Source organism: Onthophagus taurus, chromosome 1, assembly GCF_036711975.1.
Source record: "Onthophagus taurus isolate NC chromosome 1, IU_Otau_3.0, whole genome shotgun sequence".
Taxonomy (NCBI): domain Eukaryota; kingdom Metazoa; phylum Arthropoda; class Insecta; order Coleoptera; family Scarabaeidae; genus Onthophagus; species Onthophagus taurus.
Genome location: NC_091966.1, coordinates 28,274,166 through 28,401,289, shown reverse-complemented (window position 1 = coordinate 28,401,289; position 127,124 = coordinate 28,274,166). Strand labels below are relative to the sequence as shown.

The 127,124-nt window shown below is 31.1% G+C and overlaps 4 protein-coding genes and 3 long non-coding RNA genes across 9 annotated transcripts; 5 read left to right on the top strand and 2 right to left on the bottom strand.

Moving 5' to 3' along the window:
• Positions 1-17,244: 17,244 nt before the first annotated feature.
• On the bottom strand, positions 17,245-17,760 carry LOC139432621 (uncharacterized). Its single transcript, XR_011642360.1, has 2 exons — positions 17,645-17,760; positions 17,245-17,433 (listed from the first exon to the last, which is right to left on the bottom strand). It is a non-coding gene; the product is annotated as an uncharacterized lncRNA (long non-coding RNA).
• An 11,605-nt stretch (positions 17,761-29,365) lies between these two features.
• LOC139431444 (uncharacterized) lies at positions 29,366-34,762 on the top strand. Its single transcript, XR_011641560.1, has 3 exons — positions 29,366-29,431; positions 29,481-29,715; positions 34,287-34,762. It is a non-coding gene; the product is annotated as an uncharacterized lncRNA (long non-coding RNA).
• A 665-nt stretch (positions 34,763-35,427) lies between these two features.
• Positions 35,428-69,140, top strand: LOC111413530 (proton-coupled amino acid transporter-like protein CG1139). Its single transcript, XM_023044539.2, has 8 exons — positions 35,428-35,555; positions 52,996-53,085; positions 59,812-59,928; positions 63,268-63,540; positions 63,611-63,968; positions 68,025-68,203; positions 68,260-68,435; positions 68,491-69,140. Exons 2-8 carry the CDS (start codon positions 53,036-53,038, stop codon positions 68,733-68,735), a joined length of 1,398 nt encoding a protein of 465 aa, XP_022900307.2. The 5' UTR covers positions 35,428-35,555; positions 52,996-53,035; the 3' UTR covers positions 68,736-69,140.
• A 112-nt stretch (positions 69,141-69,252) lies between these two features.
• On the top strand, positions 69,253-94,296 carry LOC111413403 (proton-coupled amino acid transporter-like protein CG1139). 2 transcript variants are annotated; one of them, XM_023044364.2, is made up of 9 exons: positions 69,253-69,343; positions 82,920-83,131; positions 88,297-88,389; positions 88,673-88,823; positions 89,093-89,214; positions 92,921-93,281; positions 93,339-93,517; positions 93,571-93,746; positions 93,809-94,296. In XM_023044364.2, the coding sequence occupies exons 2-9, from the start codon at positions 83,091-83,093 to the stop codon at positions 94,051-94,053; spliced, it is 1,368 nt and encodes a 455-aa protein (XP_022900132.1). In that variant the 5' UTR covers positions 69,253-69,343; positions 82,920-83,090; the 3' UTR covers positions 94,054-94,296. The 2 variants fall into 2 exon arrangements, with proteins under 2 accessions (XP_022900132.1, XP_022900140.1); XM_023044372.2 differs by lacking the exon at positions 69,253-69,343 and adding an exon at positions 81,282-81,442.
• A 6,238-nt stretch (positions 94,297-100,534) lies between these two features.
• On the bottom strand, positions 100,535-101,131 carry LOC111413548 (uncharacterized). The gene is made up of 3 exons (XR_002706182.2): positions 100,988-101,131; positions 100,791-100,934; positions 100,535-100,709 (listed from the first exon to the last, which is right to left on the bottom strand). It is a non-coding gene; the product is annotated as an uncharacterized lncRNA (long non-coding RNA).
• Positions 101,132-110,551: 9,420 nt separating this feature from the next.
• Positions 110,552-111,735, top strand: LOC111413555 (uncharacterized). Of its 2 annotated transcripts, XM_023044579.2 has the most exons (7): positions 110,552-110,809; positions 110,862-110,954; positions 111,005-111,064; positions 111,253-111,279; positions 111,335-111,367; positions 111,434-111,469; positions 111,526-111,735. In XM_023044579.2, the coding sequence occupies exons 1-7, from the start codon at positions 110,718-110,720 to the stop codon at positions 111,599-111,601; spliced, it is 417 nt and encodes a 138-aa protein (XP_022900347.1). In that variant the 5' UTR covers positions 110,552-110,717; the 3' UTR covers positions 111,602-111,735. The 2 variants fall into 2 exon arrangements, with proteins under 2 accessions (XP_022900347.1, XP_022900356.1); XM_023044588.2 differs by lacking the exon at positions 111,005-111,064 and having other exon boundaries at positions 110,630-110,809.
• Positions 111,736-116,444: 4,709 nt separating this feature from the next.
• Positions 116,445-123,836, top strand: LOC111413502 (uncharacterized). Its single transcript, XM_071195529.1, has 12 exons — positions 116,445-116,516; positions 116,683-116,757; positions 116,914-117,090; positions 117,139-117,312; positions 117,367-117,643; positions 117,696-117,976; positions 118,039-118,156; positions 118,214-118,427; positions 122,895-123,026; positions 123,092-123,233; positions 123,593-123,749; positions 123,807-123,836. The coding sequence occupies exons 2-12, from the start codon at positions 116,702-116,704 to the stop codon at positions 123,834-123,836; spliced, it is 1,758 nt and encodes a 585-aa protein (XP_071051630.1). The 5' UTR covers positions 116,445-116,516; positions 116,683-116,701.
• The last annotated feature ends 3,288 nt before the right edge of the window (positions 123,837-127,124 follow it).

Here is a 127,124-nt window from a genome sequence, read left to right as displayed (position 1 = left end):
GTAAATAACGTCTAAGAAACTGATTATAGCCTGATATGCATTGCAAATAAAATGATCTGAAAAGTGACAAAATAGATTTTTTCTTAAGGGGTGAAAAAGCTTAATATATATTTTTTTAGATATTTTTAACAGTTCAAGAGACAATTTATTTAATTAAGAATAGAACAATGAGCATAATGAACATTTACAATTGAAATATCCTTGTCCTAACAATTTAATTTAACAACGTCTCTATTCTCAAATAATTTTTCCTGTTTACAAACCTATTATATAAATCGCTTTTGATTCGAAAAAGATTGTAGACAAAAATGTCTACATATAAGTTGTTTGGAAAGGATTTTCGCTTATCTAAGGGAAAGTCGTAAAATTTATTTTCCGGAAATAGTTCCTTTTTACCAGTTGTTATTCTTGGGTAAGCTCATATTTCATTTCACTTTAACACAATTACTTCTACCTGTGCAACCCCATTGTACCACCTTTTAGTTACCTTTTAGTCAGTAAAGGTAAAGAAGGTAACAATAACAAAAAAAAATACAAAAGATTTGAAAGGGAATAACACAAAAAATTCCAGTGGAATTCTAGTGTTCTCAACGTCATTCATTATTACATCTGTAATTTTATAGGAATCTTAAAAATATTCGAAACAATCTGATCTTTATCAAATTCAAAGAATTCGCTTAAAAACTTTCCGTTTGTTTACGTTATGATATAATTTAGTTATCTTTAAAAATATTTACTATATTAGTAATTTAATTCTTAAATATCCATAGATACCAACGTTTGTATTTGTTTAGTCATCACACCAGTAAGGACAATATTTTTTTAGAACAGTGATTCTCAAACAATGATATCGCAAACATTTGTGTGTTAGACATTGATCAATATAAATAATTGTAATCTTTCAGCGAAAATATTTTTTTAACAGATTGTGTTGTTTTTTGAAGCGTGCAAAGCAGTGACTGTGTTTAGCCATGATGATTATTTCATTAAAGATGCATACGCTCGCTATATTAAAAATAGTTCGTAGTGAACCAACGATTTAACAGAGAAAACTAAATGAAGAGGAAAATATCGAGTAACAACGCGGAAAAAGGGTATCTCGTTATATGTGTTAAACGGAATAAGGCATGTCAAAAATTATTTTGTTGAATATAATCGGATGAAAACCGTCAATGTGGTTCTCGTAATTGAGCGTTGTGAAAGGGAATTGAGAGTGAGAGTCTGAAACTGGTGAATATCAGATACATAAAGAATGGCAATATTTTTAAGTGATCGTATAATCACTACAGATAAAATTAACTCTTGATATAAAAAGATTTTCTTGTCTGACGTGGGTTGATATAATCACTGTTGACGAGTATAGTGTTCCAAAATAATTAGAATAAGAATTGCGTTAAAATTAAAACTTGCTAATTGTAACAATGGGTTGCAATGTTAACTGACACAAAATTGAATGCTTTAATTGTAATGTTGAAATTGAATGTTTTGAATTATTAAAACGAAATTTTTCATAAATTTATTCAACAAAATTTTAAAAGAAAACAATAGTTGCTTTTCGTCTTAATTAAGTTGTATTTAATCTCGAAAAAAGTTTATAGCATATTATTATCAGAGTGATTTTATATTCTTGTGTGGATTGCTATGGTTGAATATCAAATGTAGCAAGTCTAACTTGCCACTGTTAGAATTACCAATTGTTAACTATAAATGATGTATTACAGGAGCTGTTAAACTTTGCGCAGTGAGTGACATAGTTAACTACATGAAAATGGTACATATCTAAAATGGTATACAAAAACTACTTAATATAACTGTAGTTAATGGCTTTCTACCGTATTAAAATTCATATGACCATTGGTTTTTTGTTTGAATGTTAGAATGCTTCGATACACTAAAATTGAAAAACTGGAGAAACGATGAAAGAACTTTATTGAGTTAAATCTAATCATCACTATCTATCATATATCACCAGCGCTTCGATACATCACTAATATTGAAAAAATAAGAAAGAGTTACTGTTTCCAATAATATTCCTATGTAGCTTTCTCATTTCCACTCATACACTTTCGGTAATCCCTAACTGCTTTAAGGTAATGTACTTCAGCCATATTTAGTCATTTTTATTTACTTTAGTTGGAACAGTATGAGAATATATTATAAATTGAATGCCTAATCAAAATCACCTTTCAATCCAGTGAGGAGATTTTCCTGTTTGCGCTTATAATTCCACGTGTGTAGATGTTGTAAAGCAAACGAAATGTTAGTTGTGATAAAATAATAAAAGTTATGTCTATGTTATATCGTTTTCCTTCTAGATCTTTAGTCATACAAGCACAATAGATTCTAGCTTGTTCAGTATGATCTGATTTTGTACAGTTTATTATAACCCCATTCTCATTTGTAGGTTGCCTTTGCAATGGACGATAGTTAACAGGGAATCAACTGGTTTACGATTATTTTTGATGGTATAAAATTACCATCATTCTGAATGTCCTGAATATAAAATATAACACGATGGAGAGCTTTCTATATCTATAAGTAAAATAATAGCAATAAAAGATTTCATTTTCTGCATAGTTTTTGTAATAACATTCTTCTTCTGTTGATTGACGTACAAATTTCATTGTTCTGGGTCCAAATAACATCGTCAATTAGAAGCAGAAACAAATCGATTGGTCCTATTATATTACGTGGTACATATAGCAAGTACTAGTAAGTTACATAATATCAAAAATATCCCTTTTGTGAGAATGATTCAATTGAAATTCTTTTGATATATGTTTTTGTAGATATGAGCAGAACAACTTTGGTACACCACGTTTGGACACCAATATAGTTAGTAAAATTGTAGTCAAATGCATAGATCATGAGCATTTACGATTTATTAATTGTAAGAGCTGATTGTTCCATAATTGACGAAAAAGCGTAATTTGAAATGTTGTTGAGAATTGGTGATAATTCTCATGCGAGTTCTTATGAAATAGGTCTAGAAATGAATTTCTAAACCAAAAGCTTTTGATTACACTATCAAAACATGATTTTGATCGTCTATTTAATGAAGAGATACAAATTCAGTGTAATAGTAATCTAATGTTTGTGAAAAATATTATTGCTTTGGATGACTTTTTTTTGAGTAAATGGATAATGAACCAACAAATTTGTAGATATTGGACGTTATAAAATCGCAGACAGATGCAAGAGACTCTTACATAGTTTTCAATAAAAGTGATCTTCTGGGCTAATTTAGAAAGAAATGGAATTTTGAGACTGTCAAAAAATGTTGATGATGCCATTTTGATGCAAGACATTTGCAGTTTTTGAAGCAAGTTTTATTTCCAATACCAATAGCTTCATAAATATTGTGTATCATCTCATTATCCCTTCGTATCTGAATGTATTTGAATAATATTTTACCGTAAAATTGGATTGATGTGGATTTTTGAATGGACAGGAGTTCGTTACGCTGTTTGAGTTCATTTCATGGCGCCATTTAACGAGCAAAGTGTATGTTTACAAACTCGAGAACATCGTCTGTTTGAAGGAATGGATTTGACAAGAGGTAAGAAAAATTGATCCAGAAATAGTCAAATAGTTAATGATAGTTAATAGTTTGAGTATCTTATCCGTTGATGTTATCCGTTATTACTTTCGCATCATCATATACAAATTTGTGACTCCTTGACCATGTAAACGCACGCAACTACAAAAGAGAAGAAGTTTAGGGATTATGGTTGAAGAAACATGTTTTATCCACACAGTATAATAAATCTAAGAGATAAAAGATATTTTTCTCACACCACTGCACCATAAAAATTGTTTTCAGGGAGTAGAATTCAAAGAGTCAGAAAGAACCTTGAAACTCGAGATACTAGACATGAAAATATGACGATTTAACCCAACCTGTTCTATATTAATATCACTAGTTTGGTAGATACAGATGTTCAAAAATGATTTCTTTTATTTTATTTTTTATATCTTTTAAAATACGATATTTTATTTTATTAATACCTATGATTCTCAAAAATTGATCCTCAGATAGCATAAATGATGACTTTTGTACTTCTTCGAATTGATGTGATGATTGTCAGCGTTGTCAAACATCTTGTTGATTATTTGTAATGTGCACTCTGTGACTGTTTCAACGAAGACATCTCGGTGAATAGCATTGTTCTACGCAAACAATGATGCATCAAGAATAATACGGACCACTGGGTAATAAATCCTGTGTTATATACGGGTTTCAAAAGCTTTTCACCGCTTGATAATTTTTCGAACTGTCCTCTATGTTGACTGTCCTCCAAGTGTTTTTTTTGTTAACTGCAATATCTTTACGTCTACAACAGGATAAATCCTTAATCCATATCTAGCTGGCTTTCACTGCATTAATTGTCATAATGAGCATCTCCTCTGAAATGGAACTAGCTGTTTATCGATTGTTAATATTTTATATAGTATAAATGAATCTGCATAAAGTCATAGATGCAGAGAAAACCTATTTTCAAACTTACTATTTTGATTATGTAGTTGATAATCTCTAATAGTTTCTTGATTTGTGATCTTACATACAAGGGTATTCACATCTTCATCAATAAATTATTTAAAAATATCGATGATGCTATAAGTAGCGTTTGACATTGACATTGAGACCAAGTTTATCTGTTACAATATTTTCACGACGGCGAAGACGTCATTTTGACCGAAGTGATTTAGAATGTTGGTTATCTTCCTTTTGATATATTCTTTCGTCTGAGAAAACAGCACCGTCCTCTTCCTCTATACATTCCATGTACTCTATTTCGTCTCTATTTCGCAAGAACTGTCGTCAGAACCATTTGAAAGCTTTTCTTCAAAATGTAGATCTTTATTTACATCTGATAAGGCGAAATCTTCTTCAAATATATACAAATCTTCCATTTCTACTTGTACAATAGGACATTTCGTTTTGGAACTTGCCGGATACTTAACTATTATTTGGGACTCTTTTTATGCTAAATTCCATTTGACTCACCTTTCTAATATCAGTGTTCAAAAATAACAAAAATAGGAATATATTGCAAATATCTATGTCATAGATTCTAATCTCCGAAAATAATAATCGCCGCTCTTTGTTATCTGGTAAACGATACAGGTCAGATACAGGTATTCAAATAACAGATGCGTTTTGCCGGAAACCTACTGTTTCTAAATACCAAAACAGTAACGATTTCAAACAAAAGATCTTTATTTCTGTGGTAATTTAAAAGGTAAACGTAAAAGATTTTTTTCGTTATGGAGATGGGGCAGGTAGCAAAATTATTTAACCCACTTATAATGTGCTCGTTAAAGGTCATTTTATGTTCCACGAAAGTAACCCCTAATTTTAGAAGTTTCTTTGAAGACAGTCGGCAAATTAATAACCAAATTATATTGGCAAGGTGTCACATGAATATCAGATACTTAAAATAATTACAACGAGAAAAGAAATTATTAACAAAAAGATTTGTTAAATTTAGATATAAAAAATGATGTATTTATTAATGACATTTCTGCTCAAAATAATAAAAAAAATTATTCTTTGATAAATAGGACATCGTTTAATCGTATATATTAAAAAATTATATTAATAGTAACATACATTACTTTATTAGTTAATTTATATTATGTTTACGATATAGAAAGCCAATCCAAATTAATATCTTAAATGATTTCTGTATTTTATAATTAAAAACACCCACTCTGTGTGTTTTAATTTATTTTCTAAACCACCAATCAAATTACTTGAAGTCTTACTAGATACCATTGATTACTTTTACTTTGTTGATTTCACTTTTACATTTTTTAATAATGAATCTACAAACCATTTATTTCCACGAAATAGGAAATCATCTTAAATTACATACTCCGACCTATGTTATTTCTTCTCTAATTCCCTTTAAAATGACACGGTACATAAACCAACCAACGTTGCGGTTCATTGGTAATTTTCCGTTAATATCAATAGAACAATAGCTTTACAGAGTTGACCTTACAGCCCAACTTTATTGCGTAGTAGTAAATCTATACACCAACTATTAAGATAGAGTTCAACCATGTGTAATAAAAAATGTTGGAAAATTAACTTATCAATCTATATTTATTTACACGTGTTGATGCATCTTTCTTTTCAAGTTAAGCTTTAGATTAAATTTTACTCATAAATGATACGTTCAATAATAATTATATTTTTATCGATTTATCTGTTATGAAATATAGATAGGGATGTTTGGGTATGATTTCTGTTTAATACTGCTTACCATCAGATAACAATCGATTGACGAGACAGCGTCATCATTCTATAAATTATCTATTGTTACGTTGGTTAGAAAAAACGAATTCGAATTGAATTAACGGAAAAGTGACGTAGTTTTATAACGTTTTTTTTTAATTGGAATTTAGTAATCAAGTTAATTATCTTCTACAGCAACACTTGAAATCCAAATTATATTATTTATGCAAAAACCTTCGTTTCAAATAAACAAAATAACCAAATGAATTTAAGTTATGAATTAAGTTTTTATTTATAAAAAAAACTGCGTTTAAAGCTATAGTCGCATATAATCAGGAAGTTTCAGACGAACGTTCGGAAGCAAGATCGAAAACAAGGTTAAACTTATTGATTTCTTAGAGAGAGATGGATTTTTGAAATAAAATTTAATGTGTTTATGGTTTAGTTCATATTAGAAAAGGACAGAAAAAGCAACTGAAAACAAATTGTATCGTTAAATAGCTTAACTGCTTTTTAATATTTCATTTATGTTTAATGCGTAAGAAATGTAGGGCCATATATATCGTTGGAGTGGATGTTGTCTTTGATTTCTTCTGCAAAGAAGATCTGATACTTGCCGAATTGCGCAATATCACAAATAACGATACATTTTAGTGAAGAAGCAATGAAATCAATTTTACCTAACCCATTCTATTTTGGGGTTCTGGGACGCGTACACTCGATGCATTTGTTGAGCTTCTTTTTAAAGTCAACTTAAATTTCGAAATAATTTTAGTTTGAAAAAGATTTTTTTTTGGTCGTCGCAACAAATATTAGAGATTTTGATGTAAGAGGCTTTTATTATACCAAAGGTATCCTACATTAATGTGGTAAAAAGTTGATGTGGTGATGAGCTTGAATCATTCTGTACATACGTAATTAGTAGTCATAATCAGATTAATATTATTCGTTTATTTTATAAAGGAGCTGGAAGTCTCATAGAAAAAAATTGATACTTTTAAGAAGTGATATAACTCCGACTGTCGTAAGTGCTAGGTGGATTGAGTAACCTAGTAACTGCCACTGTCGGTCCCAAGACCGGTTAAAATAGAAGGCTTCCCGGATCAGAGTAACTTTCTACCTGCGGAAAAAGGTAAGTTAGAATCGCTACCTAGAGCATCATGTCCTGGGCAAGAGAGGATCAGGAAATAATTAATGAATTAAAGAGTAACAACATTGAAATATGTGCTATTAGTGAGATAAAAAGAAAGAAAAAGGAAAGCCCGAAATTGATAAATACATCTTTGGATATATTGAAAGCGAACAATACGTTAATGACAGAATATTACAAGTCACAATAATAAACCACGACTACAAAATTTATTTCATAAGTGTGTATGCACTTGACATAAGTAAAGAATGGGAAGACAAAGAGAAGTTTTATGAAGAATTACAAACAGTCGTTAACAAGATTAGAATCTAGAGACTTGCAAAAATATCTGCGTAAGTAGTAGAATAATGAGAGTTCTGCAGCCGAAGTTGCTCCCCATGCTCCCGCTAGGACGTCACGCTCCAATGTTATAAGGCTTTCGATTGTGTACAACATGATCTATTACTAAAGAAATTAGCTAAATATAACTTCGATTCTGGAAGCGTTGCTTTAATAAAAATTTATTTAACTAATAGAACACAAATTGTAAACTGTCATGGTAACTTATCTAAGGAAATGATCGTTAATATCGAGGTTCCTGAGGGGTCAATCCTGGGACCTCTTCTTTTCTTAATTTACGTCAATGATCTAGCTAACAGCATTCACGGTGCGTCCGTAATCATGTATGCAGACGACACCACTTTAATCAGTAAAAGCAAGAATGCCCAGACTGCTTGTGGTTTAGCTGATTCATCGAAGACTAATGCCGAGCTGTGGTTTGCAATGGTTATCAACGTTTACACTTCGAAAGCAGTTTAACGTTAATCCGAGTAGTTTGTGGGAAGCTCAGTGGTAGCGTTTTTTTCTGCGGGTTTTGAGTAAGAACGTGTCGCGGCAGTCATTACGGATTGCATATTTTTCCCTCTGCCAGTCGTTGATGTCGTATGCAATAGTTGCATGGGGTGGGGCCTCATCGTGCGATTGTGTCTTCAGACTACAGCGACGTGCAGTCCGCGTCCTCAATAATGTAAAGTACCGTGATGACTGCAGGAATTCTTTTGTTTCATTGAAAATTCTGACATTTCCTTCATTGTATATATACCACAGCATACTCTACATTAACAGGTACAGAGCATTTTGTCACACATGGTGAGGTCCATAACCACCACACTAGAAACAATGGGCGTCTGATACCTAAATATTCAGATTATGAAGGGGTCACCAAAGTGTAAATATTGTTGCTGTCAAGTTTTTTAATAAACTGCCACTCACTGTCGCCGGATTGCCTCTTAAATCTCTAAGGAACTGTCTTCGTAAATTTCTGGTTGAGCGGGCCTACTACTCATGTACTGACTTTTTAAACGACACAATTACGTCCGAAAATTTCAATGTATGTGTATCGGAACCGTAATTAATTTTGACTCTTATTGATCACGTGCGTAATTTGCTGTGTTTTGTTTGCGTTTATTTTTGTAATTATAACTATTGTTGCTATAATTAATGTATTGCGTTTGCTATGTTATAATTATTATTATACTTGTCTGTACGGTTATTGTAGATTGTAGTACTGATTGACGAGTGTAACACTTGAATGTTTTTGCACAATAAAGATAAAGATATTATAAAGATATTATAAAGATATTATAAAGATATTAAAGATATAAGTATAGGGAGCTGTGCCAACCTAAACTTGGGGAAAGAAATTAGGTTGGTATTGGAAAAGTACCTAGATCTGGTGACTTTTTCAAAAAGTAATTAGAAAAGTTTAAAAATATCGCGGGGATGGCGGAACTAACCCCAATAAAGTTCTGCACGGCGCACGAGTTGCTGGTTACAAAAAAAATTATTCATGAACAAATGAAACCATAATACCTTCTTTGAACACGATAAATATTCATGGCATCGCTAATAGAAGGATAACACCACAGATGATACGCGATGTGAGAACAATTAATGCAGCCAACATAGATACCCTAAGAGCAAACATCACCAATGCTGCTAATGAAGCGCTAGAAACAGACTAAACACAAGGATAAAGAAAAATAGAGGAAGGGGAACATAAGTACGCAGTCTTTCACGGCTGGTCTTCTTCACAAAAACGTTTGAAGTTGTCAGGAGAGAAGAGTTAAAGAGTTTTAGTTCAAATATTGGGAGCAATTAACAAAATAATGGAGAATGCTAAGAAGAAATAAAATGGAAAGCAATGCAGACAAGTAGAAGCCATATTTCGGAAAGCTATACAAAGATAATAAGGAAAAAGAACAACCGTTGCTATAAAATGTTTGATAAAAAACATTCTATAATAACTTAAAAATCGGAAAAGTCTAGGACCTGATGACATAATAAATGAAATGCTGATATATATACATAGGAGCAGATAACTAAGCAGAATATACTAAGCGAATGAAAAAACAGAGTAAAGATCCCAATTTTCAGAAAGGGCAAACAAACAACGTTTGACAATTATCGCGGGATAACTCTTCTTAAAGCACGCTTACAGCATTTAGAAAAACAATCCTAGAAGAAACATGTAGTACTATACAGATTAGCGAAGAGCAACAAGGTTTCCGAAAATAGACACTATCGAACCGTCTAGAAAAATCGCTAAATCTAGTCTAATATAGTAATTTATTTATTGTAGAACGATGATAAAAGTGGGGAATGAATTAACTGGTAGCTGCAAATATACAGTATACAAAACGTGGTAAAATGGATCAGAAACCGAAGGAAATACTAGAACAAACACGCAAGCAGAAGCTACAATATTCTACATACAGTTACTATGACTTAATCGTAAGCATAAATAATAGAAAATTGGCTTCAGCATATTGCAATATTTTTTAAATCTTTGTTTAAACTTTAATTTTAAGTCCATACGGCAACCACAACTCCAAATATATCGATTTGAAGGACTTCGCAAATCTGTAAAGCAGTGATGGCCTGTAGTTCTCAATGTCAGCAAACTTTATTCGAAACTACTTGAAAATCGCATGTAACAGTGTGGTTAGAATTGATGCACCGTTCTTTAACAAAAAGTTGGCATCCCGTCAATTCCAACAGTAAGAGTGTTCTATGCATGCTTCAATAACCCTGCAACTCTTTCTACAGTAAAATATTCTATTGACAAATGAAGAGCTTGATTACTTGAATAGCTAGCTTGACTTAGCTTGAATCCAAGTAAATATTAAGTAATTCACGAAGGCAGTAATGATGCTTGTACTGAAATTATCCTTCGTTTTAAAATTTAAAATGCGCTGTTAATAATAACGTTCCAAGACTAGATGTATGCTCAGAAGCATCAAACTGTAAGGATCAGTGATAACTTGCTTCTATAAAGATAACGTTTAAATTCGCTCAAACAATACCTATATCAATTTGGCACATTCGTATTTTGCATACTTATTCTCTTCATGTGAATCCCAACGTTAATTTCCCTTCTAAAAATCACGAGTCAAAGAAATCTCAGAGAACCCTTCACAGTTTTAGAGACTAGAAAGTCAAAGACATTATGCAGTTTATTATAACAAACCTCTTGCCGCATCAACTATATTGAAGCTAAAAGGAACTAACTCAATATTCGATACAACGGTCTGTACGCTTGAAGTTCTAAGTAGGCAAGTCTATATATTTAAACTGAGAATTTTGGGGATCACAATGGTAGTGAATTGTAAAGGTAGGATGAATCCTCAGCTGACAGCGTATCTTGGTTTCAACTGAATACGCTGTTCAACACATGAATATAATATAATGAGCGATTGTTACTGTTAACAATAACAATTTAACAGTAGTATATTTAAGATCAACAATTTTACTAGATATGATACTTGTGTTTCAGATCTAATAGACATCTTATCATTGAGAGAACAAATTATCAAAATATCCACTTCCATATTCCAAAACTTTTCTTAAACTATAACATTATGGCACAATTATGGCTGCTCGTTATATATCATAAACACATAACCAGACGTCTCATTTTCTACCTCTCAGGAAAAATTGACTCATTTTTTATTTAATTTGATAAATATGACCAATTCATTTCAAAAATAAGTCATCTTAGTTCAAGGACACTAAATTTCAAAGGATTCTCAGTTGCTATATATCTTAAAATAACCTTGTTGGTGGACAAATCGATAAACATCTCACAAATCGATAATCTTTTTTCAGCGATTCATTAAACGATACTAGTCTTTAATCTTACTTATAATCGTATAATTTTCATCAGCATTTAATTTATAATTTAAAGGCGTCTTCACGTTTGAAGTAATTGGTGTTTACGACTTTTAACACGGCCCTATTTGAAATAGAAGTTTTAGAGTTAAGTTAATCGGATCTTAATCTTTATAAATAATGTTGGAGTGAATTTAAAAACTGAAAACAGTTAATCGAAATTCAATAACTTAATAATTGATAGTCATTCCTAGAAGAAATTCTTGAAATCGATACTCACATTATCATAAGAATTATATTGCTCGATATTTTCGTGGAAAAGATGATAAAATGCCACAAAAGTTATACTAAAACAGATCTTGACAGTGAAGAACAATTTTTTCTCATTTCTTTTTTCGGGGTCACATCATTATTTTTTTTCTAGGACAATTTTATTGTCGTTATCCATCATTAGCAAACACAACATACTTTGTAGTAGGGATCTAATATTAAATATGATGACCTGCTGTGTTCTTAAACAGGATGAATTCATTATGGGTGTTATAATTTTACAATCCATAATGTTGTATTCAATTATTTTTACATAACTAAAAATAGTTGATTTAAAAATTGCGAGCGACAAAAACTTAATTGACCACAATAAGATAATTTAATATGTGCGAATTGGCCGTAAATAATCGTGGTTCGAAATACTTTCGCGCTGATTGGTTTATCCGGAAATATCTAGATATAAAACAGACGGGCACGAGTGGAAAATTACTTGATCTCGATCCCAATAAATGTATCGATGTATCATTTAAAACTAATCAATTAAATTGTGCATGAACGCCAATCATTTTAAATACCTATATATAAAATATTCTTTTTATATTTCTTGAGAAAAATTTTAAAATCAAATTCAATACCGTTATGGTATGACCATGTGGTTATTAGACACAAAACCTGTCGTAAAAGTGCGGTAATGTTATTTACGAGAGAACATAAAATGGATTTAATGTAGTTTTTAGTTTATGAATAGTTTTGATTTTATTGCAAATAGTTTTTCTTTGGTTGTACTAGCACAGTATTAAAATTTTATTGATAATGTTGAAAACGATTGAACTTTATTTCAAATCTAATATTGAAATTTCGAATCTGCGGAATTATTTAATAAAAACAGCTGCAACAATACGAAATAAATCACAATAACTTAGAAGAAATTGTTGAATAACCATGTGAAAATGAAAAACGTATGATAAATGTAAATAAATTAATCCGTGAATGTGCAGATATAGTCCAAATATTATTTGTCAAGATTATATGTAAGTTGATCATAAGTGATATGAAAATCATAACTTCTGATTTTGAAGATTAACAGGGTGTATTAAGGTTATAACAGTCAAGAAATAATACTGACGATACCTTTTTTTTTAAATCTAGTCTCCGAATCTAAAATATCGCTACTTCTGCCAGAAACATTCATTTGGCATCGTACTCATTTATTGCATCGTCAGTAGACTTGGAAATTTCCAGCATAGAAATAGGTGACCTATTAAATTTACATAAAATATCACACAGATTCTGCGAAGAAATTATTTAGAAACCACAAACAATCTCATAAATAAAATATGAGTAATTATAGGCTGAATTGACTCATGTCAAGGGCTATCACACTAAAGATCATTTTAAAATTAAAAAACTAGGTATTTACATTCTATCGATCCTACAAATCACTAAGAGAGAAGGAAGAGAAAAAGTAGATCTAAGAATAGATGAAAAGAAAAAGTAACTCTAGTCTAAGAAAAACGACTACAGTTAGAAAAATACAAATATCTAGGAACCATGATTAGTAGAGATGATAAGATAGTGTAGTCTTTTATCATATAAATAATATCCTGGTAGGTAAGAAAGAACTAAGTTTAAAACAAAATTATATCTATACAAAATCATCGGAAACTTGGACAATGTTAATTATTATGATTATTGTTATGATTATTAACACATCTGCGAAAACTAGTAGGAAAAACAAGAAGAGACATAGAACAATACAAGAATGTCAAAGAACAACTAAGCTTGATGGATTTACTAGAGGAAATAAAAGAGAAACAGCTGAAATAGTATGGCCACCTGGTTCGAATAGATGAGAAAAGTATATCAAAGAATATGTTCAATATGAAACCAAAAGAAAAAAGAAGTGGAGAGAAATAATAGACAAAATGGCGTAGAAAAGGGGGCAAAGTGAAGGGGGCCGAAGTACGAAGAATGGCTAGTGATTGGAATACTTTCAAGACGTGGATACTAGATTCTACACTGTGAAGTAGATAGGGGACAAGAAAAACAAGAAGACGAAGAAGAATACAGAATATTAAAATAAAATAATATTTTATCTTTTTACTTACCTAAAAAGTAGTAAGGAGATCAAAAAAAATTGATTAAATGAACTTAATTCAAAAAAACTTTTAACTACAGAAGAATCCATTTTGTTTTCTTCCATAATCTATCTATTTTGGAAATTGGGCTTTAAAGTTGAGTTGCTCATCATTTCAATGTGATCTGATTCTGTTTTGTTTTGATTTTGATTTTGTTTTTGGTCATATTCTTTATGAATACTTCAATATTAGTCATTTTAAGTTGCCCTGTTAAGTCTTCATGCTGTTGAACATTTCGAAAACGCCAAGACTCGTCTACAGTTATGTATAGCTAGCTGGTAGGCACCTCGGTAACCGGTAAGCATAAGTCAATATTGATCTGATTAGCGCACTATAAAGCAGGTATATTGAAGTTTCAATGGAAGTGGGTACTATAAATTCCTTACTAACTTCTTTCAGAATTCTAACTTACTCAAAATATAGATAAACTCCGCGAACGACAACGTACGAGTAAAAAACAATATGTCAAATATACAGGGTGTACCATCTTGTTGTAACCGATATTTCTTTTGAATATCTCGACAACCAGCTGTCAAATCGCCATGTTTGATGGCGCATTGCAAATATCATTGTAGTACAATTTTAACCATGCCTGAAAAAGTGCAGAAATGGTTGAATTTTATTTCCAAAAAAGTTCCACTGTTACGCTTGCTCGACGCGTGTGCAGAGCAAAATATCGCGGTCGTTCAACGCCCACAGCCAAGACAATATGAAGTTTAGTGGTAAAATTCAATGCCAGTGATTCTCTGGCAACATCGAAATCCAAAGTTAAGGCCCGTATACGCCGTAATAATGACGCTATAGCTGCTGTTTGCCTGATTATACAAGTCCAAATTTCAATAAAATCATCGAATTCAAATAAAATATTAAGTTGTTTTCAAGTTATTCAAAAAAAAACATCGCTTACAACAAAATAGTACACCTTGTAGTATGACTATAGCAGCACAAAATCGCTACAAAAACCCTAATATATCTTAATAAATAATATATCTTAATATCTTAATAGAGAGTGCAGGAGGAAGTACAAGGGGCCCGTTGGGGCCTAGGTGCTGTATGCGGAAGCATACCCTCCCCTTTCCTTCACACATACATACAAATGTTTAAGGATATGTTAAATACCACAATTGTCACTCATATTTTTCTTGAATTAAAGGTTGTACTCAAGAAAGAACAGGAAATGTCAGAACCGACACTGTGTCGCACTGTCATGCTACTATATGACCGTAACTTTGACCAAACGTCAAATATATGTCAACAATATTAATATCAAACTCACACTTATTTCGCTTCAGTGACCAATATAGAACAGTGGAACAGGTGCTCAGAATAGTGAGAATCTTGAAACAGTCTTTTGAAGTCTGACACAATTGTCTGTTTGGGAAATGATAAGCCAATTACTCCCACTATATGAGCTATACAAGCAGCAGTATACGGCAAGAGTCCAATTGAAAGTAATGTGATAAATAGTGCACATTCCACAGTATATAAAAGTGATTCATGAATACGTTTTCATAAAGACAAAGACGATCTACCCTGCTAATATAGCTTCCAATCTGGAAAATCCACATCTCACTTACTGAGTGTACTAATTTCCAACATCCAAGTGACGCGTTATCACACACATCAATCTCCTAGTAACAGAAACACAGCATTCTGGATTTCTGAAAAGATATTGACTCAGTGTAGCACAAACGTCTAGCATTCAAACTAGATATGCTAAACATTGCATTTTACTCTTTTAAATGTAATCAACCAATTCCTTTTATTGCTCATGTATAGTAAAGTTGAAGCATCATTATTGTCGCAAATTATCATCTTAATGACTTCCCTCGCTGATCCCCCATTCACAATATAATGTTGTCTGCTATGACATCTAAACGAATTCAATATACAATGAATATTCATTATTTTATGTAGACGACAAAAACTTTGATGCTTCAGATTTATTGATAAACAGAGATTCGGCTTACAAATCAACTCATTGACATAACTGGAAATTTACGCTTCTTTTACGATCACAATCGAAACGACAAGATCCCAGTTTAACGAGTACGAAACTATGGGACACTAGACAGAAACCTAAAATTCTCTGCTCTCGCAACTACAGCAAAGATAAAAGTCAAGAGTAGAACTAAATTCGTGTCATTATCATCCTTTGTTCTCTTAGCCATTATTATCAATACGTTACCTGATGATTTAAGTTAATTTAATGTTAACTTAAAAAAAACTTTATCGAACCCGAACTAAATTAAGGAAACTTCATCCTTGTATTCTTGATTTTTATTCGTATTGTTTAAATTTTAAGTTGGACTACAGGGATTGTAGCCCATTAATCTGTGGACAAGATTGCTTACGATATAAATAAATATATCACATTGAAAACACAAATTTCAACACAAAATTTTCATATCAACAAAAGAAACTTTAATGAAGTCACACAATCCATCAAAAGCTTAATTCTCAACAGGAAATTTAACATTAATCTAAAAATCTTCGAATCGAAATGTAGCTAAAATTAAGAACCTTACCACAACTTCAATTTTTATTAGCAATGTTTCCCCGAAACTTTAAATGTAATGTATGAAACTTTGTTGGAACGTTAATTGTTAATGGATAATTTCAATTCGATCTAATAAAAACTTTAAAATTTTTAGAAATCGAGCGGAAAAAGCTTAATCAAACTAAATGAAATCCATAAAATTTTATCAAATCCTTCGTTTTGATTACGATGATTTAACATTAACTCATAAAACTTGACTGTAACCAAGAAATATCACCAAAATAGTGACCTTCAAAATTTAACATCAACTTTAAGTAATCTTTAATTATTAACAAATAAATTTTAAATTTAATCCGAAATAATAATAAATAAATCTCAATAAAATCAAATTCAGCTCATGAAACTTCAGAACCTTAATTTCAAACAAGAAGTTTAACAATAACTCAATAAAACATAACCAACCCCAAAGAAAATTTAACGAATTTTCTAATAACAACTTCAAATTTTCTATTTTCGATTAAAACAAATTTCAATGACATCAAATATATTCTATGAAATATCATTACAATTTTAATTTTTTATAAAATATATAACATTAGTGTATAAACTTTATCATAACATAACCAAATCTAAGAAACTTCGTTAAACATTTAAGTTTTATCTGCAAAATTTAACATCAATTCTTAGATCCTTCAAAATCTCGGGGCATTTACCAAAAAATAAAAATCGGTCTATCTAGCTCGAAAATTAATTGTAAATGTTAATTGTAATGTTATTCAAGAAGTAGAAAGAGTAGTTTCAAAATTTTATTTCAGTATGATTGCATTTAATGCATGTTTTCTTCTTATTTAAATTATATTTTAAAATAAAGTAAACATTTAACATCATCAATTCTTTAGTGCGTAATAAAAGTATTTTGGTACCAAAGTGAATGACGTTATGGTGACGCGAGTTCTTCGTAAGGTTCTTCGTCGTATATTATCTGGTCAAAAATAAAATTCTTAATGAATACACTGACGGGGGCGAACAAAATTTTTGGCAAAAGCAACACTTTTTGATTGATAAACTGTTTCGCCTGCAAAATACCTCAACATCGTGTACTTTTTGCATTAAATAAAAATATACTTTACTACCCGCGCTTTTAAAAGACAGTAAACAATTTTATATTTAACTTAGATTAACATGAAACTCACCTCTTCATCTAAATCTTTTAATTCCATATACATTATTGATGTCAATAAATTATAAATTAACAGGATTTTTTTCGATTTAGTCTGTAGGCGACAATATACTACTGTGTGTAAATTTGCATCGACCTTTTATTTTAGTACATTGGCATAGATCTGCCCTGTAAATTTCGAGGTTGAACTGTGGGTAAGAAAAATCTATTTCGAGTCGATCTTGATATTGATCAACATTTCAAACCTTCAACATCCTAACAAGAAAGAAATCAGTTCAAGTTCGTGTTAAAATAAAATAAACAAATTATTTTCTAAAATTCATTTATAAATCGTCTTCCTTTGGAAGGTTACGTTGTGTAATTGGAATGCAAAATTCATAGATTGAGTAACAATAAGAATGAGTCAATCGGAAATTAGTAGACAAATTTGATCGATTGAAATTCTTTGGCACTGATTGTAGACAAGTGTTAATTTGAAATGTATTAAAAATAAATTAAAATTTAAAAATAAAGGTGCTAAAATTTTCCAAACATCATTTCCAATTAAGTTCCTTGATGTGTTATATCACTCAGACCTAAGATTATTAACTCGGTTATAAATTTTTTAACTTTTCAATTATTAACTAGTTAACTGTTTTGAACTAGTTAACGTAGCAGTAAAAATAGAAACGTAAATGCTCAGCAAAACACAATTTCATTTTAATGAGTGACAAGAAAATTTTATGAAATTTTCCATTACAACTTGTTGAATGAAAATATGATTCATTTTTTTGTTATTGTTTTCAATGAAAATAATTTCACAACTGGCAGGCAGAAGTACATTGACGTTGTTGTGACGTATAATAACAAGTAAAATTCAATAATTTTTTTAATAAATTTACGCATCTAAAACTGTTTCATATAAATTAAAATGTGTATAATAATAAAAAACCGAAATAGGGAAAGCTATTACGACATATTAAGCAACTTGTGGTTAATAATTTATTAAATTAGAAAAAAATGAAATTTTTGGAAAATAACGTTAAGTTAAATATATAAGTTAAGTTGTAAAACACTGTAGATCGTACAAAAAAGTTATAGTTACGATCTATTGTATTTTTTTCTATTGTTCTTACCTTACATAAAGATTTATTTTTGTGACCACATAACTACGTTTAAAAACATCCAATAATAGCATAAAGGAATAAATATGTTGCGTTTTAAAATTAAAATATTATTATAACTGTATTAACAAACTAACTAATATGAATCAAATAAAAATTAATTAAAATTACTATTCGTAAAAAATAATCTTATCTTCATTCATTATACCACAACATATTCGATTTTGTTTAATTTCCTGGCTTATTATTAGTCAGCGGATATGATTACGGAAGTAAAGTAACGGAATTTTCCATAGTAATGTTTTCGTAAATACACTTATTAACCTATTCTTTAATATCTAAATAATTGCTACTTACTATTTAATGAGCACGTTTGTTTTAATGATGAGTTTCTATAATAATGTAATAAAATATACCCGTGTCATCCTTTTATGTAAAGTATGGATGAAACATTCGAAAAATATTTAAAACGTATAACAATATTATAAGAAGATTTTTAGTGGCTTAATTTTTAAAATTAAAATTAAAATATAGGTGTCTCTAAATACCTTACAACTACATATTCGGTGAAATTAGATTAAATATCTTAGTAACCATCTTAAATATAACAAAAATTGATTTATGTTTATTTCAAAAATTAAATGTTTTTGTCAAAGAATTGTAAATTAATGGAAATGTACGATTCATAAAAAAAACTCGAAAGAAATCTCCACTCTTAATATTAATGGGTGTTTTTCAGATGTGCTATATTTAAATATTTTTTGAACTCTGTTATTGTAACTCGTAAAAAACATCTGGATGTATTTTCAATATGAATTTTATTGTTTACATGAACTGGAATGAATATTGAAAAGAAATGTAATTATAAATTTGAAAGTATTCGACATTTGTTTGTAATATTACATTGTTTGTGTTAAAAAAATCTTTTTGTGGTACTGATAAAGGTGGAAATGTTTATTACAGAATTTTACATATCATAAATTGCTCTAACTTCACCCCATTATTAAAATTCTTTTATTTTAAATATTTTGTTCAATGAGAACATGAGTTAATATGACCATTTCATTCATAACGTTAACAACCAATATGAATTCGCAGTTTTTCATCAATTGTGAGTATTTCAGCAGTTATTTGGCTGTAACCATGAAGAACGATAATACGAACCTTTATATTATCGCTGTAATACAAACCTTTGTATTATCGCTCGTAAAACATTTAAATAATTTTCCATGAAACTTTCCATAACAATCATTGTAATTTATTAGTAAACAACTAAAAAATATTAAAATTCTAAAAATATATTTTTTATTCATGAAATAATCTAGCCATATACAACTCGACAATCAAAAATACTGGAATCTCGACGTATTGCCTTAAAAAACACCACTCGACCTTCGTCTCGTGGTGTTTCAGGCATACGTCTCGTATTATCAAGTATTTTCGATCGTCTTGTTGTATAATGTATGATAATATCATTTAAATTACATCTATTATTTTCTCGAATGTGTAATAAACGGAACCTTCGAGGTCTGCTACAAATTCGTCGTCTTCTTAAACTTTGAAGACTTTTTTAGTTGAATCTACTTATGTGGCTTTAGCAATAACAGCCCAATTTTTTCTTTCATCATTTTCTATCACATTTTGGAGAATAATACTTCTTTTTCGTTATCAACGCTCTTTTCAGCTTCCACATGAGATTTTTATTATTTAATGTTCTACATTATTGGTTGAACTGTTGACTGTAGTGAACTTTTCTTGTTTCAAAAAATTAACTAAAACGTTGACTACAGAATCGTCAATATCAATTTAAACGCTTTAATTCTTAATTTTCTTGAAACCTCTCTCTGGATCTTAATGAACAGTACCGATTGAACAACATGAACTTACTAAATCATTTTTTATTGAATTTTCAGATTCATCACTCGTTTTAGTAAGCGTAAAAGCTAGTAATATAGGAAAATATGTTTTCTCTGAAGATGTCTGCTGCGAATAGGTTTAAACCAACTATCTCCATGCTACTTTGAAAGGTGGGAAAACCCAACATCTAAAGTTTGAGTGAGATTAGTGGAGTTTTTTTGAAGACCCCTTTTCGTCAAGTATCTTTGTAGTTAATTTTTAGTGGGAAACCCCGATCTCCACAACAATTTAGCAGCTCTTATGAGTGTTAAATATAAATACCAATGTATGTACTAGGGAATGTACCTAAATGGCATTTTAAACTTATTGAAGATGGTACGTAAGGACCAATCATCTGTAAAAATCTGTAACCTTTTTAGTATTAAGAGTTTCTGGTGGGTAATGTTTATAAGAACGCAATCCTAGCTTTTGCTGATATTTACTCATTATGATTGACACCTAAACAAGACTACTGACCTATTAAGACTATACACATAAGATCACAAAATGGATATCATGCATAATAAATAAAGTTTATGAATATTACTTACATTCTAATTTATCAGACAAAGTACGAGATGCTTAGTTATTTCATAAAAAACCTTTATAAAAGCCCACTCCAACGCGTATTTTTCTTTGATATATGCTCATCGGCCATCACTACTCTGTCGGTAATTGTTGGCAATGTCTCAACTACACCAATGGTATCAGTGCTACATTAAAATTTCTACAACAGTGATAAAGTGAGCAGTCTTACCTTTCGAGATTAAGTTCATCCTAAAATACGGTAGTTGATTTTGATCATGGTTTTAACAAACTACCTTTGTTGACGGAAACACCTGAAAGAGGATGAGATGGACTAAGAGTACGAATATATTTATCATCTTATAATAAACTTAGAAACAACCGTAATCGTAATAACTGTTCCACCAGAAATGTTATAGCGGAAAATTTCAAGTCATTATTGGATGTTGCTGTGCCAGTAAGGATTTTGGCTAACCCTGATCAGATCAAATTAATTCAAGAATTAAATCAATTAAATCTGAATTTCATCAAAAAATAATCTTCAACGATGAACCTTTGTCAATAAGCAATATATACACCATTGGGCAGGAACAAACCCACATATCTTTTACTCCATTACAACCACAAAAGTGACTGAGTGGAGTGGATTTCATGCCGGATTTTGTTACTGGATTTTGACCACGGTTTTGCAGACATAATAACAATAGGGTGCTGCGTGTAGGTGCTTCATGGTGATGAATAAAATATCTTTTTACACATTTCCGGAAAAATGTGTATTTCCAATAATTACAAAAAAATTATTTCTCTATCCCATGCCTGTTTTTTAGGTATAGGACCTAAAACATCATTGTGTTATGTCGTATGCCTTTGTTTGAATTGCAAGAAAGTACTATAATGTCGATTTCAATGGCAAGTAATACAAGACTCAAGAAATCGTACTGAGATAACAAACAAACTAGTGGAAATTAAGATATAACCTGTATAAAAGGCACTGCATATTTTTAAACATAAATATTTCTAGTAATGAGTAAAATTTCTCATACAACTTGTGAAATATTTCTCCTCGTGTATGATGTCTACATGTATGTGTGAAAAGTTCTCACGTTTTATCTTGTAAACTTCATTTCTGTGTAGTCTCTTTGTTCTGTTTTTAAGATTATTCAGAATATCTTTCACATTTATATTAATTCTATATGCTATGGTTATATTGAAATATTTAAGTATTTTTTTATCTATAACCTGGATAGATATACTTAGTTATGTTGCAGTTATGCGTTGATTGATAAAAACGTTTTGTAAGAATTTGAAAATGTATCCGTTATTAAGAGATATTTATTTATTTCCTTTTTTTTTGCTTTTAGTTAGTGTTATAAAGTTATTGTATGCTGTGTTTGGAAAAATTGGAAACTATGATATATATAGTTTTGTGATATTTTGTGATATGGTCATACAATATAATATGGATTTATGAATTCTTTTCAATGGAACATCAAGGAAGTATATTTAGTAGAAGGATATAATGATTGCTGTTATTGTAATTATGTAGCTTTTAATTTTTTATGATTGTTTTTGTTTATTTAACATATAGTTGTTATTTATAGGTCGAATAAATTCTACTAATTTGTGTAGTTATAAGGTGGTTATAAGGCTGTACAATATTGAACATTGAGTGTGCATGTTAATTAAATTGTATAAGTTGAGGCCATTATTTTTTTATAATTATTTACATAATTTTAAAATTTATTGTTATTTTACTAAATTTATTAAGGAAATTTTTGTTCATCTTATAACTTTTATTTTGTTTAGTTACCTATAAGCGCTTTTATCCCTCATAGTTATTATTCACTTTTACAGCTTTTAATTATTTTTAGTAACGTTTAAGACGGTTTAAGTCCTTTTTGTTGTATTCTTACTGTATTCAATGATGTTTGCAGATTATTCATAATTTTAATTAAATTTCTTCGAATCATCGGTTTTAATATTATTATTCTAAACAACAAATTTGTGTCGAACGATTAATAAACTTTAACGTCTGATAAATTAGTAAATCCTGCAAATCTTTTCATATCTCTTATTAAATCTTGTTAAAGTGTTTCGTGAATTTAGGTGTTCCTTCACTTTTTAAAACTTTATGTTTATGTAGATTTTTGTATAGACCCCTAATTGATTACATTACCAAATCTAATTTGAAATAGTAACTATGAATTCATTAATCACATTACACGTACATATATACAACACACAATACGAAAGTTAATTTTAGTCTGAAAACTTTGAAGTTTAATAAGCAACTTCTAATACTTTAGTGCATATATTATTGCCTACCGAAAACATTCTAGTCAATAAGTTCATTACTTCTTTTTCTTATAGATTACTATTATATCTGAACGACGATTTTATGGACAAATCTAGTTTAAATTAGGCATTCTACCTAAGTATAATAATTATACAACTAATAATATAATTACAAAAGAAGCTAAAACAAATTTTAATAACTAAGTCCGCAAATTAGTTATTTCAGAGATTACAGTTGTGTTTGTATTTGAATAACACCCTCACCGATCCTATGAATTCCATGAAATTAAAATAGCGTTTTAATAATCTGAAAGAAAATGGGAATCTACAACATTGAAGCAAAAACATCCGGTCATTCATTTCATATATGTCAGATCCGATCGCAAAACATATGATGGATGTATCTGTATGCCGAATTGTTTCTGAATCGTGTGTTTTCATCCACATGTATTGATGTTTAATATAACATTGTTCAAACTGATTTATCTATCAGTAAAAGTGGGTCTAGTATAATTAATAATGCTATCGGCCCGCCTGGATTAGTATCGAGTTATATATGTTTTAAAAAGAACAAAGAAAACTTTGAAATCGCTAGTTGGTAATGGAGGCAAACATACAAATTATTAATTTAATTTAAGTTAATTTGTTAACGCATAAAATAAGTACACCCATAATATTAACAAAAGAAAATTTGTGTACATAAAAAAACGAAAAAAAAAAAAACAAACAAACAACAAAAAGAAAAACGAAAAATGTGCGCCAAATAGAGATACATCAGAACAGTGAAAAACACTGATCTGTTCTTCCGGCACCCCATTAAAATAAAATCTATCAACTAATGGTAAAAACAATAAACTTAAGGAAAAGGAAAGGAAACGGCATCACGAAAAACTAGCAAGCATAACATAGTGTGGGAGTCACGGAGAGAAAAAGAAAAAAAAGAAAAGCAATAAGTGCGAGACCTAGTCAATCATTACAAGTCAAAACGAGCCTTTCGATTTTCTTCTTGAAGGAGACACTAGCAAGGTGCTGGAATTCCGGAGGAACAGAGATATAATACGAAATAATAATGTAAGAAAACGACCTCTTAAACAGCTCAAGCCTGTGATGCGGGATTGCCAGGTAATTACGTATATTAACGTTGTGAACGTCAGTTCGGAAACGAATTCTTTCATACAAGTACTGTGGTACCCACTTATCTAGCACACGATGGTAGAAAACAAGCGATATCCTTATAAACATGAGATATTCGATCGCAATTTCTCAAACCAGAAATGAATCTAATACAACAGTTTTGTAGCTTCTGGATACGGTATTTGTCACGACCATTAAGACCAGGTCCGTAAACGACATCACAATAATTAAGATTAGACAAGATAAGTATTTCGCAGAGCAATATTTTTATTCGTTTATTAAGTAAGAAACGGTGTCCATAAAGAGATTTAAGAGCACAGTACGACCGCCGCATCCTTGAACTAACATGCTGCGTAAAACGAAGTTCGGAATCCAATATGACACCCAAATTTTTTGCTTCACTTGAAATATTCAATGGACTATTTTTAAAAAAAATTTGTGTATTGTTTTTTATTCTATTCCTATACGCCGTATACAAAATGGGACCCAATACAGAACCCTGAGGTACACCGGATATAACTTGAGTGGGTCTAGATGTATTTCCATGTATCATGACAATTTGTGACCTAACCTCCAGATAGTCAGCGAATAACGATATCGCACCACACCTAAGGCCCATGTAATGTAAAATACTCAAAACACTCTGATACTTAATAGTATCAAAGGCTTTGGAGTAGTCCAACATAACAAGCGTCGACATCCTCCCCTGATCAACCGCAGACAACAAATCGTTAGTGATATTCAAAAGTGCTCCACAGCAGCCATGATGAGGTCTAAACCCAGATTGGAATTCAGGCAAAATGTTACACGCATTCAGATGACGTCTAAGTTGCTTCGCTTAAATTTTTTCAAATGCTTTCGAAAGTACTGGCAAAATACTAATCGGTCTTAAATCCGACACCGCATTAGGATTACTTGCTTTGGCGATAGGTAAAATGATCGACACTTTCCAGCAAGATGGAAAAACATGTTCAGTTATACAAAAAGTGAGAACATATGTTTATCATAGATATAGAAAGCTGGTCAACTCCCTGAGCATTGGAAGAAATAGCGCTTAAGGTATCTCCTACCTCACCGTAGTAAACTCAAACACATCAGAATCTTACTGAAAATTAAGTTACTTTAAAAATTTAAAAGGTCTACATCTGGCAGTCGGTCACTTTGTATTGAACAAAAATAGTTGTTGATTTCCTCAACATCAGAAAGTGAAAGAGGGTAGTAATATCTGTCACAACTCTTTTGGGTTCCACATACATAGTAAAATCCAATTATTAAGGCAACTAGATTAATTATATTTTTTACTACTAGTTTAATTTTTTAAAATTATACAAAAAATAATATGTATATTCTTACTTTACGATAACGCTGTATATAAAACGCAGAAAATACAACAACACGGAATAATTCTGGATACAGCTAGTTGTCATTCTCTGATCTGGGTAAAATAATCGATGTGGTATTTTTTTTGGTGGATGAACAGGTGCGTTGTCTAAAAGTAATAAACATTTTTTATCTTCTTGTGCCATTGCAACATCTTCCCACAGAAATTTTATGACTGCAAGTACAAATGCCAAAAAAAAAACAGTCTTTGAAAATGTTTTTGGTAAACAAATGTTTTTTGAGAGCTACAGTACAATATGGCAAGATATTTTACTTTGTGTTTTTAAACTCTGCGTTACTTAGTGCTCTCATTTTCTCTTTGCTCAGTTTCTTTCGATTGTTGATTTTTCTTACTTTAATAGTGATCTTTCTCATTCGATGTCTGAATCAAATATTTCAGTCTTTTCAACAAAAAAAAACCATAACATATTATTTTAACGAAATAATATTTCCTTATTATTCGTTGTATTAATTTTTCCTTTAGCACACCTGCAACTTTGCCATTAAATCGTTTATAAATAATTCCATCCCTGTAGCTAAAATGTCGTTTTAAGTTAATTGTAGCAAACTTAAATTCAACTGCCCAAACCAGGATACCACAAAATCGTTGTTGTACAAACTCTCATATTCATTTAAGCAAAAATATTAAAGTAAATTTGTTTAGTTATTCTTTATTTTTATTTATTTCGAACAATTTGCTTTTGTGTACCATATTGGTTGCATATATCAAAAACAGACACTCCAGAATCCAGATATGTATTCACGCTATGTTTTTGATTTATGATTATATTAATTGTTTGTTGTTGTATAAAGGGGCATTATATGATTATACATATAACCGTAATGACATTATAACGATTTTTTAATTTGTGTACAATAAAGTGTACATATTATGTAAAGCTCAATTAACGTATTTTGGGTTAAGATGATATTTCAATCCGTTTAGACGTTAAATAGGAGGGTGGCGATACATTTGATAAGCGTTATATATTTACTGATTGTTTCGCTATGCGCACGAATTTTGTACTTTTCAGGCGCTAATCCAAAGAAATAAGACTGCTTATGATTCGGAAAAAATATAGAAAAGATGTATGTATATGTGAACCTTTAATTAATGTCATGTCGTAATAACTCAATAACTACTATTCTGATTTGCCCACTTTCATGCCAATGCTACTCTAAAGAAGCAAACGTTACTCATTATTGCCTGATAAATAAGGCCGTTCAATGCTTTGTTGGTAATTGCCTAATAATGCTATTAGGACTCTCTTTATTTTTTCCTAACCGATCAGTAAGAACAAGTATACCTATAAATCCAAACATTCCTGCATTTCGTTGTTTTTCATTATAGTCATCTTCAAAATCTCTGGGCCGTTCATTTGTATACTTTGCAATAACGTCTAAAATATTATCAGATATAAAAAGTCTAAAAGAATCCAAAATAAATGACACATATTTGCTTATTTGAGTAAGATTTTTTATGAACAAACTCAACTCACCGCTTTGTAGCCCCAACGTCATTGTACCGATTCATCTTCAATTTCATCGTCGCTAAATATACAGGCACTTTGTGAGGCGTTGTTGACAATATCGATTTCGTCAGTTACTTCGGTATACACTTCAGTAGCGTCTTCTATTGTGGTACAAAGTTTCGCTTTACACATTATTAGAGAAGTACTGATTTTATGGACACACAAAATGGGATGCCAATGACCCAATTTAAAATTGCAATACACAAAGTTATTTGTTAATAATAGGTAGCAGAATTCACAACAGGAAATGTGTAATAAAATAATTATAACAAAATAGTAGCTGAAAAAGACGTTTCCAGGTCGGAAATGACCCTGATTTGCGATGGCGAAGGTTAATCAACATCAATCGACAGTTGTGAAGGTTTGAACAACTTTAGACTTGTTATTTTATTTGATTACATGTAAATACAATTTCGATCCTATCTTAATCGATCACGTTTCCAAAAAGGGTTTAGCTGCACAGCTAACGTAGTATTGCTTTTACCTTTTGATACATTGCATCACAAGAGTACTATTGTGATTCTCTTCAAAGAAATTTTCTTCTTGATTGATTACAATTCTAAAATTTAATTCTAACTTTATGTAACAAAATTTCCTTCCTTACTAACGTACACAATGTTAATAGTAAATATTAGAACAATGGACCAAAATTAATTAAAAGGTACTCGTAATATATTTTCTCCGCCTACATTGAGATCTCTGGGTTTCTGTGGTTGAGTGCGTAGTGTTTTTAATGACATAACTATGGTATGAAATTTTTTATATGTATTATTATTTTATGATTAAACAAGGTAACAAATATCATGCAACATCCAGATTTTTCTGGTTATGATAAAAATTTCAAGAATATACATCAATTCGTATTATCAACGCTGCAAATTAGATTGACATTAATTGAATTAATTAAATATAAAATGTTGATGGCGATGATTAATACTTACATCTTAAAAGTGTCAGTGTTTTAATAGGAAATGTAAACGATATCATTTGGGATGGATTAGTCATGAAGTAAAAATTTTGTTTGTCTCAATACTCAATAGGTAATAATCTGGAAGTTATTCTTAAATAAATAAACACATTCCAAAAGTAATGCTTAATGCAAATAAATGATATATAGTGTTAGAATTGTGAAATAATAAGTATATTGACAAAGAATAAAAAAATTTTCTTTGTATTTTGTGTGATTAAGAATATATACTGGTATTGTTTTGCTGAAAAATTGTTTTAGAATACCTCATGAAAATTTTTACGGGCAAGTTTGCGGAATTTTTTCCTTGAAAATTTTCCACATATTGAAGATAGAGAAATATTTTAAAAGATAGGCAAATAATGTACTTATAGCGGTTACATTTCGCAACAATCATAAAACAATGATAAACACTTACTAAAAATAATATATACAATTACTAACATTTATTATGTTTCTTTCAGTTTTATTGTTTATAAACCGCATTTAAACACAAATATTTATCTTAAGGTGTAAATTAAAAATACAATCATCAAGTCTTTACAACAACAATTATAATGTTTTCTTGTTTATAAAAAACTAAAGATTCCAACCTTAATGACTTATTCTGGTATTTTTTCCGTTGAGAGTAATATTATCTTATTATATTATGACATTTATACATGTACTACATACAGATAAACCGATAAGTATTGTAAAGAATTTCGCATCGAACTCAAAAACCAGATTATAGAAATTGTATTAACCACTTAAAGAACCGATCTCATGGAAGCGACAAAGTTTACACAAAAATTTCAAGAGTTTGTACACGTATTGAAATTCTTTTAATTTTAAGTGTCCTGATAAGGAAATGCCTTTAAACGATGATAGTACTTTTTCCCTTTTAAGTAGATGTTGGTAAGCAATTTTTTACGTAGGTTTAATTACTATTATTTTGTATTGGACTATTAGATATGAATAATTTTAAAGTAAGGTTTAAAGTATTTTTAATAAGTTTAAAAGAAAATATGTTTCTAGACAATAGTTATATTATACGAAGCACGTCATGGTAGCCAAGAACATTATTAATTATCCTCAAAAGGAAACTTATAACACTATTAATGCGGAATTTCCGGCTCAAGTCGACGTACTTGCAAGGTAATCGATGGTAGAAATAGTAACAAAGGAGTTTTATTGAACGTTCAAGTTCATTGTATACGCGCAATAATTAAGAAGAGGAAATTTTTTAACTTAATAACAACACATCATAAAAGTGAGTGTGAAAAGGAGTTCCCAAATTACGTCAATACATTTCAATATAATAATAATAATTTAAGGTTTTTTAAACTTTTTAAATGAGTTTATGATTAGATTAAAACAAATCAGTGTTCAGCAGAACTTAAAAATTTATCATTTGTATTGTAATCAGGTATTTTTGGTGATTATTTTAAATATGCTGATAAATATTAAATAATTGATTATTATAATCTAGGAAGAATATTTAAAGAAAATTAAGACATCTAAACCAATGATTTTCTACTCATCACTTTTTACAATGATATATCGGTTTATTAGTCACCGAGGAAGGATTATGCAGCACAAAAAACCGAACTATTATTATTACTATTATAACCGAACTACTATTATTGATGCTACTAAAGCAAGCGGTAATAGCAGTGCGTTAAATGTTTACAACTAATGTAATATATTGCTGATTTCTGTGCGGTACCTATTTATCATGAGTAAATAAAATTTGTTGTTGTAGTTACTATTAACGACAACAACTCTACAAGTCATCACCATTCAGCGCCAATAATACCTTGCATGGTTTCAGGCGAATAGCGTGGGTGTTTCCTAGTCATCGATTTCTGCTTTCGAAGCATGAAGTTGTAATGGTAATGTTCTGCTCGCCATATCTTTAGCTCCTGCGTTATGCCGCTGGCTCTGGTTTTTTATGGTTGAACGAACTCCTGAAATACTTGATTTAAGCTCTGCTTTGAGATGTATTTGGTAAGTGTGAATCATGGTGTAATCGATTCAGTTTTGCAGCTAAAGCGTCTCTGACTTTGATGGTGTCCCATTTGTTGTTGTTAAAATTATATTTGATAAAGGGATCTTGGATATTTTGTATCTGTGATCGAAACATACATAAATCAATAAAAGTACGACCTAAGCAGTTGAGTGGAGTTCATTTACAGCAAATTACTGCAAGTCACACTAACAAGTCTGGAGAATAATGAAATGTCACCGACATGGGTCTGATAATGAAGTCACCGCCGATTGCAGACCAAACATTTACGCTAAATTTTCATTGGAATTCCCAATTCTGTATTTGCCACGGATGATTAGTAATTTTTAACTCCTGAGTGGTTCACAACTATAAACTTGCATAGAAATAAAACATTAATATGATGTATGCGTGTTTATAATTATGAAAAACGTTTAGTGAAAAATTCTAATGAAATCATGAATACTTTATTCGGAAGTTTCAACTTATCGTGCTTTTGTAAAATTTAATATGCCAATTTAATAATTAATGAATGAAAATGTAAGTGTATGCCGCTTTAGATAATTTAATTGGTTTATCAAATATATAATATATTTTTTCATAAAAGTCATAAAAAGTGTGATATCCAATCATAGCTATATCACGTGCTTTCAAACAATTACTTTACACTTTAGCTAATCTGATATAAACCACTCAATCTAATCGGCTTCATTTTCTCGTTAAATGGTTTTGAATCAGTGTGACAGGCGTCCAAGACACAGTCGTACATAAGCTGGGATTTTCTTCTCAATAGCTTCAAAAGAGACAAACTCTGATTTGTTGCCGCCACAAACAGCGATTTACAACATGTTCTAAAAGTCCTACTACATCTAGAGATGTTTCCGGAACGTAACTGAAAGATTTCTTGCCCGAAATCTAATGCTCTAAGACGACGGCCGATGTAATAACGATTTAGGCTCTTTAGTTCTAATAAATCATGGCATGTCGCCCGCATGGTTTTCATTGAAAGAAAGTTACTTAATACTTGAAAGGGCTTTAATAGAATTGAAGACGGATCATACAACATATTTTAGAAATATAACGTCTCATATGACGAACAACCATTTTTTTTTTGCTAAAACAAATGGTTTCAACAAATTCAAAAACTTTATTCATAACATTAGTTAAGGTAAAGCATGTAACTCATGTAATAATGACTCTTGTTAAAATTAATATAAAGTTTTTCAAGTTTTATCAGTCGATAAATGTACAGGAAAGCAAATGACAGAAATTATTGAAGAACTAAATAAGTTGGATTTAAATTTGCTAGATATTACAGGAAGAACGGGTCCACCATGAGCGGCGATAAAGCAGGAGTGCAATCTAGAATTGAATAACTGACTTTTTCAACATGGCCCAAAAGATATGTTTATTAGCATTGGGTGATACCAGATACGACAGTAGGATAGAGTAGATTTTGATAGCCTTTGATCGTTTACAATGCTCCACCAAACTATTTTAAAGAATCTTCGATTGCATTGATCCCTCGATGAACCTATTATTAATGCCAAAGTACTTACTACCGAAATTGCTACCGACATTTTAAAGATTTTTACAACTTAGTAATCATAGAAACTATTTCTTTCTAATTCTTACCTAATATATATGATTTAAATACAATGTCCAAACAAATGCTACGAACATTCAGAAAGAAAAACAGTCAGAATGGCGAGATAAATGGGATGTAAGTAGAAGAAATTGGTTTGTAATGACGTCTGTAACTGTATGAATGTCCAAGTTCTTTCATAGATTAGTTTATTTGTTATATACCAAAACTCATTTACTATTTGTCGCAACACTTTAGATTGATATCTACCGTATTGGAGTAAATATATGGTATATATTTGTATGCTATACGTTCATATAGGTTTCATGATAGAGTTACACAAAAGTAGTTTATTTTCTGGTATGATTAAGACGTATGAATTTTTTTTTATAAATTAATACATTCCTCTATAAATCAGTTCCAATTGGAGCCTTTCAGTTCAGTTGTGTTTTCCCGCTTATGATTAACTGATCCATCCAGTTAATAAACCTAAATATTTTATTACTGTTTTAATAAAGGGGGTACGAAACATCATCCATGCTAACAGATGAGCATGTTTCTCTATTTAATGTAAAGGTGGCGCAGACTTTGCGCAAATCATTTTAATTGGCTGAAGAATAGGCTTAATGGCTAAAGACTTGGGGACACACCTTTTTGCTAAATAAAGAAGAACCTCTCATTCTGGTAGGACTGCAATAGGGAATAGTATAGGTGTACATTCTTTCAAAAGCCTGTGAGATATACAAACAAGTTCAGGTTTTGTTATCATTTTTACGGCACCGACTTTACACTGAATTGGGAAATACTCAAGACGAAGCAAAGCGTTAAAAATATATTCTAGGATCTCCATTTCTTTCTCTTCAACTCCAGAGATTTGTCTCGTATAGGGACTAAATTAAGACTATAATTAGATGATTGCAAACAAGAGGGCAATCACTTCCCAGAGATATCGCTTCTTGCTCAATTAACCATTTTACATTTTGATCGGATGTTTCGTAACAAGTTGGTTAATGAATTTATTTAGTTTCCAAATGGATTAGTTAGTGTCAGAAGTATTTGTTAGATTTTCCGAAAAACATGGTAGTGACTTATTTTAATATACAAATAAGGCGTTTTTTACTTGACGAGTGGCTCGATTTAATAGGGTTTTATCTAGAGATTTAACCCTAGATTACTGGAAACCCTTAATTTTACGACACTCGTTGTATTTAGTAAATTTTCGTTTACTCTTGTATCACTTAAGTCTCTGAGTGCTTTATTACCTTCCTTTACAGTGTTTAGCTAAGTAGCGGTGGGTGCGTTGTATACAAAGTCGACTACATTGTATATTATTTTAGAATTCCGTCGTAAATTTGATGAAAGTCCAGTATTCACGTAATGTTCATAATCAACAAAAAATTTCCAGGGTAAGAGATTTTTAGAGTTTGAAATATCTTTCAAAATCCATTGACACAAGGAAATGGATGAAGAAGTACAACGAATAATGAATGGCAAAGATTGTGATACCGAATCTTTTGAAGACAGCGACAGTGATTGGGAGACAGATAATATAGAATCCGAATTGAGTGAAAAGCCAATTGATTGATTTGAGTCGGTATCTGGCTGAACCGTGGATGAGAGAAAGATTGAATAGTAACACTTTAGGTTGCAATATTCGCCAAAATATACATAATATCCTGAGGATTTCAGGCTACGATGATTTGTTTCTACTGCCCAAGTAGGAAATGACGTATGAGCACCATGTACTGCAAACATGCTATTTGTAGTAAACTCAGAGAAACAATTTTTGTTACCTAAGCATTATTTTGAACCATATCCAAAACACAATCTTACTATGTGCAATTGTATTGTACCAATTAATTACAGAGCATGCAGCCACGTGACATAGGACTTGCAATTAGTACCACTAATCTTAACATGAATATAAACAAAACCTGTAGTCACAACTATGAAAGAAAAACAATCTGTTAACTTTAAATCCAAATTACTGCTTTGTAGACGTAAGGGACTTGGTTCAAAATAATTTATTGATACACATTGTATAAATTATGTACGATAGGTAGGAAATATATAATAAACAATGCTCTTAATACTAATTTTTACCTTTTCTTATAATAAATATTTTTGTGAAAAGTGGTGTTTTTCCTTTAAGTCGTAAAATTTACGATAATCCAGTATTAACGTTCGTAGAAAACAGTCCAGTAATCTAGGATTAACGCAAGCGGGCGTATTACCAGTTTTTCCTTTTTAGGCGCCGGAGTTGCAGTCCATGCAGCATGTTGGATTAAATGCATTAAGGTTCGTATGGATATTTCAACGTCATCCTTTAATTTGAGAGGAATATGTGTTTCGAATGAATTTCCAAAACATTTTTGAATATTTGCCAATTAGGGAGCTCATTCGTTAAAAAATCCGTACGATCCTGGAAGTCTGTCACAAAGAAACATGATCAAAATCAACGGACTAGTTTTTAAAATATTTAAAGAAAATGGGGTGGTTTTCCCCCTGTAACTCTCTAACCTAAGTACGGCATATCAATAGAAAGGTTTTTGTAATATTTTGTACAACTTTTAATTTTTGAGATGTAGCAAAAAATTAATATAATTTTCACCCCAACATTCAACCATTAAAAATACGCCTCCATAATAATATCGAAATAGTTAATATATAAAAATATTGTGAATAATCTTCAATTAACAAAATAAATAAAACACAATAATAATTTAATGACATCGTTTTATTTAGCATAAAGTACAACTCAACCGTATTTTATAAATTTGATACACAATTTGTCATCTTTTGTCATCTTTCATATTAATTTATTAAAGATCTAAATCGTTAAGAAAAATGCAATATATTCAAACATTCTGTATAATAATAACAGCACATATTTTGAAAGATCTTTAAGAAGATTAAAGATTTTCGTTTTTATTATTACGGTCAAAGATCTTTATTGTTGATTTGCTTGACCCTTACCTTGACAAAAAAAATCATAGCTACTAATGTGTAAAAATTCTTGTTTAGCGAACACGAAAATTTTAGGTCAACACACAATTTCGAATGGTCAACGTGTATATAAAACCACCGCGAACACATTCGTCCTTGGTTTTACGCTTTACGCAAGATTTGTTAAATAAAAACTATCAGATACGTTCTCCGCGTTGATATTACCCACCTGTTCCTTCCTCGTGCAACAACATAATTTGCAACTAGTACCAAGTGACTCGAAGGGTTAAAGGCGCTTTTCGCACCGTGCGGTAAATAAATAAATAATAATCGTGTAATACGACATTATCGTCAACAATTGGAATTTTTAACGTCCCCTACCATATATTATACACCACGTGGGCCAATTTTGCGCTATTACCTTTAGTTGGCTCCTTTACGCGTTCAGCACTCGACCCAATTGAACCGTCGCTTTCGGTATTAAACAGAAAGCAATTTTTGAATTAAAAATTGTTTACCGACACCATCAATGAGAAGTGTTAGTGAGAATCAAGAAGATATTCACAACAAACAAGTAAGTTTTCAAGTTTTCAAAGATTAATTTTTTTATTCCTTCATTTTCAAAACGTGTTATCAACCCAGATGTTAAAAACTTTTAATAGAAGAAATAAGATGAACGTTTTAAAATAGCAAATTCATAATCATCCGATATGACCAAATGTTTGATGAAAGTATCAAATTAATTAGCGTTCATGTTTAGATTTATTTGTTTAAAAATCTTTAATTTTTTTTGTCACAAACGAGAACTGTTGAGTAATCACTAAAAATACTTAGCTAATGGATATTAACTTAATTTTGCTAAACTTTAGTGGTGACACGCTACATAACTATGTTAATGAAGGAGTCTTAAGAAAACTTTTCTTAAATCGTTTTAAATCACAGATGATTTTTATTAACATAATAGAATCAAATAAAATATTTTAAAATAGAAAATATTAATTACACCAGATTAAGATTAATACGATTATATTATCAGTAATAAAAATCTATATGACTTTATTAGATTATACCAGCAATTAACACAATGATGGATATTATCAGTTATGAAATTGTAAAGGGTAAAGTTAAATAAGAAGTAAATGGAAAGTACCTTGAATAAGCTTATGTAAAGAGCAAGGTAAATGCTTCAATTGATTTCCATTATTAACAATTCAATTTTTATCTTTCACTAAGGTATCTATCATAAAAGCAATTAATAAATAAACAATACTTTGGGTAAATTCATCTTCAAAAAACAATTATATTATTTACTTATTGTTAGAATAATACAAAAATTTATTTTTGTAAAATTATTGAAGATAATGAACAATAATCAATTTATTGCATTAGTAAAGTGATAAGCAAGAGAATGTTGTCTCCGGGGTATTATGAAACTAATTAAAATAAAATATGATTTATTGGCTTTTTATTAGAAATAAAGCCCATGCGATAAAATGTTCTTTATATGATAGAGACAATAAGATTATTTTTATTCCATCAACACTAATCTTTTGCTTTGTTTATAATTAGTTAGCATGAACAAAAATATTTTAGTTCAGTCAAAAAATTGTATTGACTTAACTGATTTAAATAAGTTACATTTCATTAAGTGTTTTATTACGTGTAATATAAGAAAGTTTTACGTAACATTTTTGTCACTTTTCGATAATTAACTTTTCTTTTATCAATTGCATCAAATATATGCAGAATGACTCAAATTATGACATGATAAGAATGATGGCGATGTCTCCGATCTTAAGCAATTCCTAATAATTATGCATCGTTTTTAAGTCTCTATCAATACACGTTGTTTAATAACAATTTTTAATTTTCAAAACATTTTCGAATAATTTTAAAATAACTTCACAAGATTTTCATTAAGATGATTTCAGATGATACTTGACAATCTTAAACTTTTTTTGTAATCAATGAATTCAAGTTATTTTAGCACAATCTAATAATCAAGATATTATATACGATTTTGATTGATTCAAGATTGCAAATATATTAAACGGATTTAGAGAAATTTTAAGTAACATCTAGATTTTAAAGAATTTATTAAGATTTAAAACATTTTTATTTTAATTCATCATCATTATGATTCAACATAAGCTTTAACATTTAGTTAATTTTGCATCAATAATTTTAATAGCAACAAACCTCTCAGTAACAAACTTTTACTCTTGTTTTTTCACCTACTCTACAAGCCGATATCTTCGTTGTCTTTAGAGATAGCGGAATATTAAATACACTAGTAGAAAGCTTAATCTTTTCTTCATCTAAAACTTTTGTTATGTCAATATTATGATATCAACATCGAAAAAAAATAATGATCGTCGCCGTGTACCGAATAAATCTCTAAATTATCAAACTTCAAGCCTGTGTGCAGCCGTTATGAAAGCGAATTTAAAAAGAAGTTTCACCAATTTGAAAAGAACACATTTTGAGCTATCTAAAATCTGGTTTTGTCCGGTCAATATCTATCGGCATCGGACAAAGAACAGGTATTATAAACAACCCTACACATAGAATCGGTAGATAGACTAAAGTAGTATCAATCGTATAGGAAAATTTCTGCTTTATGCAGTGGTATATAACTTTAGTAGATCACATGGTTATACAAGTATGATGACAATGACATTTATGATGCTGAAATCATTTACATATAGCAAAACCACGTATAGGTTTTCCCAGTTTTTGGGGGAGAAACTGCTTGTGTAATCATGCTACCGACTAAACTGATATATCAATGCATAGGGCGGAGAATTTTAGATTCTATATAATCACAAAGTTTTGTCCGTATCATATAAGAAAGTTATAACGTCGTAAACATTTACATACGGTAATTATACGCAGTTGTTGCAGTTTTTGGAGGCAAAATGCTTGTGCAACTATGTCATCTACTAAAGTTATATACCACTGTATAGAGCGGAAAATTTCCTATGGATTCTATATGGTCTCGAAGTTTTGTCCGTATCATATAAGAAAGTTATGACGCCGTAAACATTTACATACGGTAACTATACGCGGTTTTTGCAGTTTTTGGAGGCAAAATGCATGTGCAATCATGTGATCTTCTAAAGTTATATACCATCGTATAGAACTGAAAATTTCATATAAATTGTATATGGTCTCTGAGTTTTGTCCGTATCATATAAGAAAGTTATTTAATGCACTTCTAAAACATACCGGCTGTAATGCTGCTTTACAAAAAGAAATGATTTTATAATCTCCTCAATCTCCTGTTTGTTTTTTGTTATGCACCGATAGAAAGACCAGACAATTTGCTATATGATTGATACCGCTTCAGTTTTTTGTTCCTACCAAATAAAAGAGTTCTATTGTTACAGGTCAATCTACCAATTCTATGTGTCCGGGCTTGAAATTTGATAATTTTGAGGTGTGTCCTGTATTTTTTCCGCATTGATATTATGATATTGACAGAACACAAGGGTTTTAGATGAAGAAAAGGGCTTTCTAGTATTGTATTTAATATTTCACTATCTCTAATGACACCGAAGATATCGGCTCGTAAAGAACAAACGTTAAGATCTTTACATCTTAAGCTATTTTAGATGATCAATTTTAAACCGGTTTTGAATCAATCATTTTAACAATTATCCTATAAATAAACCCGGATGATACCAAAAACATTGTATACAAAACAATTTCCATTTTCAAATAGTGTAAAATGTATCTTTTAATAAAATTACGCTGTACAAATTTTAATAGATAAATAATATATTTTTAGTATTCTTAATGATACCGTTCACCTTCATTTCAATGAAATATTTTGAATACATAGTGAAGGTAACTACACTTTTATGTTCATACACAACATCCTGTTTATTTCAATGTGCATTTAAATTTATTTGCTACAATTATATATTTTTTAATTTTACATCAAAATTTATTTTAACAAGTTTTGGTTGATCATAAAATTAATCCCTTTGGGAAAATTTCGCAATATATACTCATTTTGGTACTTCAACATTTAGTTTCAATAAAAAAGTACATTCTCTATATATCAATAATTACCAAGTGTGTACGCTCTCCAGTAATTTTCCACATCAAAGGTATTATCGGGGAGATAAAAATCAACCATCCAGTGCTCTAATCGAAAACTATCGACAACATAATCGACTTCTCTATGTTCAATTCAGCAAAAACAGTAAGTGATTTGTAACTTTTCGAATTATGCAATCAACTTTATATAGCGAATTTACACTACTTTTAGTACATATTGTTGTATTGTAGATTTAAGGCTCTCATTCATTGTATCTTGTTATTGTAAAATAGAAAATTTCAAATCAATTTACATATTTCCTCAAGGACAAACGAGTGAAGAGTTTTGTTGGTGAAAATATCTGTCTGCTCCATTTTTTCTTTAAAGTTTAAGTGAGTTGTTGGTGTTATACATGTGTTACATGTGCTGTTCTCATTTTAGAGATAATAGTCTATGTGTAATTATTTAATCTCGTTTAAGTATGTCTTTAAAAGGATGTCCTGTCTATCACTCCTTTTGACGTCTTTCCTGCACATACAATATACGATCTTTATCTTATTTTTACGTCTCCAAAAAATAAGGATTTTCCCGTTTATACAGGATGAACCAGAAAAATCATAAAAAATATTTCAAATTTATTTACGTTGGAACTTCACACTTTGAAAAATAACATTATATTATATAATTGCATAAACGAATTTTTATCCATATTAATCGATTTATAAGGGATATATTTTTTCAGTTTTATATAAAATATTAACTTCGATAAATTTACGTAATTTAAACCTTTAATAATTGATGTAAGCACTTTGTATAGTTACTTGATGTAGTTATCAGACTCAAACTAAAAATATAATTCAATCAAAAATATATAATTTCACATATTAATTTTCAATTAAAATTATTTCGTTATTTTTTAAAGTAGAGGTCAATTTCCCATATCAATAAATACTTGACAAGTACATATATTTGCTATTGCTATAAATATAATTAAATGTTTAAATATATAATAGGTATATCCAACAGACAGAATTTGCAATTGATTTCAATCGACAGTGTTTTCTTCAAGCATTCAAGACAACTCGGAAATAGGCTTTTTGTATACAATATTAGACTGCATTATTATGTGGGATGAAACAGGAAACCACCATATTAAATGTTCTGTAGAAGTCTTAGTACATGTAAAAATGTTCGTTTTATTAAAGAGGAATGCAAATTTAGACTTAATGAAATATATGAAATACATCTATGAATCACAAATTGACTAAAACATTTCAACATTTTTGTAACAATCTTTTCTACTCAGAACTGATGAAACTAATATTGATGTAACACTAACCATTTTATTTATAAGCCATATTATACCAAGAAGGATTGTTGAGCGAATGAAGCTTCTGTCGAACACCGTATTCTGAGACTAATTGTATGTTGTTCATGACGGTTTCCACTTAGAAAAGGGCCGTTCATTCTAGACTTGAAGAGACTCTGCGTGCTATTTCAAGATGCTACTTCGGACCCGCTGTTGCCCAAAATATAAGGAACTATGTTAGGCGTTGTTGGTCTTGCGCTTAAAAGAGGTTTTTGCAAAAAAGGTGTTCAGTGTAGCTCTGCACTATTATTTATGTCAGTTTATATTTGTTAGTTAAGTTGTACATAATTCTCAAACACGAAGTTACAACAGCAGTGTACTTGTACTGCACAATACATGGTTTAAATATAAAATTTTCAAAGCTTTAAACATTATCTCAGCAATGTTTCAAATCGTTAACATTTTAATTTTTTGTTATATCTCACGTTTTTGGAAGTCATTTTATAAAGACAACAAATTGAAACAATATTCAACATCTCATTAAGTCTCCTGACATAAACGTTAAATAGTACTGTACTTCTTGAACTATAACTCCGTGGTAACCCTCTGTACCTGGTATTTTCCCCAGATTCCACCAATCATTCTTCAACTCTAGGATCTTAACTGCTCTTAATTTATATATTACACTTATTAACGTATTTGGTACTTTAAGGTCATTCAGAATATCCATCAATTTAGGTATAAATACACTCCCATACGAACAATAATAATATTTTTGGGTCACTACCCCACTTTACTGAAGCCAATGATTTAATCATGTTTAATCCATTTGTAATATTTTACTAGCTTCATTGATTTGATTTTTCCATGAGAGCTTACAGTTATAATATATACTTAAACATTTTACTTTGTCTGTATATTCAATCATAGCTCCTTCGTAATATTGGATCTCTGTTTATGTGCCTTTTTCTAGAGAATATTAATGCCTTAGTTTTTTCTGTAGCCAGTGTTAAGTGCCTTACCTATAAAGATCTTGGCAACACTTTAGTAGCTTCATTAAGTTGGTATATGCAACTTTTCATCTCCTTTGCACCTACATAGATTGCTATATCATCCAAGTCCTCTGACATAAACGTTAAACATTAATGTACTTATTGGACTATCCTCTGGTAACCCTCTGTACCTGGTATTTCCCCCAGATTCAACCCATTATTCTTCAACACTAGGATGTTAACTGCTGTCAATTTATGTATTACACTTATTAACGTATTTGGTACTTTAATTAGGTATAAACACGCTCCCATACGCGTCCTTCAAATCTATAAACAATGCCACCACTGAGTGTTTTTTAAGAAAAGCTAATTGAATATTTGTTGTTAGGAATGTGTTTACGTGTATTACTTCCTTACCGTTTCTAAATCCAAATTATGTTTCCTCCAGCACCTTGTTATGCTCTAATCACCACTCTAATCTGTTAGTGATTATTTTCTCAATGACTTTTCTGATGACATAAGCGATATTGGTCTGTAGCTTTCGATTAAGTATTTTACTAAGTTTAAGAATAGGTACAATCAAGAAGTATTTTGTAATTCTTAGCCTTTTTGGTATAATTTGATTTTGAAAACAAAAAATTTTCGCTTTGTTCTTTTTTTTAAGGCAATTATCCGGTAGCCGATACATATGTATATGGTCTTAAATTGAGAAGGAATTGGTGGTGGTAGTCTGTGGTAACGAAAGCTTCATCAATATATTTATGATAGCACTATTCTTATAGAGAATGATTATAAACCATTAACACACTAGAAGATTTATCATTTTCACGAAAGGTGCAATCATTCAAGAAACTTTGAGTGACCTTGAAATATCAATTATAACAGATTTAGTACAGAATGATTGGTAAGTCGAAATATCTTAAAATTGTCATGAAATCAGGGACCTTATGTTTCCGGCCGGCCACAATTTTTATTTTTATATCTTCTTCTTTTTTTTACGTTAAGACAACTATCTTGATTCTATGCTGAAAAGTAGAGTTACAGCTTTTATATCATCATACAGGTGGTCTATTTGCTCCTGGGAGTCCATATTTGACTATCCATGGTAGTTTTGTGGCTTCACGTTCTCTCCATTTCGATATCGCATATCTCTCTAATATCCTCACTTTTTGTATAGTCCTACAAGGTGTATACTGTTAATGACCTTACCGTCTTCATTTCGGCTGTTCTGAAGATTTTTTTGTGGTAGCATTTTCTGCTTTTCTCTTCATCGAGTATATTATAACAGTTCTTACACAGATCTTATATATGCGAACCTTGCTTTGTAGGGATATATATAGTTGTTTAGCCATATTATGTTACTCAGCTATCCTGATATAAAATTCCTGCTGCTCGTAATATTGACACCAAGATATTTAAAACTTATTGTGTGAGAAACCCTGTTCTATAGGATTAAGATGTTCATGTAGAATTTTGTTCCCGCATCCTTGGAGTGTTATCTTCATCCGCTGAAAACAAAATAGTCCACATGGCAAACCATTTTCAGTTCTTCGTTTCTCAACTAATAACCTTTTCCAAGTCTTTCTACGTCACTTATTATTTCGTCCATGATCAAATTGAGAGAGCGGAGATTACACTGTCTCCTTGTCTTATGTCAGTTTGTATTCGTACTCTGCGTGTCACATCTTCCTCTGTTTTTATTCTTATCCAGTTATTGGTGTACGCTATTTTGTTGTATTTAATATCTTTCTCAGCAATCAGCTGCAGTGTCGAGTTTAGAAGGCTTATTCCACGATAGTTCTCAGGATCTTTCTTGCATCCCTTTTTGAATACTGGTATTGTTATATTTTCTTTAGATTCGGTTGATTTTGCTTTTGTATTATTTTATTGAACAATTCCTCCATATCGTTGGGTAGTGTGCCTCCAATATATTCTAGTATCTCATCAACCCCTTCAGATTTGTGACTTTTGATTTGGTCATTGTTTGGTTTATTCTTTCTCTGATATGGACTATCGTGTGTTGACGTAATGTTGACTATCGAATTACACATTGTGATATCTCAAGGAATATGCAAAATGTTCTGAAACTTACAAAATTTGCCAGTTCTAAAATTAAATTTCATAATAAGAGCAGAAAAAAGAAAATACATGGTGATTTCGATAGTCATTCTCTAACACACAGTGACAGATATACTTTCTTATTTGTACATAATTACCACGTAGTATCATCTCTATATTATCTCCGATACAATTAGGACAGCAAAATTCTAAATTTCCAGGCAAAAATTGAATTACACATTTACAGCTGTTGCAACATCATCATCAATATCAAACCACAAGGATTACTTGCTGGTCACAAATCTTGAAATCGTTCCATATGTGCAACTACACATAAACCAAATTAGAATATTTTAAAATATTTTTCTTTAATTTCGTATTAAGATGACATTTATTAAATGAAGATTTCGTTTGGCGTAATAGTCAATAAATCGTCGATCTTCGTATGAGATTTTCTTCTTCTAATTATAGAAACTTGCCTTCATCGAATTGTAAAAGGATTCCTTTTAAGAATCTTCAATGTTAATTCCATTAAAGGATACAACAAACTTTATTACGTAAGAGGTCTCTTCGAAGAAATACAATATATCGTCGTTATGCCGTAACAATTCCTAAATACCCGACGATTCTGCATTAATCAGATAATAGATATGTAATTTTGTTGCGGTATTGCATTGCGTTACTAGTAGATTTCCGTCAAACAAGTTCACATCAGGTTGAACAAGTGTTACAATGCCAACGTTTCTCAATAATGCGGTAAATGTGGAACGGTTAAAGTCGTTATTCTTAATAAAATAATAATTAGCAAGTTGTATAATCGGTAAACCGTAACGAAAAAAAACAACACGACCGAGCGAAATGTTCGGGGTTACGGTTTACCACAAAATATATATTTGTTATAACATCTATTTAAAAAAAAAAGTAATCAAAAAATCATAAATATTTTGGTGAGGTGCTTACGATTTGATTATAAAAAAAATTTTGATTACCAAGAAATTGATAAAATTTAATAAAAGAATATACGCCATTGAAAAAAATAAAACATCTTGATTGAGGACTTCTTTAATCTAGTTTTGGTATCTTTATAATAATCGGTGTTCTCATCTTGATTAACGTTGTACATTACTCCTTAGGAATCTCAGTTCGATTAGATTCAGGAGAAGTACTTATTAGTCTTATTACATACAGACATATCGGTGTCATCGTGCTATCGATTTAAAATATCTTGTTATTATTTAGATAAATTTTTGTATCAACAATTTATTATCGTCGGTGGGTGTACCTTATTAAGAGAAAAAATAATTAAATTATATTTACCGTACAATGTTCCAAGGTAATATCTGCACTAAATATACTAAAATGGTATGCGTAACCAACCGAAATGTATAATAATTAACACATTTATTAACCTGAAGCGGCCTTTTCGCAGCAGCCGCTAATATCGTTTAAAAACATATTTTTTAAGTTCAAGGATGAATAAAAAGAAATTAAATAAAACTGATAATACTATTCGCAAGCAATAAATTATTGTTTGTTTTGTACATTCTTAAATTTTTGTGATCATCATTGATCCCATATAAAAGTCTACAAACGATCTAGGTGTATTAAAAGATTAATCATTAAGCTATATTTATTGAATTGTTATTGGGTAGATATCAATGCTGCTACTGTATTTGAGATAAAGTTGGATTTTTTTTTGATCTGGGATTTATGTCAATTTTAATGTATTTATTACAGATTTTTTTGTAGTAGCGATTCATCGAATAGATTAAAGATACAAGGTATTGTGATCGATCACGAACGACTTTTTATGACACTCATTACACTTTCAATTAGAGGTATTATTATTTTATATTAAAAATTATAAAATTTAATTAAGAAAAATGTAATTATTCTATAGAATTTGTTCGTTTATTTACTTTATCGTGTACAAATATTAAATAAATTTTGTTGTATAGAAAATTCTTCTTTTTGAAGTTACTAAATGGCCTAAATTTTTTTATAAAATTTAAGCGAAAATGTAAGCAGGTTGATCGAATTTTTAAATTTCAAACATCTTTAGTGTCTTTTTTAATTGATTAACTTAATCGTGTAATCAAGAACGATATTCGAATAGCCGTACTAAAAACTTCAAAATGTTGTTTAATAATACTGAAATACGTTTAACAGTTACCTTAAAGCAAAAAATAATTAATACAGACCGACTTCCTACAACACGGAGAACAGAATTTGAAGATGTTGGTCGCGAAATGGTAGATGTGAATTCTAAAATCAGTCCTGTTAAACTAGTTGTGATACAAATAAATTAATAAGCAACACTTTATCTTATAGCAAATGTATTGATTTATAGGCTATAATAATGCGTGAGATCTGAATCAACTAATTACCAGAAACTCCAAGATTCAAACATGCAATTTGAAAAACAACTGGTGATCGAGTCTGTGCATAGATTATGGTAGGTAGGTTGCCATACGTTATCGGTGTATAATGTATGTATTTTTTTTACTTTATTAATGTTTATATAGCTTTTAACTGGCGCGATTAAAACAGGCAATTCATTTTTTATAAGTTTTGATAACAAATTGTTTCATGAAGTGATACTGTGTTGGTGTAAACAGTATTAAATGAAGGAAAATATAATTAATTATAACTTAAACAACTATGGCATAAATCACGACACGATATAAACCATTATATATAACAATTATATAGACTAATATATCCAAAGGAGTCTCCCTTGTCTCTTTGGAATGTTCCACATTTTCCAAGAAAATGTGGTCAACGCATATGCATTTTAACGTTGCAGAACACAATGAATTTTTGCTGGTTCAGTGTTTATCTGCATGACTTATTATTATTATGGTATTAATAAAAATAAGTCATGCTTATTACATATTTATTACATGCTCTTATGCGATTATTGCATAGCGTTTATTATATACTTATCACTTCAAACTTATCATTTAAAATGATACTATTTCATACAAAGCAAAAAAAGTTTATCAAATTTGTATTTTTGGTAGGTAACTTTTTTATCAAAATCCCAAATCCATCGTAAAAATTATGATTAAGAAATGCCTGTGGGAAAAGTTTTCCACCAAAATTAGCACAAGCGTGTATTTCTGGACTCCTGTTGCGGTTAATGTTCAACGGGTTAAACAAATCCCATGGGATTTATGCACTGCAAGGTATAACTCACGTTGTAGTGAATAGTAGAAAGAAATGATTTTTGGCTTCGCTTGAGCCCAAAAGAATTTTTAATTCTCAATGAATGAAAGTTTTGCTGTGCATTCCATCCAAGGAATTAAGAAAAATAAGTAAAGATACTAACAATAGGACAAGCCATGATCAAAATGTTGTTATACAGTGTTATCAGTGGGGTTTTTAAACGGTAATGTTTTAAAGGGAACAAGTTTTGAAGTCTATGTCCCTTATTAGAGCTAATGTTTTCTTTCCTGGAAAATTAAGAGTAAACATAGAAGACGTAACCGATGAACCGATGAAAACCGACGAATACTGCTATTTCATACATAAAAAATACAGTAAAGTCACATAACAGAGATCGGGAGAGAACAAATAATAACTGATGTTACTAATATTTTTAATTCTTGGCAGTTGTTGAGCATACATAATAAGAAGAATGGCATTCATTGTAATCTTCGAAGTCTAACAAAATATTTGAACTGCTTTTTTTTGATACTTACTTAAATTGAAGCCTTTAAATTAAAATCATCAATACTATTTTAACATTAAACAATAACCGTCTACCTCAATTAGTGACATTATTAACAATGTCATTAGTAGCATTGCCTTTCTAATAATTGCTATTTGGGTGCTAAAAATGTTTTTCGATAGTTTTAATTTTCCTGTTTTATAAAGATGGACGTTATAGGTATATAACCCTATAACCTATATCATTACTAACTGTAAATAATTAATCTGAAAAATTAAAAAAGAATCATATTCCGTTTTAAACTTGTTCTTAAACAGAGCAACTTCTTGAGCAAAAGCCGATATGAGTGAATATAACTCCTCGGATATACTCTTAAGTTCTGGGATAGATTAATCAGCGGGTTAACATACAATGAATTAATAAACTTTGAGAAATTTGCAACTTTTGGGGTGCCCCAAAACAATGAGCTAGGTTCTTTCTTAGTTTTTCCACATATTTGACACATTTCATTTTTTCCTTAACTCGGAAAAAATTGCATATGCAATTGGTAATCTGTTTTGGGAGAGAACTGTGGGCATGTGTATTTGATAAGATTTCATCTAATTTTTGAAGGGTGAAAGTATAATTTAAGATATAAAGTATATTGATTCAAATTCCTATTTCAGTACATTCTGTTCATATTAAATTTTCTAAAAGTAGGTCAAATATTTTTCTCTCACTATGTGCGTTCAAGTCATAAACCTATACTTACTAACATAGAATTAACTGAAATAGTTCTATGAAGTATCTTGCTATGACGGTCGACCGAAAAAATTTGTCAACTAATTATCTATACTATGCTTTAATATAATCTTTATTGACCCCCTTTGGTACCGTTTGATAGGATGATAGATAGCTTATAACCAACGTTAAGATAACAAATAATTTTTTTTTAATAACATGGTTTACCGTTACACTATAGAATGGAAATTTCCAAATTTGTTAACATTAATTAGTTTATAAGATTTCGGAACACGATAACATTAAAAATATTTTTAAAAACGTAGCACGACCAATATAGATGCATTATAGACCAATTAATTTTTCATCTCTCATATACATTACATTTACAATAACTTCTTACAATTTCTGGCATATCCGAGATATTTGTGAAACAAACAGAGCTGAGGTACTTTATAAGAATATGTGTAAAGTCAATTACGAATTCGCATTTAAATTGTCTTTCGCAAGCTGTTATCTAATTTCCGCAATTTTACTTTTTAATTTTTTTTAACTTACTTCATGTTATCCTTGTATTCCTGCAAGTTCGTTCCTTAATTTACATAAGAATAAATATGACAACGAGCAACACTTCATTGTTATATGGTGCATTCGTAGGTGTTAAATGGTCCGTTATAATTTATTAACACAATTCAATTTTATTCAATTTTGATAAAAATATTTATCCATATTTTGTTTGCTACATTGAATGGAATGAAAATGTATGACTATGTATGGAGCATAAGTAGTTAGCATTTGTAGTGCAGAGAATAAATCTGCACCCCTAGCCAGTGGCAATTACGTTGACACCACCGTCGTTTTTATAAACACTTAAAACTTTATCTGGATGCAGTTGTAACTGAGGAGGCATATGGATTGTTGTTGCCACCCAAATGCGACAATTTTGCATGTCGATACAATGATTCATCTTGATGTTGACTTTCCTTATGAAATGGGGGTCTATTCCCAAATGGTCCTGAATGGGTTTTCGAAAGGCCAGGTATTCCATCTTAACATATTAACTACTAAAAATTTCTTTGGGAGATCTCCGCCGAATTGTACAATTGGATCTTTAAGAGTACGTTTACTTTTATGTTCGTAGCTCAGGTTTTTGACTGTCGTCATGCTGATGTCAATTACTCTTGCAAACCTTTGAATTGCCTTCCTTACGTCCATTATAACTGTTAATTTTTTTTTCTAATCAGCATCTTGTTCCCCTTAATGTCAAATGCTTAGGCATTTTTCTAAATTGTTTTAAAAATTTGATATTATTGAGTGCTTGTATGTATGTCTCTACATGCTAGCTAGCATCAGTTGCATGATACGACTGCGACTCTTGCACTTTACGAACCTTGTTTTTGTAGACTCTATTTCAAAAGCTTATACTATTGTAAAACATAATTCTTCTTTCTTTTTTCGGTGCCATATTAGGCCCCCCCAACGTTGGCAATCTCATCGGCGAGTTGTTCACGGCTAATCTAAATAGTTGTTCGGCTCTCCGTATTCCGAATGTTTCTTAGCCATGACATTTACTTCCTTCCAATTAAATTACGGTCCTCGATTTCACCTTTTATTATAAGCTGAAGGATTTTGTATCTGTATCCTCTAAGAATGTGCCCAAGGTATGGAAGATTTTGGTTTTTGTAGATTTTTCATAACAAGAATGACAATAAGGATGAATTCTTGATGAGACATGATTCAACGTATCTACATAAAACATCTCAAAGCTTAGAAATAGTTTTTTAGAAACCAACCTAAGTGATAGCAATATAATGGCGAAATATAAGTCAGATGTGAAAATAATAAAGGTGAGTTGTTCTTGCGTATTATTTAAGAAAAACAGAACATTGACTTGTAAATCCCTCAAAGGGTTAAAAATGTCCTGATGTTTTATGTGAAAACGGCAATAAATATTAATAGTGCGTATGCATCAACAATTAAGAAAGAAACAACGTATGTAAACTTAAAAGCTAAAGCTTTTCGTTTTGTAGATGGTTATTAATATGAAGGAAATGTAGAAGACGTAGAAAAGAACTGGAAAAGATTGCAACTAAGTTTCTGTTTATAGAATAAAACATAATTCAGCCGTGAGTCGTAAATAAACTATTGATTATTGAACCACACCTGTTAGAGCAGCGATTTCCAATAACGGGTGCCTGGACCCCTGGGGGTCCACGAACACAATACTGGCGGTTCATGGCCTAATTGTAAATATTATGTAGATAATTAAATTACAAAAAGTAAAAGTTCAAATTTCAATAAGCGAAAGGAAATTCTTTAGCAGAAATGCTGTTAGTTTAGACTAGTTTAAACTATGTATGCTACCAGTTTAAAAGCATGCATAGTTTCACATTTCTCTCGAAAGAAATCTGTAAGGCTTTTTATTTCATTTTTGGTTTGGTACTTGGTATCATTAGAGAACCCTTGTTTTTATAATTTAAAATATAATCGCTTAAAAAAAATCGATACTGCCAAAAACATTACTGTTAAAGTAATATTCTTAGTTGACAACAGCTAATTAAAATAATTTAGCTGTATATCAATTACAACATATGGCGAATAAAGATGTAGGTGGCGGTACCGTTTTAGGTGATGTAAATAATCATTATCAAAACGAAGTCACCGGTGAATATATTTCGACACCTGCAATATAATAATGTAGCAGCAATGGCAGCAAGAACAATGCTTTTAGTGTGAACGTCATTACAGTTCAAAGTATTTGTCTTTCGATTTTACACAGTTTCTTTCTCTAAAACTGTCGAAATATGACCGCAGTGTGTTATTAGCAACCATGTACTAGCAAATAATTCTATGAAACCAGATAAGTTAAGGGACCATTTTGAAACGTAGCATTTGAAGTTTCAGAAAAATCTTAGTTTTTTAGAAAGAAACAATTCAAAAATGCCCAAAAGAAATGTGTCTCACTTTAAGGTGTCTAAAAAAGGTAAACCACATATTATTGCTGAAGAACTTATCTTACCAGAGGCAAAAGGCAAAGCACAATTGGTAGCATGGTAGGTATCTCCTTGGTTTGCCATTCAATTGCATGAAATATCAGAAGTAACTAGTTATGCAGTTTTATTGTGTTGTACAATTTCAATTCGTTCTTCGATATGAATTAGTTTGATTGGGCGAAATGCAACAGGTCTGAAGACGAGAATAAAGCAAGTATCCCAATATGCAGAGTGGTATCATTGTGCCAGACATCGAGAGGCATTGGTTACCAAAATAATTCCTGTCTAGTTAAAATAGGCCTTGGATGAATGCGTAAAAATAATAAATTTGAAAGTAGGGCGTTGAATATGCGACTTTTCACATGGCTAGTTGTAAAGGAATGGAAAGTGATTACTATGTATGCACTCTTAACGTATACAAATGTAAAGTAACTCTTGCAACCACTTACAAGTTTGTCGATTTCGGGAGCTGTGCAATGAAATGAAGATTAAGTACACGTGATAAATTCTGTTCTGAAAAATTTTCTTCAAGAAATTTCCAAAAGTCACAATAAATTACAAGTATAAAATTACAAGGGGTATATGTAAATTGTGGTCGTTTTTAGAAATGTCTGGGATTACATTTCTAAACGGCGAAACTCAACTGAGTTCTCATCATGAATCATTTTCAAAATCTTTCAGAGAATAAATCCATCCCTTCCTGACAAAAGTGAGACATGAATTCGGAACCAGTTTATTATAAAACATTCGGAGGATCAGCAAGTAGATTTTGTTCACTTTGCAGATTTTAATTCTATTTCCAAACACATATCTGTGTGACCAATATTTGTCGCCACTGAATCAAGTAAAAAATAAGTCACGAAAGAGACTTTTTAATTTGGATGCTGAATTACGTAACTTGTAACACGTTTTTTATTTAGTCCGTGCTCAACGATGTTACTAAGATATAAGGATCTATGACAAACACTAACGTATCTAGGAGATCCATTGTTAAAACTAATTGGAAATCGCTATGTTAGAGTATAGTTAAACTGCGCTAGAGTTTAATAAAGATCATCTTTATACGCAATAGATATTGAGTCTTGGATTATCTCAAGAATATTGTTGTTGAATATCTCAAAAACTCTAAATTGTAAATTATAAACTTTAATTTGATATACAAATTAAACAATTCCATTAATTTTGTGGTACAAATTAATCAATATTTTTTTAACTTAATATAGATTAACCAGATAAATACTAATTGAAAACAACTTGAATGAACAACAAGTAAAAAAAAACATCTAATTCATTATCCATTTGGCACACTAATAACATAATAATAAAAAAATACAATGTTTACGTTTATTTCTATAACATTAGAATAAGATTATCATAATAAAATGGAATTTACATATTTATAAAAAACATGATTGTAACGTGATCGTTACGAATTATAAATTCAATGAGTTCTAATCAATTTTAAGTAATAATATGACTTAACATATTAATACTAATCATTTAAAATTGTAAATAGTTTTATTAACGTCATTTTCTTGAATCCAACAACATTAAAATGCGAAGGAAAATCGTTTATAAGAAATTGTTCTAAAAATATTTATGAAATTCAATTACTTTATTTTCTGTTTACGGCCATATACATATTTATCACAATTAGAATTTCAATAAATCATTTTCTCATTGTCTATACCTATTCGTTTCTTACAAAAAATATTTACAATGATAAATTATTGTTATAGGGATTAATACCTGGAGATGTGGGCTTATTAACAAAAATTATTGCATTCTTTTATTATCGATTCTATAAATAATTTATTGATCCTGTATCAAAGCTATAAAGATTTTAAGTAAATCTAAAATAACCATTAAATCTAATCCTGCCCACACCGTAAAAAGTAATAAAATATAAATCTGAACCGTATCCTTACTTAATCGCAAAAAAAAATTGTAATTGTAAGTGATCGTTCTCATCACGAGATTTTGTTGATTTACCCTTGGACCTGCATTTTGATCGGTTAATCTTGAAGTAAGAATGCGTTCGAGTGCGATCATGACCCACATCAACAAGCCGTTGTTTTATATTTTTTTTTACAAATTTTCACACTTAATCGACACCTTTATTAATGACAATAATGAAACAAATCCTGATAACGATATAGCTATATAAATTCGTTTCAAACCTTATCATCTATCTGTAGTAATTGCCGTTCTCTTCTGCTCACAGGTTTAGATCGCGACTTATGTTTTATTAAAAAACCAACAACATGAGCAGTTCACACGACAATCCAGCTTTCGTTCTAGATGAACATTTTAAGTAAGTACGACTTTTATATAATTTTTTTTAAATTATTTTATAGGAGATTTTTTTCTTAATTAATTTAAATTAATAGTAAAGAAATTTATTAAGAAAAAATCATTAGGTTTTAACAAAGAATTTTTGAAATTAACTAATATTTTAAAATCGCGGAAATTATATTTTGTGATTGAGTGTTGCTAAGTACTATTATGAGATCGATAGATATTTGTTAGATTTCACCTTTGTCAAAAACGTTAAAAGTTTTTTATCTATAGGTAGTTGATAAAATGTGACAGCAGTAATACTCTAAATTCTTTTAGTTAAGTTGAAACAATTAATCATTAATACTAGCATGTCGCAATGTTAAATCATATTCCAAATCAAACATCATTTAAGAAGAGGCGAAGTTTATTACAAAAAATAAGCGTTTATCTAAGAATCTTTGTTATCTATGTAAGCAAATCAAAACAGAAATAATTTCAAAGCGAATAATATAAAATTGAAATTGAAGAAAATGGAGATTTTTTTGAAAATTTCCGTTTGTTCGTTACCATCTGCTAATGGGGCCATTTTTATTAGCTTATTCGATAGTTTAGCAAAATAGAAGACTTTTATAATTTTTTATTTTCAAACTGGGCTTTAGTTTTTCAAAAAAAAATAATTAAATTTTGAAAAAACTTTCGAAACGTCACCGTCGTTGGTTGGAATAAAAATCAATAAAAGATGCATGAGCGAGATGCCACGAGAATCTTATGCGCTAGAAGAAGAGATCCGAACGATGCACGTTTGTGTCTTCTTGATATTATGCGAAATCTTCATAACGTCACCAAAGCTTTTATAGAGGTGATTTTGAATTTTATTATTAATTATTGCAAAAAATAAATAATTTTAGGATCTGAAAATGTTACCAATCCTTCTATTTTTACATAGTTAATCGATTTTATGAAAGACGGTCTTTTTATTCGATTGAGGGTAACGGCCCCATTGCAGCTATTTATATTGTGACCTATATATACTATACAACACAAGAATCTTATTTAACACTTATTTAATAATTTTTATCCAAATAACATTAAACAGTTTTGATTTTTGTTACGAAGACTTTTTACATGACCTGAAAGAATCGTGCTTAAGTATTGTAAGATATGATGATAAAAATGATAAGGTCGCGTTTTTAATTCGTTGATAACAGATCTTTTTGATGTGCATATATCTGATAAGTTATCATTCTCAGAAAATAAACGTGCCTGCATAACCAATAATGTTTAACTGCCGTTGAAGACTCAAAACGAAAAATAAAATCTAAGAACTCAAACCACCATTACTATAAAAAAAATGTGGGTACTACTGACGACTTTTCTCATGCTTGGATTACAATGGATCTCTATTATAATGCCAATTCTGATCTTGAATTCAGATGTTGCTGAATTATATTTATTCACTTTCGCGGAGAAGTCGTCGTCACCTAAGAAAGAGTGAACTTGGGGGTTGGGGTTGAATTCGGGAGCATGTTGCCGATTATAATGTATGCCTTGGTTGCGCAACATCTTAGCCTACTTATGGCTACAATGTATTAACAATACCCATGAAAAAAGGATGTTATTACGTTTGTTTACGTACTCTAACTTGAGTGTCAACAATTCGATTCTAGATCCAATTCGAGTAGTGAATGGTTTCAAGGTTGTTTTTAACTCTGTAATGAAAAAACAAATGGTAAACAATGGAAAATGTTTCAAATTGTGAGTGAGATCAGATGTAATCTAAACGACGAAGAAATCATAAACAAAGTGTACTTGAGAAATTTTATGTTCACATAATACAAACTAAATCTAAGAAGAGAAACTCCAAGTAAGGCGCTGATTATGCTTCCCAAAAATAGAAGATTACAAATTAGGAAGCCGAAAACGGCGATGGTGCTAACAATCTCAAAACTGGGAAAAGATATATCATTGTCTGCAGTCAGGAGACTGATGGTTAATTAATTCTATATAGGAGCCATACTAAATTATAGTGCCAATACACGCAAAATAGATGTAAAAGTTTTATGGGCTTTTTTTATCGGCAACCTATCAGAAGGTCCACTATAAGTCAATTTTGATGAACGAGCAGTATTATATTTAGTAAGCCCATATAAGTGTTAAGAAATGTTATCAGCCTATTTACAATTTTGAAATTAGTAAAGTTATTGCACTCTTGGTGTCTTATTCAATTTTCAGTTGCTATATTTACAGTGAGATTATTTTAATAATTTTCAAAAAGTTTTAAGAATTTCCAAACATATCCAGATATTTCTAACAATTTCTACACTGATCCCTACCAGTGTAGAAAATCCAATAATTCTTAAAAACTATTTCTAAGAATTTCCAAATATATTAATTTGTAAATATAATGTGTTGAATTTGTAAACTTCACAAAATTCCACAGATTTCCAGGTGTGTTTAGTTTTCCGAATTATTTTAGAAAATTTACATAAAATTTATAACGATCTATAACAATTTCAAGCAGTTACTACAAAATGCATAATTTCCTAAGGTTATCCAATAATATATACAATTTTTTAAAGACTGGTCGCCAGAGAACTTATAATTTATGTCAAGAATTTTTAAAGTTTTTAACATTTTAAAATACTTTTAAAAACTTTCAAATATATCCAGAGATTTTTAATGCGCAACCAGTAATTTTCAGATAATTCATCCAAATATATCCGAGATGACTAAGTATATTCAAACACTTCTACAATTTTCTTGAGATTTGTTCGAAAGGAGACACTAGACGATTGTGTTGCTATTAAATGTCGAGGGAGGCTTACGACTCCATCTGGTGAGATCTCCTGCTGGAAAAGATGATCTAGGCCAACCTGAAACAGAACTTAGTCAATGTGACTGCTTTGTTTCTGAAAATTGTGAAAAGTTATGTCCATCGTAATTTTCCTTCTGTTGTATAATATATTTATATACGATATCGCGGCTACGATAGGCAGATCTTTTTCAATATGCAGTGTAAATCCCTGAACATCCTAAAGTATAACATTTAACGGGAAACTGAAAACATGTTTCGGAGAGTCTTAGCATTGCGAAAAGAATGGCAAATAGGCTATACTTCGTCATAAAAAAGAAGTCACCGCTTCTAACAACAATAAAAATAATGATAATAAAATCCACAATAACACCACAGTAAACATATGGAGTAGAAATCTTCAAAAGCCATAAAAACATGAAGACAATGGAATCGTTATTGAATATCTATAGCCTACCAAACATATAACTTCACTACCTCGGTAAATGATATAATTATTTATATGAGTATCTATGACCCCAATTGCAGCGCTTCGGCTACAACCACTACTTCCATTACTCATCAAAGATATAATTTCATTGTCTCGATATACAGTAGATATTTATTTGAGTACAGCTGGTCTCAAACGTTATGCCTTGACCGCAAGCGACCTTGAATGCTATCTCTATAAGCAATAAAACATTGTTGCCTTGGTGTCCAATAGTTGTTTGTATACGAATAAATGGTTTCAATTACAGTACCTCGACCGCAATCGATCTCAATTACTCATCACAGATTCATTAAAGATAAAACATCGTAGTCTGGGCATTAATTTGTTGTTTTCATAAGTATTATTTGTATGAACATTGAGTAAGCGATACTCAATGATTATACTTAAATTGTTGTATATATTCAAGCAGAAAAAGAAAATCGCATGGGTTGCTAATCTTTACAAATTCAAATTTTAGTGAAAATGTATTTCCCATCTACATCTTTAATACGAAATGAGTTTCGAAGATTGCGCAATATGTTTTAGGCATAGGAATAAATATTGTGCAACAAATGTCATCTTTACTTGTCCATTTGTTGCGCAGGTTTGAAACTATGTTATATTAATGATATTTCTATTAATACTAAAGCGTCTACTGGCATGATCATAGCATGATCATTGCAGGTTATTGTGTCTATACAATTTAACTTAAGGGCTGTCAATAAACAAAAAATATCATATAGAAAAGTTTTTATAACATGTACTGTCTGTACACGAATGAGACTTCTTGCTGGGAGAGTACAATGCTCTCGCAGTTCCGAATAAAATGATTTAAGCTTTAAACAGTACTTGAACCATGCAGGAAACTATGCTGCTAAATCGGAGGAATGCAACGGAATACTGTTGTACATATTTCTCGAATATGGTGTAGTTACTAGGGGAAATCAGATTTTCGATTTGATTCCGTGTATTTCTTGTACTACATAAAATACTATAGCATTTAGTAGGTATATGTTCTTCCAAAATGTTACCTATTGTAATATTAATTGAATTGGTTCTTCTTCTTATTGAAAGCCTTATGACTTGTTATGACGCTTCATCATGTCTGGTTCTGCTTCTCCTGTGCTACGGAGGTCTAGCAGTCTTTATCGCTTTGAAGATCTTCCTATCAATCTTTTAGTGTCTCTTTTTCTATATCTTTTACATCTTGCCAGGCACGACTAATCCATTCTTGATACATGCTTATTCCATTCTCGTTGTTTCTGCCGGACTCATTTGACGATGTCCGGGATGTTCCATTTTTATCTGATTTCTGCGATTCTCCTACAAGCCATTAAAGTCATTCTCATGTTCTCAGTCATGTTTTTGTCTCAGCTGTGTCGGCTCTTGGATCCGCCGCATACGTGAGGACGAGCCTTACGCATGCCTTGTATATTCTGGCCTTGTTTGCGTTGATAGATGTTTTTTCATCCATATTGGGTTGCAAAGTGTACCTGATATTCTTATTGCCTTTATAGCATGGCATAGACGAATTGAAATACTTGGTCAATGATCTGCTTTTGCATTACTATTTTACATCCAATGGGTGATTTTGTGATGACTATGCTTTTCGTTTTATTGGTTAAAGATCTTCAATTATACCTTGTCACATGTTTCGTTAAATACGTTAAGAAGATGTTGTAGTCCATCCTATATTCTTCATTTACTCCATCTAGGCCTCTGATTATACTGTCCATTAGCATGTTAAACAGTTGTGGACTAAGGCTGCCACTCTGTGGGATTCTAGCGTTGATGTTAATTTCTGTCCCTTCCCCGTTCGGAGTTTTGTCTTGATATCTATGTTTAGTTGTTTGATCGTTTTTATGATGTTCAAGTGTATGTCTTTTGCAATGAGGAGTTTCAGCACGTCGGAGAGCCTCGCTCTGTCGAATACCTTTTTGAGATCCACGAAACAAAGATATGCTGGTTTATTGAAAAGTTGCTAAAGTAGTAGGATTGAGAAATAATAAGGAAAAAGAAAAGTCATGCTCCAAAACAGAACCAAAACCGTAACTAACAAGATTGCAAAAGACCAAATCACCTCTGTAAAAGTATGTAATTACTTGGAAGTAGACCCAACAAGCTTAGGCGAAGAAGTAATGTTGAAGCAAACTGAGTAACAGATGTTTAAAAAGAATTATTTTATCTATCAAAAAATAAAATGATTAAAATTGGTTGATTAAACAATTTTTTTTGAATAAACATAAAGTAAACATAAACTAGGCAACAAATTAAGACATTTCGTGTCAAAAATTGTGACCTTCCTCCATATTAAGCAAGCCACATCCCACATTTTTAGAAGTTTTCACATATCTCGGAGCGATTTATATTAGGACTTTAATACTCTACGCGGATATCTTTGATATGAACCGATATTCTCAGAAACTTTATTGCAATTTGGTGGGTATATTTACCGTCATCATCACCTTTATCATGATGAAAAATTGTTGAAGTTGATCACAATCGCACAAATCATGATTTTAGTAATGTGCAGGTCAATAATCATTTTATCAGCTTCCCATAAAAATAGTGTGTTCTCGAAAATAGTTATTATCTAATAAATAATAAATTTTAACGTTATCGAAAATTTTAATATTTTATAAGATTGCTTTATAAGGTAATGATTAAGCCATAATTAAATCACATCGAGTAAAACTGTTTTAGAAATATATATTCCTTATCCAAATCTTGCCAATATATGTTAATTGAAAGAATTTATTCGCTAATATCATGTATACTATAGAAATTCGAATAAAAACAAGAATCAATAAAAAAACATGAAAGACTCGTGTACTTACAAAACCACGTTTTCCTTTATCTCGCTAAAGTGTTTACCGCAAAATTTTAATGTAAATAGTATTTGCAATCTATTAGCAACATGGCAATATCATGAAATATTATTAAGTAGCGATAAGAGATTAAATTATTGTATACTTATTAACAGTTATAACAATGATGGGAATTAGTATCCCTAATTACGAAAAAATTGATATGTTCTTTATTAATTTTTTATTGTGTAATACTTCATTTTTTGTGTAAAGTCAATAATAACCTTGTTATTTACAGTTTATATTTATTATTCGATTTGATAAATTACTTATTTAACCAATATTCACAACAGATAAAATGTTTGTTCTGTCAAAACTATTTTCTAGTAGAAAATTGATTGACTTAACAACGAAAAAAAATTCATTGTTTTAGTCTTATCTCTTAAGTCGTCTATACATTGACTTATACTATAGTTATAAAGTTTATATTAAAAATAAATAGTAAAAAAAATAGTACACTCACCTCTTATACCTACTTGAAATTAAACGATAATAAAAAAGAAAAGAACAAGTTCAAGGGAGTTGAAGGTGCGAGTTTAACGCGACTATTGATTCTTCCGGTTTAACGAAGCCATAAACATTCTTTAACCGCACATTTTTGCTTCTTTACAGCAAATCTGAAAAACAAAAGACGGCCAATAAACAACTGACGACCATCGAAAATGGAGCAAAGGCAATGGAAGCTAATTACGATCCGTATTGTCATAGAGAAGTTGAACATCCAACATCGTAAGTAAACATTATAATTTATCAAGAAATAAACAGTTCTGGAAATAGAAAATAATTGCAAAAAAATATTTACGTAACAGCTTTGTAATTTAACTGTCATACGCAGTTATGTTAATAGATATCGGGTACTTCACATAGTAGAAAATTTATTTTTTAATAAAAAAAACCTAGATGATTCATTTTGATTTTTGTCAAATTTATACAATACACATTAATTAACCACGTTAATTTTATGTTAAATGGACAGCAAACAAAAAAACGTATACGAAGAGGTAGCGAATAATTAACAGTTGAATGTTGTTATAAGTTGAAAGATAAAAATAACCGAGACATGTGTGAAATTGGAAAATCTCAAAATAATTATTTAACGATGTTAATTTCTTAGAAATTTCGAAACGTAGGTAGAGACCAATTTGAGTAGTATTATTATGAATACAGATGAAAATAAATTGTATAAATAAAGCAAATATTTTTGTAAAATGATATTAAAAAGAATGTTTAAAAGAATTTTTAAAAAGTTTCCCCACAAAATTCATCAATCATCATTGCCATCAATATTTCAAAGTTTATTACAAAATCACAATTTTATTGTCTACAACGCCAGACAATGAATTATCGATTTTAGGATTAACACCACGATTATTATGTAATAAATAACTGAACTCTTTAAGTAAAAAACTTTTTTAAGATACTTATTCGGCATTAATACTTGCTTATTTTATGTAGCACTTATTTATTATTTGTATCTAAAATGTGAAATTTATGGAATTCATTATTAACTATTCAATTACTGTTATTTCGTTATTACCGTTATTTAGGTTTGACTCAGATTGTATTAAAGCAAAAACATATTATTATTATGTTATTTCACAGCAAACATGTCTTATTGTCATAACTGTCTTGTCCTTAATCTTTTGATAGTCATATTTTCCTACTATTTTTTTCTTCAGTTTCAGTTACCTCAATGTCAATAAGAAGACACTCAAAATATCGATTTTATCTGACAGTATTACTATGATAGAAATGTTTATAAGTTAGATGTTGCAGTTATGATATTGTAGCATTTGGCCATTTTTCAGTATAATCTAAATCACCTGCCATTTAATTAGTCAACCCTTGTCCATATATCGTCGCTGCCAAGCAAAAATAGCATACCATTCTTTTTAGTAAGTTACACCATTCAACAGGATTTTTAAATCTGCATCCAACAATTAAAGCGGCATAACCGCAAACTTCAATCGCTACAATATTCGTTTCAAGTTTGCGCAAATACCTATTTCCATACTACGTAATAAAAGTAAATGTTGTTTATACCATTTTGGCTTGGCAGCGACAATATGAGTTGATGTTGCAAAACAGCATCTAATCCATCAAATACATTTTCTTGATAAACGTGTGTTTAACAAATTGTTTTCTCACAAATTATAAAAGAGTTATCTCGCCGTTTCGACAAAAAATATTATTGTATACGATGTTCCCAACTATATGTATACTCAAACATTATTCGCTAACAAGAAAGATGAAGCTCTTCATTTCAGAATCTTATGATAAAGTTCTTAATTCCTTTCTTGGACATATTTATTTCTCTCACAAATAGTTAACCATATCAAATTTTCATAGAAAATTTTGACAAAGTCATTAGTGAACTTTCGAAGTTTGAAGACACATCATGGTTATTGAAGTCATCTTACAAAAGTGTAGTTTCTTTATAAAACACATTGGACTTGCATCTATAAATTGAGTTTTGGTTTTCTGACATTGTCATAGAAACCTTTATGAGTTAGATGTTATAGCAGTGGTATCATAGCATTTAGCTATAACACCACCTCTTATACCGACTATTTAACCTGAACATTTTTCTCGAAACGATTCATTACCCGGACTCTTTAGCTTTTCTTTGACGGGGTGTTACTGTTAGCTTGCGAAATGTGTGGAAGTAATCAGTTTGTTAATTATTCCGACAATTATCTATAAATTCAGTTCCATCTTGTCGGCTCAGTCATCTCCTGCCCTAGAATCCGCCTATGACATGGTCAGATACTTATACGCGGTCTCATATACGTCCCTGAATGTGAAATTCCTTTAATATTTGAGGAACTTGTCCATTTCACGCTTGCAGAATGAAATTAATGATTACCTTAACAATCTAGATTTCTCCAGAATCTTGGAGAATTTTTCAGCGAATACATTTTACGTTTATGATATTATCCACAAATTTATCCAAGTACAAGGTTCACTTCTAGGGGCTATCCCACCTGGTTCTCTCGGGCTTCATTAATTCGTTGGGTGAGAAAAGGACCACAGGTTTATACTGACAATGAGACGACTTGATTCCAATTACTTTACGCTAATAAATGTTGTCCTACCTGAACCAGGAAAGGCGTCGTTTTGCAGTGCCCACGGTTGTCCGTAATAATGACGTTTTCTCTGGAAGTTGGCAATAAGTTTGTGTTCTATTTCCCAACTATTCCAGATCAAAAGATTCTTAGCAATAACATGGTTTAAGTTAACTGTTTTGATTTATTACAGATTTAAAAACTGGTATTGGTGTGGACTCCTTTAATAATCCAGGATCAGATACGCCCAATTTTCATTAACAGCTGCTTGAAAACACTTGCCAGCCCTCTGATCATATCTGATATGTCAGTACATCATAGTGTCTTTTCCTCTTCGTGGAAACTGCATACAATTATTAATATTTTTAAGTCTGGAGATCGCAGGCTCATTACCAAATATCGCCGTATATCTATTCTACCAATAATATAATCTAGAAAACATATTACCTAATATCACCTATATAACCTGAAATAGTCTGTTGTAACTAGTTTATAATACATTATTTTTCCCTAAAAAATCCAGTATCTATGTAGCACAACTATTTTTTTTTGTCAACAATTGACATCCGGCGGCATCCAGGTCAATAAGAGAGCATCCAGGTCGTTGCTACAGTTGCTATGTTAATTTAGGGATTTTCAAACAATTTCGATTTATATCGAAAATCTTAGGAATTACATGTTGAACTGTTTGATCAGAGTATTTGAGAGACTTTTTCTTAAATGACACATAAAACAAAGTGGCACACCATTAAAATTAGACTTTACAAAAAGAAATAGTTGAAATACATGAAAATGTATGTCTATATTAATATGATAATAATCAACTCTGTATATCCAATTATTTCTAAGTTACCCATATTAAGCCAATTATCTTGGACATCTTGTATATATCTTGATAGTAATCTGAAATGTGATATCCAAAATAATCAAAAAAATATTTTTGTTTTTCTCGTGTCTATAAGAATGTGAACTTGTATTATTAACTGATTTTATTTTTATTTAGAAATTCAGAAACATTATTCCATTTACTCAAAGGAAGTCTTGGAACGGGAATTCTCGCAATGCCAAACGCTTTTCATCACGCAGGGTACATCCTGGGTTTTATAGGAACAATTGTAATAGGAGTAATTTGTACATACAGCGTCCATATATTGATTAAAGCCGAATACGAATTATGTAAACGAAACAAAAAACCGAGTTTAACATATCCGGCAACGGCGGGAGCCGCTTTCAACGAAGGCCCAGAACTTCTTAAAAAAATAGCTAGATTTGCACCGTAAGTAATATTTAAAAATTATCACATCATAAAAATCTTGAATCTAAAAAATTCCTTTTTTATTTTTTAGGCATATAGTAAATACGTTCTTATTAATATACCAAATAGGAACTTGTTGCGTGTATATAGTATTTATAGCTGAAAACGTTAAAAGCGTCGTGGACCAATATGATGATCAAATACAATTGGAGCTATACATGTTAATGTTTTTGTTACCTCTCATTTTACTTAACTATATCAAGAATTTGAAGTTTTTGGCCCCGTTCTCGACGGGCGCTAATGTGATCACATTAGTGAGCTTTGGATTTATTTTATACTATATTATTTCGGATGGACCTACTTTCGAAAATCGAGAACCAGTCGGTGAAGTTAGATATTGGCCTTTATTCTTTGGAACTGTTTTGTTTGCATTGGAAGCAATTGGTGTGGTAAGTTGAAAAACAGATATTCCTAAAAATTATTTTATATAATTTTACAAGACCTTAATTGATTTAACACGATTTATGATTGAATTTATGCACTGTTTTAACAACCGATCAAAGACTTTTAGAACATACTTCTATCAGATTGTATTTTATTGCGTAGTAGTAAGATTAAATTGGTAAATAACTGTAATAGGTTCTTCAATCCTTTTATAAGTCCATAGCGAAATTTCTTTATCACGTTACTTCCCTAAAAACGTTCTGATAACTTCATTAAATTGGTCTTCAGCCATAAAATTGGACTGAATTTGAGTTTCTTCCTTATATGAAGCTATTTTTTGGTATACCTACACTTATTAATACTCGTGCGAGCTCTCGGAATGTTTATCCGCGACTGTATTATAGCATACTACCAATCTGCGCATGCATCAGATAAGAGAGGGGTGTGGTGAAGTAGAGAGCCTGCTATCAAGGATTAAAGTGTTATTTTTGTCATTTTAATAAATCTATATATTCTATGTAAACACAAACAACTAAAACATTCTGAATAGCGTAAATCCTTGCTTTCTGGACACTACAAATACAAGAACTATGCAAAACATCACCGTAACTAAAGATTCGGAGAATCAGTGCATCTCACCCAAACTGATCTGATGTTTGTACCCCAGCAAAAGCCTACTGTTGGTAAATCAATTTTAACATTTAATATTTTAATACTTAAAGCATCAGGGAGGATCACGGAATTGTAAAACTGTATCAATTTCACACAAATAGAAGAGCTGTACCAAGACACAGAACCGTTATATTAGTAACCCAGAACGGAAACCCAACTGAAAGTTAGGAAGCGTACTGTAGGCGCTTAAATATTCCCATAACCTAGCGGAGAGTATTTTTTCCATAATCTTTAAAAAATGTAATGATACTTGTATTTTATCACCATCAATTGCATTCGATAAAAATCGTTTGAATGTCCAGAAGAACAACATACATCTAATACAATTGTGGTAATTCACAATTAGTAAAGAAGTGAGCATCATAAAGAGTGAGAACGAAAAATATCAAGGTGCAAGCAAGATTTAGGAATGCCAAAAACATCAAAGCTAGCTTATACAATGAATGCAAGAAAAGTAGCCAAAGCACTTGCAGTAAAGAAATAGAGAAAAAAATGTATTTCAGTAAAAAAAATCAATTAAAACTTGACCATCATGAGTTTACCAATTATTTTTTGTACCAATTATTTGTACCATCCACTACCATAACTAATCTAGAAAAATCATTAATAAAACATCCAAAAGATTATTAATCCAAACAAATACTTAAGCATGAATAAAAGCATCAATAAAAAAATACAACATCCTATCGCTAAGAACTATAGTTGCTGCGTCGCTCAACAAATTACAAAGATACACCAATCTGGCAGCAAGACACAATAAATAATACTTGGGAGGTTTTAAAAAACTACATAAATCAAGCCATCAATGCATAAATACCAGAGGTAATGCATAAATCCAACAAAACACCAAGAAACTACAATACATCAATTACACAAACAATATAAAGAAAACATTAGGGGAGTTTAAAAAAAGAATGGAAGAATTATGGCCAACCTAATTCAAAAACGAATCTAAAGAATGCTCAGAGCAACAAAAAGGAAAGTAAACGAAACAGTGATCCAAAATAATATATTAGCGGAGAAGTGGCCAGCTACTTTCAGGTCTATATACAAAAGGAAAAGGTGTAGAAACCTTGAAATAGAACAATTCACCACGGAGGAAGTGATGTAGCCGATGAAACAACTAAAAGAAAATCCGGATAATATCCCCAAGTCTTGTTTAAATGAGGAGGAGAAAGACTAGCCAAACAACTCATGGAATTACATAATAAAATATTGGACGACACACAAATTCCGGACAGCTTGACAAATAGAATTACAATTCCACTCTTTAAATACGGAACATAATCACATCCAGAAAATTACCCAGGTATTTTCCTCCTAGATACATTCATATAGGTGTTTTCCCATCTCCTGCATCATTACATTCTGAAGCACATAACAACAAACGAAGAACAACAAGGGTATCGCAAAAACATGGCAACGCACGACGCGGTCTTCGAAGTAAATCAAGTAGGGGAGAAGAAACCAATCAGCATACTCATGGTTTATAAATTTAACGAAAACGTTCGACAAGATAGGACGTCATAAAAGAATTGAGGCATAGAGGAATGCACATATAATAGAAGCAATCGCACAATTTTCAATCAAAGATAAGGTAAAGCACAAAAAATACCCTTAAATGTGGGTATCAGGCAAGGTAACAGAATATAGACTTTAATGGCTTCTGCAAGCTTTTAGAATACTATGTAAAAACTATGGAAATAGTTAAGGAACCTCGCATATATAAGTGAACGACCACATAATAGAGCAAATAACAGACAACACTTGTTTGGGTATATCGTCTTATAGGGAATTCAAACACAACGCGAGAAAACAAATCAACAAGTCAGTAAAAATAGCGAGACTACTAATTGTAAGAACGACCATTTGGAGAAACAACTGCATATCTACCGAGACCAAAGTTAAGATGTATAAAGCCTATAAGACCAATAGTGACATACACTCTAGATGGAAACAGCTAGATGGCTATTTTGAGAACAAGTACTTGAAACACACTATGGGATGAGAGAAGAAACAAAGAAATTCTGCAGAGTTATGAGGCAAAAGATGTAATAAGATGGATGCGCAACAGAGGTTGCAGCCCAGCATTAAAAAAGTCGCCAGAACGACTTTCAAAATCATGGAAATATAATTACACAAGAAATGCAGGCAGAACAGAATGGATAAAATAAGAGTCTATGGCTTCCACAAAGAAGAAGAAGAAGACAAAGTCAACGCAATTAATTTCAAATGCATTGCTAATCGCAGGGCATGAACATTCCTGCTAAATTTAGTATCATGTACGTTAAATAAATTTGAAAACAGAACCTTCCAGAATTGAGCTGAATGTAAGAATTAATTTACATATCTTGCATATGACTACTAAAGAAATAGATGAAGATACAGTCGACAGTACCTCAAGAAAATGACACATCCATGTTTTTATTTTCCAAAAGTTTCTGCACTGCTGTTGAAGTATTCAATTATTTATTATATTCAATTCGCTTTTGTCACCCATTTTCGATTTAAAAGTCACTCACTGTTCACAACGAAGCCGAATTACGTACTATTAGAAGAATAAATTGACCGTAACTGTAGTGCTTCATTCACGGGGATCATTAATAAAGGAAAGGACTCCAAGAAAAATACAAGTATTACTCAGAAAGGTCATAGATAACTACTGAATCATTAAAATAGGTAAAAATTTCGATTTACGATTATAACATTCCAACGATTTCAAAAATCAAAAAATACTTTTAATGTGAGGTGAACCATCATTATGAGCAGCTGCTACAATTCATTTTGATACAAGCTTGAGCTCTATAAATATACTTTCCATATTATTTAAGGAAAACTGCATTCATATAGCGGTTATTGATCGTTTAACATTACTACAATTGAAATCGTGATGGATAGATAAACATCTGGTGCCCTCACGATTTTGTTAAGGATTGATCGAACAGAGAAATATAATAGAATAGGTGGTGCCTCCACTGGTATTTACTCGTATAGACGAATTCTTGATATTTACTATATTGAAGAGTGCTATTAAATAAACTCTACTATAGTTTTAAATACTTTCCGAATATATACTTATATTTAATAGAAATGACAATATGTTTATAAAAAAGTGTTATAAAAACAATCAAAATTAATTTGTAATATATGAATTTGATACAGTATAAATTAAATTTGAAACAAGAGAAACCAATTTCGTGGAAAAATCAATTATTTCTGCTGAATTAGCTTTATAGTTATGCGTAAAATTAATTTGGATTACGTCCAGATAATATCAAATAGATTTAGTATTGTTTTCAATTATTACAATATTTTAAAACATTCTCTCTCTATTTGTACTTATAAAATAAATGGAACTAATATAAATTAATATATAAATTTTGTTTTAGATCTTACCATTAGAAAATGAAATGAAAACACCTAAAGCTTTCGGTGGAACTATAGGAGTTTTAAACATTGCCATGTCCATTATTATCACACTGTATGTTTTCATGGGTTTTATGGGTTATTTGACTTATGGAGGTGCAGCTCAGGGATCAATCACACTAAATATTCCCGGTGATCAAATGTAAGTTGTTCATGAATCAAGTTTTTAGTATCTTTAATTAATTAATTTTTTTGCAGTCAAGCTCAGGTCATTAAAGCACTTTATGCAGCAGCAATTTTCATTACTTATGGTCTCCAATGTTACGTAGCTATTGACATCGCATGGAACGAATACATCGGCCCATTATTAGAAAAAAATAGTAGAAAAGGTTTATGGGAATACGTAGTTCGTACAGTTATCGTTTTAATAACATGTAAGAAAATCAAATTTTCGTTTATATTTTTATAATAATCATTGTTTTATTGTAGTTTTATTAGCAGTGGCTGTTCCGAAATTAGAACTTTTCATCTCTCTCTTCGGAGCGTTATGTCTTTCAGCATTAGGAATAGCTTTCCCAGCTTTAATAGATCTCTGCACGTTTTGGCACACCAGAAACGGCTTAAGATTCAATTTAATGTTCATCAAGAATATGTTGCTGATCATTTTCGGTTTCGCCGGTCTTATTATTGGAACGTACACAAGTTTATCGGAAATCGTAAAGGAATTTTCATAATTAAAAAAGAAAACATGAAGTAAATGTGTCGTGAATTTGTAAATGAAATAACCGTCCCAAAATAGAACGGTATCCGTTAATAATTTTAGATTTTTAAGAAATTAGCGAATTACGTCAGTGATCTTAACGAGTATTATTATTGAAAAAAAAAATAACGAAAAGCAATCAATCAATCTGTGAAGTGGCAAAAGTGATACGGCGAAAGCTCAGGCTAAAATGCCACATCTAAAGCTTAGTCTTTGGTGATATTAGATTGTTCATACTTTATTTTTTTAATTATATTGAATGGTTTTTTTAAGTAGAATCGAGATCGAAAATAGGTCAACCTATAAATAATGATGAATATTTCTATTTTAAGAAAGATGTTATTTATGTAAATAAAGTTTATTTTATTCAAAAATTTAATTTAATTTCTTTGATATTACCCAGTAGCAAAAATAAATGTTAGATGGCGTGAGTTACGAAAACCGACGCCGACGCTTCCTCACATGGCGACGTCCAGCGTCGTTCACCTCGATTCGTAGCGAAAACGGTTCAGTTGAGCAATGATCGCAGAGCTCGACTGTAAAAGGGTGAAATCGAATTGTTGTTTATGCTCGTAGTCGTTGGTAAGTCGTGCATGGATGAATGAAAGAATAATTTCTCATCAGAGCTACACTTAAAAACTAAATTAGGCTACCACAGTAAAACCTTATTAGCAAAATAACAAACCCTGTAACGTAGATGCACATAGACATAGAGAAATAGAGCTTATATGTGTATTAAAAGAGAAAAGTTGGGGTGGGAATGAATGAAAAGGGGTTTTGCATGGGGTAAACACTAATATTTAATAGTAAATACACGCCGTTTATGACGTAACCGGTCGGCGACCTACCTGAATCAATAGTACTATAGCAGCTGGTATTTTCAGAACGTTGCGTTTCAAGGGTAGTAGAACGCACGATTTTAGATACAAGAAATTTAGTCTAATAAAAATTAATTATTTAGATACAGAACAAATTTCGCTTCTTAGAGTACTAACATCTAATAATAAGTGTCATTAAAACTTTTTAATAACAATAATAGAAATGATAAAAATAATTACAAATGAATATCCATAAATATAAAACCGTATTAAGATCGAAATCTTAATAAAACATTACTTCTTTACTTTCTACATTCATACGATGTCTTTCCTTTAATTTCCCTAGACATTTTCTTTCGTGCGTTTATACGACTTAATTAGATGGTTTTCATTGTAATCATTGTAATGTAATTACTTGTTTACCAAGAAACTAAACTATATCCTATTGAAGTCAATAGGATTATTAGCTGGTTTATAAAGCATGCGTTTCTTCGATAAAATATTATATAAGAATATCGATCTTTCGCCAGTTTCCCAAAATATTTACATTATCGTAAACAACCAAATAAATTACTCGTGGGAATTTCTTTTATTCAAAGTCCATGGATGTTTATAGAATTTCGAACCGTAACATTTGATAACGAACGTTCGTCAAAGAATCGTAATAAAATTAATCTTTAAGTATTATTTTTAAATTGATTTAAGGAAAAATACAGTCAATCGTTTCATTGAGATATATATTAATCTAGATAATTTGTCGTTATATTTGTATAAAATGTTGCTAAATTTGGGTGACTTAAAAAAATAAATTTATCGATTGTCACATATTTTCTAAATTAAGAAATTATTTGTTTTACTTGTTGTTTGTCAATATTCATAATCAGCTTCAATATGACTTTAAGAAAACTAGTTCTGTAATATACACTATATAAAAATTTTGGGACTCAAAAAATGTGTTCATTTGAAAACTGCTCACCTCAATTTCTGGAAATTTGAAAATTTTTGAAAAAATCGTTGAAACTTGTAAGAAGTATTAACGCAATGGGCAACATTTTATGGAAATATTGACTCGCCCAGATTAAGCCCCTACCCCCGGAAGCTACCCCTAAAATCTTAAAGAGATAAATTAGGGTTAAACAGAAAATGGTTTAAATCAGGTGTTATTAACAGGTTAATCAGGTGTTTCAACCCAAAGTTATTTAAATAAATGAAAATTAATGGTTTACAATTTTCCAGAATTCGTAATGACACTAAATCACTAGTCAGACAACAAATTTGGCAATTTATTGGAAATAAAAGAATAGAAGCAAAGTAATTTATTAACTTTAAGTATTTCGAGAGATTTACAAGAGATACATGCACCAGAGATATTACCAATGATGAGGCCGTGATAGAAAAGAAAGGAATAGCACTCCAAAACGTAAACAACAGAAAGAGTCCAGGCAAACATAACATCCAATGGGTAACTAAAATACGAGGCAGAAAACCGAAATCAACAATAAACTATTTCAATCACAGAAATTTTCCCTCAACGGACAATCCCAGCTGAATGGCGGATCAACATTACGATACTAGTATTTAAAAAGGGCGATAAAAAATGCCAGAAAACTACAAACGAATAAATTAACTCTGCACCAATGTCAAATTTACCACAAGGATCATAACAAACAAAATAAATGAATGTCCGCAGATGAAGAACAACTGTTCAAGTCAGGGATATCCTGTACAGACACCACCTTTGTCATAAGACAAAGAAGAAAATAAGAATCATGCAAAAATAAATGGCGAACTAACTGAACCGATCCGTAAAATTACATTTGCCGTGAGGACTCTCAAAGCCAACGTAGTGGATGAAATAATAAAACAAGTAAGAGGATACAAAATTGGAAATGGGGGAGTGAAAATCCTATGCTATACTGATGATGGCGGAGGATGATCTCCAGCAGTAGCAGCTTAATAAAACGGCAGAAAAATTATTATGACAAAATCAGCGGCAAAGATAATATCTATGACTACCTCCAAGACACCGATCAGATACAAACTTAAAAGGGAAATTTAAATAACATTGTAATGTTGAGACTGAAATAAGTAATCAAACTGAAGGAGCGCAAAGGCCAACGGCGTATCTAAATTACATAATATGGCATTTGAACTAAAGCCAAAGCCTGGATCTACAAAACTGCAATTAGACCTATACTAACTTGTGCGGTAGAAACCCAAACCGAGACATCCAAAACAAAAAGATTGGAGACTGCAGAAATGAAAATAGTGCGTAGAGCAGCTGGTAAAACACTAATGGATAGCAAAAGAACTGAGAACATCAGAAAAACATACAGGATAGATACAGATATCGGAAGACCTAGAGAAAGATGAAGCTTATGGAACCTTCCAAACGGCTAAATAGACGACTAAACTCCTAAATACACAAGGAGAAAGAAGAAGTTGGCAGGAAAGGGTTGAAATTGTGTTAATTTACAGAACCGAAAATCAATGTGCTCGACAACATGACCCAATATTGCTCTGTTGTGTTTACCCCTCAACCTCAATTTCATCAAAGGATTATTGCAATCTGAAGAACAAATGAATTTTGAGAATGTACGCCGTAGATTTTACCAACTGCTACACCATTGTTTGTCAAAAAAATATTTTAATTCTTAAATAACTTTCAAAACAAAAATAAAACTTTCACAAACTTTTCAAGCAGTTAAAGTGAGTTTGAGTAATAGACATTTAAGCTTAAAATTAAAAGAAAACAAAGTAAGTTTTTTTCAAAAATCTTTAACGTGGCAATCAATTTAAAAGAAACTAATCGCCAAAATGTAGTGTTTCAAATGTCTTTTAAAGCGGGGTATTACTTGATTAGAGTATATTAAGGTCTCTCCTGTGGGCAGGGGGTTATTGTGGGTGAACCAATTTTTGCATAAAATTGTCCCCTCCACAATACTTATTACGTGTTTCAGCGACATTTTTCATTAATTTCCAATAATTGAGATTTGATGATTTTAAATGGTGTAGATAGAATTACTTGTTGCGTGGGATTAAATAATACTTTTTGGGTATTTTCTTCAATGCTTACATAGTATCCAGGATGTTTTGATGAAATTGGGAATAAACTTAATCACATATATACTACACTCAGCGCCATAAAAAACGCATCACCTAAAATGATGACCAGTTTCAAACTGCAATAACTTTTGAACGTATTGTTCCATGTGAATAAGGTTTTTTTTATTTGAAAGGTCTACCCAGCAATGGTGAATAACGCTAATGCGTGTTTTCTTCCTACACTTTGAAGTTGCTGTGTGGTGCACCGACAAAAGATATTAATTTTAAACATAAGGAGCTTGTAGTCTTGTTTGTTCTGATCACTTCTGTTTATTGTTCAAGTTTCTATTGTTGTTAACACCAAAGTTACAAGCTCTAAAAGATAACGAAGCTTGTTCGGCAGAAGTTATTGCACTTTGAAACTGGTCATCATTTTAGGTGATGCGTTTTTTATGCCACTGAGTGTAGAATAAATATGATTATTCGTGTAAAAAAATACTAAATATTTTACAAATTTGGTACACTAGAAACCAATATCAAGTAAAATTGTCATTAAACAATTTATGAGTTGGATCTGCGGGAAAATGATATAGAAGTGTAATTCTTCTCGCTGCACAGCGTACCCAAAATATAGTAAAATAATAATAGTAGCAAAAGTATGTTTATTAATGAAAGGAGGCAAATGCATAAAGTATGATTGTGTCAGAGAGAAAATATTATCTGTCCAGAACTCTTAGGAATTCTCAGGTACTGGTTCTGGAGCGTCATATTCTATATCGTCGTTACTATATTCCTGGAGTGAACTTGGTCTAGGTATTAATTTGGTTACACTATCGGCTAGATCATCGTCGATCATGTGTTCTTAGGAATCAAAACATTCGTGTCAATATTTACCCACTCCAGATTATGTTCTTCATCTAGTTCTTGACACTCTTGAACAATTTTTAACAACTGTAACACATCTAAAGTTTCATCACTATCGATATCACGTTCTTCAATGACTTTTATTTAACTTTTATTTATCGCAAAAAATTTTGTTAAAAGATTTTTTAATTGTAGTAATCTGGAAACGTAATTGATTTATCATTTCATTTTTTTTGTTATGCCCTGACCCTTAGGTTGAAGCAGGGCTCTGACATTTAATTCTCTAATGTTGCACTTTTTTTTTAAATGTCACAACTACCCTGTTGAAAGTATAAGTGTTCTTCGATGATTTGCAACTTTTCCACAAATTATTATGTTTTAGCTAACACATAGACACCGGTCATCAGCCCTCCTACTGCTCTTTGCTGACAAAACTACTCCACCATTACATTTTCCCGCACTCTTCAGACTGTGCATTGTTTTTCTATGTGAATGTTCAGCTGAAGAAAAAACGAAATTTTCAAATTTTGGCTGTTGTTCCACTAAATCACGTACGGTTTATTGTCCAACTCCGTCGGTAGCTAGTTAAGTGACCCTAGTTAAGTCCACCATGTTCACAACTTTTAATAATTTCTCATTTATTTTCCCCTGTTTACATTTTATAAAATATTACTTTTCTCCTATAAATCTAATCATTTTTCAGTAACCCTTAAGAGTCGAGTTTTAATTACCCATGTATTAAGATTCTGTTAAAGTCGAATTTTAGTACTATTACGTTTTCATTAAGAACTGTCTTTGAGCTTTAATTTGCTAATAGGTGCTACACGAAAGTATCCGGGTATCGAGTACGGGTGCTCTAAATGCATTGAGGCTGGTATTAAATAATTTAAATCAAAAGAATTTTTAGTTGCGGGCAGCAATAATAATCGAGTTCACAAATAAACGATAATTCGTAAAATCATGTTTGTTAAGAATGAGAACTCATCAGTCACCGCTGACAGCCGACAGGCGCTGTAAAAGCACAAGAACTGATTTAAATTTATTACTTGAGGTACTTACAATTAGTGATCCAAAAGATTAAGTGAATCAAACTGTTTACTCAGCAAATTTTATAATAATAATAAAATAAGTCGATTTTGTATAGGTTAATCGGACCTCAGATATACCCTTGAAGGCGTTTCGGAGTCGTGTTGGTATGTTATTGCGGTATAGCAACACTGACAATGAAAAGAATAAGCAACACAGACACTGTACGAAACAGTATTCTTTTAAAGATTAACTGTATGAAATATTCTGCACAAAAACTTGTAGGTGGTTTCAAAATATTGACCTTTTTGCAACATTAAAACTTCATAAATATTTTTTTAAATTTTGCGTCATGTATGGAACAAAACAAATATTTTTATCTATGGTATAGCTTTCGCGGCACCTTTTTACTTCCTCGCATATACTGAATGCATATAATGAACGTTTTCAGGAAAAATTACTGAAACGGGTTAAGATTTTGTTATTTTGTTTAATATTTCTACTCTACTCGATATTTATATTATATATTTACGTTCTTTCTGACAGCTTCCTATGAGATCAGGCTTTATCCGTTGAAATTCATCTCCGATCATGATTTTTAACTCATGCGAATTATTTGATTCAGCGGAATTAAATCTACCGACCAATATCACCATTCAATTAACACCTTTCTTTCATTTTAAACAGACTCTAATAAGAGCGGCAATGTGTAGTGAAGTACCATCTTGTTGGCAAATATCTCCAAATAGACAACAGTTAAGGTTCCTTCAGGCAATATTCTGTACTATCTGTATCCGCGTATATATCGTTTGTGGATATTAGGTGTGAGATGAACCTGTTACGGCACATTTCATCATCCAGATATCGAACGACTTAGTTGCAGATGAACTTACCATACCTTGGGTAATAGGTTGTCGGCTAGGATATGTTGAATTGAATAAGTGAAATATAGCAGAACGTCAAAACGAACCCGTTTAGGAAGTTTAATAATTTTTTGTGAATCCCAAAACAACGTTTTTAGTCCCATTCTGGGGGTGGTTTCAGATTCAACACCAAGCGTCGATGGGCGTTGAATTTAAACGCACTATAGTAATAAATAATAGTTGAGAAACTCTATCTTATGTCAGCGTTATTCGCAACACGTTAGTTTGTTCGCACAATGTGTTGTGATGGTCCCACATTTTTGCCGATTTTTGGCGTCCTACTGTACTTCGTTTTGCGGTCGTTTTTGATCCTCAACTTCTTAATCCAAAATACCAAACAGAATTTCCATACCTCATCGCTCGGGCAAATTTACCATTTTAATAAATTGACAATGAATACGGCAGTAATAGTCTAAAGTCTAAATTATCATTTTAAGGTTTAGTAAGCATTAAGATTACCTAAAACTGTTTTAGTCACACATAGCTACTGTAATTATTTTCATTTCATGCAAATTTAAAATTATTAAACTTTAATCTAGCTTTCTAATGTGATCATTGTTAATTTTTATTGTGTCAAGAAATAAATTCTCTCCTCTATAAATAAAATTTGAGATTAGTATTTCAAAAAAAAATATGACTAATTTAATTTTTCCTAAATATTTAGCAAAAGATAGAAATCTTTTGACTTGTTTCAGCAATTTTTGAAATTGTTCATTATGTTCTTATGTATTTGTAGCAAATGCTATGAAAATCTCCTCCTAAAAAAGGTCTATTATAATCCTGCATTCGACCTCGAGATTTTGATGGATTTCGAGTATTTTTAGCATTATATTTGTGTGTATGTATGTATGTTTAAAGGTCATTGGTATAAATTGAAATGGTCGATTATTTCTTAAAATAACGTGTTTTCAACGCAAAATTTCAACGATTTTAGCTTGCAAAGATATTATCTAAGGTTTTGGAAACGATTAATTTCGAGATAAATTTTTAACCCAGATGCAATTCAATAATAATGTTCATTGTTTGGGCAAAACTTCATGTTGAAAGAAAATATTTACAGTTTCACAGTATACATTACATGTTTTGTCACATTATGATCAAGATAACATAATAAAAGAGCTACTAATAGTTGAAAAATTTGTTGAAGATAACGGTAGAATATCTCGTAAACGATTAAATTTATGTATGTGACGGGGTAAACATTTTTCTTCATAATTTTGAGATGAACTTAAATGTTGTGTAGTTTACAAGTGTTCCATCTAGCGAAAAAAGAAACATTGTTTCTTTATGACTTTTTGACTGATTTTTGCGATAAATCCATCAACCGAAAGTAGTATCTAACCTTAACAGCTATTAACCTATTAACACGTAATATATGTCCGTCAGTCAGATATAAAATTTCAATCAACTCACTTAACCAGAAGTGATAGTTTATTCTAAAATTCAAAATCTTTTAGTCAGTTTAACAATGCTTTATCGACGTTTTGTAAATGTTGTTAGTCATTAGTGTTATATAAATTTGAATGCAGGTCACTGCTGTTAATTTCAATCGGAATGTATTTCCGATATTATATATTGAGTTTAAACTGACCATAAAAGCTTAACTACTAAAAATTTAAAAACATAAAAAGATCTGTTGCGAATAAAAAATAATTTAAAATCGAAAATAAAGAATAGTTTATTATAATTAACTAATTTTAACTTAAAACTAATTTTAATTTTTATAAAATGTTATATTATTGTGTTTCACACAGAATATTGATGACTTTAAACTAATTATAGAGGCTGTCCGGAAATTGCTTCATATATTTGAAGGGGTGATTCTACATAAAAAATCATGAAGAAAAGTTCATATAAAGGTGTGTCTGAAAATGCTTCCTAAGGGAGGTAGAGCACTTTGAAGAAGACGTTCAATATGTGGTTATTTCTCATTATTTCAAAAACGACTAGGGTTAGAAACATGAAATTTTGCATATCTAGCTATTTTTACGGGGCGAATACAATAATCGAATGAAAAATTAGAAGGAATGTGCAGTGGCGGAAATAAGGGATAGGGGGCGCAATTTATTTCCCATAGTTGGGAAATAAGTTGGAAAACCGCGAAATTAGTCACTTCTTATTTGTGACTCTTATTTCTCTTCTGGAACTCACGTCCTGCCTTCTCCATTTTTGTCCTATTCACTTTGTCCTATCTTTATCTAGTCCTACATATTGTTAGACATGGAATTTGTAATTTCGATATGTAGTCGTATTAGTTTTACACTTTCCAGAAACGACCAAGTCGTCTTATCTACCTTCACCTTCAGTTCTCGATCCTTATTTCTCAAGCTAACAACCACCATAGGTGAGACCTATGGTGGTTGTTAGCTACTATCTCCATTTTCTATCTGTTCCACCTTTGATCTTGTTTAGTATCACTACTACTTTTTTTACTCAAAACTATAAACTTACGGGTTGTGCCGTACCTACATTAAAACATTGTAATTAAACCTTTGTTAGATCAAGTTCAAAAGCGACAAAATCAGTGAAAAGTTGAAACCTAGCTAACTAACTATTAACTTATTAATGGACTAACTACTATTCGCTAATTGATATGTTCGATGTGGAGTGGGGAAATCCCTTATCGATTCCAGTAATATTTTCCAGGTTTGGCTGAACTATATTTTCGGTGGACTGAACCCAATTGTATGATAGCGTTCTGTAAGGTAAGGCTCTGCGACCTTAATGCTGAATATTTCGTGTTCTTTTATACAGTATTCAAAAGTTCGTCGGTGTATCATAGATAGTACTAATCGCATTTGCAGAACTCTCAACACCTTCCGTAATTTGGTGCCTATTCAATGTCTCACCGTAATGTCGCCCTTCGACAGTCGCTTGGCTATTCGTTCTGTTATACCTGAAACAAAAGGGAGACAGATGAATTCAACAGATCGACTACTTACCATACCTACTGACTGCCACTTCTTCTTGTTAACGCTCGACATTTAACCATCGTTTTAGAGTACGTCCTTAGAAGCTCTTCTTTCGTAATGATCTGTTGTCGGTGGTGGTGTGATAACATATGTAAGTGTTTAAATTATCCATTGTTGGCGATAGTTACTGATGCAATGAGGCTTCGTAGATAGTTGTCTTTTCTTCCATCATGGTAAATTTTATCATTGCTGACTATTTAAATAATTTTCTAGTCTTAACTTTGGACTCCAAAAACTGGTTCATTGAAGATATCCATCTAGATTCTAGAAGCTAGTAGGAGCGATGATAGGCAAAGCTTTACATGAGTTGAGACGTGTTTCAAGCCTTGGTGTATTAGCTTTCCTTGTAGACTCTTCACGGTATCTTTCTGGTAAAATATATTTCCATACCGAAGCTTACTAATATGTACTGTGTGCAAGAAAATGACAGTTTATCTCATTATTTGTGTTGATGGAGACGTCCCAAGAGATAAAGGAGGATCTGTTCCGCAAAATTACTTACGCATACCTTTTATCTTTTTCTAGTTGACCTCGAAACTAAAATAATAAATATTATTCCAATTGAATACTGATATTCCGTGCTGACATAATAGCAAACATAAAACATGCACGTTTGCGTTAAGTTAATATGAAAGGATTTTGGAAATGTGGTAAGTAAAACACGAATCTGCTCAAATCATATACCTATTATATATCTTTTTAATATTTGGTTTTTACAGTCAGGATTAATCTTTTGATATTGTTGTACGCAACATAAACCACGAAAGTCATGCATCAAACTGACCGTTTATTCAGCTAAGTCATTCACTACCATAAACGTTGAAAGCTTTTTTCTGGCTTCTTCAAACTAAATATTCTTTGACGATAATATAGGTCATTTGGTACAGAAAACTTGCGTTTGACCTAAATGAAATCATAATTTTTTTTTGAAATAAAGAAATAGCAACATAGTTATCATAATTATGATATACTTAGAGAACTAAAGAAATTTCTTCCTCTGTAGGAACATTTTTGTTGGTTAATTCTATTTTTTGCTTTTTCTTGGTTGATATCATCGCTAAGAAAGATACTTGAAGATACTTCATCGTCAAAATAGCATAAATGCTCCCTGAACGTTTGTTAAAGCTGTTTACGAGATGTTATTAATAATTTAAAACCCACAAGTGTTGGTAAGGTGCTTTTATTACCAAAATGGATTGAATCTGACGATAGTCATCTCTGACTGTTTCCTTGGTAACTTCAGTAACATTTAAAGAAATTTTTAATTTCGGAAATAGACACGATATAAGCTTTTCTTTATAACACTGTATTTCATTAGAGGCGATACTTTTCCACTTATCTCAACACCTTTACTTTGAAGACGCTTTGGCTCCAAAGAAAACAACTATTTCTATATTAATATAAGGTTTTGTTTGAGAAGCAAAAAGGGCATTAATACGACCTGAATTTGAAGGAGAAGTGTCACAACAAAGAATTTGCACTTAATCCTCAAGATAGATTGGAGCTGAGTCGATGTAATGCTTCTTTTACATATTCTTTGTAGCTAAACAAAACTAGCTTTCTAACAAAGCTAAATAGTCTGCAACGTCAGTAGTGTAAACTTCTGGGTTAAGCTGTGCGTCTATTATTATTCACTATAATTATAATCCCTTTTATTTGCCTCATCCATCCACCCCTCTTGAGTATCTTCATTTTCCAGTCTTATCCTTAATGTACCAAAATTATTTTTCCCAATTTACTACACAATTGCTTCATTTCTGCAGCTCTTATTAATCCTTTCAATTCCTCTTTCTGGTATTGTAATTATATAATCGAACCTTAAGAATACCTCTAATTTCTTTCTCTCTGCTATTACTAAGCTGAACTATTCCAATTTCACCTTCATATATTTTCAGAGCTTCCAACTTAAAACATAAAACCGGTCTTCGATTGTGTTGGAAATTTTGAATAACTCATCTTACGGAGTCCGAAATACATCCTGAAATATTTATTTATTTATAGTTTTGATTTCAAATCAAATTCAAACCATGTTCTCCCCTCCCACCATTTTTTTAACTTAAAGGTTAAACAATGTTAAATTTGGAGAACAAGACATCCAAACATTTATAATTGTGATCAAAGTTTAATGAAATCAATATAGAAATTCTTATCATCAAACGAAATATTTGAACCTCGCACGGGTACACACGATGTGATAATAAAATTCTAAACGATAAATAATCGCACGTTTCTTCAAAATTAATAAATACAACAACATATTTCTAATTTTTTTTTAATTATTTGCCAAAAACTAGGTGCCACATCTATTTATTTTAATATCACGCCCTATCCATAAAATATTACGAGCTGTATCCTATTTAAATAGTAAGTAAAATCTGTAGACTTGTGCCAAAAAGTAAATGTGTGACTGAATTGTAAAAACAAATGATAGTAACGTAGTTTTTGACTACTGTATTTATTACCCATATAAATAAACTGTTTAAACAAGTACTTGATCGATTTGTTGGTTTATGGGAGAAAATACGATGTTAAGTAATCTAAAAAAGTGAAGAGGATGTGATATTTGCAAGTTAATTGCGGATGAATTGTGCGGCTGCAGCATGATTGCAATCACAGTCGGGGACACAGTAGTCAAATTAAATAGGACTCTGTGTATGTCGTCCGAACGTCCACACGCTCAATTTTCTGACGTCCACGGTGCTCTTTAATTAGAGCCCCGTTAGCAGTCGAGAAAGAGAACCGCAAGCTCATCCCTTCTTGTCTTGTCTTTTATGTATCACGCGAATTTTTATCCTACTTCTTTGCTGGTTGAACGTAACGATCCATTCCCAACACGGACCATTGCAATTTTTAACGACAGGAGTACTCATTTAGTCTTCTCAGTACAACTTCCAACGTTGTACCGTTGGGATGTGTTCACTGTTCATCCTTAGAAATATATCTAAATAGTTAAAAATTAATTAAAAAATAGTTTTTAAGTTGCTAGCAACTGGTTTTTTATAAACTAAAAAAATTTTTTTAGTTACATAACTGGTAAGACATTAAAATGAAAAGATAATTAATTGATGAGTTTGTATTTAAAATTAATAATGCAGATTTATCTGTAGAAGTAAATTTCCAATAACAATTTTAGTATTTTTAAGGATTGCAAGTAATTTAAATACAATCCTCAATTAATATGCAAAGGTTTAATTGTCGCATAATGTTTGAGTCTTAATTTTTTATAACCATTATGAATCCGTAAATGAGTTATTGCATGATTTTGTTATTTAATCCAGATTAGAACAAAAAAATATATAAAGAACTTCCAACAAGTTTTAATAAAACAGTAAATTTACTGCACTTTGACTGTAACATTTAAATAAATACCACATTTGCATAGAATTTTTTAAAGTGTTGGATATAAATGAAAGTTTAAAGTTACTTCACGTATTATTTCAAATCAAAACTTAATAACAATAATCATAACAGATCTATAAATAACGATAACGATTTTATTTAAATTAATTGCTCATTAAAATAGTTAATAAAATATATTAGGATAATTATTCTTTATTATTAGGATAAAAAAATTATTCTCGACATGGAAATTTTCCATTAATTATAATCAAATTTCTTACTTTCTCTGCAAAAAAAAAATTGATTAACCTTGGTTACCTAGACCACTTATTTAAACTTAGATTATTGGTTTGCTTATGCAAGGTTGATCATTATTAAAATTATAAACCGTCCCCTGTATTCCATTGAACCGTTACACAAGAGTAGCGATTTAAATTCTTAAACCAGACGGCAGTTATGCCAATTTCCACGGCAATTTGTAATTCGCAATTTACCGTCGTCTTTTTGACAGTGGAATTTTTCCTAAACATCATACTTTCACGGTTAATCTATAACAATTATTCAATACTATTCACATTATAACAGTACAAAATTTTTAATTAATAAATTTCACCCATTTTGGCTCATAATGGCTTCAAAAAATAACAATAAAATTGTTGAGACAACACACTGTTGTGTTTAAACCGTGCCAAAATTATATTTCAGTAATTTTAAAAAGATAAAATTTTCTGGCAAACTTTGAAACTGTTAGTTTCCTTTTAATGTTTTGTATAAACGATAATTCCAAGTTGATTAGATTATATATCTTTAAACAATAATATTACGTTACAAGACATATTAAGCGTACAATTGCATGGTCAGCTTGATTCATTTATTGTTCGTTATTGTTCCTAATAACTGCATACTACGCATAAAAATTGACGTAGAAATTCGCAACGAATTAAGAGCAATTAGACGACAATTTTAGATTCTCTCTATTAATAGATAAAATAAGTTATGCACTGTTCGATAAATAATCGATCGACGTGACCCGACCCCGAAAACTGTATCAAAACAACCCATAGCAGTTTTATTTTCTTCGTTAATTCGCAAACTCGTGCGACCTTGCGCATATATAAACTAGGAACACAGGGTTTTAATCTTAATTTGGCGATTTTCCTCGTCGTTTCAGGTGGTCGAATGAGATGGCATAAGTGTCCTCCTGATGTAACTCCTTGGCAACGTTCGCCACACATGTGATAGTTCAACATAAGTGAGATAGTGTAGGCAGTTTCGAAAAGGTTACCTCGCGAAGGACTACATTTATCAACGTTTTTTTTTATTTCAATTGAAGAAAGAAACAATGGCAAAGGAGTCATTAAAACTCGAGCCCTTGGGAAAAAAGTAAGTAACCTAGGTTAAGAATTTAGTTTTTTTAAGGTAGGTGTGGCTTTAATCGTAATGGAATAGGTATTTAATCCGCTTCCGCATGGATAAACTAGTTGTTTAGTCTGTTATATAAAAGTTAAGATAAAAATAGGTATTATTTGCAATGTTTATTTCTGTTCGATTTTTTGTTAAATTAATTCTTGCATATTTTTTTTAAATATAATTTATAATCGTGATGAGAAATAATTAATTTGTACAATTACAAACTTCATGAAATTGTTTCTAAAGACATAGTTAAGTTGGAACATCTTTTTGAATTCCATCCTAAAGCATCAATTATTATATTAAAATTACAATACAATATACTTATGTGTTAATTAATTTGTGCTGGCAAATATTAGTTATTAACTATGTTATGAATGTCTTAAATTCAGAAGAACAATTTTAAAATATCAAATTGGTTGCTACACCAGTTTTTGAGCTTAGTTCTCTGTCTGCAAAATCTGCATAAACATAAAAAGACATAAAAGAACAACAGATTTCGATGTAAATAAATTAACAACAAGAAAGAAATAAAACGTGTAATAAAGAAATAGTTTTAAGATATGGGATTTATAAAATATGATTGACGTGGCAAATCTCCTGAAGATGATTACATTTATTAATCGAAACCGGTAGAGCCGAACAATTAAATAATCCATCTTAACACACAGATTTGTTTTATTTAAATTAAATTTCCAAAGATGGGAAGGAATAATAATAACATTAATAAGCTAGACTAGTTTCGGTGTTATACCATTGTTAGGAGCATATTAGAAACTTGTCACCGCAATATTACGAAACCTTTTCTACACCCTCCTGAAGATGGTGTTTATCTACAAGAAAAAAGTTATATCATACATACCATTATCAATGATTTTTTGGATTTATATTTTTATTGAAAAGTCAATCATTTCGCTAATGACCAAAAATGTTGTTTCATTATTACCGCATCTGTCCCTACGTAATTTGAAGCTTTTCAGTTTAGAAAGTAATTAAAAAGTAACAAAAATTAGAAAGTAATAAAAAGCTTTGGATTAATTACAATGGGACATTTTAATGTTTGCTAAACGTATAATTATTTTAAGGTTTCAATAGAGTTGTGATAAAAAGGTGATATGATATGATTTAAAATAATACCACAAATTTTTACTTGTAACTCTTGCCATTATTGATTCACCTATCCCGTAATGGATAAATATCAGATGCCAGATAAATATTATTTGGTATTTATCCAAAGATTTTTCATTAGGTTCTTAATTAATATTTAGTTTATTTAAAGTTTATTTATTTTATTTATTCATTTAGAGTTTATTTAAATTTAGTAGACATCTGGATTTGCCTGAAAATATCTTTTACGAACTATCATTAAGGTATTATCATATTGCTGAATAACTGAGTCACCCTTGTAAGAATGTATGAGTTTAAAAGAATTTTTGGTTCAATTCAGGTTTATTAAAGCATCATAAGTAATGTTTAAAAAAGTCCCCTAAAATTTCAACATGATTGGTTCAATAGTTTTTTTTAAATCTTTTTGTTTCTTAATCAGGTCAAAAAATGCTATTTCGAGAAAACCGTATTTAATTTTTTTGTCTAAAATAGTAATAAATGATTCTTACTTTTAATCAGTGATGCCATCGTTTCTACCAAACTTAAATTTCTGTTAAACTTCAATTATTTTTTTTCCTAGAAAATGTGTGCAGTTTAGCCAAATGCTGAACAAATGCATTATAAGATTCGTTATTATTCTGAATGTTCGCACCAACACATCTGTGAAGCAAGTCATTTGAAGTAAGGTTATTTTGTTCAGCTTGATGTTGTTTGTCTAAGGCTGGTGTCATCCTCTTCTGATTTTTTTGAAAAAAACTGCTGGTCTAGCCCCTTAAATACTTTCAAGTCCCATTAGTAGGTATCGTTATGATATATATCGATGTGATATAAGATCCTTCTTCTCTTTCACTTCTCATTCTCTTGACTTCATGAGTTTCGGTCTTATCATATCATGGATTTTTTTTATATTCCTATATACTCCAACTATGAAGTCAACTGAAGGTACTAAAGAATCTTTCAGTTCAGCTAAGCTAACGGATGCCGGTAAAATCCAAATAATTACATCGGAAAGTCAGCTGGTCTTGCATAAAACTACCTATCACATAATTGTTATACCATTCCTGCTGCTAATGGTTTATTGCTAATGTAACCGGTAATATATAATAATTAGCAATTTCCTAAAAAACGGATAAAAAAATATTCAGTTGAAAAATAACTAATAGCACTACTAAATGGATTGTATCCAATGCCATACATTTGCTTCTTCAATATTTTTTCATATTTGTTACTATTGCCACCTTGACCATAGCCAAGGCATAATTCAGCATAATTAAGGGAAACCTGCGCCTTATGTGCATAGTAAGATAAGCTTTCTGTTCAGCTTATTCACATGATTTGACACAAGAAAGCAGTCATTTAAACAACACCAATTGCAACGTATGCGTTCTCTCACAAGTCAAGTGAACTTTATTCACTACCATTCATTTCATAACATTATCAACCATATGTAATTATTTTTCATAATGTCCTTCAATACTTCATTCTCATATAGATAATAAGAGTACTCGCATCTCAACACTATATCGTCTCAACACTAAACTCTGCGGAACTCTATGTTCATAGCTTTTAATGATGTGTTCAAAAGCCTTGCATAATACCGACAGTAGCCTAACCACTGCTTTCTTAAGCCGTGATATGATTTTCAATAGATACATTAAGATAGTATTCAAGCCAGCAGTAAGTTTACCGTTTCTGTACTATTTCATTTATACGATTTGTTGCTTTCTATGTGCATTAATTATCTCACATATTCTTCTTCGTCGTTCTGTTACCCCATTTTGCTGTTTCTTTTCTATTTCATGTACTGAGTTCAATTTTTCTCTGAGGCTCTTATTTCGAACTCTGTGTTTTCTGGTTTATCCTACGATTTTTCATAGATACTTTACTCTGCTGCTCCTATTTTTGAATTTTGTTTATCTAATATTGTCCAAGATTCATTTATACAATTTGTTGCTTTCTATGTGCATTGATTATCTCATATATTTTTCTTATTCTTTCTGTTACCCCCATTCTGCTATTTCTTTTCCATCTCATCTATTGAGTTCAATTTTTCACTGGCGCTCCTGTTTCGAACTCTGTGTTTTCTGGTTTATCCTACGATTTTTCATAGATACTTTACTCTGTTGCTCCTATTTTTGAATTTTGTTTATCTAATATTGTCCAAGATGCCGGCTCGTAGGTGTACATAGGTGTTTTTCTTGTCTACCTGGGTATTATTTATCTGGTATAGACTCAACTTGCTTTTGCTATTTTGTTGCGTATCTCCTAATCAACCTTACCATTTTTTTGGTAATCATGGTTATCAAATATTCGTACTTTTAAAGGCTCTAGTACTTGCCATCTACGTACATCTATGTTTTTTCCTCCCTTTTCCTTTGTGGTATGTAGCATCCTGGATTTGTTTCTATTTATTATCTTCTCTCGTAGGCAGATTTTTCGTAGGCCTCCTTCATCGGCATAGTCCTTGATCTGCGGCTGGTCTTGTTCTCCTGATTGTATTCTAAGCTTCTTTTTTCTATTTTATCTTATCCCTTACCATTCTATTCCAGCATTTAGTTCGTCTTTGGTTTTTGTCGATCTTTATTGTACTGATTTTTCTTTGGTTGCTGCCCATATTATCGCTTCCCTGAACTTATTTCATCTATCATTGAGATTCCAGTTGTCTTCTGTCATTACTTCTCGCTCTTCAAGATTTGATAACCTTCTATTACATATACAGTAAGTAAAATCAAATTGTGTGGAAATCAAAGAATGTAGCCAATCAATTAAAAAGTTAAATCAAAATTTCTTTAAAAATCACAGATTTTCTTGCAATTTCAATTCTTGTCAATTTCAGTCAATCTTTTATAAATTTCTTAGCATTCCTAGAACTTCATAGATCTTCCAGTACTACATCTACTACTTCTGCCAAATGTCAAAACAAAATGTGAAAATGTATGATTGCTGATCAGAATCGGATTAAAATACTAACCAAAGAATTTGTGCGATGGACACATCTGACCATTTCCACATATTCCGTATATATTTAAAATAACAGGTACGAGTTTTTAGTAAATTTGAAAGAAAGCATAATGAAGATAGATTATTTAGAACGAATTTGTTTTAAGATGAATACTTTGTAATTTACACTCAGCTAATTTTAAAAATCTTTCAGCTGGACCAATTGAGTTGTTAAAGCTTGCATGGTCTCCTCCCATGCAATTTAACATATAATACATATTAAAATTACTGCGATTTCATTTCATCTTAATTTCACTTTTTGGCATAAATCCAAAAATAAACTAAATCAAAATGAGCGAAACGAAAATATTAAACGAGTTGAATTGAATTAAATCGACTGAAACCTAGGTGGATCGTCATCTCGGAACTCATTTACCCACTTTCTTCAAACTAAAAAGTTAGTTAATCTCGCCCACTCATCATCACTACAACATATCTAACGTATCTAAACACAGCTGCAGGCTAAAATATTTATTTAAAAAACATGCAGATGTCTTGATAGAGCCAAACCTTGCCAAACAAGTGTTTTAAACAGGCTCTTATGCAAACCATCGTAATTCAAATGTTGGCCACCTACTACATTTATTTATTTTACTATCAGTCTGCATAGCTTTGGGAGAACGGCTGGTATGTGCGACACATAAATTAAAACAAACGATGCACGGATTACTGTTCTAAAAGCTATTGTTTTTCTAATATATTACTCATAATAGAGTTATAAAATATTGTCTAGTTTTAAATAAAAAGGAGAATTTAAAATTTTATTCTATTGAAATCGTATCTGAACCGAATGCAAAATTTATTCCAAGCTTTAGAGAGCTTTATTGATCCCGGGACTTCTCCCCTTTTACAAGCTCGCAAGTACTTGTAACTACCCGTTGAGAGGAGTAAAGCTCGCTCGATTTTTAATGAACCCCAGCAGCTTTTTTCACAGAATCAAATCGAATTGTTTACAAACAAAACGTAATCTTTTCAAAAAATATTTAATTAAAAAAGTGATTTAAAATGCTAACTTTTATTGTTGTTTTCAGGTACAATGAAGAAGCGGGACCCGGGAGTCCAGCGTTGGCTGGAGATGAGTTTTACGATCCCCATTTGCACCGTAACGCCCCCGCTCCAACAACGTAAGTAACTGAAAGACGAAGTAGAGATTTATTTATTTTTGGAAAATGGTGTCAAGGTTGCAAATTGCATGGCACCACTTCAGGATAGTCTACGTTACAATAGGAGATAAAAATGGAATTTAAAGATAGTGTTCTTTTTCTATTTATAACCGTATCTTCTTAATTGATCTCCTAATTTAAATTAAAATTGTTTCAAAATTGTCCGAAAATGTGGAACAAATTTATGTTGTTTTTTTAAAAAGGATAAAGGTACCTAAATTGTAATAAAATTATTTTTTCTTAGGAATACGGAGACCATGATCCATCTTTTAAAAGGTAGTTTAGGAACTGGTATTCTAGCTATGCCTTATGCCTTTAAAAACTCGGGGTTGATAAATGGTTTTGTATTTACAATAATAATCGGATTCATATGTACATATTGTCTACACGTCCTGGTAAGTATGACTCACTCAAAATCCATCAAATTGTTAAGATTCAAAACGTGTTTGTTTTGGCAAAAGCTCAAGTACTTATTTTTTTCCCAAAAATCATTTTCCCAAAAGTAATTTTCAGCTCAAACAAATTTATTGGGTCGCGCTGCACATACATATATTAATATTTCATTTTCCACGGTTATCTTATTCAGGATTCACGGATCATCAACAATTATGATTTTGTCTAAATTTATTTTACACTTTACATTTTAAGATGAATTTATTTTTAGGTTAACGCTCAATATGTTCTTTGCAAACGAATTAAAGTTCCAATGCTAACATATCCTGAATCTATGAAGTTAGCTTTAGAAACCGGTCCACCGTGCCTTCGGCCTTTTGCGAAATATTCGCCGTAAGTAATATTTTAAAATAATAATAAATGTTTAGAAATATAGATATGTTTTGGACATGAAAAATGAAAGGTGTTTTTATGTATTTTATTTATGTCATTTATATATTATTTGGCTAAAATAAGAGGCTTACTGAACAAAGCAATTGGGGGAGATGAAGTCCTTATTAAATAATTTAGAAATTGATGATATCGCTTTCTTTTACGATAAGATTATGCGAATAGTTAATAGATTGGTTCCTATGATTTCTTATGCTTTAGTAGTCATTCTGGATACATACCGAGAGGAATTCCATTCAAGTAGTGTTTAGGAAAATCAAATACAAGCAAACCTATATGTAATAAAGTTCTTGCATACTTAAACTAGAATATGGACTGATTTAATTGTATCTTAATCGTATTTTAATTTTGATGTAATTCCATCGTTAATAAATGATGGAAAATAGAAATATGTAATATAGAATATAATATTTCGCAAATCTTTACCTCCATCTTCAATGAAAATAAGACTGATAGCGGGTATGCGTCATTACTGATTCGAACAACAGACGTAAATCAGCAAAATAAGATAGGCAGGAACTAAAAATAGTAGGTAATATTAGCATAAACTCTGAAATTTGAGTAAGGGAAAAGAGTACACGCTGAATGCATTTGCAAGCATTTAAGAAAATTAAGACACAACCACTTATTGAATAAGTAGAACCTGAACATTTTAATTTGGTAAAATATTGAGTTTATTGATGGCATTATGAATAAATAATCGCGCATCAATATTTTTAAACTAATTTAACACACATTCATCTAACAAGATAATTTGTGCTATACAATGTCCATAAAAAACTTCATTCTTCACTACAGTAACCAGCTTGAATCCTCATAAAGTAACGAGAAATGCAACGTCATCTGAAAAAGAGGCACGTCAATGTACACGACACCATGAAACATGCTATAACGGCAGAATGGTATAAAATAACTACGAATAACGACTATTATTAAAGTCAACGTCTTTTTACTATACATCATTTGATAATACTTCAGAGCTTAGAAATAAGGCAGACGTACTAGGTGTACTAGACGTCGGATATGCATCCAAGCCCAAAGAAGATTTTACAAACGTGCGTGTATAATAAAAAATTAGAGTGGTGGAAACACTCGTAGATGTCGTTGATATAATCTAAAATTAAAAATGGAGCAACGTGGCGCATGACATAACAGACATTAAATTCGAAAAATAGTTATTTAACTTCACAGCCAAATATTCTTTTTAAGAAGACTTCTCATTAAGAATTTTGCTTAGAGTTGATAATTTTTTATAATTTGCATGGTTAACCAAGTTTATTTCAGCAGACGGGTCGTATAGGAAATCATGCTGTTGATTAACATGTCTTTCAAACATTCAAACACCAAATTCCTATTCCAAACATCTCTCCCAAATACTTTTTGTTCCATCTCCAAACTAGTCCCTTTTGTCATTTTATTACATATTAACATAATACTTCCTTACCTCTCCAATCTCTTCCTATAACCATATCCACTTCTTCTCATCTTGTCTTTCCATTACAGAACTTCATTGCTTTTGTTTTTCCACATTAACTTGCAAATCCTATGACATCCGCGTAATCCAGAATATCTTTCTCGTGTCACAACTACACCGCCCCCAACTGTTTTTCCTCCAATGGTCGTTCAATATCTGCAGTGTATATGGCAAACAGCTGCGATTCAAGTCAATTCTCTCATAACAATTGTGTGATTTCTTTCTTATCTTCTTCCAAAATTAAATCTGGTTTTCCGTATTAAACGCATTCATAATGACCACATTATCTCCATCAGCCTAATAAAATATTCCCTCTACTCCGTTATCGATATTGTGTAGGTGATATTCTCTCTTTTCTTCATCATTTGTCCACATTTCCATACATTTCCTACTTGCTCTAATCTCGGGTTTCCACACTAATCCCGTTTTTTTCTTTTAGATATTTCTCTACAATCCCTTCCTGGCAGTTCTCCTTGTATAATATTATTCCTTGTACCAACTAATCAACTGCGCCAACAAACGTATGCAACCAATGTAACCACCTCTAAAGACAACAATGCATTTGTTCGTTTCTGATGAATTCTTACGAACTTGTACGATTAAATTTTCGTACGAATTCTTAACCAATGTATCCGCGGCCTTATCTGCTACAAAAATGAGGATGAATGATACGATTCTATACATATAAGGGATGCAACAGAAAGCCTGCAACACACAATGAATCACAGGAGAAATGCCAAGCAGGCAGCATGGTCATATCATCTCAAAATATGTCTCGAAATCGGAGATATGACATATTATTATAAATCTTATATTTATTAACAAAATACTCAATATTATTTTGCAATGTACTAAGTGCGTAGACAAACAGTAGAAGACGCAACGCTTTGCTTACATTATTGAGATTTGCTAACTCCAAAGTAGGGATTTGAGACGTACATGATGCTATTTCTAGACTATTTATCATGTAGTCTAGAGTATCACTAGGTCTCTCCTCTTTACTTTGACAGATGTAAATTTAAAGTATATATGCCAATTAAGCCTGGAAAGTAGGGTGATTCTAAGTAAGATGATTCTAGGAACTATAACATATACATATAATCTTCATATGTATACCGCAAAATATTTAGGAGAAAAAAAAGCGTAACAGCTGAATAAAATCAACTGTCTACTGAAATCAACTCATAATACCAACAAAAACGTTACGTGAAATATAAAAAGGACTAATATTTAGAATATAGTAGTAATATTTAATATATTAATCCTTTTCGCATATACATCATTCAAGAACATACTGCACCGAATTTTCTACCCAAGAAAACTGAACTATGTGTGAGTCTATACCTTATATACATGTTTTCACAGCATGTATGACTCTTGTATCATATATGTCCACAAAATAACAAATACGCCCTACTCTTGCAGAAGATTTTTGTTGAAGATAAAAGAAGTAGATACTGTTAGCGGAGAACTAAATAGTGCTAGCAGCGGACTTTATGGAAGACTAAATGCTGATTGCAAAAGAACACTCCTTACAGAAGACTAAATACTGTTAGCAGAAGACTAGATGCTGCTGATGGCAGTGTAATTACTTTTCTCAGAAGACTAGGTATTACTAATAAAAGACTGGATACTGTTGGCGAAAAAGTAAATACTGCTGGTAACGGACTAAATCCTACTAATGGAAGATTAAATACGGCTTATGCAAGACTGAATACGATACTAATATAGAAGTGTATTGGATGGAGAAATGTTCTGGGTATCTCAAAAAACCTATTAAAGTCTTCTGAAGAACGAAACTGCTCTGAATTACTTTCACGAACACTATTTAAGTCACATAATGAAAAGGTTGTTGTAAATACAGTAGCAATTACGAAGAGATAAAATTAATGATTCCAATGTTATAATGATGAATATATTAATTACAATGAATAACAAACACTACTGACTACTTTACAGCAGGAGACATAAATTAGAGGTGAATTTTTGTTGAGAGAGTAAGTTTGCTAAATTAAGTGTCTTTTTCTAAGTAAGATATTTTTACTACTTATTGACAATGTATAAAGACAGTTAGTATCCAAATTTATTTTAAAAACATCTTTCCTTCCGCTCGTGTCCAAAACCGCATATGAAGAATTATAACTATCAACTCAATAATTTTCTTTTACTTTATAGGTATCTAGTCGACGTCTTCTTGGTTCTTTACCAACTAGGTATATGTTGCGTATATGTACTTTTCGTCGCAAAAAATTTAAAAGACGTCTGTGATGAGCTAACCGGCTCCGATCTTAGCCTGAACATATACATGCTCATCCTATTGATACCGTTCATTTTAATCAACTCGATAAGAAATCTTAAACTTCTCGCACCGTTTTCAATCCTCGCCAATATCATCACGTTTGCTTCCTTTGGAGTGGTCCTATATTATATATTCGAGGATCTTCCTCCAATTTCCAATGTACCCACATTTAGTACATTGTATAAATTCCCATTATTTTTTGGAACGACGCTTTTTGCGCTAGAAGCTGTTGGTGTGGTAAGTAATTTAATAATAATAATGAGTACATGTAATTGTGTAATTTAATCCGTTTAGGTTATAGCTGTTGAAAACAACATGAAAACGCCAAAGTCATTCGGCGGTTATTGTGGCGTTCTTAATATGTCAATGGTTGTTATCGTACTTTTGTATGTTGGTTTGGGTTTCCTTGGTTATTGGAGATATGGAGAAAATTCAGCGGATTCTATAACACTTAATTTCCCAAAAGAAGACATGTAAGAAATTTTTAATCGAGAAAAATGCTTAATTATATGAATTATTTTTTTAGTCCTGCTAAAGCTGTAAAACTTCTTTACTCACTCGCTATATTTATATCTTATGGTTTACAAGGGTACGTACCAGTTCAAATTATGTGGGACACATACATAGTAAAACATTTAGAAAACAGCAGCCACCAATTGCTTTGGGAATATGTTTTAAGAATAATTGCTGTGATTATTTCATGTAAGATTTTCAACTTGATCAATTTCATCAATTCATTATTAATTTATTCTTTTTGATTTTAGTTGTACTCGCTGCAACAATACCTCTTCTAGCTTTATTCATTGCTCTCTTTGGTTCTTTCTGCCTTTCAGCTTTAGGAATAGCTTTTCCAGCCATAATGGAAATATGCGTTAATTACTCAGATAAACTCAGTGGCTTAAATCTTACGAAAAACGTTGCTTTGATTATTTTCGGCCTCGTAGGTCTTTTGGCTGGTAGTTACAGTTGCCTCTCTGAAATTATCATAGAATTGAGCAAAGGAAGTTAACTCAGAGCTTCCATAATCAACTATACATAGCTCTGTTACGCGTTCAGTTAGTATTATGTACCTTATTTTATATTATTCGTTCATGTAGACAAGATTTCAAAAAATTAGTTTATTGATAAATAAATTAACAGGCTTTTTTTAGTCGATTCTTCCTTATCATACTTTGTAATATTATCTTATTCAAATATTTTATTTGTATGTACTTTTACGTTTAATGTTATCATTCAAAAAGACTGTTTCAAATATATAGAAGTTTTGTTTATATATTAAATGGAATCAATCGAATTTAATTAATAATCGAATTAATTTGTTGATTTAGTTTATCGTTTGTTTGTTTTATGGAGCAATAAAATATTAAATTGTTTTTGCGTTATTTATTTACCGCAATTTGTTTCATCTAATTATCCGTTTTTCTGTTTTCTTTTTAAATTTATCGGAATGATCCAGATATCAAAAATAACATTATTTAGGTTAGTTAGCTTAATTTATCTCATGATGTAACATATCCAATCTATTATGTAAGTAATTAAAATATAGATGACCTAATAAACGTCTTGAAATATCAGCCTGACATATCGTAACATTTTTAATACCTGTTAAACATATTAAGATAATAAAAAGTTTTGAGGAGTCAAATAACAAAATACACTTCGATTTTTATTGGTCATTTGTTATCAACATATAATTTGTAATAAACATTGTTCATAGTTCATAGTTTTTATTATTATATTTTCGAAATTGCTTAAATATACCAAAGCTCATCGCGGAAACTAAACCAATATTGAAATGTACAAAACGAGATAAATCATGGGAAAAGCCACTAGAGGATTTACCACTTGTTGGACAATTAAATCGGCTTGCATACATCCACAATAGAGCAGCAGTGAGAGAAAAGAAGACAAATCCGTCGTTAAGTGCAATTCAAATAGCAAACAAAATGTCACAATCATTATATAAGCAAACCGATAAGTTTAGTACCATAAAAAGAGCGATACATAAAAATATACCAAAATTAAGCGTTCAATAAGAAGTGTTTTCTGTTTATAGACATCAGGTGTCGTAATCTGGTGTTTATTAACTCGACAGTGAACCAGAGAGATTATTTAATAATTTTAAAGGGCAATATTACCACAAGTGATGTCAAATTAGATCTATCAGAAAAGTGAATAATTCAACAGGATAACGATACAAACATGCTGCCAAAATTGTAACGGCATTAAACATTTATTGAATGAGTTTTGAAGACTGCAGTTAAACTTATTTATTTTCATTCATTTCTTTGATATAAGCACAACAACTCTTTACTTAACTATAGTTGACTCTAGACTACCTTAATGGGATCCAACTAATAAATAGGAGAACAAAATGAGACAAAAAAGCAAAAAAGATGATTTTGGAGAGTATGGGGAAAACAGAAAGGGATATCGTATTTATGATCCTGATAGTGACATTGTTACTCTGAGTAGAGACGTAAACATCGTAAAAAAATTCAAGCAGAAAATAGACTTGGTTATTCAAAATACTGAACCAAGGAGAGAAGAAGGAAGTTTTGAAAGTACAGATTCAGTGGGGAATACAAACGATAATGATGGAATTATAGATGATTCAAGGTGTTCTGATGACGAAGATAAAGAGCTAGAGAATGAAAGTGACTACGTTCCTGAGGCAATAGATGATGTGACAGCAGGGGAATTACTACGATCTCAAAGAGTACCAAAACCAAAGGTTCTTGATGATTATGTAACATATTACTATAAAAGGGAAGAAACTGATTTTGATGAAAATCCGATTTCTGTGAGTGAAGCCTTGAATGGTCCAAAAAAATGGAAGGAGGTTATGCTGGATGAAATGGATTCTTTCAAAGAAAATCAGGCTTGGGAATTGACTGAGGTGCCAGAGAAGAATACTATTGTGGATTATAAATGGGTGTTTAAGAAAAACCGTGATAGTGCGGGTAAGTTATATTATCGTGCGCGACTAGTGGGTTTTCACAAAAGTTTGGTATTGATTATGAAGAAACTTTTGTAGCGATTCTGAGACATTCTACTTGACGGCATTATCAACAAATTTGGATATGAATCTTACAATTTAGATATAAAACAGCTTTCTTCAATGGTGAGCTACAAGAAAGTGTATATATGAGACAAACTGATGGTTTTATAGTGGATGATAAAAAGGTTTGTAAACTTAGAAAGGCTGTTTACGGTCTTAAGCAATCTTCTAAAGCTTCAACAAAAAAAGATTGATGTTCTAATTAAGAGAGGTTACAAAAGATCAAAGTATAAACCTTGTTTATATATTAAACTTGATAATAACTGGTTAACTACACTAGCCTACAAAAAAAATTCATAAAATGTACATTTGACGCACTATATTTTTCTTATGTAGTTTGGTTTCCTAAACCAAAAAATCACATTTAAAATATTTTCTACTGGACACGTTTTGGAACTATGATTTTTTTTTAGGGGTAAGTTGACTATTTGTAGCATATCTCGAGTATCTATATCAGTGATGGGCGCTGGGTAAATACCTGACGGGTAGGTATTTATAAAATGGATATTTATCCGGGTATTTACCCCGGCCCAGGGTAAATACCCAAACAGTACGTATAAAAGTGATACAAGTAAAAATACATCAGATTCCGAAAAAATTAAGAGGAAGATGATGAAATGGACGTTTATCATCAGACGAATCTGTCGTAATTTAGATTAGATCAAGTTATTATGATTATTATCATCCAGCTATTGTTGGACATAGGCCTTCCCTATGTTCCATTCGATTCTATTCTGTGCTGTCTGAATTCAATTGTTGAGCTTTGCCACAATGTTGACCACATCATTTGCGCCAGTTCTTCTTCATAGGTCTTCATTTCGGTCTTTGCGTTACTTTGAACCTCCTGGCAGTGGCTACCGTTGATGTTAATGTTTCGGAGCCGTATGTCATAAGGGGAAACACGAATTGATTGAAAGCCTTTCTTTTCAAATATATAGGAATATCGCTCTTGAAGATGTCTCTAAGTTTCCCGTAGGCTGTTTAGTTCGCTTGTTTGATTATTTCTCGATACACGAACCTCATGGCCAAGATACACATAGCTGTTATCCCTCTCAATCTCATTATCCCCAATGTTGATGTTAGACTTGGAAACAAGATTTGTCATAAATTTTGATTTCTTTACGTTAATATTTAGCCCGACTCTTGCACACACCTCCTTCAAATCGTTCACCATTAGTTTCATCTCTCCAAGGCTATCCAAAATAAGAACTATATCGTCGGCGTAGCGTAAATTACTTAGGTATTTGCCATCAATGTTTATGCTTTTTTGGATCCAATCTGGTTGTTAAAATGCAGGACTATGATCAACTGTGTGTAAACTTGTTTTACTCACAATCAGTACTTTTCTACTTCCACTCTCTTCAGTAGTTTTATGCAATTTTACCGTCATTGTAGAATTCTTGTAGATGTTATAAACAAGTTTGGTGTATCGATAATCGACTCTGCATTCTTGAAATGCTTGCAAAACTGCCAACAACTGAATTTAAATTAAATTTTATAAGTACCTCTAAATACCCATCTTGGGTAAATACCCCCGGGTATATATCCAGGAAATTTACCTTTGAAAATAAATACCCGGGTATTTAACAATACTGATCTACATTAATCACGATCTGGTCGACTCTTTAATTTGATGAATAGCACATCAAATTAAAGAGTAGCCAATAAATGTTATTAATACTTCTTTCCAATCGGTTCGGTAGTTTTAAAACAATGGTCCATAATATGTAAAAAACAGATTTTTTTAGACAAAATGTGAACCAAAAATTCTTTCAATATCCGTGGAGAGTCGCAGAAAAATTCTTATTTACCTTCTACGTAAAGTTTGCTCTTTTAAGAAGACAACAAAGTACGCAGGATGAGAATCTATGGAGAAATTACCCTCTTCTAATGAGAGAGCACAGCTTTTTCCTGTACATGAAATTCCGCGCAACTAGACCGTTAGAAATTTTTAGGCTTCATGTTTCGTACGTTTCTGAGATTTTACATGTAGGAACTATTCATCCCACACTTGCGATTTAAAATAATTTCAAGATGGCTGCCACATCCAGTGTACCGGAAGTAGCCTACAACTTCGTTATTTTAAACGGAATGCTACAATTTTTATTGGATATTTGAATTGAAAAACTTCTGGTTAATCAAAAATTACTATCTAAAATTCACTCGCAAAAAGAGAACCGCAAAAATTCCGTCTTTTTTTTAGATACAGTTTGTACTTTTACAATAGGAAGACAGTATTTACTACCAAAGCCTATAGAGAAATATCGAAATTATGATCATTTGTGAGTCAAAGCGGCAACATCCAGCATTTCCTATTTCTGTAATTTTTCTCAAAAAGCACGAAATACAGTGACTCATTCAGTTTATTTTGATTGTAACATTTAGGTATTAATAAAAAAGTATACACAAGCCTTAGAAATAACTTTGCCCCCCGCTTTGCCTTCTGTTTCTTTGAGAATCCGTCTTTCTTATGAGGAACCAGATATATAGTCTCCCATCATTATTTCATCCCAAATTCCCTGATAACGCCGCTCAATATTCTTCATTTGTTGTTGGAACCTTTCGCCATGTTCGTCACTTACGTCACCATGATTCTCCGGGAAGAAATTTAAGTATGAATAGCTCCCACACGTAAAATCTCACAAACGTACGAAATATGAAACCTACAAATTTCTAACGGTCTAGTTGCGCGGAATTTCATGTACAGGAAAAAGCTGTGCTCTCACATATAGAAGATCATAATTTTTGGTAATTTCTCCATAGATTCTCATCCTGCGTACCTTGTTGTTTTCTTAAAAGAGAAAATTTTACGTAGAAGGTAAAAAAGAATTTTTCTGCGGCTCTCCACGGATATTGAATGAATTTTTGGTTCACATTTTGTCTAAAAAAATCCGTTTTTTAGATATTATGGACCATTGTTTTAAAACTACCGAACCGATTGGAAAAAGTATTAATACCATTTATTGGCTATACAATACTCTTTAATTTGATGAATAGCACGACCAGATCGGTCATATCTAACTCGAGATATGTTGCAAATAGTAATCATAGCTAAATCAATAAAAAAATCAAATAAAAAAAATTAAAAAAAAATCATAGCTCCAAAACGTATCCATGGAAAAAATTTTAAATGTAATTTTTGGGTTTAGGGAACCAAACTACATAGGAAAAATACAGTGGCGTCAAATGTACATTTTATGATTTTTTTTTGTAGACTAGTGCTATTATTGCTTTGTATGTTGATGATTCTTTTGTACTTTCTAATAATATAAATGAAACAGAAGAATTAAAATTAGAGTGATTAAAGTGATTAATTTTTACTACTATTATTATATTGCATTGTGTAAGTTATTTGAGTAAATTTAATAGGGACTTGTTATAATAATATACATTGGAAGGCTGCAAAACAAATTTTAAAGTACCTAAAAGAAACTAAAAGAATTAAATTAAAATATGAAAAAGGGTACTCTGAATTGGTAGGTTTTGTTGATGCAGATTGGGCATCAAATATAACAGACAGAAAGTCATATACAGGGTTTATTTTTAACCTTGCAAATGGAACTGTTTCATGGCAAAGTAGAAAATAAAAAACAGTTGCTTTGAGTAGTACTGAAGCTGAGTACATGGCTATTTCAGATGGGACAAAAGAATCAATATATCTTAGAAATTTGTACAATGAGATAGCAGATAAAGATTTGAAGCAACATTGTGGTACAAAATTAATAATGATAATCAGAGTGCAAAAAAGATGTGTGTAAATTCTATATATCATGATAGGACAAGACATTACTCGTTATTATTTTGTGAGCGACAAAATTAATGATGGCATTGTCAAATTATGTTATCTACCTAATTATAAATTATTTATATTAAAGTGATTATAATAGTTTTTAGTGGTGACATCTCTCGTTTAGACTAAAATGTAGTGATGAAATGTGTCGTGTCATGAAAATGCAAATAAACGTAGTCGTCGGTTAAAAAGTTTGTCTTTAATCATTTCTAACCTATCAGAGATGTATCAGATCATAAAAATTAAAAACTAAGTAAAATAACAATAAAAATACCGTGGGAATTGGTACTATCTTTGATAAAGCTGGTTGGAATGCAACTGGAACGTTTTGGGGACGCATAGAAACCATGATTTGAGCGCAATTCCGGATGCGATAAGGATATGTTTAATGAAGAAATGGATCATAATTTAATATATGTGGTCTATTTAGGAATTATGAACACTGCCACCGATAAAAAAATTTAAAACTCGTATTGTTCATGATTCATGTATATCATTAACTTTATTTTATGATAATGTTAATATATTTAATTCTAATTTAAATATAACACTCACTTTGTTTATAAAACCTAAAACCTATTTATAATAAATTTGTAACTTATTTTGATATTAAAGGATGAATGAAATGCAAAGACAAAAACCGTTTTATTCATTTATTCCAAGGGAATAACTAGAAATTGAATTAATTATGATTAATATTCATAGCTATAAATTACTTATAAGCAGCGTAAGAATCAACCCCCTCAGCCCTTTGAACGATTTCATGGAGGTTGCTGTTGTTGATTTCAGCAATATCTGTTATTAATATGAGCGGCTGTAAATCGAAAAGACTGATGTATTATTATTAGTAATTACAATTCGGTAAGAATATAAAGATCGTTACAATATTACTTACATTTTCCTCAATCGATGTGCATAGTACATAAATTAACGGTAAAATTTTACTTGGAAGCGGTTCTTTTTCTTTTTTAAAAACTAACTTATAATGCATTTCTGCTTTATATATATTAGTTTAAGTTTTTCTCAGGGCCTGACGGCTCTACAACAAAACCAACAACAGTAATCTAAATTACAAAATCAAACAAAACTTACAGTCTTATATAAGTCAACGAAAAAACAAAAGAGAAATCCCGTCCACATCAGAAAATATCTCATCTATTTCGTAGGAAAACAAACTTAAATATGTCGCATAGGTTATTAATTAATAATAATAAGCGTAACCTACTAGCTGTTAAATAGCGGACAAACTAAATGATTTATTAAGAACAAGTAATTATATGCCGGAAAAATTATGGGGAGTGGGGAAATGTGCAATAGAAGTTTCTAGAAGGATGATGTAATTCACACGGCTTTAAACAGAAAATAAAAGTTTTAAGATTTCAAGGACTAATTCCATGGAATTTACTCTTGTATTTATAGGATTCATGGTATCACTACAATTGGCAGGAACTCATCACACACTCGCATGATACAAACCTAACTGGTATGCGTTGAAATACATTATTTCAATCATCGATTAAGCCATAATTTCGTTTGTAATCCAATAAGAAATTATGAGAACTACTATAGGTAACTACATATAAATTGATTGATAAATTTACGGTAATAATAATAAATTTCAGAGATGAATTATTAATTGAGGGATATGATGAGGTGTGGATTCGGAACGCTTTTTATTTCATAAAAGAAATAAAGAAAAAACAATAATAATACTAACATAAGAAAAACTAAAATAAATTCAAAAATGTGACCCGTGTCAATCGAATGTTGAACGGGCACGAGATGTTGGCTCAACATCTCGTGCCCGCTCTGATTAACCTTTATATAACTATGAATGACTTTTTTAATGACGAACGGGGGTTTAGGTTATTAGCATATAAAAGAAAAATTAACCATACCATAATAAAAATACACGAATTCCTTCATTTCATGGAGAATATCAACAATTGCTGTAGTTTTTGTTTAAGGAAATCAAATTTTAGTTTATAGAATACCGATCAATTTTTGTTATTATAACTGTTGAGGGTTTTCGGTGTCACCTTTCGGCAATTAAACAAGTTTTTCTTTAACTTTAATTTTATTTGAACCGAAATTTTGTGGCACAATACAGCGGTTAAATAATTTACAATTCGATGATAAGCAATTAATAATTCGACTGTTGACAATTAACAAAAATTAAAACAATTTATTAATTTTTTTGTTCGTACCTAATTCCTTCTTTATATTTTGCAACTTTGTGGTCTGACAATTTGAACAAAGAAAAAGCTTTTATAATGAAATTCTCAGAAATGCATTTCAGGTCCGTATGCATAAACGTAAGCAAAATTTGAAACAAAGGAGAAGTGTAACATGATATTTATTTGTTGCAAAACTTACGAAGTTAGAATAATAGGAAATATTCACATTTTAAAATATTTTTATTCTCAATCAAGTAAACGTTAAATCAATACAAAATGGAATTCAAAAATAAATGGTGGATTACAAGATAACACTTTAAAAATTACTGGTATTATCAATATGAATACTCGATTCATGTATATCACTAACTTTATTTTATGATAGTGTAAATATATTTAGTTCTAATTTAAATATAATACTCACTTTGTTTATGATAGCCTAAAATCTATTCATAATAAATTTGTAAGTTATTTTGATATTAAAGGGTGAATGAAATAAGAAGACAAAAATGTTTTATTCATTTATTAAAAATTGTATTAATTATGTTTAATAATAATGTTTGTAGAAATTACTTATAAGCAGCGTAAAAATCAACCCTTCAAAATCAACCGTAAAATTTCGCTTTGAAGCGGTTCTTTTTCTTTTTTAAAAACTAACTTAAAATGCATGTCTACTATGCACTAAAAATATACTATAAGGTATAATACGTTTACTACGAATAGTGACAGCGAGACGAGAGATTGTATTCAGTACAAAAAATATAATGAATATAATACAATGAATTGTTGCATGTATAATATTTTCTTTATAATACGATTCGTACAATCTATTTCTCTCGGTGTATATGCTAGTTGAAGTTTTTGTCAGGGCCTGCCTGACGGCTCTACAACAAAACCAACAACAGTAATCTAAATTAAAAATTCAAAGAAAACTTACAAACAAACTTATACAGGGTGAGTCAGAAAGAATGGGAAATCCGGAGATACTAGGCACCAAAATATGATGATTTAATCTAACATCTGTTGTACAAATGTCAGTGGTTTTTGAGGCACAGGGTGTTGAAAGTTAAATTCTTATTTCGAATTTCTTGATAATTTTGAAGCTTTTTGTACTATTAACATAAAATTTGGTAGTTTTATGTTGTCGAGCATGAGAAATACAAATTTGCAACTTGTTTTGTTATTGCTCGTAGAGGGCGCTAGATACACACTGCTCGTTTGATAAATCAAATCATAAGTTTTTTGGACGTCGAGCTACGACCAATAAGAGCTACGAATCACAAAGAGCACACAATTTTACATAAAAAGTACTCTCATTTAAATTGTCTAAGTCTATCGGTTTTCGAATTATTTACTTTTAGACGGTTAAATGTATTTTTGCTTCTAAAATTTTTATTTTTTAACATAAGCAAAGTTGGCTTATTTTTCCGCTCACGTTTCGACAATTGCTTGTTAGTTGTCAACATTGATCTAATTTCCATGTGCAATAATCATTTTTACCAACAATAAAATTATTACCAATTTGAAAATGCCACAACATAATGAGTATTCTAATAGTGACTATTTCATTCATATCGTTAACAGCCAATAAGAATTCGCGGTTTTCCGTCAATTGCGAGTATTTCAGCGGTTATTTGGCCGTAACCATGGAGAACGATAATACGAACCTTTGTATTATCGCTGTAATACGAACCTTTGTATTATCGCTTGTTTGACATTTAATTAATTTCGAGACATCCATGCATGTTTCCATAACAATCAATGTAATTTATTAAAAAATAAAAAAATTCTAAAAATATGTATATTTTTTATTCATGAAATAGTCTAGCCATATACAACACGACAATCGAAAATACTCGAATCTCGACGTATTGCCTTAAAAAACACCACTCGACCTTCGGTCTCGTGGTGTTTCAGGCAATACGTCTCCTATTATCGAGTATTTTCGATCGTCTTGTTGTATAATATATGATAAGCGGGATACGATTTGTTGTTTTGCTCAAACTAATTTTAATAGTTTAGCAGCATTTCGAGCTGCTGCTCCACAAAAAAAGAATTAGCTTCAACGCAGAAGAAGAGATCCTGGTTCGAGTTGCAGAAAATCCATTATGCCCACTTTTTACAACTTTTTACTTATATACGTACTTTTTACTTTCAACACCCTGTACCTTGAAAACCACTGACATTTGTATAAGAGATGTTAGGTTAAATCGTCATATTTTGGTGGCTAGTGTCTCCTTTATTCGGATTTCCCATTCTTTCTGACTCACCCTGTATAAGTGAACGAAAAAACAAAACAGAAATCCCGTCCACATCAGAAAATAAAAATCAAGTGCGACCACAGAACAGTAGTAATAGAGTCAAATGGAATGCGAGGAGTGCCAATTGTGCCAACAAAAACCAACAACTGACAAGTATGTGGCATTCTCAAACTAAGCGCTTGCATAAAAGAACAACCGTATTCTATATAACCAATAACACTAAACATTAGCAACGCGCGAAACAACATCTAATCAAAAATTTACCAGTTAAAATTAAACAGTTAATTATTGAAAGTAAATAAAACCATTGTTTATAGAGTATATTCTCTACAAACAAAGATAAAACTTACATTTCTACTCACTCAATTCCATTCAATTAAGTAAAATAATTAGTTCTTTTTTTTTATTGTAATCAAATAAATACATAACTCAAAAATTAAGGAGTAAATATTACTTAGGAGTAAATATTACTTAGATATTACTTATTATAACTGGATGTCAGTTCTGAAGTTGACCGATCATTTCAAGAGCTTATTTCCTCCCAAAAATACACAAACCTGATACACCACTTCGTCCTATAATTTCTTCGGTTAACACAGCAATAAATAGGATTTCTAGAATGTTGTCCGGGATACTTACTATGGCATATGAATTAAACTACAATGTAAAGAACTGAAACTTTTGATTTTGTTGGTAACTGTTATTGACAGTACTTATTTCAGCTTCAATAATATTACGTACAAACAGATTTTTGGTACACCTATGGGTTTACCAATCTCGTCCATACTCGCTCAAATTGACATGGATTACGTTTTGGATGACATTTTGGCTAGATTGGATTTTGAAGTCCCATTTGTGAGGAAGTATGTGGATGACATTATCCTTGGTTTTGCCTGGTGATTCTGTGGATGGTGTCCTAGAATTGTTCAATTCGTTCCATAAAAATATACAGTTCACCATGGAAACGTTTTTGGACACTACAGTTATTAGAACTGGTGAAAATGTGGTTATATTTAATTGATATACTAAACCTACATTTTTAAGATCAGACATAAAATGAATACTGTTTTAGCCATGAAACACAGAATTCTTAATACTTCACATCCGTCTTTTTTACAAGCAAACTTAAATTAAAAATTCTTTTTTAAAAACAATTTTCTGGATAGATTAACAAACTGATTTTTAACGTCTCTTTTGATAGGGATGTTAACTTAAATGTTAACTCGTTCAATAAATTCTAGGTGTTGCAATTTTTATGGAAGTCAGTATAATTGAACATTATCCTTTCAAACTACAATCTCGTTTCTCTACATTAAAGGACAAAATAGATAACGACTACCGATCAGGTGTTGTATATTGTGTACCATGTACTGGCTGTGGTGGATGCTACGTAGGACAAACGAACCAATAGCTGTAGAAACGTTTAGGTAAATACAGGAGTGATATCAGAACGGGCACGAGATGTTGTGCTTTGTCTCAACATTCGATTGACACGAGTCACATTTTTTAATTTGAACAACGTGAAAATTGTGGACAAAGAAATGAACTACCAACGCAGGTTATTTTTGGAAATGTATCATATAACTACCCAAGAAAGAACGGTCAACTTCAGAGCTGACATCCAGTGTCTAAGCAATATTTATTCCTTAATTTTTGAGTTATGTATTTATTTGATTACAACAAAAAAAGAACTAATTATTTTACTTAATTCAGTGGAATCGAAATATTAGCTTTATTTACTTTCAATAATTAACTGTTTAATTTCTGATTTGATTTTGTTTCGCGCATTACTAATGTCTAGTGTAAATTGCTGATTTAGAATACAGCTGTTGTTTTACGCAAGCGCTTAGTTTGAGAACACCACATATTTGTAAGTTGTTGGCCTTGTTCTTGTTGGCAGTTGTTGGTTTGCGTTGGTTAGTCGCACTTGATTTTTGTTTTCTGATGTGGACTCTTCTGTTTTTTTTATTTTGCTTACATTGCTTTATATAAGACTGTAAGTTTTCTTTGATTTTGTAATTTAGATTACTGTTGTTGGTTTTGTTGTAGAGCTGTCAGGCCCTGAGAAAAACGTCAACTAATATATAGAAAGTAGAAATGTATTATAAGATAGATTTTAAAAAAATGGAACCGCTTCCAAGTGAAATTTTACGATTGATTTATTTTAACGATTTTTATTCTTTGCGAATTGTAGTGACTTATAACATCCATATTAATAACAGATATTGCTGAAATCAACATCAACCTCCATGAGGGTGGGTGATGATATGAGGGGGGGGGGTTTAAAAATAGTTCAAGGGGTTGAGGGGGTTGATGTTTACGCTGTTTATAAGTAATTTATACCAATATTATTATCAAACATAATTAATTCAACTTTTAATAAATGAATAAAACGTTTTTTGTCTTTTTATTTCATTCACCCTTTAATATCAAAATAACTTACAAACCTATTATAAATAGTTTGTAAGGAAAAAATTATGTAATGATACTTTGGTGATATTTTATTAATTTTACGTCTAGACCTGGTTTCGGGCCCTGCCCTTCATCAGTAGAAAAGACCCTAAAACGTACAAAAATCTTAAGATGATAACAGTAGATGAAAATTAAAATTAAAATAGTATCAAAATAATGTATATAATAAACTTGAAATTAAAGTTACGTCAATATTAAAAACTTTGTAAAATATACATAACATTCACATTAAGATATTAGTAATCAGAAAATTCTTAAATAATTAACTAAAATGAACTTAATCTTGTCTGGTTTTCAATTTTTACTTTTTTATGTTGTTCATTCTTTAGCTTTGTAAGTTTTCTGCATTTCTTCTAATTGGTGAAAATGGATATAACCTATTACAATTATTATTATAAATAGATTTTAGGCTATCGAACTAAATAGAACAAAATATATTTACACTATCATAAAATAAACATGAATCGAGTATATAACGAAATAAAAGTTTTTTTATTAAATTCATATTGATAATACCACTAATTTTTAAAGTGGTATGTTGTAATCCACCATTTATTTTTGAATTCCATTTTGTATTAATTGAACGTTTACTTGATTAAGAATAAATAATAATTTGAAATGTGAATATTTCCTGTTATTCTAACTTCGTAATTTTTGCAGCAGATAAATATCATGTTACACTTCTCCTTTGTTTCAAATTTTGCTTACATACGTTTATGCATACGGATTTGAAATGCATTTCTGAGAATTTCATTATAAAAGCTTTTTCATTGGTAAAATTGTAAGACCACAAAGTTGCAAAAGTTAAAGAAGGGATTATAGGTACAAACAGGGTAAGAACAAAGAAATGAATTAATTGGTATAACCAAAGCACTTAGGCCCCAGCGGACCCTTTGCACATCTCCATGTCGGCCATGTGTATGTCTATTTTTGTTTTAACGATCTTTTTTTTCCGAATTGTAGTGACTAATAATAATATACATCAGTCTTTTCGATTTACAGACGTCCATATTAATAACAGATATTGCGGAAATCAACATCAACGTCCATGAGGGGGGAATTTTTAAAAAATAGTTCAAGATGCTGAGGGTGTTGACGCTGCATATAAGTAATTTATACCTATAAATATCAAACATAAATAATCCAATTTTTAGTTATTCCCTTAGAATAAATGAATAAAACGTTTTTTGTCTATTTATTTCATTCGCCTTTTAATATCAAAATAACTTACAAATTTATTATAAATAGATTTTACGCTATCATAAACAAAGTAAGTGTTATGTTTAAATTAGGACTAAATATATTTACACTATCATAAAATAAGGTTAGTGATATACATGAATCGAGTAAGCAACGAAATAAAAGTTTTTTTATTAAATTCATATTGATAATACCACTAATTTTTAAAGTATTTTTATAAATACTACAAATATTGTTCCAAAATTTCATGGAGGATACCACATTGATTGGTATCCAATAAACTAGAATTTCATTTCCTTCAACAAAAAATACACCAATTATTGATATTCTCCATGAAGTCATCAAATTCGTCTATTTTTATTACGGTATGGTTAAGTTTTCTTTTATATGGTAAAAACTTAAACCCCGTTCACCATTAAAAAAATTATTCATAGCTATAAAATGGTTATATTCCATTATATACTCGCTGTATACGCCCCCATATAAGATCTTGTAATAAATAGCCCATACGCACAGCTCTTCACGCCTATAGAAAATATCATCGCTATAAAAGTATAAGTAGATTTAGCGAAAAACCGTTCAATACACGTTTAAACCAGATTCTAGTTACTTTTCAAATACCAACCTAATTCTTTTTCCCCCAAATTTAAGTTAGTCACTTTCCCTATCTTTTTACATTGGAACTACAGTTCTATACTAGTAACACAAAATGGGAGAAAGTGTGAAAGGTTAGCAATGAATAGGACTCTTGGATATGTTATTCTAGAAAGAAGTTGAAAGGGTTGTTTTGTGGTCTGAAGAAAGTGAGGGAGCCGATGCTGATTACGGGTTCAGGTCTTTTGGTCGCAGAGCATGTGAGATTTGTGGGAGGTAAGATAGACGGGTCTTGGGGAGCATGGTTATGATCGCAAGCAAGGATTGGAGGTCGAGTGGTAGAATGAAAGGGATAATTGTAGAGAGAATGGTGATACCTACGCTATTGTGTGGAGCCGAAGTGTGGGGTTGTATCATATCTGGTCACCGGAGCCATGTATGGGAAGTGACTGAAGTTAAACGAAGGAGAATGGGAGAGAAGCTGCGTAGGGACTGAATGGTGTTACAACGAGGTGGATGCGATGTGGAGATGGAGAAGGCAAAGGATGTTGTGGAAGTGTATACGGATGAGACAAATGGGAAGGAAAGTGATTTTACAGCAATAGTAGTAATGTCAGTTGAAAATGTGTGATATGAACATAGAGTAAGGATCCTGTAGTACCTGTAGTGAGCCAGTAACGCAAGATGAGCTGGTATCAATAGAATTATTAATGGAATGGGTAAAGAGAAGAGGTGATGATAGGCACCGACATGTTGTGGTCAACGACAACAAAATAGTGGTTGGTTTGGAAGAACACGTGAGGAGAAGGGATGAAGAGAACGGACAATGTCTACAGAAGTACGTGTATAGAAGGGAGGTTGTGAGGGATATCAGTTAAGCATCGAAAAGGAGATGGATAAAATCGGACAAGAGAAGTGTCTGTGTGGAGTGGGCAAGGACTCCTTGCAGCATATTCTGCAAAAGTATATGGATAGCAGAAGAGCTGAGAATAGGGAGAAGGTAAGGAGGAAGAGGAAGAGAAAGGAAGGATGAGCTGGTTAGGATTGCTGATGAATGAGACATGGATGATTGGAACTGGTTAGCTGCTGGTATTGTATTTGATTATTGCGAAGTGTAGGCGACAGCCCTACATTTAGAAGTGGTTGCTTATAGGGTTGCAATAAAGAAAATTTTGCAATAAGGAACTTGCGCTCAATCCTCTGTCTGTTTAATTGTAGGGGAAACATTCTTTGACCAACCATTAGTAAAGGCCTTACCACGATGGAAGCATTACTTAGTTCCTACTGAGCTGGCTAAGCGGTGGAGGATGACCGTCTTCACTGGCTGAAGATTCAGCCTCGCACAGATATCTCACTCTGCACGATTGTGGTAAGCAGACAAGAAAAACTGTACATCAGTTTATTCATAACGTTATATGCGTTATCAGTGATATAGAGGATTTTCCCATATGCACGAAGATGCACTCATTGCATATCATTTTTAACCAGAATATTGAAAGATTTCATATTCGTAAGTAACAAATGATTACAAATAATTTAGATAGCGTACCAAACTCAAATACTGATGCCAATTGATGCCACTTCTATTACAAATAAAACTTGGCGGATTTATGAAAAAGTTAAAAAATTAAAGAACTGCTCTTTATCCTCTTTCAAGTTTGCTTCAAGAAGCAAACTTTAACAGCATAACCATGATTGGTTTGAAAGATTAAAATAAAGACACTCATTACATAGTTTAAAGTTTTATTTTTTGATCCTTTGCATTTAATTAATAAATAAATACATATTTTTGCCTTTGAATATTTTTGTTTAAAATTATGTACCTTAAAAAATTTTAATTGGAGCAACGTAATTATGCATCATTGTATAATTTTTGATTTTCTTTTTCAATGTAAAAACTTCCATCATCAATTTATAACCTTGTAAATCGACGGATAGATGTATATGAAATCGGTGAAATGTCAGTGTTACTGACAGTGAGTTCAAGAAAATTTATATATTGAAAAGTTTGGTCTAAAAGTCAAATGGTTAGAAAATGAGATAAAAGCCTTAATAATAAGCCTTTTAAAAACATTTAACATCAAAATTTAGAAAGTAATTCAAAATGCAAACAGAAAAATGCCTCCTTTAAAGACAATTCCTACAAAATTTCGTGAATTTTCCAATCGGTTCAAAAAGAATAAGAATAAAAATTTGAACATACCAGTTAAGTAAGTAAATCAGCTAATGTAAGATGTCATAAGTAATTTTTTGCCAACATAGGAAGTATTCCACTGGAAATATTAATCGAACAACTAATAAACAAGTTAGATATTTAGTTGTTGATAATGAACTAAAAGAAATTTACGATGTTGCGTAAGTACAAAATATTAATAAGAAATAAATTACTTGTTTAATGCTTCTAGATCAGATACGCTGATAGCCTTAAAAATTACTGAATCGCTGGATTCTATGAGTATTTTTGAGTAAGGATACAACTTTTCGTATTATCATAACCAAATAATCTTCTTATTTTACACTACAATTAATATTTTACTCAAATATTTTATTCGATTTTGATTACATAACATTTTAGACAATTTTAAGAATTGTGGTATCATATAAGAAATTATCAGAATTTTCACAACTAAACTAAATCATGTTTCTATTACAGCGATCTTCCACGTGTGATTGATCTTCAGTGAGTATAATAACTCCTGCATTTTTTATAATGTCTTTAGTCTTTGTTATTGTAGTAAATTTATGAAAGTAAAACACGGAGATGAAATGTAATTTAGTTATTTTAAAACAATACAGCAATTAGTCTTATTCATAAATATCTTAAAATATTTTAGTATAGATGATGAAGATGGGGATAGCAGAAATAAACTGTAAGAATTGTGTAATTAGTTTCTATCTGAACCAATAAAAACTTATTTAACCTTAGAAATTGTTGGTCGAGGTGTTTTGGTGGAATTTGCGATATATTTCGAAGTGTCGAAGATGAAAACGAAGATCCATAACTCTTCTAACAATGACCATGAAAAGAAAAGGAATTATGGCCATTTATGTTAACAAGTGATTTCTAATTTAAAACCTTCCATTCTGTATTTCTGTATTTAAAGTAATTTAATTATATTCCTTTAATTCAAACCAATTACTATTTATATTTACAATCGAAATTAAAGTTTTACAGTTTCAACAAATGTGTGAAGTTGAGATAAAAATGTGTTAAATCTTTTAGGTCAAATAAAAAATTATTAAAAGTAAGGAGTTTAAATAGCTTTTATAGAAGTTGCTTGCCAAAATTGTCAAAACATGTATAATGCAATAAATAAGAACATGTGTAAAGGTGTACAACGTAAACTGTTTCGTCTTTGGGAATACAATAATTGACTTAAACGAACAAAGTTCTCAAAGTTAGGGATCTGGTGAGTTTGCGTTAGTTGCGATAGTTGGATCGACACCGAGTTACCAAAGAGACAGGAAAAGATAGGTAACTGCAATTATTTTTCAACAGTGGTTTAAAAAGTGTTTTGCATATGTTCCAGAGCGTAATATACATACACAAATCATTTCATTAGCATTCATTTTGAACCAACCAGTACAGCGACTCAACGTAAACTGAATTCAGTCAGAATGTGTATGTAAAAGGGAAATGATGAAAATAGGAATTTGAAATGGATAGATAATTTCCCTGAAAAAAGTAAGTCCCTTCAAATCCCTTAACTATTTTAGTGAAAATATGAAACAAACAAGTCAGAAATGTTTTGCTTGTTACCACTGCCCTTTACCTCACTTTATTATAAAAATACGAATTTGTATCTAAAGAACAGTTTAATGAAGCAATCAGTACGTTTTTGAACAATCGGCATGTAAAAAGAAAATCGTTGTGAGCTCGTGAATCATTGAACAATTTAAATTGTCATCGCCACACAAACTGCAACGGACACATAAACAGTACTATTATTGAAAAAAATACTATGCTAAATCGTTTAATTAAAATCGTTGATTTTGAAGAGAAAGTTTGAATTTGATTCAATGGTGGAAATGGTACCAATGGAATCTAGTGCAGACAATATTAATATTGATTACATAAGAAAATTTGCGAGATTACTTTAAAGTTTAACTACTTCAAATTTATTGACATGATAAAAATATCAGTGGCCATGAGTAACTATGGTAACCAATTATTTTAAACAGTTTCCGAAGTGTTAAAACGAGATTTACTACGAGATTTCTCGAAGTCTGGCCCACCAAATGTTTCAGAGGCGGTTCATCAAAACGAGGTTTTGGCTGGACAAGAAAACTCTCATGTTACTGTAAGAGGTATTGGGTCAAATTTGCACATTAGCAAATCAATGATTCACAAAATTTTAAAAACAGCAATATATCATTCCTGTATTTACCACCCATTCACGAGCAATGAATCGTAGTTTTTGCAACAACAATTTTGCAACGATGACGAAGGCTTTGTCAAAAACATAATTTTTTCTAAAGAGGGAACATTTACATTGAGTGGACAAGTAAGTAGACAAAATTGTTGGTATTGGGCTACCCAAAATCCACATTGGCCCAGAAAGTCGCATACCCATTATCCGTAATAAATCAATGTGTAGAGCGAAATAGTACGGGATACTATCCTGGGTCCTTACTTTTTTGAGGAAACCTTAACTGGACAAAGATGTTTAGATTTTTTGATCATTTTTGATCATTTTTTGACCAACTCAATTCTTCCAACGGCAGTTATTCCAACAAGATGGCGCGCCACCACACTTCAATAAGCTTTACTAAATCAGTTTCTGACACTTAGACAATTGTTTAAAATAATTACTCATAGTTACTCATGACTACTGTCATTTGTATCATGTAAACAAATTGGAAGTAGTTAAACTTTAAAGTAATGTTTCTCCCAAATTTTCTTTTGTACCCGATATTAATATTGACTGTACATGATTCAGAAAATAATCCCCTTTCATATTCCGTAATAAAAATAAATCATTCATAACTTATTTAAAAATGACGGAAAAAATTTAAAAACTACACCAACAAATTGTACAAAATTTTAAATCATTAGATCCGTTTCAGGGATTTTTCCATAAACAGTTCATAATGTTTTTATCGCCTACATCCGCTACTTTCCTATATCACTGTATATATGTATATAGGGTGGCCCATTGAAAACGAAGAGCATAACTGCCACGGAAAATTTTATCGAAAAAAACCTGAAACACGTCAAGTTTGTTTCTCAGGGGGACAACTTTTGACGCAAAAATTGTACCCCAAACTTTACCCTCCTCAACGGGGGTGTCATCCTCAAATTTTTTCAAATGGGAAGTTTGGTCAAGCGATACATCATATTATAAGTTTTGTTTTTACTGAGACATCAGTAAAAATTTGTTAGAACAATTTATTTTCGAAATATTCGGCATTAAAAATACACCACCTCTCAATATTCACTAAACATAAAAAGTATTTCTGATAAGAAAGTTAAAAAAGAAACATGTTATTCATTGAGAAAGTAATAAAAAGGTAGGTAATAAAAATTTATTTACAATACGGTGCTCCAAATCATGCCTTTGCGGATTTTGCATTGCACTGTTATCACGCCTGAACAAAGAACGTTTCGATTTTTGTTGTTTAATTAGAATAGATTTTTACATTAATTATGGTGTATACAATTGCCGAAAGAGTTGAAATTGAGAGCCCTTTTCTTTTAATCATGAAAATGTTTATGAAACAGCACGTTTATTCCATAACCTACATCCTAATAGGCGTGTTCGTCATAAGTACATTCTAGACTTGGTACATAAGTTCCGAAAAACTGAAGCTTCCTGAACGTAAATTTTCTGTGATCAATGAACTCACAAACCTAGAAGTAATAGAATAATGTAAATAAAAATCTTAAATACAATGAAAATGTTTGATTTTATTTATATATCGGTGCTACAAATTGTTTCGGAAACCGACAGTTTCCCTCTTCAGGCACCTCTAAAGGAGTATACGAAAAAAGAGAGAGAAACGTAAACTATCTTTTAAGAAAAAAGAATGTGTGGAAAATATAAACTATGAGGAAAACGTAATAATCACAGATTTAGTCGTATTTCCGTGGACTAAAAACATTATTATTAGAAAAGACACGTTACGTATGTCAAATGACGTCACTCACGAGTGACTACACCGATATATAAATAAAATCAAACATTTTATTGTATTTAAGATTTTTATTTACATTATAAAACTTACGATGAACCTGGATTCTACCATTGCTAAATGAAAGTAATAGGGCAAGTTAGTGCAGATTCATCTGTAAGTAAAAGAAAAATAGCTGCAGTTACTAATGTTCCTAAAACAACTATTCAACGAATTCTGCAAAACTTCAAATTCCATCCTTATAAAGTAAACTTAATTCATGAATTGAATGAAGGAGATTATGTCCGGGCGCCTGCAATTTTGCGAAAATATTTCTCAAAAAATAATTGACAACAGGCAATTTCTTCTTAATATTTGTTTTAGTGACGAAAGTTTTTTCTTATTAAATGCTACTGTGAATCATCATAATTGTTGATACTGGTCAGACAAAAACTCTTATGTTTTTCATGAAGCACACATTCAAATTCCACAAAAACTCAATGTTTCGCAGGTATTTTTGGAGATCGCATCATTGGATCAATCGTTATAGACGGCAGTTTGACAAGAGAACGGTAACTTAAAATATTGGAAAACTTGGTGTACTCTACCTTAATTGACATTGTTGAGAACGATGAAAGATACTCGGAACAATATTTATTTTTCTAGAGATGGTGCTCCACCGCATTATGTCGTTGCTGTTAGGGACTTCTTAGATAAAAAGTTTCCTGGTCAATGATGGATAGCTTGAAGAAGTGCTGAAGAATGGCCAGCCAGATCTCCAGACCTCTCCCTTTTAGATTTTTTTAATGGGAGCTTTTAAAATCAAAAGTTTATGCTACCGAGTGCGATTGCGTTGGAAGAGTTACGACAGTGCATTATTGGTGCTATTGAAATGCTGGAAAATGTTAGGCAAAAATTTGAACAAAATTTATAAGTGTATATGGATGTTGGTGGTACTAACTTTGAAGAGAAACAAACTTGTGTTTCACGTTTTTTTCGATAACATCTTCCCCTGGCAGGTCGTTTTCAATAGGCCACCTGTATATTAGAATCGACACAAATTACGCAACTAAATTTGTATCATGTGTGGTGCCTGCTTGTTACTAGGAAGTTCATTTTTAAATGATTTTTTTTATGAGTTATATAAAATAAACTCTTTGGAATTGAAGAAATAACAGTTAACTTTTTATATTTTGTTCTAGTTTAAACAGGTTGTAGATTCTCATAAGAACATGTTTTTTTTCTTAATTTAAAAAAAAACTAGTACATGGTGTCTTTAGGGCTTATTCATATTAGCTTTTAATTTCGTAATGTTTACTCTTCTAAAAAGATATAGTTTCCTTTCATGTTATAGGCTCTTGAGATTCAAATAAAAGATCTTTTTTAAAAAACTTCTTCGAAATATTTTCAAACCCTCTACAACTTTTTATATTTTTATTTTTAAGAAAGTTAATTTATAAAACATTTGCTCATAGAAACCTTATCTATCAACCTCTTCTTATTCCAAATAAAGTGAACTCGATTATCGAACAGAGAACGTAGGTATTTATTTCTTTTGATATCCTTATCGTCCCATTCTTTTAATTCTCACTTATACCAGTAGATAAGAGCTTTTTTTTAAAATAGTTTTTTGTTTATTTAAAAGTTGAATAGAAAGAGAGGGGATTCCTGTAGACTTCCAATAGTTGCTATTCGACTCCGTGATCGTTTACAAGTTGTAACCCGTTATACTTTGCAAGTGGTTGCACATGGTGGTGAGAATTCTTTAAGAAATCTTTAGATATCAAATACATAAGACTGACAAAGGTAAGTAACATTTATGTTTTAAATTGGTTGTTGTGTGCAAGTAAATAAAATGTGGTAAATTTATTAAAGAAATAATAATTTATATATATAAATCTAATGTGGTGAAGTAATTATAGGTTATGTCTCAACTCTTTTATATATTTTCTCTAATCGAAATTTAATTTAGTCTATATAACATAACGAAAATGGAAGATATATCAAGAGAGGAGGAATTATTTGGATCATATTTAATTAGTTTAAAGTAAGTCTATTAATTTACTGTTAAAAATTCTTGTAACTACGCATGCGTAGTACGAATCATCCGTTCTTGATACAGTATACGCATGTGCAAGTTCAGATGGATCACCAACAAAAATTTTTTATATTAAAAAATTGTATATCCTAAATTAAATTTTAGTAAAGGTGGTAAATTGAAAACAGAAATCGAAAAGATTGATAATCTTGGGCAATTACAACCACTTCCTGAAAGAAGATTTAAACTATTTCATGTACCAGACCCAAATTTAATACTCCCAGAACTAGCTGGCGGAAATAATTTTATGTTACCGCATATTTCAGCTAAATTAAAACTTGCGTAAGAAACAGACATCTTTAAAAATTCATTTTAAGTATTAATTTTTAGAAATAAAAAAAATTTTTCTGATGGTTTGGTTGCTAAAAAGAATATTAATCAGGGGGATGTTTTATTGCTTGAAAAAGCCGCGATTCTTCCAAATCATCCTCAATATGAAATACCTGCTAGGGAAGATATTTATCGATGTCATCATTGTTTGAAAGCTATTCAATATTTCGTAACGTAATAATTTTAAAATTCATAATACATCTTTTTAATAATTAATTTTTGTTAAAGTTGCCCTGGTTGCGATGTTATCTTCTTTTGTGGATATAACTGTCGTTATTATTCATGGAACGAATATCATCGTTGGGAATGTTTTGGACTGCAAAGAGGTTTTTTCCCTAAAAACGACATTCATTACGTTGCAATGCGAATGCTTTTCTTTGAGTTGCAATTTGTAGAAGGCGCGATTTCGAAAAATTATTACGAAAAGGAATATAATATTGAACATTTTCAAAATCTTCCTTATAAACTGGATGAAGACAAAAAGAAATTGTTTTCTTTTTTAAAAGTACCAAAGAAAATATTTATTGGTTTTTGTTCCATTTAATTTCTCCTTTTAGAATTGCGTTGAAGTCGTTGTGTACTTATTAGTTCATACCAGCTTTTTTGAGTGGATCGTTCAATTTCCAAAGTACAAAAATAAAGATCAATTCAAATTGTATTCGATTATTGGAGGATCTTTATTAAAGTATTATTATCAATTCCAACAAAATTCGATTCAAATCAAACAAGTTTTATATCATGGAATTCCTGCGCAGAATAGAGCTGAGTTTATTGCCGATGCGATTTTTCTTTCTACACGATATTTTCTTAATGATCCTCATCCAAATACAGATTGGTTGTAAGTTAATTTAATAAAATAATCGAAAACGTATACAAAAATAAATTTTTAAATTATTTTAGCGTTTTAGGTAATTATTTAGTAATAAAAGCGATTAAGGATATTTCTGTTGGTGATAAAATAACTGTTAAATGGAGAACTGACGTAAATGATTGTTGTTGTAAGAAATGTTTTAACGCTGTAAGTAATTTGTACTACTTTTTAATAATATTTTTAAGTTAACATTTTTTGTGTTAGGCCTCTTTGAATGTTTTTAAATGTTTCCATTGTGAAAAAACTGTTAAACCGATTGAAAAAAGTGACTGCGAATTCTATTTAAACCTCAAATATATGGAAAGTATAAGTAATATTGAAAAAAATATAGCGTTTATATGTAACAAATGCAAAAAAATAAGTGCGTTGAGCGAGTATAAAGAAATTTTTGTGTACAGTCAACACAATATAGATGTTTGTAAGTTTTTTAATTTATTACTTAATTCTTCAATTATTTTTCTCAAAAGTATTTAGTATGGTTACATTTTTAAAGAAATAATATGATTGTCAGCCCGATAGCGATGGAGACTTTGCTGAACGTGCTGCCCCTAGATATTTTTATCAGGGAGGTGGCCGTGCTGGCGTTGCTTCGATTGCGATCAGTGGATAATAAGTAGGTTGTAAAAATGGGAATAGTCCGGAACGAACTCTGAAGTTAGGCTGTTCGTAAACAACCCTTCACACCTACTTTCTTAAACAGGCCACACTTTGGCATTGAGACGATTCCCCAGAGCAACTTTAACGCAGGTAAAACGCTGACCATCTACACTGATGGATTAAAGAAGGCTGGAGGCTCCGGAGCAGGAATTTTCTCGCACGATCTCCAGTTGCAACTTTTCATTTAGCTAGGGTCGTACTGCACGATTCCTCAGGCTGAAGTAACTGCTATGAATATAGCAGCTAATGTGATCATCGACTCAAAAAAGTTAGCAGTAACGTTGCAAGCACTGATAGCAGACGGGCTATGCTAGCGCTTAGTAGGCATCGCACTACATCATCGTTAGTGAAGTCCTGTCGGTCACAACGTCACGATAAAGTAGCGGGAAGGACATACCGAAAATAAGGGACACGATCATGGGAACAAGCTGATCAACTCCATTTCTCGTCGAACTTTTTGCGATAGATGGGATGAGACTGCAGTACAAAAAACCTCTGCTCTACCCTGACCGGAAGAGATCAACTCAGCTCCTGGGAAAATCAAAAAGTGACTTGAGGCTCCTCACCCACTTCCTGACCGGATACTGCAGGTTACGTGAGCTTATGTTCTATATGAAGCTGGTGAACACACCCCCAACCTCGCGTATTTAAGGGAATCTATTTTTGGAGTACCATGGTCCCAAATTTCGGACATAAAGAACATACCCTTCTGTTCTATATTAGATCCTTGGGCTGGTTTTCTGAGCCTTGAATGAACTGTAAATTGTAGGGATGTACAAAGGGCCAACTGGGGCCTAAGCTGTTATGATTGTCAGAACTATTTATTATTTTTCTTTTAATTTTTCCAAAGAAGAATCAATTTTAGGAAAGTTACTGTTTTTTGGAACAATCTTTTATAAGCCCAATTATTATTTTACTTAAAGCAATGGCATTTAAGATCATAAAAAAATTCAGCCATGAAATTTCAATCTTAACATCTTGCTTCTTCTAAAATAGGCTAAAGCATGTTCAATTCATATTTTTCTTGTGCGTCCAATAGTTCTTCTGCCGTCAGGTAATATGTCTCTTGGTATCAAGTTTTAGTGTTGTAGGATATTTCACGAACTGTTACTTTTTCACTGTTAGTAAGTAACAGGGTTATAACAAAGTAAACGTTCCTACCGCGACTATTACTAAACTGTTACTCGATCACGACTTTCCATTGGATCGCTGTTCTGTTATTCAATCACAAAGCAATGTTAGAGCAAGTTATGAACGATTGGTAACGGCGTTATGATGGCATTTTTTTATAGTTGCACCGAATACACCAGGTAATGTATTTATTTAAAATGTCATCTGTCTAAGATTCTTCTGAAAACATGCTGTGTAAATTGAACGATATTACGTTTATACTTTGTTATTATTTTCAAATAATACAATTTAAATCTCAGTTTACAGCACTTCACTTCCCTTGAATAGCTGCAAACAAGGGTATAATATTTTAGTAGCAATTGTTTGAAGCCAGAATGGGTAAAGCAAAGACTGCCATAAGCAGCAGAGACTGTATAACAACGGCTATTTTCATCAGATGGCTTGGCCACTTTGCCAAAGGTAGCCGAAAAAGTGGTGCTGATGTTTAATGGAGCGTCATCTAATTGGAATGCCAACATCGCAAGTGCTGCTAATATAACGTTATAGTAAGCGGTCTTCAAACCATTTGAAACCTTTGGGAATGGGAAAAATTCTGTTGTTCTATGATTTGAACAACGCCAGCAACTTGAAGAAGACTGATTTCGGAGAAGTTAGTTAGAAGTTATTCCTGATAAGGCTTTTGCTAATTTAGCTGTATTCCATACAACAAATGAGACACAGTCTTCAGTGTGTGCTACTCCACGAGAAGAAGACTCATATTCTGATTCCAGTGAATCTGAAAACAATTCGACCGTTTCGTCCTTGAAGGAAATAGTACCATTAGAAACACAGAATTCTCATGCACAAGAGACTCCGGAATCAAGTCACTGCAATTTCATCCAGAATGACAACGAGCCAACGTCTGATCACATACAAAACGAAAACGCCCACAGACTAACAAGTTCGTTTTATTTCGAACTAGTTTATAGGTTTCGTGGGCTTCAGGGGTGGCCTTTCGTTTTTCCTCACATTTATCTTTTATTTCTTGGCAGAACCCGGTGTTCTGTTATTATCTCGGTTGCTGTATACTGTGATTCCCTAGTACTTCTGTCGTTGCGTTTTCTATGCTTATTTCTATTTTCTGACAGTTTCTGTTTATATCTTCGACGCTATTAACTGAGTTTCCATAAAGAAGCATTTTGTGAAATATTTTTGTAATTTTTTTTATTTTCGAGAAAATATCTTCTGCGGGTTTTACTTCTTTATCACCTTGTCATTCTTGATTGCAGTTCCACCTCTGGATCTACAGCCGTTTTTCATACTCTTTACTTTCTGGAAAAAGAGTCTAGTTCTGTTGTTTATTCTATTTAACTCTGGTTCTTCGAGAATATTCTCCTCCTTTTTTGGATCTTATTGTTTTTCTTGTATTATTCCTGGAATCTCTGTATTCCTGTGTATTTTGTTCGTTTGGATCTTGCAGCATTAGTAGTCGAGCCTGGCCTCTTAGCTTTAAGATACTCTCGCAGTCATTGTCAAACCATTTTCTCTTTTTTGTATTCTTTCGTTTGCCTACGGTGGTTTGCATACGGTGAGTCATTGAATTTTTTATTGTTTCCCACAACGTTTTGATATGCTACTGATTCCAATGTAGTCTCCAGAGTTGTTCGATATTAAGTTTTTTTTTGTTTTTGAAGCCTTTATGTTCCACCTCGGCAGCTGTTGTTTGAAGTATTGTTCTTTTGCTTTGAGATACTTTCTCTGAATTTACCTCTAACCAGAAAGTGATCACTGTCTGCATCCAGGCCGCGTAAACTTTTATCGTCGATATCAATCTGGTTTCTCGTTATCTCGTCATTCATAACCCAAGTCTACTTATGCATATTTTTATGCTCAAACATCGTTGACTTTTGTGGAGGTTATTTGATGTTGCGAAATCCAATAGTCTAAGTCCGTTATCATTGTAGTGTTCGTGTAGGATATGTTTACCGATTTGCAAACCTCTTCTCTTCCCACATTTCCATTAAAGTCTCCTACTAGGTGTGTTGCATCTTGTTTAGGCAAAGCCACAACAAAAGTCTTTGGTTGGTCAGAGACGACATCTTTAATTACATCATCCTTTTCTTCGTCCAGGCCAATACTGTTCTGTCCCATCTCTCTATTTTTTGTCTTTTTGGGAAATCCCAAGCATAGTGCGTTCCATTGGGGATGTGATCTTAGAGAGATCTTGTTTTTCTGGGCCATTGTCTACGTTTCGTCTGCATAGCATACTACGGTTAATATACAGGTATTGAACACTTTGTTTTTTTAAATAAAGCTCAATTTGCCGAAACTTACCCTTTCGGTTTCTTTCTATTGGTTACTATCTTTTCTCCTAAATATATCTATTCTGATACTTTATTTCGTTTTGACCGACGAATATTCTGGGTTCTTCATTGAACATAACTTCCGTTTTATTTAAATTCATCTTTAATCCCACATTTTTCGACTCATTGCTTAACTCTACAAGCATTTCTTGCTGGTCTTTTATGTCTATCGCAATTATTACTACATTGTCAACGTAACAAAGATATTTAGGTATTTGCCATTCCTTTATGTCTATTCCTGTGTTAGTCCAGTTCAACCATTCAAAAATATCTTCGAGAGTGAATAACTTAGAAGATAGCCTGTCCCTAGAAGTTGATATGTTGCATTTGCTTTATTCGTTATTGTTTGCAATAACCGTTTATCTCTGCTATCGATGCTGTAGTATCATAATGCTCTATGTACAACCCAAGTTTCGATGCTAGTGAAGACCTTTTCGTAACACAAGAATCTCAAGTATATTGGTATTATATTCGTTTGATTTTTCTACTAGTAGCTTCATTGCTGTTGAGAATCCTTTCTTGAATAAAACTGGACGAAGAGTAACCAAACGAGCATGGTTACTCTTCGTCCAGTTTTTTTTATTAGCCGTGTAGTAATTATTTTTGTCAACTGTTTATATCCCTTAGCCTTAAATTACACAATTTTGAGTCCGTTATTAAAACTATTGACACAATTATTATTCACAAAAATCTAAATATTTTTGAGTAAAATCATCTGAGATATCAAGTTTAATCACTAATATAAAAAAATTTAGATTTAGCGACCCACGATGTTGATTATTTGGATCACGCAAAAGCTGAATATGAAAAAATATTTGGAAAGAATCATATTTATTACATAAAATTATACTCTTGGTATTTAGATTACTATTTACGTAACGATAAAGGTGGGATTTTAAATGAATTAATAGAAAATTTGCTAAATTATTAATTTGAGTTATTTATTTTTTAGATATGCCTAAGTTTATTGCGAAAGCCAGTGAGATAATGTGTTTAATAGAAGTTCATTATGGGAAACTTTCACAAGCTTATGTGCGTTCACTAATATTTCTAATATTCAGATTTATTACCTATCTTAGATCTACAAGCGAACAGTAAGTAACGTTTTTGTTTAAATATAAATTAATAAGGAGGAATATCGAACCATTGATATCGCTTTTCTTGAGTTGTATCCAATTCATATTCTACACATTTACTAGCTCTGCAAAAAAAAAAAATTACAAAAAAGTATTTTTATATAAATAGGTACTTACGGCACGTAAATGTATCGTTTACAATTTACAATTGGATATTCCTTTTTAAAACATTTTGTACTTAAAACATTAAAGAATAATATCCCTACTTGCGTCGACACTGGACTGTTAACACTTAATAAACATTTATGGAATTCTTCGTCGCAATCACAACTTAATCTAGAAAATATAATAAAAATTATGTACTTTTTTAATTTTAGTAAGCATACTGTTATTGCTTATTGTAAATCGTTAGTTAAAGATGTTGAAAACGTAGCGGAATTTTATCAAATGTTTGGTGCAATGGATCCTATTATAAAGCTAATTTTGTTCCATCAAGGTGTTAAAAATGATTTGATTATTTATAAGTCAAATAAGGTGGGTTTGACAATTGTTTTATGTTATTATAAGTCAATATTAATTATAATGTTTTAGAAAAACGAGGAGAAGAAAGTTCTTAAATGATATTTTTCTTTTCCATACGATATTACGTTTTCTTTTCTTTACCAAAGAAGATATTTTTAGTTATTTGAAATAATCCGTATCTCAATACCTGTTATGTTTCTCAGTTTAAATAAACTACTTCTCATTGTTTGATAATATTTTAGTATTTTTTACCTGCTATAAAAACTAGGATTTGTCAAATTATATTTTGTTTGGTGTGCTCCTATGTATTCACTACAAGAATCGTGGGATCTACAACATTTATCGGTATCTCTAAATTCACCTAAATCGTCGTAATTTTCGGCAATGTTACCAGCACCACACCATTTAGTACCTAAATCCAACGTTATTATGATACATCTCTCATAATATATTACTATTTAACAATATTTTACCTGGAAAGATCAAAAACCAATTTGGCATTCGAACCATTTCCGTCCTACCAAAATCAATTTCGGTTTGATACAACTCATTTAATGTCACATTATTATCCCAAACGATTTCAAACGAAGCCGAATATCGAATCGCGGCGATTACAAAAACAATTAATATTTTCATTTTAAATTATTATACTTTTTGAAATACCGCTTTCAATACTAGTTATGTTCTTTTCAAATGTGACGTGTTTTATAGAAAATCGAATAATGATAATACACAAAAAAGTGCTAACAGATAACATGATTAACTAATCAATACAGGATAATTAAATGCAACGGAATTTACTTATGTAAATTTTTAATGTTTAAAGGTTCTTATCGTAAACACCTTGTTTCATAATTTATTTCTATTAAATATCTTCATTTCCAGTTAGTTATCGAGCAAAAACGTAATTGTACATGGTGATTGAATTGTAGTTCAAGAAACATAAAGTATGAATATTAACTATTTGAAGTGGTACAATGAGGTGCGAACTGTTATGTTATTGGAATTGCATGTTTTAAGATATCACATTTAGTGCTGTTGTATGAGTGGTAGGGTTTTAAAGTTCACAAATTTGTATGTAAAGAAATTACACATGAATACGATAATTATTGAAAGCATCAAGTGTGAAAGAACTCGTCATAAATGTATCGATGTGTAAGATAGTCAAGAGATGTAATCTGATTCCGACAGACATTCCGATTGCCGATAAACAGGGAATGTGGTTTATGCATGACAGTGTCCCTTCTCACTTTTCTCATCTTGCTACTGATTATTTAAACAGAGCATATGATAACTGATGGATTGGTTGAAATGGATCTGTGAAATGGCAACCACGGTCTTCTGATTTAACACCGTTAGATTATTTTGTGTGGGGCTGGATGAAATCTATGGTTTACTCTACGTCTATCGGCACCTAAGAAATCGCATCGTGGAAGCCTCAGTAATTATTAATGGCCGTGCTAATGCTATAAGACTTGCCAGAGAAGCATGGATTCATCGTGCTCAATGTTGCATTCAATAAAACGGGAACCATTTTGAACATTTACTCTGACCGCTTCATTGACAAATTAAAATTTTTCATTTTCAATATTCGGTAATAAATTAGTTTGAGACATATGTTTATATGAACTTTTTTGTTTATTTTGTGCTGAAGAATACATCCATTAAATAGTGCCATTACAGATGAAGTACATTCGTGCAATTCTGAAACAACCTGTATAATGTAGTTCCCAAGTTTATCTGGCAAATATTTAGCCGACCCTAAATAGTAAAAACCAACGGTAGAAACTCTGGTCCAAGTAAACGGTTTCCCAAACCACTGAGAAAAACATTCAAAGAAAACCGATGATGATGTCTCAACTCGACAAAGGCATGAGTTTTTCATAGGCCCAATTGTGGGACAATAATCTCGTTGTTTTTAATATCACTTCATATGTAAATAAAATGTTAGTAAAAGAATTGGATATTCTACAACTTTGTTTAGTATTAATATGGAGAATGCGAGCTAGAATCATGGGGTTATAAGAGTTTGCACTTGCCCACTTTTGTAGAACCGCTATTAGGCATTTCTAGGTATTTCTCTACTTCATCTTATTTGCCTCTTTCTGTCTCTTCTGATATTAAGATTTCTCTCGCTAGTTTTTGTTTGTCGTCGTGCAGTTGTTATCAGTTAAATTATAATCCTTTTTTGATTAAGATGGTGTACAAAGTAATGTTTTTAATTTGTTTTCTATAAAAGGTGGATTGCTTTAACGTCGTATTTGTATTCGTATCAATGGTTAACAAAAGTTACAGCCCCATCTGGTTACGGTCAATATGGAAATCTAACAAAGCCAGGAATTTTGCCATTCAATAGATTTCCTTTTGGGGATGATGATTTTGCACCTATAGAAATTTTCAATGAGAGTTAAAAAGAAGAATTTAAAATAATAGAAAGTAATTAGAGAAACAGTAAGTAGATTTTGTGGAGCTGGAAAGAAGTCAAAATGTTCAAGTTATTGACCTCTCATCAAATGGATATTGCTGCATCTCCTTATAGTGTTAATGTTATTCCACCTCTCAATGTTTCACTACTTGCCAGTGCTGGTCCGTCAGGCCTTCAGACTAATCATGACATAATGTCTCCAGACATCTGAAAGAAAAAGGAGAAATCCAGGGTTTATCTAATATAAACTAAACGAAGAAAAGGAAAGAAAACGACAATTTAAATTGATGAAGCAAAAGCAGACGAATTGAAAACGGCCAAGAATTTATTAGGACTTACAGAAGCTAAGAAACCTAAAAAGAAAAAGAATTGTTCTCGTTTGAAGCTAATGTCAGATTCTGATTCAAGTGAAAATAAGTTGAAATTAACTGATAACGACGATGATGAAGAATCTGATGCAAGAGGTGGAGACAATCTGAGAGTTTGATATTCCTAATCCTGAAAATATAAATATTGGCGATTTCCTTCTTATCACATATAAAAAGAAGAAATCTGTAGTTCGTTATGTGGCAAAAGTTATTTCTAAATACTATTTGACTGAGTGACGCAAAGTTTATAAACTTAACGGCATTACTACAAAATGATTCGCTTCTATTGAAAAGCGAAACATTTAATTCAAAACAACTAAGAAATGGTATTTACATAAAGATTATTTCCAACTGAAGTGAACAGAAGTACATATATTTTGTTAATTTTTATATTATTTTGTGAAATAATTTGTAATTTTTATGTGCTTGATCCGTTTCTGGTTCGTTATAAAAGCCGTTTCTTTTAATAAGTACATAGAAGAACATCATTTTTAAATGCCTCATCAATCTTAACAGTCTGGTCCGTATTTTACCATCTATGTCTTCTAGTGCTAATAAATCTTCATTTTCAAGCAAGTTACGTATTTTCGTGTT

Coding starts and splice junctions, on each gene's coding strand:
- LOC111413530 (XM_023044539.2), top strand. CDS start 53,036: ATGAGCAGTTCACACGACAATCCAGCTTTCGTTCTAGATGAACATTTT. Junction 53,086..59,811: donor GTTCTAGATGAACATTTTAA/GTAAGTACGACT, acceptor GCTTCTTTACAG/CAAATCTGAAAAACAAAAGA. Junction 63,541..63,610: donor AAAATAGCTAGATTTGCACC/GTAAGTAATATT, acceptor TTTATTTTTTAG/GCATATAGTAAATACGTTCT.
- LOC111413502 (XM_071195529.1), top strand. CDS start 116,702: ATGGAAGATATATCAAGAGAGGAGGAATTATTTGGATCATATTTAATT. Junction 123,234..123,592: donor CTTAGATCTACAAGCGAACA/GTAAGTAACGTT, acceptor TTTTAATTTTAG/TAAGCATACTGTTATTGCTT. Junction 123,750..123,806: donor TTATTTATAAGTCAAATAAG/GTGGGTTTGACA, acceptor ATAATGTTTTAG/AAAAACGAGGAGAAGAAAGT.
- LOC111413403 (XM_023044364.2), top strand. CDS start 83,091: ATGGCAAAGGAGTCATTAAAACTCGAGCCCTTGGGAAAAAA. Junction 89,215..92,920: donor CCTTTTGCGAAATATTCGCC/GTAAGTAATATT, acceptor TTTACTTTATAG/GTATCTAGTCGACGTCTTCT. Junction 93,747..93,808: donor AATTGCTGTGATTATTTCAT/GTAAGATTTTCA, acceptor TTTTGATTTTAG/TTGTACTCGCTGCAACAATA.
- LOC111413555 (XM_023044579.2), top strand. CDS start 110,718: ATGCCTCCTTTAAAGACAATTCCTACAAAATTTCGTGAATTTTCCAAT. Junction 110,955..111,004: donor AAAGAAATTTACGATGTTGC/GTAAGTACAAAA, acceptor TAATGCTTCTAG/ATCAGATACGCTGATAGCCT. Junction 111,065..111,252: donor GATTCTATGAGTATTTTTGA/GTAAGGATACAA, acceptor TTTCTATTACAG/CGATCTTCCACGTGTGATTG.